Source organism: Rhincodon typus, chromosome 24 (assembly GCF_021869965.1).
Source record: "Rhincodon typus isolate 14 chromosome 24, sRhiTyp1.1, whole genome shotgun sequence".
Classification (NCBI taxonomy): domain Eukaryota; kingdom Metazoa; phylum Chordata; class Chondrichthyes; order Orectolobiformes; family Rhincodontidae; genus Rhincodon; species Rhincodon typus.
The window spans coordinates 39,425,232-39,569,410 of NC_063355.1; the positions used below are offsets into that span (position 1 = coordinate 39,425,232).

General features: G+C 41.4%; 2 protein-coding genes, 1 long non-coding RNA gene and 1 pseudogene across 4 annotated transcripts; 3 read left to right on the forward strand and 1 right to left on the reverse strand.

The window, feature by feature from the left end:
- Positions 1 to 4,688: 4,688 nt before the first annotated feature.
- ydjc (YdjC chitooligosaccharide deacetylase homolog) lies at positions 4,689 to 81,749 on the forward strand. Of its 2 annotated transcripts, none has more exons than XM_048611591.1 (6): positions 4,689 to 5,231; positions 37,511 to 37,690; positions 52,787 to 52,946; positions 68,502 to 68,601; positions 77,374 to 77,551; positions 80,252 to 81,749. In XM_048611591.1, the coding sequence occupies exons 2-6, from the start codon at positions 37,527 to 37,529 to the stop codon at positions 80,652 to 80,654; spliced, it is 1,005 nt and encodes a 334-aa protein (XP_048467548.1). In that variant the 5' UTR covers positions 4,689 to 5,231; positions 37,511 to 37,526; the 3' UTR covers positions 80,655 to 81,749. The 2 variants fall into 2 exon arrangements, with proteins under 2 accessions (XP_048467548.1, XP_048467547.1); XM_048611590.1 differs by lacking the exon at positions 4,689 to 5,231 and adding an exon at positions 5,238 to 5,370.
- Positions 10,734 to 10,851, forward strand: LOC125486015 (annotated as a pseudogene).
- Positions 81,750 to 83,937: 2,188 nt separating the features above from the next.
- LOC109911391 (ubiquitin-conjugating enzyme E2 L3) lies at positions 83,938 to 143,282 on the reverse strand. Its single transcript, XM_020510692.2, has 4 exons — positions 143,173 to 143,282; positions 131,608 to 131,703; positions 98,540 to 98,726; positions 83,938 to 86,110 (listed from the first exon to the last, which is right to left on the reverse strand). Exons 1-4 carry the CDS (start codon positions 143,206 to 143,208, stop codon positions 85,956 to 85,958), a joined length of 474 nt encoding a protein of 157 aa, XP_020366281.1. The 5' UTR covers positions 143,209 to 143,282; the 3' UTR covers positions 83,938 to 85,955.
- On the forward strand, positions 142,592 to 143,776 carry LOC125485962. The gene is made up of 2 exons (XR_007264684.1): positions 142,592 to 142,695; positions 143,182 to 143,776. It is a non-coding gene; the product is annotated as an uncharacterized LOC125485962 (long non-coding RNA).
- The last annotated feature ends 403 nt before the right edge of the window (positions 143,777 to 144,179 follow it).

The following is a 144,179-nucleotide window of genomic DNA, read 5'->3' on the forward strand; positions in this document are numbered from 1 at the left end:
GGAGGAGGTGTATTCGAGGTAGCTGTGGGAGTCGGTAGGCTTGAAATGGATATCGGTTTCTTGTTGGTTGCCAGAGATGGAGGCAGAGAGGTCCAGGAAGGAGAGAGAGGTATTAGAGATGGTCCAGGTGAACTTAAGGTTGGGGTGGAAGGTGTTGGTGAAGTGGATGAACCGTTCGAGCTCCTTGTGGGAGCACGAGGCGGTGCCGATACAGTCATCAATGTAACGGAGGAAGAGGTGGGGTTTAGGGCCAGTGTAGGTACGGAAGAGTGATTGTTCCACGTAACCTACAAAGAGGCAGGCATAGCTTGGGCCCATGCGGGTACCCATGGCCACCCCCTTTGTCTGTAGGAAGTGGGAGGAATTGAAAGAGAAGTTGTTGAGGGTGAGGATGAGTTCGGCTAAGCGGATGAGGGTGTCAGTGGAGGGGGACTGGTCGGGCCTGACTCCCTTGTCCGTTCCACTCTGAACCTATCAGCTGACCATTGAGTTTCCTTCCAGGGAGTTGAGTGGAAGGAGAGTCAGGGTATTGTTCCCGTGTGAAATTCTGGAAACAACAGGCCAAACAATATTATTAATTATTAAGAAAAACAGAGTTAATTGGTGGGATTTTCCATTTTGCAGTTAAAGTAGATAGGTGGGCTTCTTAGATGATGTCAATTCCATCATGGCCCACAGTGAGTTTTTTTGAAGAGATCAACTGCTTCTCAGTTTATTTCATGTGTCAGTGGGTTTTAGAGCAAGTTAAGAGCAAATCATATGCGGCTGGCAGGCTGACGTCATCTCAATTTTTCTTAGATGTTAACCCTTGTTACATAAACCACGAAGACTCGGTTCTTTTGAAACAGATGTCTTGATGTTTATTAACAGAACTAACAATTTCCACTACCGTAAAATCTCAGACTTGCACACGTGGTGGCAGAGTTAGACACTTCAACCAGAGCTCGTCCACTCTGTGCATTTCTTTCTTTTTTTTTCTCTTGCTGTTTCTTTTCTTCTTTTCTTCACTCGCAGCCTCAGCACAGACTCAGCGAGGCATCAGGGGGTGTTGGTTTAATGAGGGATTCAGCCTGGCCCATGGCGATTTGTTGGTCCTGTCTCTCAGTGGCACATGGCAGTCTGTCAGACAATAATACAGTTGCCACTCCACTGTTGTTGAAGATGTTTCCATCCATTACAATATCGACCCTGATCTACTGAATTGCTGATCTGTCTCACTAGGCACTCTGCTCCAGGTTGCCTGGATTAAAAGGTCATCTTCCCCATTAATGGGCAAAAGATGCCTTTGCATCAGATCTGGGCAGCCTGGTCAAAGATCACAGGAGGTCAGTGCTGCAAGGTGGCATAAAGGAACTGGGACCCAATGCAGAAAAAAGATGAATGTTCTTCTATTCTCCACAAGAGTAAGTACCATGATCTTTTCACTGCAACCTCATATTCATAAAACTATCCCTTAGTCTAACTCTACCACTACAGCCTTACCACATGGGCCTGCCAGCTTCATTATCACATGCATGATGCACACTGAAGGGATCACACCCAACTGCTGCTTACTTTCTCACATTTATTGGGCATTGTGTAGTGATTGTAACAAGGTCAGACAGGTGAACCTCATGGAATGTGACTTCCCTGATTGGGGCTGTTAATCGGATCCAATCAGGGAGCTCTGGCTGACAGGTATAAACACTAGCATCAGAGGTTCTACTCATTCTGAGAGTTGGCTCTGATAAAGCCAGACCAGCCTCTGTGGAGTTATTTCAGTGGTGATGAGAGGAAAAAAAAAAAATACACCCCTGAAGAAATTCTCTCACAACAGTCATCTTTGATTTGGGGTAAGATTTCTGTCATCATGCCATTATTTGGGAAGCTTGACTCATTCAATCCTGCTGTTGAAGACTAGGCCCAGTATGTGGAAAGAATGCATTTTTTTTTTCCAGGTGAATGATGTTGGTACAGATAAAAAGCAAAGAGTAATTGTCCTGACAGCTTGTGGACCCCCAGCTTTTTCTGTTATTAGGAGCCTAAGGTTGGAACCTGTGGGTTCTCCCCCTCCGTCTAGCGTTGAAGAAACCTGGGAGTCTGAGATGGACACAGCAGATGTCACAACCTCAATGCCATTACTGCCTGAAGAAGAGAATTTCTTCTGAGAGTCTCTGGGTGCAAAAGGCGGGCTACAGTCTGGTACACACTGACTGTATCTGAGGCTGATTCAGAGGAACCAGACCTAGTGGGGAAAATGCCCCAGGAGAAGCTACCTGAAAAAGAACAGGCCTATGTCACTGGACTTAAAGGGGGAGGGATGTAATGATTCTAATGAGGTCAGCCAGGTGGACCTCATAGAATACTAATTCCCTGATTGGGGCTATTAACCTGGTCCAATCAGGGAGCCCTGGCTGACAGATATAAACAGGAGTGTCAGGGATTGTGTTCACTCTTAGAGCTGGCATCTAGGAAGCTGGAGCAGTTTCAAGTACTATGCATGTGCAAATAAAGGGTGACTTAGTGACAGGATACTGGCCTCTGTGGAGATATTTCATACTGAACTTGTCTCTTGTTTACTGGGGGAGCTCACCACCTGACTGGCAAATACATGCTCATTGAGTGCTTATGCACACATTCCCAATACACCAAACACTTCTCTTTCTCTCATTGCAGGACAAACTGGTCCATAATAAATAAGAGGGCCCTGACAAGTGAAGGGATTCCAGATTTCTGCATCCTCACCCAGTTTGAAGAATGGGCAGCATTAACTCCTGGCTCCCTACATCACCCCTCCCACCCCACTACCACCACCATGTGTTCTATGGGAAGCTGCATCCTGTGAGGCTTCAGAATGGCTGGTCTGGACAGAATGATAGCCACATGAAATGTGCATGATGGCAGTGTGCATTGTGCAAGGTACTGAAAGCAGGCTAGTGCCCCTTCCCATATGCAATAATTTGCTTCCCTTCAGGGACCTCGAAGCAGAACCGTTTTAGTGTGGCTTTGGCATGATGATCCAGTCAGCAACCATCCCCCATTTAACTTGCAGCTCTTCCACTGTTCCCCTTGTATGGCAATGGCATCCAACCAGGATCCTATCAGACTTAAAATGGCAAACCCCTTATTCTGCGATGATGCCCTCTGGCCCTAGACTCTCCCACAAGGGGAACAAGATGTTTCTGCATCTATCCTGTCAAATCCACTCAGAATCGAGCATGTTTCAATAAGGTTGTCTCTCATTCTTCTAAGTTGCAATAAGTACAAACCTAACCAACTCAACTTCTCCTCTTAATTGTTCAGTGTTCGGACTGTCATTTCACCAATGCTTTGTATAGTTTTAACTAGCTTTCCCAATTTTTATACACCATTCCCTTTGAATAAAGGTCAACATGCCATTTGCCATCCCTACTACCTGTTGAAGTTATACGTGAGTTTTTTGTGATTTAATGCATAAGGACTCTCAAATCCCTCTGTGCTGTAGCTTTCTGCAGTTAAAGTGCTCAGTGAGACACAGAATAAAATGAAACTGCAGATCTGTACAGCATTGAGGAAGTATTTGTCACAGGTCAAGAAAGTGCATTTCGGTATGCAGAGATGGAAAACCATGAATAGCTTTCAGTATCTTCCTATGAACTGGGAATGAGGGCAATAATTCATGTCATACCCTTATGCCTCCAGCCCATCAGTCCTGTGCCAAATGTTTTATTTGTATCAAGGATACACAGAGTCTGCCTTAAAAATATTTAGAGACTCTGCTTCCATCACATTTTGAGGGAGCACCAAAGACTCTCAGCCCTCTGAGAAAAGAAATTCCCCTCATCTCAGTCTTAAATGAGTAACCCCTTATTTTAAACAGGGACCTCCTAGTCTTAGACTCTCCCACATTTATTCTGTCAGGACCCCTTGGAATCTTAGCTGTTCCAATCAAGTCACCCCTCGCCCTCTAAACTCCAGCAGGTACAAGCCTAGCCTGTGAAACTGAGTGTTGGCAGCTACCTGATCAAACACAAGAAAGGCAGTGTAAAGAAATAAAGGAAAACAAGATAAGAGAGATGATTGGAAATCCTGTCTGAAAGAAGAGCAGACTTTGTTCAAGGTTGTCCTTTCTGGAAGAGAAGCCGCAGGGGATTCAACTTTGGAACAATCGCAAAATGCTGCAGATGCTGCCAATCTAAACTTTCAAGGGGGAAAGCAGGAAATACTCAGCCGGTCAAGCAGCACTTAGAGAAACCTTGGAAGTGGATAAAGGGTCGCTGGACCTGAAACGCTAACTCTGATTTCTCTCCACAGATGCTGCCAGACCTGCTTCGCTTTTCCAGCAACTTCTGTTTCTGATCTTTGGTCAGAACTGGAACTGTTAGGAATGTGGCAGTTGCTGAGATGGTGCAGATCTTACTGACTTTGTGTAAGCGAGTTCGAGAAATCCACCCAAACCAACCGCTAGCTCAACCACCTGAGTAGAGTTTTGCTTCCGTTTAGTTTGAGAGGAGTCCGTGCAAAAAAAAACTTTTCTTTAAATTTGAACATACGTCCAAAGCAAAGCTCAGTTTGAAGACCCCTTCTGAAACGAGAGCAATTGGTAGAAAACTGGCTATTTTCAATTTAACTCGTGGGTGTGGCTAGAGCTAGATTTTATTTTGGCGTGATGCTTATTTTAATACCAGGAAAGATAGCGGAAACGTAGTTTTACGGCTTGACGTAGCTTGCGTCTAAAATTCCCCACATCTTATTTTGCGCCGGTTTGGTTAAAAATTCAGCCGAATCCACGTTGATTTGAAACCAGCACAAGCCAAAGGAAAATAAACTCATCATTACCAGCCGGACACAAGAGTCCTTTATTCATTTCCTTCTTTAGAGGCCGCAGTAACCTTGAAGCCAGATTGCAGCCTTTCGGAAATCCCTTGTTAGAAATGGCTAGTCATTGAGTCTTCGCTGCGGATGTGATAGTTTGATTAAACGCTGGCGGTAACCGTGCCTTACAATGGGAGCGAACTCTGGTGGAAGGTACGATTCCTGGACTATGTAAAGCGGTGTTTAGAATGTGCGGAAGTGAATTCTGACGGTGAAATACACCCTCTGAATAAACTTGGACACACAAGGGAGCAAGTTGTGGATGGTGCCACATGGAGGCAGGAATTTGAGCTGAAGTTGCCCCCAGTACGGATGTGTCTTGCAATACGTGTTTGCCTTGGCCTCTTGGTGTGATATCTCTGGAAAGGACGTAACATCCTCCTGGCGGCATTGAACTGGTAAGACGTATTTAAAGGAGCCCAGCGAAAGGCTCCCACTATTTGGGGCTTCCTAGCCGATGTAAATAACGATAAGGTTCCTGTTCCCATCCGATCCCACAGCAACCGAGCATCAAGGCTGGTGTTTTGGAGCGAACAGGTAACACCGGGATTATAAATTACAATGTTACCATGATTTCCTTCTTAAGGGGTAAAAAGTGAGTGATGTTAAGTGATCTCTTCAGCGTTGAAGTGACAATGGGAAGCTGTGTTTAAACTTTCTCCGAGCTAAAGCAGCTTCTTTTGGGGGACATGCCCGGGTTCTTTTTGATGTTATAATGTTGTTTAAAGGGAAGCCGGTTTCTGCAATAGGAGACTATTTCCTGAAAAGCAACGTGGCTACTTTAAGAATGGATTTCTCTGTGGGTGTGCGTGTGTAAGAAGCTTTATTCCACAGGCTGAAATTCCTTTATTTTTGAGGACAAATTGAAGATTGTCCTTTTTTTTTAAAAAAAAGACTTTAAATTAGCAAACGACTTGTGGGAACCCATCCGATTGAATGAGGATGTGATACCTTTGGGCAGCTTGCTTTTGCTCGGAGCACTTTGCAGTCATTATGATCCTTTATGTATGAAAAGGAAGAATGTGAACCTTCCAGTTCCTTGCAGGTGTAGTGTAAAATGTTCAGGAAACTCTTTTTTTAAAAGAAAACACATTGTGACCCGTGGATGTCGTATTTTCTAGTTGCCAGCCAGCAAAAATAAGAGGATTTGAGTTGTATAGGATTTTTGTTATGAAGTGGCGGATTAAGAACGAAGATAATTGGAGTGGGGAGGAAGTCACTTCTCTTCCAGGAATGCTAACCTTGAAGAAATTCCGCTGTTTTCTTTTATATATCTTTTATTTTGTTTCCCTTCGTTATTTTACGTTTCCTTTCATGTGTTTGATCAGGTAGCTACCAGAACTCAATTTCACAGGCGAGGCTTGTACCTGCTGGGGTTTAGAGGGCGAAGCAACATGATTGAAACATTTGAGATCCCAAGGGGTCTTAGCAGAGTAGATGTGGAAAGGATGTTTCCTCTCGTGGGAGAGTCTAGAACTCGGAGGTCACTGTTTAAAATAGGGGGTTCCTCATTTAAGACGGACTTGAGGAAAATTTCTCTGAGATGGCTGTAATCTTTGGTGCTCCCTCAAAAGGCGATGGAAGCAGAGTCTCTAAATATTTTTTAGGGCAGAGGTAGGCTTTTTGTATCCTTGATACAAATAAAATATTTGGCACAGAACTGATGGTGAAAGCGTAAGAGTGTGACATGGGTCATTGCCCCCATTCCCAGTTCTTAGGAAGACATTCAGAGCTCTTTATTGTTTTCCAACATTGGCAAAAAGTAAAATACACACAGTCAAATTAAGGAAAAGGCTCTGCAACAGGATGTGTATCTTGTTCCCTGTGTTACTTTCGTTGTGCTGTTGTTGTTTCCTTTAAATCAATGCAATGTTATATTCTTTGTAAAGACACAGGAACTAATTGTTATGTGAATATACATTCTAGAGTGCCAGGTCTACTTCTACCCTGGAGTCAGGTGGCTAGCAATTATATCAGTTCACTGATCACATGGAAATGTGTAAGAGATATACTCAGTAAAGCTTCAGCACTCGGATTCTGAAAAAATGTGATTATTTCAAACTCTTGAACTAGAAGACATAACATGGTGGTAGTAGGTAGTCCGTGAGTGACACCAAAAGTGAGAGATCTCTCAGGCCAGCATGGCATTCTCCCAGTGGCCGGGTGTGGCGGTCTCTCGGCCCAGCGTGGTGGTCTTTTGACCTGGCACGGCCTCAGCATGGACTTTCAGTCTTAAGATGACTCCAGAGCTATCTCCTGGTCTTGAGAGCCTGGCACGATCTGGAGTCAGGGCCTGGTGCGGACTAGAGATTAGGTGCCGGCATGGACTGGGTTGGAAGGACTGTTATTCTGAACTTTCTACTTCTTTATTTTTATAATTTATTCCAAGATCTGTATTGCTGGACATTATATTTCTTTATTATTCTATTTTTTTCCCTGAAGAATTTGTACTAAAGATTTACCTAAAGATAGCGCTGTAAGTGATGACTTGTAAACTTTTCACTGTACTCGCTTGAGTACATGTGACGATAAAGCTAATTCTCATTGTAATTCTAAAGACATTTCAAATAAATTAAGTTTATGCTGAAGCTGAATTAGATTGAAGAGCAAAAGTCAACCTGAATTAGTGCCAAAGACAGCAAAAAACTTGTTTAATGTGCAGACATGATATGGTGGCCACTACAGGCCAGCATGAATTGGGACATTGTTGGTGTCATAGACCCAATTGAGAAATGTCAACGTAAGTGCAGACTCCCATTCAAATAGCTTTCTAAAAGGTGGTAGTAAAGAAACAAAGGATCAGCTACATGATTTTAATGGGGTGAAGAGAAAGGGTTAAATTCATTTAATAACAAGGACATGAGACAGTATGACAGTAAAAACCCAGACACAAATATTTGATCGGGTTAGGACCCATCTTCAGCCAAAGTCAGATCATCCAATCCAGCAATTAATTATGAATTTCGAAGCCTAAGGCAGGAAGCAGGTGAGGTTGTTAATCATTTCTGAATTTGATTAAATCTGAAATACAAAAATATTTGATTTCCAAGAACTATTCACAATATCAAAAGCTATAGACACTGCCAGAGTACATCAAGGCACATGAAGCTGACTACTCCAACAACTGGCTTCCAGTTAAGAGTAGAGAAATACAGCAGGATTGCTGTTGTGAAATAGCAACGGAAGAATGCATGCCAGACAGAAAAAAATGTGCAGCAGCTGTGGATAACTGCATGAGTTAACAGTGAGAAAGAAATGTCCTGCATTTGCATCAAGCTGCAGACCTTGTGGAAAGCCCAATCCATGGAAAAAGATGATCAAAACAAACAAAGGAAATGGTATTTGAAAGTATCATGAGACAGAGCAATGGGGTGAATAAGGAGACTTAGCATACTCTAGTAGATAGCAACAACACAACAGGCATAGGAATCATAGAGCTGCATGAATTAGTGGGCCAAAGTGCCTATGGAAAATAAATCTTCCCAATCATTCGGATCAAGATGAGAGTGAGAAGGAAGGTCATAACCATATACATCGGAAGCTGAAATTTGATACTAGATCACGGAGCTATGTCACGCTATAACTAAAGATCTTTCTTTGAAGATTGGAAAGAAGCTATTTACCTGAGGTAAGATACTCTGAAACCAAGTCAATGTCATGATAAAGCCATAGAGGGGAGCTAAAATTCAATACCTAGAAACAACCCAAATCAGAGGGATACACAAAGATAAAAATATCTGACCTTTGTATTTGTATATCTATTCACAATAGAGAAGGATGACATTGGTCAATAAATGAAGGATGGGAAACAAATTATTATTGGGAGGGAGGAGGTAGTTTGATTTTAGCAGCTTTAAAGTGGATAAATCCCCAGAACCAGATGAGATATACCTAAGGCAGGCATGGGAGACAAGGGAGGAGATTTCAGGGACTCTGACATAAATTTTCAAATCCTCTCCGTCCAACGGAGGGGTGCCAAAGATGCCAAAGCTGGAGGACAGCCAGTGTGTACATAAGGTGGTTGGGACACTTGCCTTTATTAGTCAAGGTGTTGAATACAAAAGCAAGGAGGTTATATGTAGCTCCATCGTAATGGTAGTTAGGCCACAGCTGGAATGCTGTGCAGTTCTAGTTGTCACACATTAGGAAGGATGCGATTGCACTAGAGTGTGCAGAAGGGATTAATCAGGATGTTCCTGGGCTGGTGCAATTCTGCCATGAAGAGAGACTAGCTAGGCTGGAGTTGTTTTCCTTAGTAGAGAAGACTGAGGGGAGATCTGATTGAAGTGTACAAAGCTCTGAGGGGCATAGACAGGGTAGATAGGGAGAAACCTTTCCCCTTTAGAGGTGTCAAATACCAAGGGGCATAGTTTTAAGATAATGAGCAAGGGATTTAGAAGGGTTTGAGGATTCTTCTTCCACCCAGAGAGTTGTGTGATCGGATTCACTGCCTAAAAGGGTCAAAGACACAGGCACCTTCATGGTGACATAGTAGACAGTGAAGAAGGTTTTCTAAGATTACAAAGGGATCTTGAGCAAATAGGTCAGTGGCTGAAATATGGCAAATGGAGTTCAATCTGGATAAATCTGAGGTATTGCATTTTGGTACAACAAACCAGGATAGAACTTATATAATTAACGGTAGGGCCTTGGGTTGTGTTGTAGAATAGAGGGATCTCGGGCTGTAAGTACATAATTCTTTGAAGTTTGCATCACATGTAGACAGGGTGGTTAAAAAGGCGTTTGGCACACTTGCCTTCATTGCTCAGTCCCTAGAGTATAGGAGTTGGGAAGTCATGTTGAAGTTGTAAAAGACACTGGTGAGGCCTCTTCTGGAATACTGTGTCCAGTTCTGGTCACCCAGTGAAAGGAAGGATATTATCCAGCTGGAGAGGGTTCAGAAGAGATTTACCAGGATGTCGCTGGGTATGGAAGGTTTGAGTTATAAAGAAATGCTGGATAGGCTGGGACTTCTTTCACTAAAGCGTAGGAGGTTAAGAGGTGATCTGATAGAAGTTTATAAAATAATGAGGTATATATAAAGTTAATGGTAGTTGTCTTTTCCCCAGGATGAGGAATTTCAAGACAAGGGGGCACATGTTTATGGTAAGAGGAGAAAGATTTAAAAAAGACATAACAGGCAATTTTTTTACATAGAGGATGGTTTGCCTGTGGAATGAACTTCATGAGGAAGTGATGGATATGGGTACAGTTACAATATTTAAAAGACATTTTACATGAATAGGAAAGGTTTGGAGGGATATGGGCCAAGAGCAGGCAGGTGGGACTAGTTTAATTTGGAATTAAGTTCGGCATGGACTAGTTGGACCGAAGGGTCTGTTTCCGTGCTGTCTGACTCTGACTCCATAACTATTTAGATCAGCACTTGAAATTCCATAGCATACAAAGCAGTGGGCTGAGTGCTAGAAAATGGGATTAGAGTAAGTAGGTATTGCAAACACCGTGGACTGAAAGGTCTCTTTCCATGCTGTAAAAACTCTTGACTTCTATTTTAACTCTGTTACATGTCACTAAAACAGACGATCTTACTATCTATGGGATTGAGCAGTTGCCAACAGCTACAGCTTATCCTGAGGTTATGAGAGTTGAAGGCAGTACACCCATTGAGAAGTGGTCTCCAAACAGAAGTAAGGAAGATCTGGCATGAACGTATCTAAAGTGTTTGTGTTGATACTTTTTGATGTTTTGAAGATTTTGAACATCACATCAGTATTGCTGTTGTGGAGCAATGTGATTTATTCCCCATGTAAAGTACCAGTAGAAGTAAGGGGAAAGCCTGAAAGTGGGCTCCAAGAGTTGGAAGTAAAAGAAGTGATTACCATAACCTAGAACTTGGGCAAATTCCTTCATTATGGGGAAATGACAACAAATAAAGCAAAATTAATGGCCATACTAGTCTGAAAGCGCTCAATCTCATCTGATCTCGGAAGCTAAGTAGACTTAGACCTGGTTAGTACTTGGGTGGGAGTCTGCCCAAGAATACCAGGTGCATTGGGCTTAGGGGGCGGCATGATGGCTCAGTGGTTAGCACTGCTGCCTCACAGCGCCAGCAACCCAGGTTCGAATCTACCCTACAGTGACTGTTGGTGTGGAGTTTGCACACTCTGCCTGTGCCTGCATGGGTTTCTTTTGGGTGCTGTGGTTGCCTCCCACAGTCCAAAGATGTGCAGGTTAGGGTGGACTGGCCATGCTAAATTGCCCCATAGTGTCCACGGATGTGTAGGGACTAGGTGGATTAACCATGGAAATGCAGGATTAGAGGGATTGGTCTGGATGGGATGCTGTTCGGAAGGTAGGCTTGATTGGCCAAATGGCCTGCTTCCACGATGCAGAGATCCTATGATGATGATGGTTTGCAGTCATATACTGAAGCCATCAAGGAAAATATTGAAAGACACTTTCTTGATATGAAAGAAGGAAAATTTGGAAAGTTCAGCAGCTAAAGAAGGTTTCCTAAAACTGCAGCATTTGAAGATGGAAAAGCCAGGACTGAATGATGAGCAGAGCATAATGTGACCTGCTTAAAAAGGAGATTGCAGAAGAGCATCTGCCAGCTATACAGGAAACAGAAGAGATGTCCAAGAGGAGATCGGAACCTCGAGTCCAAACTTCAACAGTGTGTGCTTCAAATAGAAGAATTTTAAAAATAAAACGGTGACAGTACTGAGTTCTGACAACAAAATTAATGAACTGCAGATGCACTTCAATGCTATTACAGTCGAAGAATGATTGATTTTACTGGAGACTAATAACAAACAGTGAGAAATGTTGGAGAATTTGAAAGAGGAAATAGCGAATGCAAGAAAATCAGCAAGAGTGGGTACAACAGGAAGCTGAAAATCTGACAGAAACTAGCACATAGAATGATTGAAAGAGAAAAAGAAACTACAGAATTGTAATTCAGATTTTGAGAAGTGCTGACTTGCAGTATGCTGCAGAGACCACCTAGGCAATACTGTGAAAGACCCTTTTTTCTGAGGAAAGAGAACAACTAGACTCTAAAGGTGTTCAGTTTAATTATAAATGTCAATTTGTGTTAGTCATCTTCAGTTAGAAGTTTAATGATAGGAACGGGTATATTTGACAGAGGTTTTTTTTTAAAAAGGGAAGTGTTTTATAAAGAGCTAATTTATCATTTGACGGTATCCGGGGTACCACATTTTGATGCTGCACTACAGTCGAGTGCTGACCAACTAATCCAGCAGCCATGTGGAGCACTGTAGGAAATGCATTTGAGACTAAGCGTATGTCATTTCAAACTTGTGGGAACCAGAGATCTAACAATATCATTAGGATCATAGTTAATCCAACTCACAGGGTGAGCTTACAGTTAGAAGAAAATATGCTGCTTGTGTGCTTATATGCCAACTGTTTGCCCTGTTGACTTGCAGAATTTTGTAGGTGGATTGGGTCATCTGCCGAAAGCAAGTTATAACCTCTGTTCATGCAATTGGAGTCCAGTATAAAGCCAAGAAATTGCATTTCCATAGCTTTGTTCAAGAGTTCAGGACAGCTAGCTATTTACATTCAATTAAGTTTTGAATTGTCACTAATTTAGGAAATGTCCTAGCTAATTTGTGCCCAGCAAACTCCCACAAACAGCAATCAGGTAAATGACAAGAACTGTTTGTGGTGCCTGTGAGGTTAAATATTATTAGCCAGAAAACCAGGAAAGAACCTCGCGCGCACTCTCGCTCGCTCTCTCTCAGTACTGCACTGGAGGATCAGCCTGGACTTGTGTGCTTGAGTGAAACTTGACCCCTTAAGCTTCTGATTGTGAAGCAAGAATACTACCCACTAAATAGCAGACACTAATTGTAGGAACCAGGCAATTTTAACCAGGCTTTCTGTGAGAAGATTCAAGGTAGAAGCAGGTTGACAGCTAGTCAAGAAACAGAAGTGGCCCTTTTGATAAGCCTAACACTTTCTTTTTTGTGGGACCAGCAGGGACAGGGTGCTTCTGAGTCCCATTTGAGTTCCCAACTCTCTGGATATATACCTCCACATCACCATTTGAACTCCTGTTCTCAATGTCCTTCTTACTATTCCCCAACCTCAGCACAGTTGAACAGCCTCAGTATTTGTTATTTTAGAACTAACAAACAAAACTGATCAAAGAGAATGAAAAGTACACGCACTACCTTTACCTGTTTTCTGGGTTCACTCATAAGTTTGTCCTCAATCATCAATTCCTGGGAGTCCAGATGCATAATTTTTTTTTAAAAAGGTGGCAATTGTAGCACCATGCGTGAAAAGTTGTGGATTCCAAGTCTCAAGATTTTATAATCCACCTCTGCACGCCCCCTCCTCTCTATTTTAAAAATGCTTGAAAAGAGATGTGAGCGTTGGTGACTGGGCAAGCATTTGTTGTGCTTTCCTAATTGACCTTGAAGGTGGTGGTGAGCCATCTATTCCTTCTGAAATGGCTGAGCAGCTTAGTTGCAGTTAAAAATCAAGACCTATGCAGTCAGGTGTAGGCCAGATAAGGATGGCAGATTGCAATCCCTAAAGAACATTAGTGAACCAGATGTGTTTTAAAACAGTTGTAACAGTCCATTATTCGCTTTCAACTCCAGATTTTATTAATGGGAATTAAATTGTACCAGGTGCCATGGTGGGATTTGGAACCAAGCAAAGTTAAGGCCTCCAGATTACTAGACCAGTGATTTTATCACTGCACTACTAACTCAATTGCCTGTTATTAACGGATTTATTTGTCAGTTTAAAAATTCTCTCCTTTTTTCTTAAAGCACCCTGCATTTATATGGAACATTTCATGGCTACAGCATGTCCCAAAGTGCCTTACAGCCAATTAAACACTTCTGAAGTGTAGTCACTGTTATAATGTCAGAAATGACATGCAGCAATGAGAATTAATTGTCTACTTTCTGACATTGATGTTCAAGTTTCTACTGAGGCCTTTGCGAGAGATTCCCTACGATGATAGGTAGAGAGATTTTGGCTGTAGAATTCTACGTTGTGAAAGTTGCTGTTACTATTCATACTAAAGCAATATGATATGTTTTCTTTGTGTATAAATAGACAGCTTAAATGTTTGGATTTCCTTGGACTTTGAGAAGTAGGAGTGATTTAGAGTGATTAGACTAATTAGCTTTACTCATCTGAAAGTGACTCATTTGTCGTTTTCATTTATTACGGGGTTACTACGCCATCATTCCAGGACTTGGGAAAGTAATTGTTCAGGAATGCATTCTCAGTGGTGACACTATATTTGAACAGACATTCTTTGGAACCTTTTTCCAATATTGAATTGTTTTATGGCATGTGCTGCTAATCAGTAATTCACTCTCTTGCTGTCATGCATTCACACGGAAAATTCTAATGTCTCAGCTGTATCTGTCCCATTGCAGCACGTGTACATTCACACATGAATTAATCTGGAGATTGAAGTACAGGATTGTGTAAACCTGGATAGTTAAGATGTTTGCAAACTTTTATAATGGAACATTTTTCCAGTTATTTCCTTCTTTGCATACTCCCATTAATTGCAGGTAGCAATCAAAGCTTACATCATCCTGACTTGGAACTACATTGCTGTTTGTTGTGTCTTACATGGATAGCATGTTGTAAACCAAGCTCTGCTATTCCTGGAGTCATCACAAAAGGTAAAGATTTAATCAAAGTGCACAGAAATCCCCAATCTTTTATATCAAGATTGAAGGAAAGCTCAGTTTCTGAACTCAATTATTCTTTATGACAAACAGATTATAGCTATATGTAAGCAATTATAAACTGTCAACCTGTCTCTGTCTCTGGGTCTCATCTCCAGATACATGCACTTGAAGCAGGAAATGCAGAGTGACTTGTTCATACAAATTTATGAAGTCTCTAAATTATTGGTCAAAAGCCGCAGCTTACAGTAACTGTTTTACAGAAAGTTAGCACTTCTCATTTCTGGAGGTCTGAAAGCTTCTGGCTCTCACCTACAAGCTGTTAAGAGCTAACCGCAGTTGGTAGCAACCAGGAGGCAATTGGTCATCACAACACAGACCAATTAGCTACTTGTTGCCAGCCAAAATCTCACTCCATTCCAAACCCCCAGCACCACTTAATCTGTAACCAAACGTCCAATTGTTAAATGATCAGTGTAAATAAAAGTTGGTAGCTTGATTTTTAAAGAGTGTAGCAATCTCTTTCATGATCCTTGGTTTCTAAAAATAAAAATAGAGATAGTCTGCACATTTCCTCATTGTTGCTGGGTCAATAACCAAGAACTCCCTTGTTGACAGTGCTGTGGGTGTGCCCAGCCCTCATTGACTGCACTGTTTAAGAATGGGCAATAAATGTGGACCTAGGTAGTGATGCCCATGTCCCATATTGAATATATTAAATTGAGAATTCATATAATAACTCTTAATACATTTACTTCAAGAGAAATCTGGGATGAATGATAAATGTAGTCCTTGCTTTGATACTCCATCTCCTGAAACAATTTAAAAAATGAGCACCAGAATGATCTTTTCCTAGTTAAGAACTAGCCACTGTTAAAAATCATATCTTCCCAAGGCACCGGCATGGTAGCAGGGCTGTGTTTGGGCTCCTGAGCCTGGGGCTCGTTCGCGTCCGCCTGCTTCATTTTTTTCCCCTTTTTTTTGTTTTTTCTCCATTTTTTTTTTTTTTTTAAGTTTCCGTTTTCTTTAAAGCCTCCTACGTTAGGGTTGTCAGTGGCATCAGCACAGAAGCAAACACGGGCCATGTGCAGAATGGTGGCAGCCTCCCAAGCATGTTCTGGGATGCAGAAGCGATGGCAGTGGCGGTGGAAAGGGGCTCCCCCTGGCGGTCGGAGGCAGCGGCGATGGAAGGGGGCTCCTCCCGTTGTTCAGGGATGGCGACAGCAATGGCAACAAAGCTCCTCCTAGAGATCAGAGGCAGCATTGGCAGCAACAAATGCAGTTCTTCCAGTAACTGGGTAGTGTGGTGGCAGCAGCTGCAGACTTATTGATACTGCTTGCTGTGGCTAGGCCTGGGTGCAAGATAAGACTTTAAGGTCTGGATGATTTCCTTTCCTTGGCTCTTGTTTCTTTAATTTCTGCTTTTGGTGTGCTTTTCTTCAATTCTGGTTTTGTACCTAAGAGGATGCCAGAGAATGGAGACTTGGTACACTTTTCACTGTACTCTTGTATTCCTGTACTTGAGTACATGTGATAATGAATCTAATTCTAATCCTTTCTAATGACTCTTGTAGCAGTAAGTTGATTGCAAAAGTTCATTCATGGTTCATTTATATAGCAGAATCACTTCGTTAGGTAACATGTCTCTCTCTTGTGTGCATTAAATCTCATGCCAGAGCTTTGGGCATATAATGTAGTTTGACATTTCAATGCTGCAAAGCTGGAGATTTTGTCTAGGGTGGTGGAGACAAATCGAATGAGTCACTGCTGTCTACTTCACGAGGATGTACAAGATCCTACACTGCCATTGAAAACTTGAGTTTTTCTGTGATTCTGGCCAATTTGGTCAACTATTTCAATGTGGTTTGTGGGATCTTGCTCCGTGCAACTAGGTTATTGCATTTGTTACCTTGCAACAGTAACTATACACTTAAAATATTTATTTTGCCTATTCTGCTTTTAAACCTCTCCTGATATCTTCACAAATGAAGTATTTCTGTTGAGGAAGAGATCAAGAGTTGACTCTCAAAATCTAAACCCACCTTTTGCTGTGGATGGAAGAAGAAAATATCTAGAAGGAACAAGATGGAATAGTGATTTTTATTTTCTCCCCTCCAAGGTGGGATCTTAACTGAGGATAAATTGACATTACAGCATGTTAAGACCCTAGCAGATGTTACTTGTGGGGAAGTCAGATGAAATCTGGCTTGATAGATTTGTTTTAACAAAGTGGTCTTTCAGTGAAACACAAGCATGCAATGCTGTATATTTGGTTTTAACAATAAAACAGAAGTTTATTGTACCAGAGAAAAGATGATAAAGTAAATAAACTGAAATAATGACATATCACAATCCCATTAAAATATAATCCCAAGAACATCCTTTTACAGTACTGAAAGACCAGAGAAAATTCCCTTCTCTATTGCATCTAGACACTTAACCTATGCTGTAATTCCTGGTGAAAAATCACACAACGCCAGGTTATAGTCCAACAGGTTTATTTGGAAACACAAGCTTTCGGATAAACCTGTTGGACTATAACCAGGCGTTGTGTGATTTTTGACTTTGTCCACCCCAATCCAACACCAGCACCTCCACATCATTAATTCCTAGTCCTCAGAATTTGATTTTTCTCTTCTAGGTCTTCAAAATTGAATTTAGACTCTGTTTCAAATAACCTCTTCAGGGTCATAATCAAACGCTTCTGGTCTGGATCTTGCCAACTAAACTTTTGAGAGAACCTACTTCTTGACAGTTCTAAACCATCTCCCTTCTTCAGGACTGAAAACATAAAATGCTGGACATCACAATAGGTCAGGCCACATCCATCGATGCTGCCTGACCCACTGTGATCCCGGGGGGAAGCAATGGCCTAGTGGTATTATTGCTGGACTGTTAATCCAGAGACCCAGATAATGTTCTGGGGACCTGGGTTCAAATCCAGCCATGGCAGATGGTGAAATTTGAATTCAATCAATATCTGGAATTAAGAATTTAATGATGACCGTGAATCTATTGTCAATTGTTGGAAAAACCCATCTGGTTCACTGATGTCCTTTAGGAAAGGAAACTGCCATCTTTACCTGGTCTGGCCTACATGGGACTCCAGACCCACAGCAATGTGGTTGACTCTTAACTGCCCGATGGGCAAAAAATGCTACCTAGCCAGCGAAGCCCTCATCCCTTGGATGAATAAAGAAACAAAAATCTTTTGCTTTCAGTTCAGATTCCAGCATCTGCAGTAATTTGCTTCTCCCTTCTTCAGGAGATGGCTTTACACATCCAGCTTCAGCTGTGATTTCTCCAATCTGAAACCTGAAAGGCCTTTCAAAATATGGTGGGAAGGATTGATCATCCATCTCCCAGGCAAAAAAAAAACATGCATTTCCGGATCCTTCTAACTGAAGTCTAATACACTCTACTGTTTAATTTGTTCGTTCGTGAAACCTCTCCCAATGTAAAAACAAAATTATCATTTGCCTCCAAGAACTATGCGTTTTTTTTCTGAGATGACTTCAGAAAGCCTTACAAGTTAATCATTGGACCATTCACACACAGACCAGATCCCACATGTTACTAATTCAAAATCTAAAAATTTTAAAAATGTATACACATCAGTATGCCTTACATCATGCATTAACATAAGATGCCATTTTAGTAAGGACAATTTAAACCTTGTACTAGGAATGACTGCTTGGAGGATCTTTTAAGAATCTGAATGCCACTTCCATTTTCACTGAGATTCATTTAAAGGGTCTACGTGGCATTTTAGCGACCAGCACTTTTCCTAATGTCCTCCTTAAATCGCCTCTTACTGGAGATTTGAAGAGGATTTCTGGAATACATCAGGAAACTTTAACTTGACCAGCATTCTGTTAGCATTTATAGTCATACAGGAGTACAGCATGGTAATAGACCTTTCGGTCCAACTCATCCATGCCGACCAGCTATCCTAAATTAACCTAGTCCCATTTGCCAGTACTTGGTTCATATCCTTCTAAACCCTTCTTATTCATCTACCCATCCAGATGTCTGTTAAATGTTGTAATTGTACCAGCCTCCACCACTTCCTCTGGCAGTTCATTCCAAACAAGCACCACCCTCTGTGTGAAAATGTTGCCCCTTGGTTCCCTTTTAAATCTTTCCCCTCTCACCTTAAACCCGTGCCCTCTAGTTTTGGACTCCCCCCACCCCGGGGAAAAGATCTTGCCTATGTACTGTATCCGTGCCCCACACGATTTTATAAACCTCTATAAGGTCACTTCTATAAGTTCTGCACTAAGAATGGGAGGTGGGACAAGAGGCAAAGCAACATTAGCTGCTGTAGGAAGTGGAGAGCAAAGTCAGCTCCTTCCAAATCTGTGGTACACAGCATCCCTTTCTCTTGAGGTATCTTAAAACCTGACACTTAGTGTCATCCACCACACCTTCACTGGAACTGGGTGTATGGAGCTCACGTATACTATTCCATGAAAATGGTGTCCTTCAAATTTTTGGTTTAGCATTTCCAGGTAAGTTCAAATTATGCACTTAAAAAATATAGGACTTTTAAACTGGCATGTCTTATTAATGTGGCACCAATCCAATTACAGAAAATTTTGGAAATACTTGGCAGCATCTGTGGAGAGAAAAGAGATGGGTTAACATCTCACCTCAGGCAAATATCTATGGTTCAAGTCTCACACCAGAATTGAAGCACAATCTATACAAACGTTCCAGTACAATACTGAGAAAGTTTTATGTTGCTGGAGGTGCCATCTTGCGAATGAGGCATTAAACCGAGGCCCTGGTCACTAACATGAAACATAATCAATTTTAGGCACCAAATGATCAGGTAAGTATTTCCAGCTTTGCTTTTATTTCAGATTTCTGGTATCTGCAATGTTTTGGGTTTGCACCAATTTAATTCCTGTCATCTACTTTGCCAAAGTGACCAGTGATAGAGTGAGCATAGTTTCCGTGGGAAAAAATCATCATGGCTGATCAACACTAGGGAGTTTGTAGACCTAATGGATTAGAGTTCTATAATGGGTATTGTTGATCTAGATTTTAGAAACTCATTTGACACTTTATATAGAAGAGACTTATTCAAAGTTTGTTCACTTTGCACGGAAAGGATGACGAAGAATTAGGTTATGTTGACACTTGACTAACGTGTCACACAGTAAAGATTGTTAATAAGATGTCAAGACAGAAAGATATTTGCTAGCAGAATCAGATATTGTTTTGTGGCTGTTGCGGTTTATAATCCCTGTAAATGATTCATTGGGTGGAAAATGTCTAATTTATGTGTTTGCAGATGACGCCAAATGGGTGTAGTTGGCAATGATGCCAATGACAGTGTGATAAATCCAGTGGATACTGGTTAGGTCTTCAGTGTCCAGGAAACAGAAAATGAATATTTTAAATTTGCAAAAACAATTTTTAAAGAATTGATTGTGGGATTTTTAAAGAATTGTACATGTAGATTACATTTATTGGTAATCCTCAATCGCCCTTGAAAGTAGTGATGAATCATTTTGAACCACTGCAATTTGTGTGGTAAAGGCACTCTCATGTGCACACTTTAGACCGGGTTTATGTCATTCAAAAAAGCAACAGGAAGATACTTCAGTTAAGAAGAGTTTCAGGGATCAATGATAATCAGGGGTTGTTGGGACTGGAGTTGAGACCACAGTCTAATCGGGTATTGTGATGGAATGGTGGAAGAGACTAGAGGGGCTGAATGGCCCACTGCTGCTAACTTGATGATGAGGTGCTGGTGTTGGACTGGGGTGGACAAGGTCAGAAATCAGACAAAACCAGGTTATAGTCCAACAGGTTTGTTTGAAACCCCAGCTTTCAGAGTGCTGCGCCTTTGTCACCTGATGAAGGAGCAACACTCTGAAAGCTTGTGATTTCAAATAAACCTGTTGGGCTATAACCTGGTGTCATCTGACTTCTGACCTTGCTCCTACCTTGCACGTTCAGATACATTAAAGGTCAACAAACTAGTCAGTAGTTTATACATCATTGTAGGCTTTGCTTCCTACTTTGACCATAGACAGTGAAGCACACTAAGGATTATGAGGGCTGGTCACGTTTTCTTCTCTTGTTTGTGACTTTATGCCACTGAGGCTCTCTTTTATAGTGGTCTCCTTTTCCACTGTGATGGGGGGGTGGGTTTGCCTCATTCCTTTTATACATACTCCAGTTCCCGGGTCTCCTGAAGTGTGATAATGTTTTCACTGATATCATCGAATTAGCTCTGGATTTCCAAAGATTAGGATACAAATGTAGTCCACCTAACCTCTTGTTAGTACAGTTAATATCAGCAGTAATGACGTTTGCAATCATTCTTCACAATTGCAGCCCAAACCAATACATTTGTCCGAAGTTTGTTGTGAAGACATGAAAAGTTTAAAACTCAGAACTAATTACCACAAGGATATTTGTGGACTGTATTACAAAATGGAATGTTAAACAGATCACATGTTGACTGCATACAATTGAGCACCATTCCCTTTTGATGTTAACACAATTAATATAATTGAAGGTCAAGCATAACTGTCTTACAGTTTTCATCTTGAGGGTGAATTCTCCTTAATGCATCCTCAATGTTTATTTCTTGATAAGGAAGCCCATTTTAAATGGTTGGCTTGGTTTCTGCAAAACCTTGATCAAACTTTTCAATTAATGAAGCTTAAAGGCTGTGCAAACATAATTAAGACTTATACCAACACCAGTAACATGGATACAGTTCTGAGCTAGTGATGTTAACCTAAATTATGACCAGTATTCCAGCACACTGGCTCACTTAACTGCTCAATGGACTTTTTAAATCTGTTATCCTGTCTCATTTCAATCAAATGTATCTACGAATTAAATGTTTTCTTTCTATAATTGAATTTTAAGACTTAAATTGAAAAGATTATACTTCAGAAGATAACTATTTAAATATTAAGTCCAAGCTTTATTTCAGGTAACCACACTCCAAAAGTCTTAGGGGCAGCACAGTGGCTCAGCGGTTAGCACTATTGCCCCACAACCATTCCTTCGCTGTCACTGGGTCAAAATCCTGGAATTGCCTCCCTGATGGCATTGTGGGTCAATCCACAGTGGGTGGACTGCAGCAGTTCAAGAAGGCAGTTCACTACTCAAGGGGCAACTAGGGATGGGCAAGAAATGCTGGCCAGCCAGCGACACTCTCAACCCACAAATGAATAGAAAAAAAGCCTGAATTACAGGCAGTCCCTGGGTTGCTGAATTCAAAATTGTATGTGTTTCTTAAGGAGGCCTGAAATCTCCCATTGTGGAGCCTGTAAAACATGGTAGGATTTGCTTTTAACTGAAGATGACGCAATTAACGCAAGATGACACATTGATTTGAAAGCAGAATACAGGGTTAACGGAAAGATTCTTGGCAGTGTGGAGGAGCAGAGGGATCTCGGGGTTCATGTCCACAGTTCCCTGAAAGCTGCTACCCAGGTGGATAGAGTTGTTGAGAAGGCGTATGGTGCGTTAGCTTTCATTAATAGAGGGATTGCGTTCAAGAGCCGTGAAGTTATGCTCCAGCTGTACAAAACCTTGGTTCGGCCACATCTGGAGTATTGTGTCCAGTTCTGGTCACCTCATCACAGGAAAGATGTGGAAGTGTTGGAAAAGGTGCAGAGGAGATTTACCAGGATGTTGCCTGGAATGGACAGAAGGTCTTACGAGGAAAGTTTGAGAGAGCTAGGGCTTTTCTCTTTAGAACGTCGAAGGATGAGAGGTGACTTGATAGAGGTGTACAAAATGATCAGAGGTATAGATAGAGTAGACAGCCAGAGACTTTTTCCTAGGGTGGAGGTAGCTATTGCAAGGGGACATAGTTTTAAAGTGAGTGGAGGTAGATATAGGGTAGACGTCAGAGATAGGTCCTTTACTCAGAGTGATATGGGCGTGGAATGCATTGCCGGAGAGGGTAGTGGAGTCGACCTCATTAGGGGCATTTAAGCGGCTATTAGATAGGCATATGGATGATAGTATAAGGTAGGAGTGGAGGTTAGATAGACCTGAGGATTAGGGTAAAAGTTCGGCACAACATCGTGGGCTGAAGGGCCTGTACTGTACTGTACTGTTCTATGTTCTAATTGGACAGACAGTGCTGTGAAGTACCAAATTTAAGGTACAATTTAGCCCAGAAACATAATTAGTTAACTTCTAGAGTGTCCCTGTTGTGTTTGGTGACTCTTTTGGAGATTGAAGAAACACTTCTCCCTTTCACAGATCTCCCTGAAGAAATGCAGCTTTAATATTGACCCACACTCCTGCATTTGTTATTGACAAAGCCCAGAATAGGGAGTCCAAAACTAGAGGGCATACATTTAAGGTGAGAGGGGAAAAAATTTAAAAGGTACCTGAGGGGACAACTTTTTCACACAGAAGGTGGGGCATATATGGAATGAGCTGCCAGAGGAAGTGGTAGAGGTGAGTACAATTACAACTATTAAAAGACATTTGGACAGGTACATGAATAGAAAAGATCCAGAGGGATATGGGCCTAAATGCAGGCAAATGGAGCTAGTTTAGTTTAGGAAATCTGGTTGGCACGGTTGAGTTAGACTGGAAGGTCTGTTTCCGTACTGTATGACACTATGATTCTATAATTGCTTCTCTTACCATCCTGGAATCCATTCTTGTAGCTTTGACTCCCAGTTTTTATTCAAAACTTCATTCCATTGATCTTACTTTTATGTTCCTTCGGGGGATGCCTTTTTCATTCATAACCATCTACATGATCAGGCTGGTTGCACACCCCAAATTCTCTCCAGCTTTTTAGTTCCAAATCTTTTTATTAATTTGTCTTCCAGTTTTGCATAGCCATATGGGCTCCTGCTCCTGTGGCATTTTTTGTCCTTCTTAAACTATACCCTCCATCTTGCCTTCCATCTCTTTCTGGATTGCTACAGTTCAACGTATGTCACCTATTAATAGGATTTCTTTTACCAGGGGTATGTGCATTCCCGGATTCATTGCCTGGGCTTACATTGGGTGCTGTTGCTTTCCATCATTGTATGTCAAGTTCCCAATCTATGACCCTAATCTTCTGCCCCTCATCCTGTTCATCCAGCTCTTACATTTGCAGTTGCCCCCCCTACTGTATTTGTAATAGTCGCATTTCTCCATTGCCTAACCCCTACGAGTAAATGTTTGACTTTAGTACCGCTTTTGGCAGTGTCCTTTTGGGAGCAATGGCCTCATTGGCTATCAGAACTGATACGTCCATCATCAGAAACTGAATTGTGGCAGTCTGATCCTGGTAGCTGTACAGCCTGTGGATATCAGAGGTATCTATAGCTCCTTCAGAATCTGCAAATTTGTAAGCCAGGTCAAGCAATTTTGGACAATTCCCATGCTGTACAATTATTATTTTTCCATCTTTACCGATAACTTTATCCAGGCATTGCCATGTTTTTAAACTCCCTTCTCTTATAATAAAGCGTAATCTCCCAGATTGAAACTAGTTTCCAGTGGCTTTAGCTCCTATTCAGACTTGCCAAATTCTTTGAGACTTTGGATTAACAAAAATAGTTCCACCTGCATACAGGGGGAAGAAAAGGAGCTAATTATAGCCTTTTCCCAAGCTGGAGTCTGATTTCATTACTAATGGAACTTCAGGCTTCCCACCAAAAACTGACCTATAGATACTATATTCTTCAACCATTTGCAGCAAATTCTTACCATATACAGTCTACACTACACAGATGAGAATTTACAGTTTGGCTGATCTGCCAAAATTTTATGAACCATTTCATCTATTATTGCATGGTTTCTTTCACACATGCTGCTGAAAAGGCTTTCCCCTCCTTTATTCATAATCATTATTTTCATATTTGCACATGTATCCCTAAATTCATCATTAGTAAAAAACCACTCCCCACTCTCATAGATATTGCCTGAAAAAGCAGTCATTGATATATAAATCAGGAAGTTTCCCCTTTTCTTTCTAATATGTGTATAGTTATTAACCACATTCTTCCAAAGCTTCATCATTTTTCTCAGTGTTTTGTTTCTCATTCAGTATATTTAGCTCAATTGGCTGGACAGCTGGTTTGCAATGCAGAGTGATGCCAATGGTATGGGTTCAAATCTTACACAGGCTGAGGTTACTGTGAAGGAATCTCCTTCTCAACCTCTCACCTTAGGTTAAACCACCACCAGTTATGTCTCTCGTGAGAGGGCAGTCTTCTGGGACTATGGTGACTTTACCTTTTACTCTAGCTAAATTATTTTGTCTCCTCTTTTTATATGTCTTTTGTCCTGTGTTGTGAGGCAGTCAGCCACTATATTAGAAAGATCTAAATTGTGAAACTCCTACTTCAAATATTGTCATTTCTTTTTTATATCTTCAATTTCCTGATCCTTATGCTTGGTGACCCATCTTTTTGAGCATAATAGTATGGTCCAGAGACCAGAGGGTTTTGTTTTCTTGACCTTGATATTCCTGCAGTCTACCAATTCCAGGATAAGCACAGCCTTTACTGGCGTGCTCTCCCTTGATGAGGAATTAAGGTAATAACTTCACTTATCTTACATTTCCCTGTAGGTTGTCACTGTGGATCACTCTGGATGCTGCACTAATGTTGCCTAGTTTAATAAAGTATCTTCTACTGCCAGCATGTTCCACACAATCGCTTGTACGCCCTTAGGTTTTTTTTCCCCTACATGAATACCAGCTAAGCTGACAACATTGAGAACCAAAAATGCTGGAAATCACAGTGGGTCCGGCAGCACCTGAGGAGATATAGCAAGCTAATCACTTGATCTACACAAGCAGCATCGTTTCTCCCCCAGCACTCCATCCACCCACTTTTGCATAGGTGTTGCCCCCTTGACACTTCTCGTCAGCTCTGATGAAGAGTCATCTCGACTCAAAACATTAGCTTGCTCTCTCTCCACAGATTCTGCTATGATTTCCAGCACTTTTTGTTTTTGTTTTCCAAACAGATTCCAGCATCTGCAGTAATTTGCTCCTGAACAACAGTGGCTCCTAGACAACATTGAGACCTATAGTTACTAGGTCAAAACTCTGTCCCACCTTGTTGCACTTTTTACTGACATTTCTTTGCACAAACTAAAACGGCAGTATCAGATAAATACTCAGAGGCAATATCAGTTATATGACGCTACATTTATTACCATCACAAATGTACAAGCCTTACTTCTTGCACAGCATACTTCCAGTTAAAAGCAGAGATGATCAGGCTGCAGACTGGAGGGAACTCCTGTTCTCCAGGACCCTGATCTAGGGCCTCACAGTCTAGAGTTGTTCCTAGATTCTTGCTGTCTACTCTGATCTCCTGATTCAAAGTCATCCTTCTCACGAGTATTAGTCCCATGATTCTTGCTATCACTGTGCTACTTCTTTCCACATTTTATACCCTCCAACACCTTTCTCGTACCCCTGTACATGACTCTGGTCACATATTTTTACCAACTAACTAAATTATCTATAGATAATCTGGCCAAGCTTCTTTCTAATTACCTGCCCATCTGGAGTATTGTTATGTTAGAACATAAGAACTAGGAGCAGGAGTAGGCCGTCTGGCCCTTCGAGCCTGTTCCGCCATTCAATAAGATCATGGCTGATCCTTTCGTGGACTCAGATCCACTTACCCGCGTTCTCACCGTATCCCTTAATTCCTTTATTGTTCAAAAAAAATCTACCTTTTTTTAAAAGCGTTTACTGAAGTAGCGTCAACCACTTCACTGGGCAAGGAATTCCATAGATTAACAACCCTCTGGGTGAAGAAATTCCTTCTCAGTTCAGTCCTAAATCTGCTCCCTCTAATCTTGAGGCTATGCCCTCTTGTCCTAGCTTCATGTTATCTTATCATGTGAGGTTGTAACTGTAAATTTGTTTTCTGGTTTCTGTCTGCGTGGCAGTTCTTTATGCTAATCTAGATTATTCTAAGCTATGACCTTTAAACTCTTGCTTGCCGTACTGCGTGCTGATTAATTTGGTCAAGCTGGAGATATATTTTCGTATTGGTGCCCTACACATCTCATCGTGCTAAGGTCACCAAATTATACTTTTTAGACAGGTCTCCGAGATGAGGCAAAAAGACAAACGATGGATAGTTCAAGGATTTATTAAGCATGCGTATGTACAAAACTTGTCAAACCCGGCAGTAGTTGTAAACTTTGGTTCCTATTTTGATTGTTCACAGTAGAGCACACTAGGATAGCCATGTGGTCTGTTTTTGTAGTTTTGCACTACTGAGGCTGTTGTTTGTAATGGTTTCTCTCTGCTGTGACAAGGGTTTTTAACTTGTTTATATTTTACAATTTCTAAAGTTTGTCTCCTTTTTTTGTGTGATGTAATTTGTACATGACATGATCAAGTTAGTACAACATATGGACTATTTACTTCTGAACTTTCACTGACTAACTTAAAACCTTGGAATTTGTTTTGAGAGAATTGAGCTGGGATGCTGTGAGATGACCACCAGAGACACCTGATGGGAAAGTAGCCAATCTTTTAAATTTGCAAAGGAATTTTGAAGGCTATCCAAGGAATAATGCCTTGGACTTTAACGTTCATTCTCTGGAATTTATTGCCTTCAAATGTTTCTAAAAACCTAAAAATCTGCAGATGCTGTAAATCAGGAACAAAACCAGAACCTGCTGGAAAAGCTCAGCAGGTCTGGCAGCATCCGTGAACTGAGCTCAGAACTGAGGAAGGGTCACCGCACCCAAAATGTTAACCCTGATTTTTCTTCACAGATGCTGCTGGACCTGCTGAGCTTTTCCAGCAACTTCTTGTTTTGTTCTTCAGATGTTTCTGCCTGAAGACAAGACTTCTTGACTATTTGCAGTGCTTGACCAAGGACTTTAAATCTCAAACTCATTATGCAAAGATGTGAATTGAAACCTTTTATCTATATCAATGGATAGCAGAAGAACTCTGACAATGAGCCATTGAAACTCCTTCTAAAAGCAGATTGCCAATAGCCAGTTTTCACACATTGAACCTGACATTAACACTACTTTTTCTGAGAAGACATGATTAGAAGTCTGTGACTTTTTTTTTCACAGACCCATCCAAAAGCATGAACTAACACTCAGAACTTGCAGTAACATGTGAAATAAGGACCTTTTCTCTCACTTGACAGGCAAAATGTGCTTCAACTTATCTCATGCGAAAGGCAGCCACTGTAATAATGCAGCACTATCTCAGTGATGGCAATGAGGCGGCAAGCTAGTTTGTGTTCCTGACTTTCTGGAGTAGGATGCCATAACCCTCTGACTCAGGGTGGTACCCACTAAGCCACATCTGCTGGCAGACAAACAAACAGTAAAAGAATCAGAGAGCGGTTACAATGCAGCAAGATACACATAATGAGAAATATTGCTTTTGCTGTGATTTTTTTTAAAAGGAGTAGACTTTTAAAGTTGTACCTGGCCTTGAAGAAGCAGCACCTGATTTGCAGTACCAGAAGGAGAATGAATGAGAATTAATGTTAGGAAAATGTAACTCTTATAGGGGGTGGTCAGGGGATATGTGTTGGGGGTGGTGAGAAGAAAGATACCTGCTAGAGATTGTTGAGAATTGGGGGGGGTCCACTTAAACCTGTGTTAACTGTGAAATAACTTCACAGACACCAGTATCCTGTAACCAAGTCACCCTTTACTTACTCATGAACAGTCCTTGACTTTAGTACTGCCTCTTCAGAGTCAGCTATCAGAGTGGCAGTAGCTCTGACATTCCCCCTTTTTCCCTGATTGGGGCTGTTAACCTGGTCCAGTCAGGGAACTTGCATTCTATAAGGTCCAGCTGGCTGACCTTGTTACAATCACTACAAACTCAACATCCCATATTTTGTATTTCCTATGTCACATGTGACCTCTTCTGACTGTGTCACATTAATAACGAGTCTTCTGCAAATGTAAACAAACCCCTGTATGAAAACAGGAAAAGTCATGAGAATCATCAAGGTTTTACTTCCAGGAACTTCTCTACTCTATTATCAATGTAATCTATCAAAATTAAGAAGCATTTGTTCTCAAGAAAATAGTAAACTAATCTTCAAATGGAGGCGGGCAAGGGGACAATGATCATTTGACTGAGTATTTGTCCCATGACCATTAGCCAGTAGGGGTTAGACAAGTGATTGGCATAGCATTGATGGCCAACCAACAAAATGAGGTATATTAACAGTGACAGAAGGGGCAAGAAGATCCTGGGAGGCAAGTCACACCATGTCCTTGGAGGATGACCAGGAACTCTCCCACATCATCCCGAGGGAAGAACAAACACTATTGGTACAGAGACTTAAAGGACATAGAACCACTGGGACATGGGATTGTGCTGCCTTTACACATCCACTTTATAGAACAGCTCAGGAATCTGTAAAACGCAGTTATCTATCATGGGTTGTATGTTTCCTTTCTTTGCCTAATGTACTATATCGAAGCTGCTGCTTCTCAATAAACTAATTGCAATGAATTGTTGACTGTCTATATCAGGTAACCATGATCACAAGTGCTTTAAATGCAACAAGACTTATAAATGGTCATGAAGAATTGTGACTCAGTAATTTTCTCAGCAAGTGGGTGAAGGAATTGTATATGGATGGTGGACCAGAGTTTTTACAAACATGTTTGGAGAGTTCATCTTGGAAAAGAGATACCGCAGTATTCAGTCTAAAAATATTTGGGACTTTTAGCAGGATAGACTGGTTGGATCAGTGGTCCTGTGCACAAAACATTACCATGTTTAGTGTCTAACTCTGGACTACTGATACTGCTTAAGTAATGTTATCATGTGGCTTTTGAAGTACATGTAGACTGAAAAATCAATACTGTAGATGTTCAGTGACCAGATCCATGGAAAGATTCTTATTATTGCTGGTACACTGGCATCCTTCATTTAAAGGTTTAAAGATTTGAAATGAATGATTAACTTTTATAAGAGTGTGATAGATTTTTGGTTGTAACTGATATGTAATAGCAAAAGATTGTTGGTTACTCTGCCTTGGAACTTAGAGTGCCGTATGTTCACAGAAATGAAGGTTGAATTGCTGCTAATTTAATGTAGATGCAAGATGGTGTGACTCAACACTCGGCATATATGGGATGGGGCAGCTGTGCTCCCACAATTTCCCCAAATCATCCAAGAAATCACTCATGGGGGATAGTTTAAATGAGAGAGCCTGCAGAAATCTAGAGAAGAGAGGGATTTGGGAGTCCTCATTCATGGATCACAAAAAGCTAGCATCCAAGTTCAGCACATGATAGAGAAGGCAAACACAATGCTGGTCATTATTTCAAAGGGAATGGAGCACGAACACAGGGAGGTTTTGCAAAAACTATACAAGCCACTAGTCAGACCATCGCTGGAATAATGTGAATAGTTTTGGGCCTCTTATCTAAGGATCAATATACTGGCATTGGAGGCAGCCCAGAAGGGGCTTCACTAGGCTGATACCAAGTATGGGTCACCGGACCCAAAATGTTAACTCTGTTTTTTTCCTTCACAGTTGCTGCCAGACCTGCTGGGCCTCTCCAGCAATCTTGTTTTTGTTCCAAGTATGAGGGGACTATCTTGTAAGAAAAGATTGAGTAGTTTGATCCTGTACTCATTGGAATATAGAAGAATGAGAGGCAAACTTATTGAAAGATCCAAGATTCTTAGAGGACCTGACAGGGTAGATGCATAAAGGTTGCTTCCCCTTTTTGGGAAGAGTCCGGGTCCAGAGGGCATAATGTCAGAATAAAAGGTCACGTATTTAAGACCAAGACGAGGACGATTTTTTTTCTGAAGGTTGTGAATGTGTCAAATTATTTACTGCAGAGGGCTGTTGAGGCTGGACCATTAAGTATATTCAAGACAAAGATTTTTAATAGTAAGGAAATCAAGGGTTATGTGGAAAAGGTAGGGAAGCGTATTTGAAGATTAACAGATCTACTATAATCCCATTGAATGGCAGGGCAGATTTGATGGGCTGAATGGCCTACCTCTTCTGTGTCTTATGACCAATCAGAGAGAAGTTCTCCACATAAATAGAATGAGAGGAAATGGGAAGGCTTGCACTTTGAATCAAAGGCAGGTACACCCCTGTTTTTGCTACTGAAAAGTTTCCAATGAACCTGTCAGCAGCAAGCATGGGAGAGAAGAAACCTGTGAATGGAGGAGCAAAGGAGGGCTGGGAAAGTACAAGATAGAAATGAGTTTATTGCCAATGACTGCCTTTAGCCAAGGACAGGAGTTCCAACAGCACAGGGTGGATTGATGTGGGGGATGTGGAGGAGGTAGCTGTGAGCTGGCCATGTGGTGAAAAGGAGAGAGAACTGTGTTTTAAATGAGTCAAAAGAAATGCACAGCTCACTGAGATCCAGGAATACTTTAAATCACCGAGGGAATGCATTCCTCACAAATGAATGTGGAATCTCTTATTTATGTTTGTCATGTTCAGGAGCTTCTATACTTGGAAATATGAAGTGGATCCTAGTGCAATGAGCACTGTATTAATTTTAAAATGTAAATATAACATCTGAAATGCAGTAAGACATAGAAACTGCCTGATTTAAAATAATCTAGCTTTGTGCATGAGCGATGGAAATGTTTTAGCTTTGAACTCCCCAGTCTATGAAGCTGTGTTTGAGGTGATGGCTTGTAATGTGAAGTGTGTCAGCTAATTATGGGGGAACAAAACAAGTTTTCTTGCTAATTTTACCAGTTGTCATGTAGTATTTTAAATACTGAAGTACCTAGGAAATTTAATGCTTTCATTGCGTGATGTGACTTTAAGTTTATTGGGGAGTTGATTGCTTTTTAAGGGTATTGATGAGTTCTTCTAATTCAGTATCTGTGCAAGTTCCGGTAGGCCGCACAAATGCAAAAGGTACTATGACTGACTATGTGATGGTATTATCTAATAAATAAGTTAGTGAGCAGAGAAAATAGCCCCCTGAAAACCCAAAATCAGCTCTTGAGAAAATTTCAGAAGAACCTTGACTGGTGTAGAACTTGTGGGTTTTTTTTGAGGCGGGGGTGAGGCGTGGAGCAAGGGAGGAGGGAAAAGAGTCTTGTGAATCCTGGTATGATTGCAATAGGTATGAGATTGAATTAATCCAGAGTCTGAACAGTCACAGTTCTCAAGAAGTATGGTGAATAGATCATTTTTCTGCAGTACTCCTGAAACTTTACGTAACAACTGAAAGGTGAACTGGTACTATTCTCTGATTTATCATCACCTACTTAAAACAAAATGTTCTCTAACAAATTATAACTAAACATACTTCTGAAATGTTACGGGCTGGAACTAAAAGCCATTTGTATAATTTTCAACTCCTGATCCAGCTGAACCACTAAATGAAATGAGTTATAAATAAATGAGTTTATGTTGCAAAAACACAAGTGGTCACCGTGATCCATCCACACATGCATAGCTGCACCTTTGACATCATGCTAGCATAACCTTACATTTTAAATGAGTTGTAAGATCTCAGAGTACAATGGGATCTTGATCAACTGGGTCAGTGGGCCAAGGAATTCCAGATGGACTTTAATGTAGATAAATATGAGGTGTTGCATTTTGGTAAGACAAACCTGGGCAGGACTTACACAGTAGAGCCTGGGGAGTGTTGTCAAACAGAGAGACATAGGAATGCAGGTAATAGTTCTTTAAAAGTGGCATCGCAGGTGGACAGGATGTTGAAGAAGTCATTTGGCATGCTAGCCTTCGTCAGTCATTAAGAACAGGGGTTGGAATGTCATGTTACGGCTGTTCAAGAAATTGGTCAGGCCAGATTTGGAGTACCGCATCCAATTTTGGTCACCATGCTATAGAAAGGATATTCATTAAACTGGGAAGGGTGCAGAAAAGATTTACAAGGATGTTACTGAAACTGGAGGATTTGAGTTACAAGCAGAGGCTGGGACTTTTTTCCCTGGAGCATAAGAAGTTGAGGAGTGATCTTACAGAAGTTTATAAGACCATGAGGGGCATAGATAAGGTAAATAGCCAAGGTCTTTTCCCCAGGGTAGGGGAGTCCAAACCTTGAGGGACTCGGTTTGTGGTGAGAGGGTAAAGATTTAAAAGGCACCAAAGGGACAACTTCTTCAAACAGAGAGTGGTGTGTATATGGAATGAGCTGCCAAAGGAAGCAATAAAGGTGAGTACAATTACAACATTTTAAAAGACATTTGGACAGCAACATGGATAGGAAAGGTAGAGAGGGATATGGGCCAAATGTGACTGGTTCAGTTTGGGAAACCGAGTCAGCATAGATGAGTTGTGGCAAAGGGTCTGTTTCCATGCTGTCGGACTCTGTGACTCTATCAGAGGAAATACTGAAAATCTCCCCTCTTTCAACAAAAAGAAGGCTGACTAATTGTCAAACAACATCATACTGTATGTGTGCAGTCTATTTAACAGTCACCAGAAATGCTGATTTACAAAACAAAATACAGACTGATTATAATTGCCCCTGTGTTTTCCCTCGTACTTACAACTAGTTTAAAGGATTTTTTTATTTAAGAAACTATTACAGTCTCGTTAATTGTTACATGCTTAAAATAAATTTTGGCGCAACAGATGTGGTCATTTTTGTGACAGTGTGATGTGCACCCCTCCCCCTTCACAATTGCAAACTGCACGCTTCAGCTAACAATGGCTATTTGCCTATAAAGCCAGCCTTAATGTAAAATGGCATGAGAATTTAGTGATTGTTTAGAATCACAGGAGAATTATAGCATAGAAGAATGTTGTTCAGCCCATGTCGACCCTCGACAACGGCACTTCAGCTTGTCATATTACCCCACCCTTTTCCTCTAAGCTAAGATGTACAGTAAGTTTCTCGGCACATTACCCAACAAAACAAAGCTTAATTTGTAATGAGAAAAAACATGCTGTTCCACTCTTCTTATGTGGTCGACGCTGTCTGTTCGTATGTAACAGCACTTTGATGTCAATGAATAACTAGACTGAAAGTTCATACAGCTAGATTATGGGAAAAGTGAGGATAGTCCATTTATTTTAGATTGTAAGTTATTTTTAAAAAAAAAAATAAAAATTTGCTCCTGAGTTGTACTTGTATTTTGCCTGTCCCAAGAGATTTTCTAAAGCATCTCATTGCAGCTACAAAATAATACTGGTCTGAGGCCAGTGATTAGCTTTGTATTGTTTATGAATGTAAATTGCAAACTCATGTTAAAAATAAATAAGTTGCATTTATGTTGGGCATTTTACATCCTCTGAATAACACAGAACGCCTCATAGCCAATGAATTATCTTTGTGTTGTAGGTAGCCAAACCTTCCAATTTGCACACCATGGTGGTGAAGTTGTAGATTTGCACTGAATCCTGAGCTGCTGTGTGTGTCTATTAAGGACCTGTTTGGTCTACGGTGCTAACTGCCTCTAGGAAAATAACATGATCTACAGTCTGCAGCAAGCAAGTTGCCCTGAGATACAGCCTGTTCCAACAAGTGAACTGAGTTTGAGTGAAATGCACTCAAGTTGCAACTTTAAAGAGCTGAAGAGTACTGGAAGTGGATGGGAGATGTGATATGATGATGCGGAGGTGCTGGCATATATCCAGTCCCAAGGTTTGTGGACATGGGGTGCATGTAGTCACTGTCCGTGGACCATTCCCTGAGTTCTGCGACTGGGTGTTCAAGGCTGAGTTCCTTAGAAACAAGTGGTGAGCTGGAATCGCCAAATGCCCACTCGGACCTCCATGTCGTGACTCCTTAGCATCTATTTTGTTCACAGCACGTGGTAGAACAGGAGGTTCCATATTAGTGAAGCAAGAATGGCTGTGCAGGACATTGAGGCTACTTTTGGAATACTGCGTTCAATTCTGGTTTCCCTGTTATAATAAGAATGTTGTCAAACTTGAAAAGATTCAGAAAAGATTTACAAGGATGTTACCAGGGTTGGAAGTTTGACCTGAAAGGAGAGGCTGAATAGGCTGGGGTTATTTCCCCTGGATCGTTGGAGGCTGGGGAATGACCTTATGGAGGTTTATAGAATCATGAGGGGCATGGATAGGGGGAATAAAAAAGGTCTTTTTCCCATGGGAGAGGAGTCCAAAACTAGAGGGCATAGGTTTAAGGTGAGAGGGGAAAGATTTAAAAGGAACCTAAGGGGTAATTATTTCACACAGAAGATGGTGTGTGTATGGAATGAGCTGCCAGAGGAAGTGGTGGAGGCTGGTACAATTACAGTATTTAAAAGGCAACTGGATGGGTATATGAATAGGAAGGGTTCAGAGGGATATGGGCCAAATGCGAATAGATTAATTTAGGATATCTGGTCGGCATGGATGAGTTGGACCAAAGGGTCTGTTTCCATGCTGTACATCTATATGACACTGTGACTCTATCTGTAGTTAAACAGGCTGATAGGAGGTAAGAATGCCCCTTTAATAAGTATCTCGCTGTTGCTTTGCAAAAATCTTGTGTCAACCTCCCAGGTCGCTGTTGGGAGCAACTAGCTGCATTTTCCAATGTCAAGGAGATAGGCCTTGCTTGAATTTTCACACAGTTTGCCCACATTGTTCAGTCCTCTTTAAGATTCCACCCTGTGTCCTCGAGCATCCTGGTTAGAATCCAAGAACAACCTGGGCTCTGGGAGTTAACTACGAGGAGAAATTAAACAAATTTGGTTTGGATTCCTTGGAATTGAGAATGATTAAAGGATCGTTTTTGATTAAAGGTTTCAAGATGTTAATGGGCACAGATTGTTTTGTTGTAACTAGCCTTCCTCTGCTGGGTGGGGAGTCTAGGAATAGGGACCATAGTCTGAGATTTGGAGCCAGACCTTTCAGAAGTGAAATTAAGGAACATTTCTCCACACAGCGGTAGATATTTGGAACCCACTTCACAAATAGCACTTGATGCTAGATTAATTGTTAATTCAAGACTAGATTGATAGATTTTTGTTAGCCAGCAGTACCAAGGGATACCTGGGCATTTGGAGTGCTGTTACAGGAGAGCCTCAAGGAGCTAAATGGCCTCATCATCTTCGCCTGTTCTTAGTATCATTTGCACAGTTAAATGAAAAACTTACACCGTCTGCAAAGGCTGTTCATTAAATTTCTGCAATCTCTGATTCTTAGTCCCAAACATTCATACTTCTGTCGGCACCTTCTGCATCTGCTGGGAAATATTTTACTACAGCAGAACACTAGATACTTTTTCTAGCTATCAAGAGGATCTTTCCTCGCTACTTCACTGACAACTGGCTTATCAGTAGTAGCCTATGTAAGAGATGGTAATGGAGAGATATATTTTACACCTGGTCGGAAGAGCAGAGGATGTATGCTGGCAGAAGTGGTGACTGCGGATATACTTGCAGGAAGAAAACAATGCAGAAATCTGAATAATAAGATTTGCAAATGAATGCTTTGAAAGAGAAATTGGCAAGGATGGTGTTGATGGCTTTGCTTGAAATTATGTTGAATTGGAAAGAGGCTGTGGATTTCTGAATAAATTGGATTTTATTTTGGATGGAATTGAATAGATTGTTACAAGAGAACATCGAAGAAATCAAGATTAATGACTTGGGCAGTTGATACTCCTGAAACAGAAGTAAGCAGTCATGGTGATTAAACCAGAACTGGAGGTTGAGTCTCTGCTGCATATCAAGTAGTATGCTGAGCCATCTGTTTTAATCGGGACAGGCAGAAGAATATCTCAAGAATATTTTTAAATATTTATCCACTATCATCACTGTCATTTCTTGTCAATGTTGTGTTTTTGATGCAGTTTTTGTTTTAAAATGTAGTCTTCTTAGTGGTAAAGAATCATTGTGCATTGTAATCATTTTCAAATAAAGATGTTTGACCAAAACTTGATTGATAGAATTAACGTGGGGAGAGGCGGCCAGCCATCTCTAGTCTGCTATTTTCAACATTCTTGTGAATTTATTGATCTTACTGATATATTACTTTCCACTTGTTTTCCAGTGTATTATATATGATCTTCTCTGGTTATTATCTAGGAGCAAATGGATCACCACCCTGGGCAGATGAGTCAAGTTACAGCCACATCAACTTGCATTTGTTTAGCACCTCACTTCACAGTAAAATGTTAGGTGCTTTACAGAAGCATAAGTAGACCAAAACTGACACTAATAGAACATAACCAGACTCTACTCCCATCTTACCCAAAACACCAACATTCAGATCCTACTAATTTTATTCAAGTGCACCAAATAAATCCTCGTGCGCAGACAATTAATGAATTCACAACAGACTGCATTATGCTTATCTAGAAAGCATCTGAAAATAAACCATCACAAAAAGCATTATCTAATGAGCCCCTGGGAGTTCTTTGTGGAATATTAAAAGATTTGACACCTTTTTATTTAAAAATGTATTCTTTCAATGGATGTTGCCATCACCACCAAGATTGTTTTTAGTCTATTTCTAATTGTCCTTGAACTCTGGGCTTGAAGTCACATGTAGGCCTCACACAGGTAAGTGGGCAATTTGCCTTCCCTAAAAGACATTAATGAGGCAAATGAATTTTTGCACCAACTGTTGATGATAATCTCTGTGGAAACTAGGTTTCAAATCCAGAATTATTAACTGAATTTAAATTTCATCAGCTGTGAAGTGGGATTTGAACACGTGAAGCCAGAGAAATAGCCTGGGCCTTTGGTTTACCATTGCAATGACATTAACATTTCAAGAGCAACTAGGGCTGGGCAAGAAATGCTGGCTAGCCAGTGACATCCACATCCCACAAATGAATAAAGAAAAGAAAACAACATTACAGCATCACCTTTTCCAAATTTGTTTGTTCATATACTGTATTAATTCAAACACAAAATAAAGATAAAAGGTAAAATTCTTGTGCATTTATTTGCCATTTTACAACAAGTTGAGATCTACTGGACCTCTGTTATAATAGCTATTGACTTGTGTTGTGACCTATAAAGTAATATGATTCTCCCATGTTAGCATTTATGCAGATTGAAAGGACAGCATTGTGACTGCAGTACTGATTATGTCAAACTTTCACTTTGGCTTCTGCTTTTCTCTCTTTAGCTGTGACGATTTGAGAATGCCGCAGCCTAGAGTGAGGTTAATAGTGACTGGTGATGATTTTGGATATTGCTTGAGGAGGAATCGAGGTATTATGGAATGCTTCAACGCGAGAGCAATTTCCAATGTTTCCTTATTGGTAAATGGCACTGCAGCTAAAGAGGCTGCTATATCAGCTGTAAGGTGGGTTTATTCTTTCCACACTTCATTTCTGACTCTTGTTAATAACTGATGTTATTTTGCAGGTACAGCAGGCCCCCGACGTATGAAAGCTCGTACGTACAAACAAGATTCCACAGTACTATTAATTTTAAGCGTCTGACGTATGAACACTCACTTGGACTTACACAATGGATATTTTATATTGGACTGATTTTTGTTCCAACTTGCAGACAAAAGGACTTATGAACGTGCTCAGGAGCAGAACCAATTTGTAACCCCAGGACAGCCTGTATAATTTATTTCTATATGCCCAACAATTCAGTCATTTAGGACTGCAATAGCAACTAACTTTGAAAGTTGGTGCAAGTTATAATGAAAGAAGAGAAGAAAAGCTTGCATTATGGCTTCCAGATCTCCCCAAGTACTTTACAGTCAATTAATGCTTTCTGAAAGGTTTTGGTTATGTTGTAGGCAAAACTAACAACCAATTTGCTCACACTCAGGATCCACTATCAATAGTGAGAAAAAGCACCATTTCGTTTGTATTAGTGATGTTAGGACTTAAAATGTTGGGTGAATTCCTCTGCTGTTTTTTAAATATTACAATATCATAAGATCTATCACAGCTCCAAGAGAACAAACATGTTTAATATCTCATCTAAAAGACAGCATCTCTGACAATGCTGCACTCCCTTGCTACTGCGATGAAGTGGCAGCATAGATTATGTGCTTAAATCTCTGGAATAGGACTTGTGCTGATAGTGAGCCAGAAGTTTATAGGTTTCAGTGCTATCCCACTGAGCCTATGACAGTGGATCCACATTTACAGGTAAATCATGTCCCTTCAGCTGATGCAAGGAATTCCAGCTGTGTATATATTCCATCGTTGTTGTAAGCCTGTTGCAAAGTTACCTACATTAAATTTTGCTAAGTTGTTTGAGACTACCTGAAGGCAGAAGTCTTGCTTTTAGACCAGTTATGAAGTTCATAATGTTCTGTGGTGGTCCTTTGGAAGGTGCTTTGGATCACCCAGAAAAATGTGTAACTTTTAAATGTGCTGTTTAATTTTTTTTTTGGTTTATCATATAGTTATATGCTGTTGCCAGCACACTAATCAGCATTCAGTTGCTGGAAGCCGGACTACATGCATATTTGCAGGCATACTCAAGACTCTGCTTTCCTTGGGTTAGAGGACAAAGTAAAGTTTACAGCATAATTTGGGGCTGCCAGTTTTATCAGACCCAAAGTTGTACCTTAGGGATAGTCATAAACAACTACTTAATCCCAGCCTAAACATGTTGAAATAAACTTTAATCTATGATCATCAATTAAAATTCATGGTCATTCCCTATGACTGGTTTTACAGAGGATGAAAGTGAAATTCTTTCTACTTTAAAATATCTTTATTCTGGGACTACAATAGAAACAAAAATTGCCTTACCAAATGGCAAGGATTAAACAACTAGCAATATTTTTTGCACTCCTAAGAATTTGATTCTGCATTTCAAACTTGATTTGGCAGAGATGCATCATTTAAGCATCACCATAAGACATCGATCATTCATTATGATCACGACTGGTCCAACATTCCTCTCATTCATTTTTCTGTGATTGCCCCGTAACCCTTGATTCCCCTCCTGATCAAAAATCTATCTGTCTCAACCTTTAAATATACACAAGAACTTTGCTCCATAGCTCTCTGTGGCAAGGAGTTCCAAAGACTTTCAACACTCTGAGAGAAGAAATTCCACCTAATCTTGTTCTTAAATTGGTACCCTTTATTCTGAGACTATGCCCTCTGGTCCTGGATTTTTCCCATTAGGGGAAACATCCTCTCAGCATTTACCCTGTAAAACCCCTTTAAGAATCCTATATGTTTCGATGAGATCACCTCTCATTCTTCTCTACTCCAATGAGTGCTCATAGGACAATCCCTCCATAGAAGGGATCACCTATTGGAAAGAATCCAGATCAGGCCATGAATACACACTATGTGCACTTGTTCAGTAAATTCATATTCACAACTTCATGTGTGCAAGTACTGAATGATTTTCCATATTCCCCAGGAGGGATATAAGCCCTGAGTACTTTGCCTTTCACAGTAATCATGCAATATAGAAAGATTTAAAAGGGACCTGAGAGGCAACTTTTTCACACAGAGGACAGTGCATATATTGAAAGAGCTGCCAGAGGAAGTGGTAGATGCGCGTGCAGTTATAACATGTAAGACTTTCGGACAGGTACATAGATAGGAAAGGTTTAGTGGGATATTGGCCAAATGCAGGCAAATGGAGTAGTTCACATTAGGAAATCTGGACAGTATGGACGGGTTAGGCCGAAGGGCCTGTTTCAGTGGTGTCTAACTATGACTCTACAGTCACTGGGGGAGGTGATGGCCTAGTGGTATTATCGCTGGACTGTTAATCTAGAGACCCAGATAACATTCTGGGGACCTGGGTTCAAATCCTGTCATGGCATATGGTGGAATTTGAATTCAATAAATATCTGGAATTAAGAATCTAACGATGATCATGAATCCATTGTCAATTGTCAGGAAAAACCTCTCTGGTTCACTAATGTCCTTTAGGGAAGGAAACTGCTATCCTTACCTGGTCTGGCCTATATGTGACTCCAGACCCACAGCAATGTGGTTGACTCTTAACTGCCCTCTGGGCAATTAGAGATGGGCAATAAATGCTGCCTGGCCAGCGATGCTCTCATCCTGTGAATGAATAAAAAAAAATCAACGATAGCCTTTAACTCTTGCCTATTTAGATTTTATACCTGTACTGCCTTAAAACCAGCTGCACCAAGATGAGCACGGTTAGTCCAGAGCTGCTCTGCATGGCTCCTGATATTTGCGTTGCCTACAAGGAGAAATTAGCACCCTGCTTTGTGAGCAGAAACCTGGAGATCCTAGTGGACAAGGTGATGCAAATGCAAGACATCCTCCTCCCCAGGCCCAGTGGAAGCCACAATGCCAGACTGTGCCAACCTGTTTCAAGATTGCTACCTGGGTCATTGCAATCTCAGCTGTCTGATAAAATGCTCAGCAATGTAAGAAATAGGTCAATGACCTTCTCCACTCTGCCAACGTTATCTTTCCAAAACCTCTCATTGACTTTATCTCTGCTACTGCACCCACGTCCCACCAAGGTTCATGCTCTATTACTGTCACTATTACCTGCAACAGCTTCCTTCACTTTATCTCACCCACCCCAGCCCTACACTGGCCCTGCATATGTCTGTGCTCACTCGCTCAGGACATGTTCCCCATCTGCATCAAAAATAATAGCTACATCACCCACTTTCATCTCCCTCATTACCTGCCTCTCATTCCAGGAAGAAAACAGCCCACAATAGGGCAGAAGACATGGGGTGAACTGCCCAAAATCCATTTCCCCACCCTTTCTGTGGAGAGGTTGCTGATTCTGAACGCTCTGAGCAGCTGACTGAGTGAGTCCAAGTCCTTGGATTGGTATCAAAGGTTTCCTTTGATTTACTGTGCCAGGACTCCTAAACAAAGGCTTTGGACTTGACTGAGGACTTCCGGCAACTGTGACTACCTTCTTGGCTTTGTACTTACTGTATTGTCTTCCTGTTTAGCACAGTGCTGTGTGCCTGGTATCTCCAGCTGAGGCGCAAAGCACAAAAGACCAAGGCAATGTAAGGTAGGTAGCTGCGTGCATCCAGGTAGTCTCAAAGTGAGTGAGTGCTAAAAGGTCAAATGAACAGCCCAGAGATGAAACAAAAACAGAAATTGCTGGAAAAGCTCAGCAGGTCTGGCAGCATCTGTGAAAATGCCCAGAGATGGAGTCTGGTCCACAGTGTAGTATTTAAATTTAGAAAGCATACTGTGTAGTTCTTAGAGGCTGTATTGTGTCAGATGCCAATGTCTATGGAGATGACCTATGTGTGGTTTATGCCCATGGATAAATTGGAGCCTAGTACCCAACGTGGAGATCCATTGGAGCAAGTGGAAAGCTGAACTCACCCAGGAACCCACACTGACTTCTTGAAGTTGAGAATTTTTGGCAGCATGTAGTAGGGTAGGAAGCTGCATATTAACGAGGTGAGATGTGCCATTAGTCAGGTCATTATCAATAATCCCTCTTAATGGGCAACTCGCTGCTGTCTAGTGAGAATCTCACCTTAACTCCCAGAACCTATTTAAAAGATGCAGGAAGTTGTTCCTGGTATAGAGAGAGGCCTTACTAACTTCTCATGTGATTCTGCCATACTTCTCACCACAGCTCACCTCATTCAGGCCCCTGTTTCATTCTGCCCTTGATGTTCAGCGACTGTAACCAAGACAATTAATATAGGTCAGCAATGAATAAAGCCAACACTAAATACCACAATATACAATAATAATACAAAAACTCTGGTGGCTTAGTGACTGGGCTCGTAGTCCAGAGACCCAGGCTAAAGCTTTGTGAACTAGGGTTCACATACCACCACAGCAGCTTTGACACTTAAATTCAATTAAAAGCTCTGAAATACTCTCAGTAATGCAGAAAAAAATTGTTGTTAACACCTATCTAGTTCATTAATGCCCTTTAGGGAAGGAATCTGTCATCCTTACTGCGCAGACCTAATCCAGGCTAGCTTACATGTAATTCCAGACCCACAGCACTATTTGGCTTTGAATTGTCCTTTGCAATGGGCCACTCAGTGCAAGGGCAATCATGGATGGACAACAAAAGCTAGCCTTGCAACATCCACATCCATAAAAGAATAAAGAAGTTTGATCATACATAACAGAAAATACTGGAGATAATCAGCATTTCTGGTATGAGCCATTAGTTTCTCTGATTTTGATTTTGCATCTTGTTGTTCAGCTTCAATTATTAATGCTTTAAATTAACACTCATAATTGGCAAATTAAACTTTGGAACTAAAATAGTGATTTCATGCCATGCCCTGCCTGCCTTATCATCATCTTAACCTCCAGGATTTGTGCCTGATTTAAAGATGGTAAACCTTTACACTGGAATGTCTTTTACTCACAGGAGTCATTACATTAGGATTTAACACAAACTGATTCTAAGATGATCATCCACAAAAATTCAAAATACAGCATCTAATTATAATCATGGGATAACTATAGATGAGGAAAGCCAATCTACTACTCTTAGTTCATCCATCCAGGAGATCCAAAAACCAAAACGATGTTGAACTAACATAAACAAAACAATAGAATAGAAGGAAGTGAAACTGCTAATAAAACTTTAAATTGGTCTGGCTAGACTATGTCCAGTGACATTGTTAGGCCAAACCTGCACCAAAGGCAGAGACAGTGCAGAGAAGAGCTGGTAAGTCTGAATTGTGAGGGGTGTTTCAAGAAACTTTGGCTTTTCACCCTAGACATACAGACGGATGATTAAGGGAATAGAGAAAGTAAACCCAGAACATTAATTTAACTGTGGGGCTGAAAAGGGGATACATGTTAGTAAAATGTACATTTCAGACTGATGCCAAGAAGAATTGCATCCGTTTTCCTTACTGTGTAGCACTTTAAAATAATCTGCATTGAATTTTATCTACTATTATTTGGTCTGATTATTTTGTCATTTCTGAGCAACTTCTGATAACACTATCCTTCCCAGTTTGGTATCTTCTGCAAATGTGATCATTTTGTATTTACTGTCTGAATCCAAGTGTGGTTCTGACCATGGGGAGAGCTAGGCCACTACATTTAATTTCCTCCACTCTGAAATAACAATTTGAATAAGTACGTCAACCAATTTCTTATCCAAACATAAGGTTTAGCCTGAAGAGGCATAGATGATCAGACAGAGTAATGGAAATGAAAATGTACACCATGAAACTATTTAATGAATAACTGGAGGAGAGATTAATTTTTACATCTTTCTAAGTAGGTAAATTGAGATGAGTTAATTGACCTTGTCACCTGTAGTTACCTAATGATCTGTGTTTTATTGTTTTTGAAGTTAAAAATGGGGATCTAATCAGGTACAATTTTGTTCGAAGTGTACATGATCAGTCTTGTACGCATTTGTGATTAAATTACATTGCAATTTAAGGATTATCACCTATAAATCCTAAAAGAGGCCAAGAGTAGTAAAGGGCCTTTGAACTCCAACATTTAGCTTTGTCAATAATGGATATGAATTTGAAGCCTTGACACCACAATAGAGAGCACAAAACTGGGGGAAAATAGCCTTGTTGATCACTGTTCTGAAATAAAATTTTACTTTGAAAATTGACAACTGCTGTAGCACAAACAAGTTTACGTAACTAGTTTCTTTAGTTACTTAGCAGAATAACATCCAAGATAAAAAAAATGGCATTTTTAAAAAGTAAAGACAAATTAAAACAGCTGCTGCGAGAACCAATGCAAGGGGAAAACCTTCCTGACCTAGGTATTGCAACTGATCTTTCCTGGAGAGTATTGGTAAGAGTGACCAATGCTTAGTCCTCAAAAGTCTCTTCATCACACTAAGCATACCCCTTATTGGGGAGAGCACTTGTTTTGTAGTGGTAGTGACCCACCGTTGTTCCCAGAGGTCTGAGTTCAAGACCCATCTGCCCAGATGTATATCATAATGTGCCTAAACAGATTGATTAAAATAATTCCCAACCTTTGTACTATGTGACACCAGCACCACGCTAAATGAGATAGATTCAGAACATAAGTAGCAGTTCAAAACTAGAGATCCATGATGTACTTTGGGCCATCAGCTGCAGCAGAATCGTATTCAACCATAATCTACAATCTGTGGTCTGACATGCCCCTCACTCAACCATTATGAACCCAGGTTATGAGAAGTCTAGGAACACGTGCCAGGAGTGGGACAAACAACAGACAAACCAAAAAATGAGTGGCCAACCTGATGAGGCTACAGTACAGAATTTCATGCATGCTAGCAAGCAGAAGCAGCATGCTGTAGATGGGTTTAAGTAATCTACAACCAGCAGATTAGATGAGATCAAGCTCCTCAGTCATGTATGATGGCAGACAATGAAGCAAGTAATGGAAATTAGGCAGGGGAGGTTCATGAAAATCCCCACCCTGGTGGAGCCCAGCATGTGAGTGCTAAAGAGTGCATCAGACAGTGCCAACTGGATGATCCACTTCAACCTCTGCTGAAGTCTTCTCAGTCATAGGTGCCTGTCTTCAGCCAATGCAATTCATTCTGCATGATGTCGGGGAATGGTTGAAGGCACTAAATACAGGGCTATAGATCCTGACAACATTAAATTAAAAGATACAACCTACCAATTAAGAAAGTAATTCAATGTTGAGGTGAACCTATTTTTAAAATTGAAATGATGGTGAAATTGCATATGATCTCCTAAGTTGCCTACAAAAGCATTTCCAGCTAAGTGCTTTTCTTCATTTGTTACAGTAAATATCTTAAAACATGAAACCCTGACCTATCATTCTTTCATTTGCTTTAATTTCTTTCAAAGTTAGCAGTTTTGATGGGACCTTCACAGCATGAGAGAATGATTCTTTGAAAGAAGATGCTTTAATCTGATGTCAGACACAATTTTTAAAAAAGGTTGTTTGCAATGCCTGAAGGAAAAAGTAGTCAAACTGATTAAGGATCAGCTATTGCCACTATACAAGTGGTCTTTCACTGAGGAAGGTCTGGGCCCCATGCAGTTGCTTGGTCTGAATGCCACCCCTGCTATATGTGTTGGAATCCTTTGGCTATGAGAAGAAGTGGAATATTCTTGGGATGTGAAAAGAGTTTTTATGAATGGTACAGCGGATGGCCATTGCTGCACAGTATGAAGCACCTTAACTGCGGTGCCCTTATTTGTAGCCTTGGCTGTCGCTACACACAGCAGATATTGACACAGATCCTCAGAGGATCCCCTCCAGGCTGATCTCAAAACTCCATGACCTTGGTCTCGGCTCTGCCCTCTGCAAATGGATCCTCAGCTTTCTGACCCATAGGCAGCAATCAGTGAAGATAGGTAACTGCACCTCCTCCACAATAACACTCGACACTGAGCCCCCCCAAGGAAGTGTCCTCAGCCCCCTACTGTACTCCCTGTACACCCACGACTGTGTTGCCAAATTCCAAATGTCGCCATCTACAAGTTTGCTGGCGACACCACCGTTGTGGAATGGATATGTAACTATGATGAGTCAAAATACCAAAGGGAGATAGAGGGCTTGGTGACGTGGTGAATGAAAACAACCTCCCTCTCTCAACGTCGGCTAAACTGAAGAACTGATCATTGATATCAGAAAGAAAGGAGACAAACTCACCCCCTGCACCCCATCTACATCAACGGAACTGAGGTTGAGAGGGTGGAGAGCATCAAGTTCCTCAGAGTGACGATAACCAACAACCTGTCCTGGACTTCCCATGTAAACGCGACAGTCAAGAAGGCACAACAATGCCTCTTCTTTCTCAGGCAACTCAGGAAATTTGGCATGTCCATAAGGCCCCGCACCGACTTCTACAGATGCACCATTGAAAGCATACTGTCCGGGTGCATAACAGCCTGGTATTGCAACTGCTCTGCCCAGGAATGTAAGAAACTACAGAAGGTGATGTGCACAGCCCAGACCATCACAGAAGCCAAACTCCCATTCATAGAGCTGGATGAACACAGCAGGCCAAGCAGCATCAGAGGAGCAGGAAAGCTGACGTTTCGGGCCTAGACCCTTCTTCAGAAATGGGGGAGGGGAACAGGGTTCTGAAATAAATAGGGAGAGAGGGGGAGGCAGATAGAAGATGGATAAAGGAGAAGATAGGTGGAGAGGAGACAGACAGGTCAGAGGCAGGGTTGGAGCCAGTAAAGGTGAGTGTAGGTGGGGAGTTAGGGAGGGGATAGGTTGGTCCAGGGAGGACGTACAGCTCAAGGAGGCTGGCTCCAACTCCGCCTCTTTGACCTGTCTGTCTCCTCTCCACCTATCTTCTCCTTTATCCATCTTCTATCTGCCTCCCCTTCTCTCCCTATTTATTTCAGAATCCCCTTCCCCTCCCCCGTTTCTGAAGAAGGGTCTCGACCCGAAACGTCAGCTTTCCTGCTCCTCTGATGCTGCTTGGCCTGCTGTGTTCATCCAGCTCTACACCGTGTTATTTCAGATTCTCCAGCGTTGGCAGGTCCTACTATCTCTCCCATTCGTAGACTCCATTTGCACGGCTCGCTGCTGCAGAAAGGCGGCCAACATCATCAAAGGCCCATCGCACCCCAGTAATGATCTCCTACAACCTCTTCCATCTGGCAGAAGATAGAAGCCTGAACTCATGCACCAGCAGGTTCAGGAACAGCTTCTTTCTGGCTGTTATCAGACTGTTGAATGGACTCTCTAGCCTCAAATAATGTAACCTGTATGCCTCTAAGTCTTTCTGATCTGTACATCCTTTGCTTGCTGTGATCTGCCTGTACCGCTTGTAAACAAAGCTTTTCACTGTAATTTAGTACACGTGACAATAAAGCAATCATCATCATCATCATTGAACCTATGGCTATGGAACGGTTGAAAGTAACAAGGACTGGAGCAGGTGCTAAGTTTTTTTTTCTTTTGTCACTGTTTCTTCACCACCACTCCCCCAGTGGTTCTTATTAGAACAGTTCATCAGTTGTCGATAGTCTCGCTTCTATTTCTTAAAGATGGCAAAATAAATTGGAAGCAGAAAAATCAAAAGAAATGACTCGAGAATATTAGGTTGTAGCAGCTTGTCAAAAATGCAGTGTGACATTTAACTTATTGACTGGGTGCTGAGATTGAGGGCTACAATGTCCGTCAGTGTGCTCAATTTGCCAGGGTACAGTAACTGCAAATGTCAATGTGTTTTATATGATTGAAAGTTAAATAGCTGCTCTCACTATTTGGTGAAATTTGGCATTGAGACCTTGCTTAAAGAACAGTGTCAAATTTTTTTTTTGCTAGTCTTTTTTTAAAAGGATACTGTTAAATTTATTACCATGAACAAAACCAAATTGGAATTCTAAATGTTTAGACATTTGTTCTGCTATTCTTATTCAGTTGTCGGACATGAACATTGTTGGTTGGACCGGCATTTATTGCCTGTCCCTTGTTGCCTGTGAGAAGATGGTGGTGAACTGCCACCTTGTACTGCTGCAGTCTACTGTAGGTAGACCCATCATCCCCTTAGGGATGGAATTCCAGGATTTACACCCAATGACACTGAAGGAACAGTGATACATTCCCAACTCAGGATTGTGAGTGGCTTGGAGGGGAACTTGCAGGGTTTGGTGTTCCCATGTATCTGCTGCCCTTGTCCTTCTAGATGGAAGTGGTCATGCATTTGGAAGGTACAGTATGAGGTGCCTTGGTGAATTTCTGCAGTGCATCTTGTGGATAGTACACGCTGCTGCTACTGAATGTTGGTGGTGGTGGGAGTGAATGTTTGCGAATTTGGTTCCAGTCAAGCGGGCTGCTCTGTCCTGGAATGGTGTCAAGCAGTTTGATTCTTGTTGGAGCTGCACTCATCCAGGCAAGTGTGAGTATTCTATCATACTCCTGAGTTGTGCTTGTTGATGGGAACAGGCTTTGGGAAGTTAGGAGGTGAGCCACTGATCTGCTCTTGTAGCTACTCTATTGATATGGCTAGTCCAATTCAGTTTCTGGTCAATTGTAACCCTGAAGGTGCTTATAGTGAGGGTTCAGTGATCATAATACCATTGAATTTCAAGAGGCAGTTGTTAGATTCATCTGTAATTACAGACATCGTTACCTGCCATTTGTGTGGTGTGAGTGTTACTTGCTACTTTTCAGCCCAACCCTCAATATTGTCCAGGTCATTGCCACATTTGGACATATGCTTAAGTATCTGAGGAATAATGAATGGTGCTGAATATTGTGCAATCATTGGTGAACTTCCCTACTCCTGACCTTCTGATGGAGGGAAAGTCATTTATGAAACAGCTGAAGATGGTTGGGTCTAGGTCACAAACCTAAAGAGCTTCTCCAGAGTTGTCCTGGAGCTGAGATGATTGACCTTCAACAACCAGAACCATGTTCCTATATGCCAGGTATGACTATAGCCAATGGAGAGTTTTCCCATAATTCCCATTAACCCAGGCTCCTTGATGCCATGCTTTTCAGACAATGATTATTTTCAGACAAGTGGGAAGGAAAGATTAGGAATAATTGTCCTTGACATATGGTTTAAAAAATTTTCTAGCAGGGAAGGTGGTGGTAGAGTCATAATTTTGCTGGACTGGTAATCCAGAGGCCCAGACTGATGTTGTGGGTTCAACTCCCACAAAGGCAGCTGGTGGAATTTAAATTTAACTAATAAGCTTAGAACTGTAAAGTTAGTGTCAGTAATGGTGTTTGTGAAACTAGTGTTAGAGGCATAGAGATATACAGCATGGAAACAGACCCTTCATTCCAACTCATCCATGCCGGCCAGATATCTTAAATAAATCTAGTCCCACTTGCCAGCATTTGGCTCATATCCCCCTAAACCTTTCGTATTCGTAGACCCAACCAGATGCCTTATAAATGTTGTAATTGTATCAGCCTCCACCACGTCCTCTGCCAGCTCATTTCCATATATGCACCATGCTCTGTATGAGAAAGTTGCCCCTTATGTTCCTTTTATACCTTTCCCTTCTCACCTTAGACCTATGCCCTCTAGTTGGGGTCCCCCAACCCAGGGAAAAGGTCTTGCCCATTTACCCTATCCATGGCCCTCATGACCTTATAAACCTTTATAAGGTCACCCCTCAGCCTCTGACGCTCCAGGGAAAATAGCCCCAGCCTATTCAGCCTCTCTCCACAGCTCAAACCCTCCAACCCTGGCAACATCCTTGTATATTTTTCTGAACCCTTTCTAGTTTCACAACATCATTTCTATAGGACGGAGGTCAGAATTGCATGCAATACTCCAAAAGTTGTCAAACCAATGTCCTGTACAGCCACAACATGACCTCCCAACTCCTGTACTCAATGCACTGACTAATAAAGGCAAGCGTACCAAATGCCTTCTTCACTATCCTATCTACCCTGCGACTCTACTTTCAAGGAATAATGAACTTGCACTCCAAGGTTTCTTTGTTCAGCAACACTCCCCGGGACCTTACTATTAAGTGTATAAGTCCTGCCCTGGTTTGCCTTTCCAAAATGCAGCATCTCACATTTTTCTAAATTAAACTCTATCTGCCACTCCTTGCTGCCCATTGGCCCATCTGATCAAGGTCCCATTGTAGTCTGTGGTAACCTTCTTCACTGTCCACTACATCTCCAGTTTAATTGTCATAAAAGCCAGAATTTGAATGTTGCTGTTATCTGTTTTAGTTCTTGATACTTCTTGCTGAACTATATTATCATTGCTGTTAAAACTCTGATGAAGTCATCTAGACTTGAAATATTAGCTTGCTGTCTGTCCATGGTTGCTACCTGACCTGTTGTGATTTCCAACATTCCTTATTTTCAGCTCAGATTCCAGCATCTGTAGTAATTTGCTCCTATCTGATCATTGATTTTCTTCGCAAAGAGAGTGAGTTTGTTCCCTAGCCTTCGACTCTGCATTCCTAGCTCCCTCACTCTTTCCTTCTGTCTGCCCAAAACAGTTTCTTGAGATGCAAGCTTTGTGTGTATTTCCCTGTTTGAGTTTCTCCAAGATTTACAATTAAGGGGGTGTTTTACCCATGTAAACATTGTGAAGTGTGAATGAGTGTCTTCTTATGTCTCCCTGGCAGGGTGCTTGCTGGCTGGGTTCATTGCCTTTCATTAAAGTGCTAATTCAGCTCAGCTGTCTGTTGCTGAATTCACATCGAAACTTGACCATTTATGGTCAGGTGGTGATTATGGCTATGTGGAGTCAGTTTTGGTTGTTTTTTCATACTATCATTGAATCCCTAAAGTGTGGAAACATGCCATTTGGCTCAACAAGTTCAAACCAACTCTCTAAAGAGCATTCCATCCAGACTCACCCCCCCTTACCCTATCCCTGTAACCCTGTAATTCCCATGGCTAATCCACCCAACCTACACATCTTCGGACTGTGGGAAGGAACTGGAGCACCCGGAGGAAACCCACACAGACACGGGGAGAATGTGCAAACTCCACCCAGACAGTCACCCAAGGCTGGAATTGAACCCAGGTCCCTAGCGCTGTGAGGCAGCAGTGCTAGCTACTGTAATGCCTCGGTGTTTTTAAACACCATTCTAGTCCCTGGGAATACCAGGTATTAAATCAAGCTATGGAATTCAAGCACAGTAGCCCATGCTTTTGCATGATCATAGTTGATCATCAATCAACATATTCGTCCAAATAAATATGAATAATATTAATAGTACAAAGTAGTTACTCGGTCTTTGTTTACATTTTCTAATATTTGGAATTCATCTGGTTTTGGTCACCATATTGGTAGGATTTGGATATTGACTCTTGTTTCTTGAGGTATGAGGAGAGTCACTATAAGATATGGTGTGGTAAGAGATGGCCTATTTCTCCAGTTGGCTCTGGAAATTAGATTAAAATTAGTTAACCTAAAAAATTGTATATTATATCTCCTTCATTACTATTCGATGTCTGAAATGTGTTACAGCCAATTATGTACTTTTGAAATGTACAGCATTCGCAGTTTCAGCTAATTTTTCACATCAGACTCTTGTGAGCAGCATAGTCAGTTGTCCCATGATTCTAAGGTGACGTTGACTGATTGTAGATATCTTGTGAATGAACAGGCCAGTTCTTGACCTGCAGATCTTTTTGGCACTTGGGGAAGGGCATTCCACTAGGTTCTGGGATCCAGAGTGTAGGTCTGTGCTCCTTTTATTTTCATGCTTTGCTGCTCTTCCACATCATTAAGATACTTAGACTCAACATGAAACTTGATGGACAAGTTCACAAAATCATAGAAGTGGTATGGTGGGGAGGGGATCATTTGGCTTATCATGTCTACACCAGCTCTCCTTATAAGCATCATGACTTGCATCACTCTCCTGACTTTTCACATATCTTTCATGGATTTTTCACTAAAATATTCATCCATTGCCACATCTTGAATACCTAATTGATCCTGCCTCCACCACACTTCCATGACTGAACCACTCATTGTGTGAAAATGTTTCTTCTCGCATCAAAGAAGCAAATGTGATTTCAAATCTGTGCTATCTCTCAAATCTGTGCCCTCCTGTTTTTGATATCTTTGCTAATGAGAACAGTTTCTCCCAGCTACTCTAGCCATCCCCTCATGATATTGAAGGTCCCATCAGATCTCCCCCAACTTCTAACTTTTTATTAGGATTGTAATATTTAAGTTTAGTTTTGTTTCTTTATTTTTCTACTTTGTAGCTAAGGTTTTGCACCTAGGTACCTTTGCACCTAAGAAGGCACTAGGAATGGCAACATTGTACATTTTTCAATGCACTTGTGTTTCTGTGCTTGAGTGCACAGGATAATAAAATCTAATTCTAATTCTAATTCAAAAAGTACAATTCTGGGAATTACCAGACTGACCTCTAAAGTTTTCTATTATTTATTGAGTAATTATGTGACTAGCATACCAATATAACAGGAAGTCACAAAATTCAACAAGAAAATCTTCCTCATGATGTTTGAAATTGGAATAGAGTGCCTCTCACTGATTAGTACAATAGATTAAAATTAACTTGTGAGACATCTTTATTATGAGTAGAGAATGGCTGGTTGTTGTATACCTTCCTGAGACTGTGTTGGTAGGTGAAGGTTGGGGGCTAATGGTAGTGAAATTGGCTGGCATGGTAGGCTATCCCTGCTACTTTCCATGTAAGACCTAAGGCACAGGAGCAGAAGTAGGCCATTCAGCCCATTCAGTGCTCTAAGTCATTCATTGAGATCGTGGCTGATCTCATAATCCTCAACTCCACTTTCCAGTCTTATCCCATAACCCTTGATTTCTTACTGATTCATGGCTGAGATAGACAGCATGTTAATGATGTTAATGATCCAGCATCTGCAGTACTCTGTGGTAAACAATTCCACAGATTTACTTCTGTCTTAAAGAAAAGAAATCCTCATTTGCTGTTGCTGGAATTTTGCCAACAGTGGTATAGGTCTCAAATCTGCCTTGGGCCAGTTGAGGCCCTTAAGGGGCCAATTAATGGCAATTGGTCTAACAAGTTGTGTGAGTCATTTTTAATCTTTAAATATTTCTCTCTGTCAAACAGAAACAAGGTTCCACTTGGTCTTCACGCAAACCTTTCTGAGGGCCTGCCTGTCTGTCACCAACTCCGAATGGGTTCTTCCCTTGTCAACAAGGATGGCTTTTTCCATGGGAAGATGGGAATTAGGGAAGTACTGAAGAGTGGCCATATCAACCTGTCTGAGGTACACTGAACCAAGTACAGAATTCCACCATAATTAAACATGTAATCATTTCGCTACACCTTTTAGGAGAGATATCATGGAAACTCATGACATAAGGATAAGGATTGCTCATAAAAGGCATTCTCATTGTAAATATCAAATAACAAGAGATTTGTAACCTTATCCAAGTTTACAAATTACATGTATTTAAAGCATGCAGTTGCAGTTTGTGGATTTATTTTAATCCTTAAATTTGGGATGTTCCCACCATCCATTATGTTTTATGTCTCTAGGAAAAATTATTTTTAAATTCTCCAACTTATTGGGCAGAACCTTGCGGGTTTGGAAGGTACCTTGTGTTCTCTACCAATGCTGGCTGGTGTCTGCTGGATATTCTGTGCACAGTCAGGGGCCATCAGCTGTAGCTTTTGGCAGTGCCATGGAAGACGCTGTGGCTCCTGCTGGCACAGCACAGTCCCGGATTCCTATGATGGTGGAGTGACCCAGGAGAAAGGTGGAGGTTGCTGGGGGTGAGGGCAGTTTCACTCTCTCAGGTAGCCGTAGGGAGTGCGGATTGGACACAAGGGTCCACCCCCCCTCACCCCCTCGATCATGTGGAAGCGACTGCATATCAAGGGCACCCACACCCTCCCAGCTGACAGGCATGCGTACACAGGATTTACCTGCCGCTTGGTATTTGTCTTGCCGGGAGCTGAGAAAATTGTAGCCCAGGGGAGAGGGGGCTATTGTCGTTGTCCAATTTTGAAGTGGGAGTGTGGCTGGAAAGTAGCTCGTGGGTCTCTGTGCCTGGAACCTTCTTATCATAGATCATAGATTCCCTACAGTGTGGAAACAGGCCCTTTGGCCCAACAAGTCCACACCGACCCTCAGACATCCCACCCCATCTACATATCCCTGAACACTACGGGCAATTTAGCATGGCCAATCCACCTAACCTGCACATCTTTGGACTATGGGAGGAAACTGGAGCACCTGGAGGAAACCCACGCAGACACTGGGAGAACGTGCAAACTCCACACAGACAGTCGCCCGAGGGTGGAATAGAACCTGGGTCCCTGGTGCTGTGAGGCAGCAGTGCTAACCACTGAGCCACCGTGCCGCCCGACGGTGTCTGTCCCAAAGACAATCATCTCAATTGCTAGGCCTTCAGCCTCCTCCCTTGTTTCCCTGCAGGCCTGGAATATTCCAGCCAATTTTTTTTTTTTTTTTTTTTTTTTGCTACTGTGCATCCTGGTGCTTTGGTGTTCAAATTCTTAATTATGTCATGTGAAATCATACGGAAGAAGCTGCCTGTTTATTATAAGGAAAGACAGGCATGGAGACTCAGTGGTTAGCACTGCTGCTTTGCAGCACCAGGGATCCAGGTTCGATTCCACCCTTGGATGACTGTCTATGTGGAGTTTGCACATTCTCCCCGTGTCTGTGTGGGTTTCCTCCCACAGTCCAAAGATGTGCAGTTTAGGTGGATTGGCCATGCTCAATTACCCTGTGTTCAGTGATGTGTAGGTTAGAAGTGTTAGCCACAGGAAATGCAGGGTTACAGGGTTAGGGTAAGGCGATGGGTCTGGGTGGGATGCTTTTCAGAGGATCAGTATGGGCTTGTTGGGCCAAATGGCCTATTTCCACACTGTAGGGATTCAGTGGATTCTTCTTTGACCTTATCTAACAGACTGATTTTCCCTCTCTAGTCTAGTTCCAACTAATTTATGTGGAATTGAAAAGTGGAGAACATATCTCAAAATTCTTACATATTCTTTCACTTCTACTCTTATTTTTCCCTTCTAAAGCTGGACATGGCACAAAGTGGGCAAAGCTGGAGCTGGACCTGTATCTATCCCATACTTCAGACATGCCTTCCTTCCCTCCTACGATCCATCATTTCAGACTTAAAATCATACAATCTCTACAGTGTGGAAACGGGCCATTTGGCCCATCTTGTCCACATCAACCCTCCAAAAAGCATCCCACCCAGGCCCAACCCTCTACCCTGTAACTCTGCATTTCCCATGGCCAATCCACCCTAACCTGCACATCTTTGGGCTGTGGGAGGAAACTGTAGCACCTGGGGGAAACCCACGCAGACACGGGGAGAACGTGCAAACTCCGCACAGACAGTCACCCGAGAGTGGAATCGAACTCTGTTGAGGCACCAGTGCTAACCACTGAGCCACCATGCCACCCTTCGGACTATTCTAAAGTGGATTGCAATAGCTAAATCAATGTCTGTGGACTGCGGCACAGCTGCATCATGATGCTATGTTTGGATTTTCTAATGATATTTGTAAATCATACAAAATTGTTCCCATTACACTAGAGATTATTTTTCCCCAAAACACCATCTGTATTTGCTGCTGGTCTATGAAACTCTGTCCATGGCCTATTTTTTAAAGATGTAATAACTAATTTTTGTGTCAGTACGGAAATCTTCCATAGATCTGTTTGAAATCTCACTGTGCATTGGTCCAGATTGATGCTTTCCTGGCAAATTTGTAAGCATCCAGGACATCATTGCAAAAAATTAATCTTTTCACCTACTTCATCCATCATTAAGTAAATGCTGTAGATAATATAATTGTTCTACAACTTATAAACGTCTCTATACTTGTGTTTATAGCAGCTCATGAATATGTCTGTCCCTTCCCCTATAATCCTACTCCTACCATACAATACTTGTGCTAAATAAATGCAAGCTGTTGTTGTATTAAGTACTTAATCATTCTTTACTTCACTTTTCTATTCATTTGTGGGATGTGGGCGTTGCTGGCTGGCCAGCATTTCTTGCCCATCCCTAGGTGTCCTTGAGAAGGTGGTGGTGTGCTGCCTTCTTGATCCGCTGCCATCCCCCAGCTGTAGGGTGACCCACAATGCCCTTAGGGAGGGAATTCCAGGATTTTGACCCAGCGACAGGGAAGGAACGGCGATATATTTCCAAGTCAGGATGGCGAGTGGCTTGGAGGGAAACTTGAAGGTGGTGGTGCTCCCATATATCTGCTGCTCTTGCCCTTCTAGATGGAAGTGGTCGTGGGTTTGGAAGGTGCTGTCTGAGGATCTTTGGTGAATCTCTGCAGTACATCTTGTAGATAGTACACACTGCTGCTACTGAGTGTCGGTGATGAAGGGAGTGGATGCTTGTGGATGTAGTGCCAATCAAGTGGGCTGCTTTGTCCTGGATGGTGTCAATCTTCTTGAGTGTTGGGTCTGCACCCATCCAGGCAAGTGGGGAGTATTCCATCACACTCCTGACTTGTGCCTTGTAGATGATGGACAGGCTTTGGGGAGTCAGGAGGTGAGTTACTCACCGCAGTATTCCTACCCTCTGACCTGCTCTTGTAGCCACACTGTTAATGTGGTGAGTCCAGTTGAGTTTCTGGTCAATGATAACCCCGAGAATGTTGATAATGGGGGATTCCGTGATGGTAACACCATTGAATGTCAAGGGGCGGTGGATAGATTGTCTCTTATTGGTGATGGTCATAGCCTGGCATTTGTGTGGTACAAATGTCACTTGCCACTTGTCAGCCCAAGCCTGGATATTGTCCACATCTTGTTGCATTTGAACATGGACTGCTTCAGTATCTGAGGAGTCACGAATGGTGCTGAACATTGTGCAGCCATCGGCGAACATCCCCACCTCTGACCTTATGGTGGAGGGAAGGTCATTGATGAAGCAGCTGAAGATGGTTGGGCCGAGGACAACCCCCTGAGGAACTCCTGCAGAGATGTCCTGGAGCTGAGATGATTGACCTCTCACAACCACGAACACCTTCCTATGTGTCAGGTATGACTCCAACCACCGGAGCGTTTACCCCGATTATTGATTCCAGTTTTGCTAGGGCTCCTTGATGCCACACACAGTTGAATGCAGCTTTGATGCCAAGGGCTGTCAGTCTTACCTCACCTCTGGAATTCAGCTCTTTTGTCCATGTTTGAAACAAGGCTGTAATGAGTTTAGGAGCTGAGTGACCCTGGCGGAACCCAAACTGGGTGTCACTCAGCAGGTTATTGCTGAGCAGGTGCTGTTTGCTAGCACTGTTAGTGACACCTTCCATCACTTTACTGATGATTGAGAGTACACCGCTGGGGTGGTAATTGGCCGGGTTGGATTTGTCCTGCTTTTTTTTTTGTGTTCAGGACATACTTGGGCAATTTTTCACATTGCTGGGTAGATATCAGTGTTGCAACTGTACTGGAACAGCTTGGCTAAGGGAGCGGCAAGTTCTGGAGCACAAGTCTTCAGTACTATTGCCAGAATATTGTTAGGGCCCATAGCCTTTGCAGTATCCAGTGTCTCCAACCATTTCTTCATATCACATGGAGTGAATCGAATTGGCTGAAGACTGACATCTGTAATGCCAGGGACCACTGGAAGAGAGGCAGAGATGGATCATTTAGTTCTGGCTGAAGATTGCTGCAAATGCTTCAGCCTTATCTTTTGCACTGATGTGCTTGGCTCTTCCATCATTGAGAATGTGGAGCCTCCTCGTCAAGTGAGTTGTTTAATTGTCCACCACCATTCATGACTGGATGTGGCAGGACTGCAGAGCCTAGATCTGATCTGTTGGTTGTGGGATCACTTAGCTCTGTCTATCACCTGCTGCTTTTGCTGTTTGGTGTGCAAGTAGTCCTGTTTGCTGGCTTCACCAGGTTGACACCTCCTTTTCAGGTATGCCTGGCATGCTCTCCTGCACTCTCCATTGAACCAGGGTTGATCCCCTGGCTTGATGCTAATGGTTGAGTGAGAGATATGCCAGGCCATGAGGTTACAGATTGTGCTGGAGTACAATTCTGCTGCTGTTGATGGCCCACAGTGCCTCATGGATGCCGAGTCTTGAGTTCATAGATCTGAGCGAAGTCTGTCCCATTTAGCATGGTGATAATGCCACACAACACGATGGAAGTTATTTTCAATGTGAAGGCGGGACTTCATCTCCACAAGGACTGTGCGATGGTCACTCTTACCGATAATGTCATGGACAGATGCAACTGCAGGTTAGTAAGGCAGATTGGTAAGGCTGAGGTCAAGTATGCTTTTCCCGCTTGTTGGTTCCCTCACCACCTGCTGCAGACCCAGTCTAGCAGCTATGTCCTTTAGGACCCGACCAGCTCGATCAGTAGTACTGCTGCCGAGCCACTCTTGGTGGTGGGCATTGAAATCCCCCACCCAGAGTACATTTCGTGCCCCTGCCATCCTCAGTTCTTCCTCCAAGTGTTGTTCAACATGGATGAGTACTGACTCATCAGCTGAGGGAGGTCAGTATGTGGTAAGCAGCAGGAGCTTTCCTTGCCCATGTTTAACTTTGAAGCCACGAGATTTCATGGGGTCTGGAGTCAATGTTGAGGACTCCTAGAGCAACTCCCTCCTGACTGTATACCACTGTGCCGTCCCCAGTGCTGGGTCTGTCCTGCCGGTGAGACAGGACATATCCAGGGATGGTGATGATGGTGTCTGCGACATTGTAGGGTATGATTCTATGAGTATGACTATGTCAGGCTGTTGCTTGACTAGTCTGTGAAACAGCTGTCCCAAATTTGACAGTAACCCCCAGATGTTAGTGAGGAGGACTTTGCAGGGTCGACAAGGCTGTTTCTGCCGTTGTCTTTTCCGGTGCCGAGGTTGATGCCAGGTGATCCGTCTGGTTTAATTTCTTTGAGACTTTGTAGCAATCGGTACAACTGAGTGGCTTGCTAGACCTCAGAGGACAATTGACAGTCAACCACATTGCTGTGGGTCTGGAGCCACAAGGGGTGAGGATGGCAGATTCCCTTCCCCAAAAGGCATTGATGATCCAGATGGGCTTTTCCGACAATCGACAATGTGATCAGTCGATTCTTAATTCCAATTTTATTGTATCAAATTTCACCAGCTGCCGTGGTGAGATTCGAACCCGGGTCACAGAACATAAGCTGGGTTTCTGGATTAATAGTCTAGCACATTCATTATTTTTGTATAGCTTACAGATCCTGCAGTCTTTTAAATGGAATTGGCCAATTTTTAAATTGATGGTTGGAATAATTGTCGGCTAATTTGAATTGAATCTTATTGATTCTTAGTGAATGGATCATTCAACAGTTCTAAACAGACCTACTCCTGACATAATTCTGTATTCAAGGGTTCTTGTGGTGCAGTGGTAATGTCCCCATCTCTGAACCAGTAGGATGGATTCATGGATTCAAGTCTTATATGCTCCAGAATTGTTTTAATAACATCTCTGAACAGGTTGATTAGAAAATATCTATAATCCTCTGTTCTCAACATTGATGAAGAGTCTAATAATTTTGGCATGTTGAAATGAGCTATGATGACATGGACAGGGGCAATGCTTTTCCAATCTTCCACCTTGTGAACAAACTCACATGAGCCAAAGCTGAAGGTAGCTTTGAGTAATCTTGTTCTTGTTTGCACAACAAGAAATTTGCCCAATGGCACTGTTGGTAAAGGCAGTCTTGAGCGAAGGCATACTAATTAGAGCTTTAAATACCAAGCTCTGCTTAGCCTATCAGACCTTACTGTCTCCACGTGCGCAGGATGAATGTGCATTTGGACAAAGTGCCAGATGATGATCAATGCCTATGAAATCTCGGTTAGGTCCAAGGTTTAGCTGAACCACATGAACTTGTGGATGTCATCTTGAATACTGAGAATAACTTGTAGCCATTGTTCTGCATAAGTTAGTAATTTTCTGCACTTTTAGTGTTGTGATGGGTGGTGGAATCTTTCTAGTATATTGCCCAGGTTGTCATGCCTCATATCTGAGCCAAATAGTACCGTAGACATGTTGTTTACTGCTGGGGCATCATGGTGGAATCCAGTCTTGTTCTTGTTCAGATTCAAAAACAGATAGTGTTGGCGAAACTCGGCAGGTCCAGCAGCACCTGTAGGAAGAAAGCAAAGTTAACGCTCTGATGAAGACTTACTGGACTCGAGATGTTAACTCTGCTTCTTCCCACAGATGCTGCCGGACCTGCTGAGTTTTACCAACAATCTTTCTGTTTTTATTTCAGATCTCCAGCATCCACAGTTTTTTGTTTTATTTTTGTTCTTGTTCAGTCTCATTCAGGATTCCAATTGGTAAGGGAACACTGGCTAATTCCTTGTTTTCAAGTCCTGAAGCTCTTGAGATCAATTCTAGCGTTCTAGTTGCTTCCCTGACTGGATCATTTGGCTCAGGATGGACTAGGAGTTAAAGCTGGCCTATATTCTGCCCTGTTTGTGGCAGTTTACTAGCTTAGTCTAAAAGGAAGCTCAACACCAATGACCTTCAAAGGGCTGCATCATCAACTGTTTATACAAGCTTTGAGGTAATATTACCACAAACCTCCTGTTTTTGTTTCAGCTGCTCAGCTATTTGGTACCTAAACACTGAATAAACTTCCAAAGCAGATCTGCAGCAATTTGATGAATGCACCATTTAATAGCCGCAGCATTAAATAGGATGATTGGACAAGGATTCTGCTCTGTACTTAGAACCACTAATTATTAGATTCTTCAAATCACACTGTTGTACAATGATATAACCATGAGATGCTGATTATTGGGTTGACAGTACATCCAAAATATTTTATGTTCCTATGGCTAATAGCAGATTGTTGATTACAAGTTTATCCCCAATGCATTTTGTCATCAAGGAGGAAACCCTCACAATTGATCCTTGCAACAAAATTTGGAAAAATGATATTGAAATGGATGTAATACCGAAATGGTAACCAAAGATTTTGAAATCAAATCACACTACATGGGGTTGTAAAACTTAATTCGTTATAGCTGGTATTTTTTGTTCACTACTTGATTAGTAAACTTGCTTGACAACTTAATGCAACACTCATTTGAACAATAATTGCTATGAATATCCACCCTCTCATGAGAAGGTCTTATTGGAGCAACTAGAAAAAGACAATTGTGGATTACCAAATATTTCACAAGATCGTCTTGAAGTCGTTTGTGAATTCTGTTTTGTCCATTTAACGGTGGTTTCGTAATATCAGAGCTCTATTGCTGGTGAACAGTGCTTCAGTTTCTGTTGTAGATGGTCATTGATAACTCTTGGAAAGAAAATCAAAGTTTTACAATAATGTTATGCAGATTGCTACTTGTAGAATTTGCAGTGTAGGGAACCTTGCTAATTCTATCAAAAGGAAGATTAGCCACCAGCATAATCCAGTTGGCTCTTTTAAGTCGGGTCGATGTAGCATGCATTAAGCTAGAGATAGCCAAACTGAAGGAGTGGGCAGGGACGGTATTAAAGAGGACAGGTTGGCTCATGGCTTTTGCAAGGAATTGTACTGCAGTACTGGATGTATTGGAGTCCGTGAAACTTCAGCCCTTCGCTGTTACCAGAGAGGGATATGTAAGGGAAAGAACATCAACCCAGAGGGAGAATGAGTAATTAAGTACAGAGCACATTGAGGTCATCTGTCTCTAATGATATTTGAAAGCAGCCCTATGACGACTTTATTTTTACTTCACTCCAGCAAATGGCTGATTTGTACTATAAAGGACCCAGGAAGTGCAAATTTGACACTTTTTGCTATTATCACTGTTTGTTTTGCTTGCAGACATTTTCAGTGGGGCACTTGGCTGCCTTTGTGTAATAATGATGACATGAACACACCCTGTACTGACAATTTATTAATTCTAGGGACCCAGCAGTCAGGGAAAAACATTGGCAGTGACTCACATGAAATCGAATACTTGCACTCTGTCTTATCAATAATTACTATTTGTGCAAAGCAGAGACCACCATTTATTTTCTTCATACATTTGCATACAATATGTGCAAAACTAGTGATTTTAGCAAATGAGCTTTCACCCTCAGACTGTACTATTAATGTACTTTTGGTATACGATATCAGCATTTCAGAAAGATGGTGACTTCTGAAGTTACCAGGCTAAAGTCAAGGCGCTCACTGAAGCAAAAACAGAAGTTGCTGGAAAAGGTCAGCAGGACTGACAGCATCTGATTTTTCTTCAGAGTTAACATTTCAAATCTCTCTCCTCAAAGAGAGATTTGCAATCTGCAGTTCTTTCAGTTTTTATTTGCTCACTGAAGCAAATGCATTGCTATTCACTTAGGGAATGTAACTACTTTTATAAAATTATAATCCAGCAATTGATTTTTGTTTTATGTGGTGTTACTACACCACCATCTCTCCTCAGTCCCAATACAGTTAATTGCTAAACAGACTGCTTATCCAGCGTGCAGATTAGCAGAAATTTCCTTCAGTTACATTGGCTTCTGTCTATCACAACTGTCCCTGCCACTTCCTCACTGCTGACTCCATTCCAATTTCCTGGCAATAGTCTGAGGCTAGACCACATTTTTTATAACCTTGAGGTCATACTTGTCTCTAAGATCAGTTTTCAACCATATATCCATGCCATCCCTAAAGGCTGTCTATTTCTGCCTCAGTAACACCAACTATTTCTACCCTTCCTGAGATTTTTTGCAGCTGAAATTCTCATCCGTGTCTTTATGAAATTTTGACTTGACTGTTCGAATATTCTAATGCCATACTCTAATCCACTCCTAGCTGGTCACCCACATTCTACCCCCAATAAACTGGAAATCGTCCACAACTGTACACCCTATGTCCTAGTTCGCACAAAGTTCCATTCATCTATTTACCTGTCCTCGTTGACTAAGTAGTTGCCATTTCAGCATCTCACTTTTAAAACTCCCATCCTGTCCTCAACCCTTGCCCTGCCTCATAGAACATAGAACATTACAGCACAGTACAGATCCTTCGGCCCTCGATGTTGCGCCGACCTGTGAAACCAATCTGAAGCCCATCTAACCTACACTATTCCATTATCATCCATATGTTTATCCAATGACCATTTAAATGCCCTTAAAGTTGGCGAGTCTACTACTGTTGCAGGCAGGGCATTCCACACCCTTACTACTCTGAGTGAAGAACCTACTTCTGACATCTGTCCTATATCTATCACCCCTCAATTTAAAGCTATATCCCCTCATGCTAGCCATCACCATCCCAGGAAAAAGGCTCTCACTGTCCACCCTATCTAATCCTCTGATCATCTTGTATGTCTCTATTAAGTCACCTCTTAACCTTCTTCTCTCTAACGAAAACAGCCTCAAGTCCCTCAGCCTTTCCTCATAAGACCTTCCCTCCATACCAGGCAACATCCTGGTAAATCTCCTCTGCACCCTTTCCAATGCATCCACATCCTTCCTATAATGCGGTGACCAGAACTGTATGCAATACTGCAAGTGCGGCCGCACCAGAGTTTTGTACAGCTGCAACATGACCTCATGGCTCCGAAACTCAATCCCTCTACCAATAAAACCTAACACACCGTACGCCTTCTTAACAACCCTATCAACCTGGGTGGCAACTTTCAGTGATCTATGCACATGGACACCGAGATCTCTCTGCTTATCCACACTACCAAGAATCTTACCATTAGCCCAGTATTCTGTATTCCTGTTACTCCTTCCGAAGTGAATCACCTCACACTTTTCCACATTAAACTCCATTTGCGACCTCTCAGCCCAGCTCTGCAGCTTATCTATGTCCTTCTATAACCTGCAACATCCTTCCGCACTATCCACAACTCCACCGACTTTAGTGTCATCTGCAAATTTACTAACCCATCCTTCTACGCCCTCATCCAGGTCGTTTATAAAAATGACAATCAGCCGTGGCCCCAAAGCAGATCCTTGCGGTACACCACTAGTTACTGAACTCCAGGATGAACATTTCCCATCAACCACCACCCTCTGTCTTCTTACAGTTAGCCAATTTCTGATCCAGGGACAAGGGATACTTGGACAAGGGATAGGCTCCATTGACTAGACAGGCTGGGAAATCGGCTGAAAAAGTCAAGATAGAAAGAACTAGTAAGAAATATGCTGGGAAGTCTCACCGTAAAACTATCCACATCCAGATTATTACAGGCACATTGCCCATCATCCTTTATTTATTGATATAATATTATAAATCCAGGAAATCAGCATTCCTGTGTTGACCTATCTTGGTAGTTCCCTTTACAACACTGTAGATTTTCATGAGATTGGAAAAGATGGTATGCCATTTCCACAAAATGGTCCAACTCCTACAGTCCAGACAAACAACCACATCACAAGCAAGATTTGAAGCAGTCTGAATTTGAAGCATTGAAATTTTATCCCAATTCTTCTTAACTTGGGAGTAGCATTTATTAAAATGCCCAAGAGCTTGCCCCTCTTTGTTTCTCTAATCTCCTCCATCTCCAGAAACTTCTGGGATTAATGCACTCCTCCAATTACAACCTGTTGAGCATCTTTGATCAGAATCATTTTTACCAATGGGGGCATTTACTTAAGCTTCTGATACATTGGGCTGTAGAATCCCTTTCTGAAACCTCTCCACCTCAATTTACACCTTTTAAAATACAAAACCTTCCTCTTTGACCAACCTTTTGTCAAAATGATCCAGTATCTCCTTTTATTTAATTATGTGGAAGGTATTGTATACGTACGAGTTGTCATGTAAAATTTTAACACGTGAAGAACATTTCTGTTCTGCAGAAGGGTCACTCGACCCGAAACATTAACTCTGATTTCTCTCCAATAATTGCTACCGGACCTGCTGAGCTTTTCCAGCAATTTGTTTTTGTCTCTGATTTACAGCATCTGCAGTTCTTTTGTTAATTTTTTGAAAGATTATTTGTTACTGGATAGATGGAATTGTTATCTTAGCTGCTGTCGGCTGTATATTGCCCATGCAATGTCCTTGATTGCTTTCCAATCACAACTCCCATTTAACTGATCTGACTGCCAACATGTAACATTTTATCCAGACAGAAAGCAAGAGTGGCATCAACCAAACCTATTTTTCTCACCACATAGAGATAACATCCAGTACATTTGATTTATTTTCTTTAATCTAGTGGCTGAAATTTCTTGGGGAGGGTGACAGGTGAGTGCCAATTTGTGATACGTGCTCCCCATTGGTAGAAGGTAAAGTTGCCATACCCTTATCAGAGCCTAGGGCTGCTCTCACATTAGAGACTATCGGCAGTGGTTTAACCTGACGGTCACCACACCTCAGGCAATAGAGGAGGTGGAAAAGGAGAATCCTTTATGGTAACACCAGCTGGTGCAGGAATTGAACCTATACTGTTGCTATCACTCTGCATTACAAACAAGTTGTCCAGCCAACTTTCCGAACGAGATTCCACAAAAGGAAGCATTCATTGTAATAATTTGCCCCTTTTATTTTGGAATGATACTACAACCATTGGACACGAAGTTCAAAAGGGAGAGATAATGGGCATATCAGGAAAAAAGGAACCTCCTGTGTTTAAACCATTCACATCTAATTGTCCTTTCATTTGATCTCTAAAGACAGGGCTATATATGTAGTGGTACAAACGGCCCAGTGACTCAGACAGCTCAACTTCTGCCATCTAGTGGACAAGGTGCTGAAACCAAAACCAAACAGAAATGTCTGTACACATGGACATCATGAAGTTGGGGAAAAAGAAATTGACTTTATCCAGGAAATCTTGCACATTTTCAGGAAAGGATCATATTTGTTACAAGGGTTTTATCTTCTCAGACCATGTACTATTTAAGTAGTTTGAAAATGCAGTACAGCATAGTAAATAAATGACCCTCCTGGTCTGAAAACAATACATGCGATTCATCTGATCTTTCAACAATTTTAACTCTCCATTTTCCCAAATGTGCAGGTGAAATGTCTTTCCCACACACTTTAAGAAAACACAATCAACAACAAACATGTTAACATGTAAAATCAACTCTGCCTTTCCAAGGACAATTTATGTAATAGTGTTGACAGCACTAGCAAGATCCTCATTCTGTGTTTTTTTAAAAATTCATTCACGGGATGAGGATGTCACTAGCTAGGCAGCATTTATTGCCCATCTCTAATCGCCCAGAGGGCAGTTAACAGTCAACCATGTTGTTGTGGGCCTGGAGTCACATGTAGGCCGGACCAGGTAAGGATGGCAGTTTCCTTCCCTAAAAGGACATTAGTGAACCAGTTGGGCTTTTTCCAACAATCGACAATGAATAAACGATCATCATTAGATTCTTAATTGCAGATGTTTTTATTGACTTCAAACTCCATCTGCCATGGCATGTTTCGAACCTGGGTCCCCAGATTAACAGCACAGCGATAGTAGCACTAAGCCATTGCCTCCCTGAATGAAAACGTTTTTTGAAAATAAAGACACTGCATGATTTAGGTCGTCAGTCAGATTATTCCATAGAACTGATTTCATTTGACTATAAAATATACATAAATAATATAGAACACCAGATATCAAGTAACTTCAAGGTATGTATCTTTTCAGTATTCGACAGCAGTTGTATAAGGATGTCTCTGTTTTTAAACTTTTTTAAACTTGAAAATCTCAAGAACGGTAGTTATAACTACAGCCCAAAAAATGGGCAAAATAAATTGTATAATTATGTTTCCTCTTTTTCTAAAGAGGTTAGCACATTTTGGAATTTTATGCCTTTATAAAAAATTAGTGGCAAAGTTGACAGAACTCGAGCATAATGTAATTGAGAACTAATGTGAGATTTCACATCACTATTTGATTAGTTAGAGGTGATGAAATTTCTTAAAATTAAATCAAGATCCAGGTTAGAGGAATCCGCCATGCAATACCTAAGTGCTGACATTTTTTTGCAAATTATTATATCTATAAAGAGTTGTTTGTGTTTAACCAGAAACAGTTTCTCCTGGCAGGAGCATTAGCAACCAGAGACTAGATTTAAGGTTAATTGACTAAAAGTATCAGCAAGGATAAGAGTATTTTTATCCCCTTAACAAGCTGTTGAAATGTACTCGCTGAATGGCAGTGGAAACAGATTCAATGGTAACTTTCAAAACAGAATTTTCATTTACTTTAAAATTACGATTGAAATTAGAAAATTATGGAAAAAGCAAGGGAGTCAATGTGTAGTTCTTTCAAAGAGCTCTAATATATCTATTACAGGAGAGTTTGTTATTTATGAAATAATTACTTTTGTATCTTCAGAACACCTTTAAAGTGTGATGTGCCATGTGGTCTTTACGAGGACTTATTAACTGCATGACATGTAGAATTGTGCAAAAAGAGTAAAACAAGTTCTTTAAGACTACATATCCTAGTCGCTATTAAATAAACACACAAAGATTAGTATTTGTTGGGTGAGGGACACAGCAAAATGGAAGCATCTTGCAAATTTTCTGAAGTTAACAATATTAATCAATTCTGATGAAAAGTCAGTGACCTGAAACATTAAACTCAGGTTCTCCCCTCCAGATGCTGCCTAACCTGCTTTTTCCAGTGTTTTTTGTTTTCAGATTTCCAGCATCTGCAGTTATTTTGCTTTTGTGAACTTTATTTTCCGTTCAGCCTCCAGCATGAAATGCTTGACTTCTATTTCTGTTACATAAGGTTGCTTTGCATCTCTGACAAAATGTGTCTCTATGAAATGGGACACCTGAAGTATAGTGAACCTGTACTGACTTGTTGCCAAAAAAAAATCTATATAATAGATAAATGGAATTCCATTACACTTTAATATAAGAAATCATTGACTCGAACAGCCAACCTCTATCGAACACATGGCACAAACTAATTACTTTAGGAGCTGATCTATGTCATACTTGGTGCAAATGAGAATTCACATAAAATTTCTTGCAAAGTAAAAAGAAGCAAGTATTCATAAAGCAGTCAGCAGGTTAAATGACAGCACTTGCTGCTGATGCCTAAGAAGGTTGCAAGATTGTAAGGTTGCTGCTATCCATATACTTGGATTGATGCAATTCAAGATAGTCACCTGAAGGTGGGAATTGAACCCGGATCCCTGGCGCTGAGAGGCAGCAGTGCTAACCATTGAGCCACCAATTCGATTGCTCAAACTATTAAACTTTAAACAAAACACACTTTATTCTTACACATAGTGACAATACAAACAAACACAAACTGGCATAACCTTAACTATCGAAATACTCAACAAAACAATATACTATTTAACTACGACTCATCAACTGTTCTAATATAGCAGCATCCCATAAACACACTCTTGGCAAGGGCAAATTCAGCAAAAACAGATTTCCTTCAATTGCTATCTCCTCCAGTCCAGAAGGAACACTGACAGAATGAATCTGGCAGCAGAGAGAGAACAGAAGCTTTTTGTAGCAGCAGAGAGACAGCTGTATCTAGCGGCTTCAACTCCAAAATCCCAACTTCAATAATTGAAAGCAAAACGAAAACCCTGAGTATATATGAGCCTGATTCCACTCACTCATTCATGCTTCTTTTGTCTAATTTAAAAAGAACAAAGCTATGTACTCTGCTTTCCATGGAGCTGACCCCTTGGCACCAGTTTTACAACACCCCTCCCTTCAAGAGGGGCAGGACAGAACAAATTCCTCTTAAAAGTGTTATCAAAGTAGTCCAGTTGTACATCCAAGTTTCTGCAGCATATGCCCTATGCTTTCCATTACTAAAGTATTCAATTCACCTGCTGTTGTAACACACAGTGTAATCAAATTTATTCTCATCAGCTTTCTCATACCTTTGTTTATCAGGTAGACCAGGAGTTAAGAGGACAGGTAGATCTGTTCTGTGAACTAACAGGACATTTACCTCACCATATGGATGGACACCAGCATGTTCATGTTTTACCAGGTAAGAACAAACAAAATATTTAACTGTATAATAATTGTATACTTGTCTTTATTTTAAAATTCCATTTAAGGAGTTAAACAACATGTCAAGGAAACACAGAACATAGAATACTGCAGCACAGGAATAGGCCCTTCAATCCACCATATCTGTGGTGACCATGATGCCATTTGCCTGCACACGATCCGTATCTTTCTATAACCTGCCTGTTCATGTGCCTGACTAAATGCCTCTTAAACTTTGCTAACGTATCTGCTTCTACCAACTTCTCTAGCATTCCAGGCACCTACCACCATTTATGTTTCTTAAAAAAAAAAGTTCCCTTGCACATCTCCTTTTAACTTTTCACCTTAAACCTATGCCCCCTAGAATTTGACTTTTCCACCCTGACAAACAAACTCAAATTATCCACGCTTCTCATAATTTTCCCCTCAGCCTCCTAAAATCTAATGAAAAAAAAATCCAAGTTTGTCCAAGCTTTCCTTATAGCTACTACACTCCAATCCAGACAACATCCTGGTAAACCTCTTTTGCACCCTCTCCAAAGCCTCTACATCCTTCTGAAAGTGTGGCAACCAGAACTGCACATAATATGTGGCCCAACTGAAGTTTTATACAGCCGTAACATGATTTCCCAACATTCATACTCAGTGCCCAGACTGATGAAGGTAACAATGTCATGCACCTTTGTTACCACCTTACCCACTTGTGTTGCCACTTTCAGGAGCTGTGGACTTGCACCCAAAGGTCCCGCTGTATATCAGTGCTCCCAAGTATGCTACCATTTATTATATATTTTCTTCTTGCAGGAAAGGTTGAGCGAGATATAAAAAGGTAAGGAGAGGTAGGGGAGGGGAGTTAATGTGGAGAGGGGAGGTAGGGAGGTAGGTAGGTAGGTAGTTGTATGCTCAGGCAATTGTGGACCAGGTCACCGCCGTCATCTTGTCCTAGAACACTTGAGTCTCTGTGTGGCTTCCGGCGATGGAGGGGCACAATGGATATGATTTTCACCGTGTGACAGCTGCAGGAGAAATGCAGAGAAAGAACCTACCTCCATATGTAGCCTTTGACACCATCAATCAGGAAGCATTATGGACTGTCTTCTGCTTTGGTTGGGCCATGAAGTTTGTCACCATCCTTCACCCTGCTCCATGATGGACATGGAAGTCATGGTAATGACAAATGGCTCCACCACCGACCCATTCCCCATTCAAACAGGGCTGCGGCATCGCCCCCCCCATACTGATCTACCTTACAGCAATGCTTCACCTCACTGTTGGAGTGGAGCTAACTTACAGAACCAGCGGGAAATTATTCAGCCTCTGCTACTTTCAAGCCAAAACCAGAATCACCCCAACCAGTGTCATTGAGCTGCAGGAGCAAATGATGCTTGAGTGTGTGCAATCTCCGAGGGTGTACTCCAGACCATTGTCAGCTCCTTTACAGAGGCGTAAGAGAGCGTGGGTCTCACCCTGAACATCCGCAAGACCAAGGTCCTTCATCAACCCAGCCTGGCATTGTACAGCAAACCCCTGATCAAGGTCCACGAAAAGGCCTTGGAGAACATTGAGCACTCCTAATACCTCAGAAGTGTCATAGAATAGAAGATCATAGACTCCCTACAGTGTGGAAACAGGCCCTTCGGCCCAACAAGTCCACACCAACCCTCAGAGCACCCACCCAAACCCATCCCCCTATAACCCACCTAATGTACAAATCCCTGAACACTACAGGCAATTTAGCATGACCAATCCACCTAGCCTGCACATCTTTGGACTGTGGGAGGAAACCCACGCAGACACAGGGAGAATGTGCAAACTCCACACAGACAGTTGCCTGAGGGTGGAATTGAACCCAGCCCCTTGGTGCTGAGAGGCAGCAGTGCTAACCACGGGGCCACTGTGCCACCCTGCCACCCCCTGTGCGGTCAGCCACAGTAGCTATTGAAGAAGAGATTCAGCATCACCTCCAGTGAGCTGGCGCAGCCTTCAGCCGCCTGAGGAAAAAGGTGTACGAGGACAACAATATCAGATCCAACACCAGCATCACGGTTTACAGAGCTGTGGTGATCCCTGCCCTCTTATATGGCTCTAGAGATGTGGACTGTCTACAGCAGACACCTCAAGGCACTAGAGCAGTACCAACGCTGCCTGCACAAGATCCTGTGAAAACACTGGGAAGACAGGTGCACCGACACCAGCATCCACTACCAGGCCAACATCCCCAGCATTGAGACACTGACCACCTTTGATCGGCTACGATGAACTGGGCTACGTCGTTCCGCGTGACCGACACCAGTCTCCCCGAGTAGATGCTGTACTCTCAGCTTCGAAACAGCAGGCGAGCCCCAGGTGGATAGAGGAAATGCTTCAGTGAGACCCTTAAGGCCTCACTGGCTAAGCCTGTCATTCCCACAAACACCAAGGAATTGCTGGGCCCAAGACTGTCTAAAGCGGAGATGGAGCATCTAGGAAGGCATGGAGCACCTCGAGACTTGCCACTGGGGGATAAAATGGAAGCCAGGCGAAAACAGTATAAGGAGTGTGCAGCCACACCAATGCCCACCTCTTCCAATGGCCACCACCTGCCGGAAGTGTAACAAAGCATGCGGTAGCTGTATTGGTCTGTACAGCCACCTATGTACTCACCCTGAGAGTGCAAGAATGTCATCTCATCTGGGAGGGACCGCCGATGATTTTCCTCTTGCGTTTGACCTCCTAACATGCGTCATCTCATACTTGTCTGGATTAAACTCCATCTGCCATTCCTCCACTCAACTTTCCAACTGATCTATATCTTGCTGTATCCTTTGACAATCTTCCTCACTATTCACAATTCCACCTATTTCACATCATCTGCAAACTTACTACTTAGACCACCTATATTTTAATCCAAATCATTTTATATATATATTACAAACAACATAGGTCCCAGCACTGATCCTTGGTAGCAGACCTCCAGTCTGAAAACCACCCCTCCACAACTATGCTCTGTTTCTATGACCAAGCCAATTTGGAATCCAACTTACCAACTCACCGTGGATCCCATGTGACCAGCCTAGCATGAGGGACATTGTCAAATGCTTTAGTGGAGTTCATGTAGACAACATCCACTCCTCTACCCTCATCAATTATCTTTGGCACCTCTTCAAAAACTCAATAGTTTGAGAAACAAGACCTCCCCTGCATAAAGCTATACTGACTATCCGTAAAGTCCTTCTTTTTCAAATGTGAATAAATGCTGTCCCTAAAAATACGTTCTTAAACAAAGGAACAACATTGGCTATTCTGCAGTCATCTGGGACCTCACCAGTTTCTAAAGAGGGTACAAAGATCTTTGTCAAGGTCCCAGCAATCTCCTCCTTTGCCTTCAGTTTGGAATAGATCCCATCAAGCCCTGGGGATCGAGCTACCTTGAATGTTTGTCAAGAGACCCAACACCATGTTCTTCATAATATTGACATGCCTCAGTGTCAACATACCTCTCCCTGATCTTACCAAACATGTCCTTCTCCTTGGTTAAAACTGATGCAAAGTATTCATTAAAGATCTCACCCTTTTCCTGCAGCTCCACACAAATTTCCTCTTTTGACCCTCTCTATAGTTACCCTCTTATTCCTAATATACATATAGAATGCCTGCAGATTCTCCTTATTCCTACTTGACAATGACATTTCATGACTCCTTCTAGCTCTCCTAGTTTCTTGTTTAAGTTCTTTTCTACTTTCTTTATGTTCCTCGAGCCTGTTTGATTTCAGTTTCCTAAACCATACATTTGCTTGCTTTTTCTTTTAGATAAAACTTTCAATATCTCTTGCCATCCAAAGTTCCGAAGGCCAGTCTTATCCTTATCCATAACAATCTTAGTGTATGGAATTATAATCGCTGTTCTAAAAATGCTCCTCCACTGAAACTTTGATCACCTAGGCAGACTCATTCCCCAATACAAGATCTAGTATGACCCCTTCCCTAAGTTGGATTACCTACATATTATTGCAACTCCTGGTTTGACCTAAGAAATATCGCCCCATCTAAGCTTCTGGCACTAAGGAAGTCCCACTCAATATTGGGGAAGTTAAAATTACCCACTAAAAACAACCCTGTTCTTACATCTTTCCATAATCCGCTGAAATATCGGTCCCCCTCTCTCCCGCGGGCTGTTGGGAGGCCCATAGTATAATCCTATCATAGTGATTGCACGTTTTTTATTCCTCAGTTCTACCCATATGGTGGGTAAGTAGTTAGAGGGAATCCTGAGGGACAGGATTTGCACGTATTTAGAAAGGCAAGGACTGACTAGAGATAGACACCATGGCTTTCTGTGTGGGAAATTATGTCTCACGAACTTGACTGAACTTATTGAAGTAACGAAGAGGATTGAGGAGGGCAGAGCAGTGGACGTGATCTATATGGACGTCTGTAAGGCGTTAGACAAGGTTCTACGGGGTAGACTAGTTAACAAGGTTAGATCAGATGGAATACAGGGAGAACTAGCCATTTGGATACAAAATTGGCTCGAAGGAAGGGGACAGAGGATGGTGGTGGAGGGTGCTTTTTGGACTGAAGGCCTGTGAGCAGCGGTGTGCCACAAGGATTGGTGCTGGATCCACTGCTTTTTTGTCACGTATATAAGTGATATGGATGCGAATATAGGAAGCATGGTTAGTAAGTTTGCAGATGACACCAAAATTGGTGATGCAGTGGACAGCCAAAGTTACCTCAGTGTACAACGTGACCGAGGGGAGATGGGCCAGGGAGTGGCAGATAGAGTTTAATTTAGATAAGCATCAGGAGCTGCATTTTGAAAAGGCAAATCAGGGCAGGACTTATACACTTAATGGTAAGGTCCTGGGGTGTGTTGCCAAACAAAGAGGCCTTGGGGGCAGGTTCATAGTTCTTTGAAAGTGGAGTCACGGGTAGACTGTGCAATGAAGAGGGCATTTAGTACGCATGCCTTTACTGGTCAGTGCATAGAGAATAGAAGTTGGTGGGTCATTTGCAGCTCTATAGGACTTCGGTTAAGCCAGTTTTCAAATGCCGCATTCAATTCTGGTCTCCCTGCTATAGAAGGATGTTGTGAAACGTGAAAGGGTTCAGAAAAGACTTACAAGGATGTTGCCCCAGGGTTGGAGGATTTGAGCTGTGTAGGGAGAGGCTGAATAGGATGAGGGGTGACCTTATAAAATCATGTGTGACATGTATAGGATGAATAGTAAAGGTCTTTTCCCCAGGGTATGGGAGTCCAAAACAAGAGGGCATAGGTTTAAGGTGAGAGGGGAAAGATTTAAAAGGGATTGAAGAGGCAACTTCTTCATGTAGAGGGTGATGCATGTATGGAATCAGCTGCCAGAGGAAGTGGTGAAAGCTGGTACAATTGCAACATTTAAAAGGCATCTGGATGGGTGTATGAATAGGAAGGGTTGAGGAGGATATGGGGCAAATGAGATTAGATTAGTGTAGAATATCCGGTCAGCATGGACGAGTTGGACCGATGGCCTGTTTCCGTGCTGTACATCTGTGACTCCATACAGCCCCTCTGATTAAGGAGAATGTGACATCTGTACTATGAGAGGACATCTCTGAGGGCTCATCCAGAGGTGCAAATCCCTCACCTTTTTACTTCCTTCTCCGTCTCACCTAAAATATCTAAACTCTGGAATATAGAGAGAAGGGCTGGACTGGCAGCTCAATTTTCAGTAATGGCTACCACATTATAGTCCTGTATACTAATCTAGTCTCTAAGCTCATCTTTCCTATGTTATACTCCTTGCATTAAAATACACTTCAGACCACTAGTCCCACCACGTTCATTCGCCTGGCCCTGCCTGTTCCTCCTATTACACTTACTTATTAAATCTTAACCTGGAATTTTTAACTTGTGGGGAAGAAAATTGCTATCAACATTTTACGTATTAACTTGCATTAGCTTATTGCCCTCTTCCAAGAGCTTGCTAATGCCAAGTTAGTGATGGGCTAGTTTAACAACTGATCCAAGCTTTGAAATCTTTGGAAAACGGTAAAGATGTCTCAACAATGTGGATACTGGCACATTAGGCCTTTGTAACAAAACTGTGCCATTAGTAGGAAGCTTCATCTCCACATGTGCTCACTCCCCTCTACTTCCAAGTCTATTAAAATGAAAAGGCAAATAAAATTGCAAGGATAGAATATTGGCTTGCTAACTGGATGCAGAGAGTAGGAATAAATGGGTCATTTTCAGGCTGGCAGGATGTCATGAGTGATGTGCCACAGGGATCAGTGCAGGAGCCTCAACTTTACAATTTATGTCAATGATTTGGATGAAGGGATTGAAGATACGGTAGCTAAATTTGCAAAGACACAAAGATAGACAGGAAAATTAAGAATAACACAGTGCGGAGCAGTAGGAACACAGCAGGCCAGGCAGCATCAGAGGAGCAGGAAAGCCGACATTTCGGGTCAGGACCCTTCTTAGAAATGGGCCCATTTCTGAAGAAGGGTCCCGACCCGAAAAATCAGCTTTCCTGTTCCTCCAGCTCCATACTTATCTCTGACTCCAGCATCGATGTTCTTACTATCTCGAGGCAGGAAAATTAGTTGTGAAGAGGACATAAGGAACCTAGAAGGGATGCAGATAGGTTAGATTTTTGTCCTATCACTTATCTCTTCCAAGGATGTGTGTGTCTGCCATGGACCTGTTGTCATTGGTAAATTGTAGTAGATCAAGGCAATCTGGGAGGCTAGAACCTCCCAAGCACTTCATAATTTTGGATGTCAGAGCCACTGGGCAGTAGGCATTAAGACACATTGCCTTATTTTTCTCTTAGTTCTAGATAAGGATGGCTAGAAAGATATGTGATGCTAAAGCAATTGATACATTGAAGTAAACAAAAAAAGAATGACTTCCACATTTGGAAAAGGACCCTAGTTCCTCTTAAGGCTAGGGAGGGTGTGTGGTAGAGGCACAAGGAGACTGGTGGGAGCAGAGGGAAAGGTAGGCTTCAGGGGGGAAGAAGGAAGGTGCAAAGTAGAGAGAACAGTTTTAAACCTCTCAACTAAGAATACTAAGAAAAACTAAGCTCCAGGAAAACCTGTAATTATTGTTGGAATGAATTCCCTGCAGATTAATGTGGAATCTCTAGCTTAATGCTACATTTCTTCAGGAGCCATGTGGAATAATGTAATGAATGGACAAAGTATCAATTGTTAAATTTTAATCAGAGATACAATAAAAAGGGTACATACGAACCTACGAATTGGTAGATCATTCATCCCCTTGACTTTGCTCTGCCATTCAACTCATTACCACTTAACCCCTTGCTTATCAGCAATTTATCACCGCCTTAAAGTCAGACTTTGCTTCTGCTGTCTTTTGAGTGAATGAAAATTTCAAAGATAACTATCTTAGAGAAAAGAGTAGTTAGTAACCTTCCACCTTTACACAAATGCAATGGAAACACATTAGCTGCAACCTCATCAATCTACGTAAATGCATATGTGATTATTTTGGAAAAATCTTTTGCTAACTTCTGTCTAACTTTTCTACTGTGGTGACTTAGAAAATAAGACCTTCCTTGTGAGTCATTGTGGCTTTACATTAAAATCAACAATTGTTGAGGCAACTGACAAATTCTTCAAATTCCATTTGAGAGAATCCAAATACTTCTATGCAAACATAGAAGCTATTGTTATTATACGACTATATCACCCAATAAATGAAGTGGTGAGAATAAAAACAGCCCTGAAAACAAAATAGCACTCAAGAAAATCTTAAAAGCCCATGAGAGAAATGAAATATTTTATGCCTTGATATCAGTCCAGAAGCTTCAGTCTTTGCTGTCAGATCTTCTGACTTGTCACCTAAGTGACTGATTCAAGGCTAGATTTTGCCAAGAAGGATGAAGGCCTGCCGTCATTGGCAATTAAGCACTGTGGCCTTCCCAAAAGCCGTCAGTCCAATCAGAGAGCCAGGAGCTCAGCAGTACTAGTGGTGACCATTACTGATGCTGCAGCTCCAGGAAGAGGGCACAAGTGCAGTTAAAGAGCACGGAGGTAGGTTGGGAAGCCAGATCCCAACAGTTGGGGCTTGAGGAGTGTCTGTGATTTGTCAGCAGCAACATTTGCTGAGTATTGAGACATTGAGTGAGCATAAAAGGAGGATACCTCCACGCCCCTTACTGCCTTCCCTGAACCCACCCTTAAGCCTGCTGAGATGTGGCCAGGTTTCACTGGACGGTTTCCCAATGCAGTGACAACTCCAGTTCTTACTCCACCCATCCTCCCAACAGGCAATACCAACAAAAAGTAGGAAATGGCTTTAAATGCTCACCTAGGTGGCAAATGGGCTTCCAGTAGATAACCCAGCCATCTTCCCCACCATTGGCAAGTGGCATAAATTAAGAAATGACTGTGCTCCTCTCCCACATCTTCCCTCTTCATTATGCGAGCCTTCACATCTTCCAGCTGATCCTCACCTCAGAATTCAGACGGACTAAAAATCTAGGCTGTGCAAGATTTCCCTTTAAAGCAGGTCTCTATTGTTCAGGTGCATGCAGAAGTCTTATCACCCATGCAAAAACTTTGCAATTATCCAAATTTTCAATTGCTGTTATCTTAAACGATCATCCTGTTTGAGCGTTTTTAATCTCAGAATCTAAAACATCGAACTAACGCAATTAGAAGGATGAAATGCTGAAATCTAAAGATCAACTTTGTGAAGATTCTTGATAAATCACAGCATGATGATTAAAAACTAATGGAGCTGTTGTGTTCATCTGCTTTACTTTTTGGTACACAGGTATAAGAGATATATTTGCACAAGTACTTTCAGATTATGGAATCAAGTATACTCGAGTCCCTATAGAACCAGGCCTGCATGACTGTGATTGGATAGGACAACAGCTGATGGACTTCTATCTGCAAGTCGAAAAAGATGCATTCAATTCAATAGACGTATTTAAACAACATGGAATCAGGTAAATGCCAAAACTATGCTGGAGGCAGGTATAATCCTTTAATGTGCTTCATGCAAGTAATAATTACTTTAGGCCAAAATTACAGCCACCATCTCTTTCCTTTCAAGTACACATTTCTCCCACCTTTTCAATCAGCAGTCCGATATATGGTTATGATCATGTACCAACTAGCGTCACCCTTCACTCTGCCCTATCTCACATTGAGTTATCCCTTGTGTTTTGCCTCCAGTTTCTAATAAGGACAATTATAAAACTAAAAAAGGGCTTTAAAAAAAAGGAAGACTTGAGAAATCAGTTAAAATTGTTTTCACCTGAAGCCTGTTAAAGTTTGTTTTTAAAAGTCACAGAGGTCTGTAGTGCAGAAAAAGGCCCTTCAGACCACTGATTCAAAAAAAAACCCATTTAACTATTCTCATCTCATTTTCCAGCACTTGGCCTGTAACCTTGTGTGCCTTGGCATTGCAAGTGCAGAGCCATACAGCATGGAAACAGACACTTTGGCCCAATTCATCCGTGCTGACCAAATTTCCTAAACTGAACTGGTTCTATTTGCTTGGTCCATATTCCCCTTCAACCCTTCCTATCCATGTACCTGTCCAAATCTATTATATGTTGTAATTGTCCTCACTTCTACTACTTCTTTTGGCAGCTCACTCTAAATACTACTGAAATGCTAGGAGGGTTTCTGCCTCTACCACCCTTACAGGCAGAGAATTCCAGATTCCCACCACCCACTGGCTGAAAAAACATCCTCTCAATCCCCTCTAACCTCCTGTCTTAAATCTATGTCCCCTCAGTCATTGATCCCTCCACCAAGGGGAAAAAGTTCCTTACTGTCTAGCCTGCCCCTCAAAACTTTATACATCTTAACTGTGTTCCCCTCAGTCTCCTCTGCTCCAAGGACTCAAGGTCTGCAGAAAAGGCAACATCCTGGTCCAATCCTGGTTTGAATGGTCCTGTTGATTGTTTTCTGCACAATAAAAAGGGCCTGTTTTCATCTTATCGAGCTCCTGTGTCAGTTTTGCTTTGGCTTGATGAGAACATTCTAGCATGGAAAATTCCAATTAATCTGTATTATTTTAATAAAGAAATTTCTCCCATCTCCAGTACTGTGGATCATTCCCTAACCTCGATAGCATGGCTCAAACTCCACGGCCAGACAAACATCTCTCCGTCTATCCTACGGCAGCAATAGTTGAGGAAATAACTTTCCACATCCACTTGTCAAGTCCATTCAGGATCCAGTACTCTTCAATCCAGTCACTGCTCACTCTAAAGCTGCAGTAGAAAAAAGCATAACCCATCCAATCTTTCCTTAGCCAACCCATCCTTCCAGATATAAATCTGGTAAGCGCCCTCTGAACCACCTCCAACTTATTTACATCCTTCCTTAAAACAGACCCAAACTGCACAGTATTGGAGATGTGCTCTTACAGTGCCCTGCATAACTGAACTTACTTTTATGTTCATTTCATCCTGTACTAAAGGATTAGCCTTCTTGATTACATGTTGTACCTACATACAAATATTTTGTGACTTGATTCATGAGAACACTAACTACTCTGCACATTGGAATTCCACTTAAAGGAACAGAATGCTTTTTAAGCGGACAGCGCATCGGAAAATGCTGTCTCTCTGAACCAATATTCCAAGAGTACTGGTTCAAGGATATTAGCTTATGCCTTAAACTCCCTAGATATCTATCACATTTTCTGACAGCCTCAAACATAATTTCCAGTATTGTGGAATGCCAAACTATTTACCTCTATGTTCTCCACTCAGCATTTATGGATGTCAGTATAATTATTAAATATTCCACACTATAACATTCATCAAGAAGCAGTCTTTGGATGTAGTGTTGCAAACAAAGCAATGCTTCTTAACAGCTTTATGCTGCAGGAATAACCTAGAAATATTACGATTTCTGATGCTCACAACTGCCTCTTCATACTAATTAGGCAACAGGAGTTCATTTGTTCCAAGGAGAATAATGTCCACCTCACTGCTTGCCGCCACCACCACCCCCCCAACCCCCCCAAAAAATAGTATCCTTCATCTTGGAAGGATTGAGCAGTTGTGATGTTGATATCTGCCTTGGGGACTATGTCCACTGCTTCAGAAGGATCATCAATACTGGAACAAATTTCTGACTTGTTGATTTACTCAAATTCTTGGGAAAGATTCCTGTTGAGAAAGCAAGAATAAAGGAGACATACTTTGTTATAATTGAAATTGAACCCGTCCTGGCCAACTGCAACTAAGTGACATGCCTGCAGTTTCATGTTATGACATACCTCTGGAGCAAGTGGGACTTGAAGCCAGGCCTCCAGACTCAGAGCTAGGGACATAGCCACTATGCACAGCCCCTGGAATACAGTGTAGACTTATTGGAATGATATCTGGACCCAAGGCTTTTTGCTAAGTCAGGGTATTAAGGGATAGAAGATTAAAGGTAGGTAGATGGACTTTGGTTGCAACCACACATTATCTTAATAGTCTTATCAAGTGACCTGCTTAACTGCAATGAATGCTTCTTAATATAGTAAGTTCCTTAGTGGACAATTGAGGGATCAGTTTGCTAAACACTTGTTTGGCTGTAAGCTCCATCTATCTCAACACTTAATAATTTGTTGTGTTAACAAACAGAAATTACATTTATCTCAAATGATGGCTGACAATTTTTTTTTTTACTCCCGACAGGTGGGCTGATATCTATATTGGCCTAACAACAATGGGGAAAAATATGTCAGTATCAAATATCCAGCGAGTTATTGAGAATGCCATAGCCACAAGGGCAGACATCTCCTGTGGGAAAAGATTCCGACGTCTGCAGGATGATGCAATATTGACAATGGAATTAATGGTACATCCTGGTTATCCCAGCTTTCCTGAAGAGGGTGGATGCGGTGAAGGGCCTGATGAGTTTTCGATGTCTGCAGATAGATTTCTTGAACTGCAAACCCTCAAGGAGTCAAAGCTACTAAAATATTATGAGGACAAAAATATACAACTGTGCTCTTTCAAAGACATAAAGGAAATAGGATCTGAGAAAATAATTCAGAGGGAGGGAGACGAACATAGACTTGAGGCTTTCAGGGACTAGAAGATGGCAATGCCAGAAATCTTTGCAAATTAAATGCCATGGAATCACAGAAAAAGACATGGGTTTACAAGTGAAACTAGATTATCCAATATTTCACTGGTCATACAGAAAAATACTTAACCTTTAATGGAATTGGAATTCAACTACAGTAAGAAATCCCCTTTCGGAAACTTCAGTTCCAATCAGAGCAGATATCAGTGCCAATTCTTAACGAAAATCTAAATCATCAGTTGAACTTATTGGGTGTTCAAGGAAATAGAAATTATGTTCAGTGCTGTGTTTCAAATACTTCAAAGTTTGCTACCCACAGCATCAAACAATGAAGTAACAAGGCAACCAATTTTGATAAAATTAATGCCTCAGAGAAAGCTTGTATTTAGAAAGCATTAAACTATACTTATATAAATGAATACTGACATACAGAATTACAAAACAATGTGCAATAACTTGAAACTTAATATGAAGACATGGGAGAAATCATTGATTAATGATTAAAATCAGCATTTGGTCATAAATAAAAACTGGTGACAAACTGTTCAACTGAACAATTTTCACAGAATCACAGAACTGCTGTGACACAGGAGGCTATACATCCCATCATGCCTGCACAAGTTCAGTTAGCTACTGCTAATCACCTGTCTTTTTCCCCCGCCATGTCCCTGAACAGCATCATTATCTAAATTATCATCCAATGCCTTTCTGAATGCCTCAATTACAGCATGCATTTGTGGGCACTGGAGTATGTCTCTAGTTCCTTGATGCAAAGTACTATGTTATCCATCATAGAGTTATTGGCAAAGTTTATGGTTTGGACGGTCCTAATACAAACATAACTGCACCCATAAATTCCTGAAACACTACAGTCTATGCTGCCCACGAGGTTATTTCACAACTGTGAGGTGGACGGGAGAGTATCCTAGGTCTGGATGGCTGCTGATTGGTTGTACTCAAGTATGCGGTTTTTAAAAAACGGTTTTGATTTGACTGACTTTTGACTTAAATACCAGACAATGTGCTGTTGTATAAAGGTAACAGAACATTCAAATGAATCTTAATAGAATTGTCAAATAAAATTTAATGATTTGGCTCTTGTAAGATGCTTATCTAATTCATGGCATTAATACTTGCAAACTAGAAAGTACACAACCAAAATAGATCAGGAAGCTTTGCACTATAAGCATGATTGCCTGGATTATGCATTTATTTTTCTGTTTGTAGTTTCCTCAAATGCATTTGTACCTGTTTCTGCCAATAGATGAACCTTTCCACAGAAAGGTTTGTTCTCCTCTAGTAGTATAGTCTTTGTACATATCACCCACATAAGGCTACACAAACAATGATTTTTAAAATTTTAGGTAATACTTAAAAAAAATAAGCGAAGCTGTATCCAGTCCAAGTGCCAAACAATATCCACTGTCTTGCTAGGTGTTGAGATCATGGCAGATCATTTTTACAGATTAAAATCTTACTAATGCTGCCAATTTGCAAATTAAGATATTTCATTGTCATCTTTATAAAGGAGGATACAACACTGTTGCATAATAATCTCTTTAGCATGCTGTGGTTTTAGTTCAGATCTGTTTTTTCTTCGATTTGCAAATTTGCAATTATCTAGTTCATGGTAACGGCACTATCAAATGGCCCTGTATGGTACTTCAATAATCATGTGGCAAGATAATACTTTGGAGAATTTCAAAATGCTGCTTTTAAATGTAAACAGTGCAAGGTTATATAACATTATACAAAAGCTACAGTAATATTGACAGATTTAGCAACACTTACTGGTGAGCAGTCTAACCACAGAATCATTATTGCAAAGTGTAGCCTTTAATCAACTATGTACACAAAAAAAAAAATCTTTGGAAATTTAACAAGATAAAAGTTGGGTTTGTATTTGATTCTCCCCTTCAATCTCTTCTTAGTATTTTGTCACATGCAGACAGTTTCACCTGAGCATTATAAATTTTAAAAGGCACCACAGCCTATCATTCACACTCAACATCCAAATATCGACAGCTTTCTGCAGGAGTCACTAGCCAGAAATCATGGCCAGGACTTGCCACCCCCTGTTTAACTGAGGGTTACTGAGGCCCGCAATTAATTATTTAAGAGGTTATCTCACAATAAACTAGAAATTGACCTGGTTCTGCAAGATTCAGTGCTTCATTAAAACAGTGGCCTGTAAATTGTGGAAGTCAAATCAAGTCATCGTTTGTAGAAGAAGGCAAAGATGCTAACGATGGGAGGTTTTCACATGAAAAAGAAACCTGATCTATTTGAAATGGGAAGCAAATTGAACTAGTGTTTTTACCTTATTAAAATATATTATGTTGGAAATCAAATAAAATTTAACAAGACATATCCTGCACATTGTCATGACTTGTTGGTTTAATTTGTGCCTGTGCAATTATTTGAGGCACTGAACGGAGACCAGCAGTTTTAAATCAAGATTCAACCAGGGATATTCTTTAAAATTGCATGGTTCCTACCTTGTTGCAACCTTCTTCTGTCTCAGGAGAGATCTCTATGAAGATATGGATTTACATGTGGACAGTATGTTCCCAACAGTTCAAAACTTTAAGAGAAAGATACGGTAGGGAAAGTTCATTAAAAGTGAAATCAGCCAGATGTGAGAATTGTCCAGAAGTTTGAATGATGTTACCTCAATCTTTCTAAAGCAGCTCTAATACTGCACAGTAATACCACTATTTGTTCCTCCACTGTCTTGTAGAATGAGGTCATGGATGCTGAGCAATGTACTGACACAAAGCTTGAGTGCAGTCCAAAGTGAGACTGTTGCCATTCAAAGTCATCCCAGTCACGTTTGCAGTTAGCATAAATCTTGTTTTCCTAAATAGTTGTTCGTTATAAATCTAAAAAGAAAACATCCAAAGTTTATGCATTTTGTCAATTTAATAGATGGGTCACGACTTTTTCATTTCATCTACATAAGAACAGAAAAAGTTCAATTCCAAACTACTTCCCATGATTTCAAAAACATTTTAATATGCTCCAAAGCTAATAAAAATTGTTAATTTGCTCTTTTGTCAGTTGTCTACTTCACATGTAGTGAAGTTTCTGCACGAACCTTTTCCTTCAGACAATCCTAAGCACATCACCTTGCTTGTTTTACGTTGAACCTGGTCAGCTCAAACAAGATCTAAACAAGATTACTTTGATGGCATTGTTTCATTGTAGGATGATAGATCTAATATATAGGGTTGAATAAAGCTGTGGGGTCAGGGAAGGGAAAAGATGAGAAAAGAGAGAAAGTGCTCAGATGTCCAGTAATACACTGCATGAAGTTTTATTTGAATCCCAAAGTGCTTGGAAGTTTGTCAAGTCCAGCATCATTCACAATTTTCTTTACAAACCCAATTGAGACAATTAAGCTTTATTCAGACTAAATTTAATGTCGACTGCTTAAAAAAATGATATTGGGTACTTAGGTTTAAAGGGTAGTTGTTCCCGTTTTACAGATCATACTGTAGATTAAACAGCGGTAAAATGTACACGAGTCAAAATAGGATACAATTTCAGAGCTAATAATCCACTTAAAAACATAGCCCAGAATATGTATTTTGACCAACCTCAACCAACTCACATTTCAGCAGTGTAAATATTCTTCCATATACCCTTATTTTAATGCTCAAATTTCATTCTAATTTCTCTTCTATATTAAAACATGGAAATATGGATAAGAAAAAAAAAAAAAAAAAATCAGGATAATCAGCACATGACTTTCTTTGGACAACATTGCTCTAATTAGACATTACACCAGCAGTAGTTTTGCCAGCAGTCAATTTATTGTCAAAGATTTGTCTAGCAGACATCTTCAACTAATTCCAATTCCTAATTTAAAAGTGATTGACTACATTTGAGTGTGACAGTGTCTTGAAATTAAACATCCCAGATCTTTACTCGTGTTACAAAGCTCTGACGTCAGTTACTTCTTTTCAGCTCTCCAAGGAATGAGCAAAATGTGAACACTCTTCAGAGGCTGGATTAACCAATGTAAATTTGCATAAAAGCAGCATGTTGGTGTGGCTCAGCATCTTCCATAAATTAGCCAAGCTGGATGCAAGATTAAGAAAATCCAACCATTTCTACGAATGCTATTGCAAAGTAACCACTACATCTAAACTAGTGAAGCAGAATGCACAGGATCGATTCCACAGGAGTGCAGAGAGTTTCTGAATCACATTAAATTAAATTAGTAAAGTAAATCATAAGTGAAGAAAGAACAAATGCCATTCGCAATGCAAAGTTCTCAACAGTAGCCAGGAGGCAAATGCAGGTGTATCGATCTGTTCATGCAATCACTTCATTAATCTTAAATTCCTATTGCTAATTTTGAATTCCTTTACGATTAAAACAGACCACCTAACCCATAAACAGCTCCAGACAAACATGTTGCACTTAAAATGTGGCAGTCAATTGCCATTTTGAATCTCCTTGCATTGCGTTTAACTTACGATTTACATGAGTGTGAATTTCAAAGTGTGTGAAAAGTGATGTAGATAAGGTGAGCATTTGGGTCATACAGCCTGACAGAATGTAATCAGCATGTATCCTCGACAAATCATTTCAGAGGTAAATAAGGAGAAAGAACACTAGAAAAAAAACTTTAGAAAATTAATCCCGTTTGCAACATTTAATCACATGCAAATCCATGGGCTTCCTATTTTGTCAACATCAATGTATAGTAACACAAGCTAAATTACATGGGAACAAGCTGCTTTTTTCTCTCCAGCAACGGAGCATCTTTCCCTTTCCAATGTTCTTAGCACATTGTAGGCCAGGTCTATTTGCAACCAGGTTTCCCACAAAACAGTGCAACATTAAGAGAAAGTAAACAAATTGCTTCAATATTCATCAATCTCCTTCAAGATTTTGCTGTTTTTCACTAAGACATCAGTTTGGAAAATAACATTATCAAAATGAGAAAAAAAAAGGGGAGGCTGAAGACAAAAAAATGCAACCTACTTGTTGAGCTCAAGGGTAGAATACCATCTGTTAAAAGAACTCATGGAATTGAGAGAGAAAAGTTGTTTATTAAAGCAGTGATTTTGTGTTTTTAAACTAGAAAGCAGAACTAGACTGTCTTATTTAAAGTTTTAATCCCATCTGAACAGTCATTATCTAAACCACTTCTGATTATATGAAAACTGTAGAAAGTTAGTAACAGCCACAAGTAAACACCAAAGGTGACACTTGTATGTGTTCATCAGAGTCCTGCTGGATGGTGTGTTTCAAATGTACTGCCCAGAATCTGAAATCAGAAAGGCAGCATGACAAGTCTTAGTCCACTGGCCGCTTTTCTCCATATTTCTTTGTAAACTCTTCAGCATTCTTAAAGAATTTTTTACGGTCCTTAGAGTATTCTTCAGCTAGGTCAGCTCTTAGGGGATGCTCAGGCTGTGGGTCATTCACAAGTGCAATGAGTGACTGGATAACTGAAAACAAAACAAAATAAAATTGAAGTTTAGCGTTTAAAAACTAATAAACATTGTGGATTTGAAAATTACAACATGTGCTTCAACTTGTAGGCATATCTCAAAATAACATCCAGGCTCTAGTCATGACTAGTGATTCAAGGCACCAGCTCGCTACCACCAGTCACGTTGGCAGTTTGGGATCATCAATAAATGTTGGTCATGCCCATTAAGTTTTCTATTCTTTCATGGAATGAAAACGTTAAATGATTAAAAAGTCTGCCTCCCAGTTTTGCTTTTTTTTTTTAAAACACAACACTATTCCAGATTCTCCCTATAGGCTGCTACTTCAGTGACTTTTAAGTGCTGCAAACTCAGATCGATCTTCCAAACTTTTAGAAACCAACATTGGCAAAGATCAGCCTCAAAGTCTGTGCTTAAAGCTATAATTATAAATATGCTTGCCCAAGAACTAAATAAAGCATGTTGAGACAGAATCTGACCTAAATCTTGTCCTCCTCTTCAACAACATGGACTTTAGCCATCTCATGCTAGTTTTCAAATTACCCATTATCTCAATACCTCCAATCCGTCAACTTCTCTTGTCCCAAGATTCTCTGAAAGCTCTGCATTCCTTCAATCCTGACCTTTGGCGCATTCCCATTTTTATTCAATCCACCTCTGGTGGCCATTACTTCAACTCCCTAGACCCAAGGGTCTGCAATTCCCTGCTCAAGCTTATCAAGCTCTTTTTCTTGCTTTACAAAAGTTTCATATATTTTAATATCTCTTGCGCATCATGGTGTCCAATTTTTTTTTGATAATGTTCCAGTGAAGTGTCATCAAATGAGTTATGAAATTAAATTAATGCAAGCTATTGATAATTGACTTAACAGTTATCTGGCAAAGAAAAGTAATACTCAGAAGTTACAAGGGATAATGCTGGTTCCTAACAGGGCAGTGGAGGCATTCAGAGCGTCTATCATGGCACAGGTCCTAGACAGTGGAAGGCTGTAGCAGATTACAAAGAGAAGGAAGCAAGTGAAAAATGCAAACCAGAGAGTGGACATCTTCAATTTACATAAATGATTTGGAGGAAAACATGGCTGATCTAATTAGCATGTTTGCTGACGATACAAAGATTGGCAGAGCTGACAATAGTGAGAAGAATTGTCAGAGGATACAGCAGGATATAGGTCAGGTGGAGGCATGGGCAGAAAAATAGCAGATGGAGTTCAATCTACACAAATGTGTGGTGATGCATTTTGGAAGGTCAAGTACAGTTGGAAATTATACAGTGAATGACAGAACTCTTCAGAGTATTGATATGCAGAGGGATCTGGATGTGCAGGTCCACAGATCGCTGAAGGAGGCAGCGCAGGTAGGTAAAGTAGTACAAAAGGCTTATGGCATGCTTGCCTTCATTGGAAGGGGCATTGAGTGTAAGGATAGACAAGTTATGCTGCAGCTTTATAGAAATTCAATTAGGCCACACTTGGAATATTGCGTACAGTTCTGGACACACCACTATCAGAAGGATGTGAATGCTTTGGAGAGGGTACAGAAAAGGTTTACCAGAATGTTGCCTGGTAGAGGAGATTTAGGTTATGAAGAAAGGTTGTATAGACTGGGTTTGTTTTCACTGGAGCGCAGGAGATTGCGGGGCGACCTAATAGAAGTTTAAAAGATTGTGAGTGGCATGAATAGAGTGGAAAGTATGAGCCTTTTTCCCAGGGTGGAGGGGTCAATTACCAGGGGACACAGGTTCAAGGAGGGTGGGTGGGTGGGGGGAGGGATGTTTATAAGAGATATGCAAGGCACATTTTTCACAAAGAGTGGTGACTGCCTGGAACACATTAATAGAGGTGACGGTGGAAACAGACAATAACAACATTCAAGACGAACCCAGTCAAAAACATCTACAGGAAGGAATAGAGGAACACAGATCCTGTAAGTGAAGTCAGTTTTAGCATGGAAGAGCAAAATGTGTCGGCGCAGGCTTGAAGGGCCTGTTCCTGTGCTGTTTCGTTCTTTGTTTTAATTTGAAATGTTAGGGGATAAGATAGTAACATATATAGGGGGGCGGTTAGGCTGCAGCTAATGCAGAATTGGACGTGGGCCAGAGTTTCAGATGAGCCGATGATCATCAAGAGTGGCGAATGGCCAGAGAAACTTTGTAATAGTGAAATCTGGTAGATAGAAAAGACATGGAAGGCCGTTTCATCAGACGGACTAGGCAAGAAGCTAATTTAGACAATGCTACAGGAGGTGGCAGTAGGGATACTTTTAAATTTACAATGGTAAGTTCAACACCATGTAAAATAGGGTACAAAAGTTCTTTTCCCTTATTCTTGACAAGGATTTCCAATTTGTTCCCTGGTATTTCAACTTGACTACAATGCATAAAACTTGCCTAGCTAAGGAAGTGTCAACCCTCTTAAACAATCTGAGAATCCACCCCCCCACTCCAATGGGTTCACCCCAAGCTCTCTTTTTGAAGAACAACATTACCAACTTCTAACTTAAGATTCCAGATTCTAAAATCATCATGGTTGCTTGTTTCTATTCCTCTCCAGGTCAGTAATATTCAGATGATGCCTAGACAGCAAAGTCACATGATACTCTAAATAGGATCTGTGCAATAGCAACATATTAAATAGCTAATCGGAGATAGCAGGAATGCTGGAGGAACACAGCAGGCCAGGCAGCAGAGGAGCAGGAAATTTATGAAGGGTCCCGACCCAAAACGTCAACTTTCCTGCTCCTCTGATACTGCCTGGCCTGTGTTCCTCCAGCTCCACATTGTGTTAAACAGCTAATCCCTCTGTCAACCCAAAACAAGACATCTACCTTGAACAATTTCCCATGCTTTGTTGCAAATTTCACTGTCAGAAGTTGACACTGAAAAATGATTTGGAACAGATAAGCAACTTGAAAATGGGACATTTAATCGACCATTGATCATAACATTAGGTTCACGGAATTGAAGAGAGTTGAAAACAAAACTTTTGTCAATGCTTATTCTGAAACTATTCTACTTTATTGGTTCTCAAAGGGAATCAATTCGCTCTAACAATAACTTATTTTATGCCAAGCTCAACTAAGAAATTTTCATAGGATGTGATGTGACATCAGTGGTGGTTAAGTTGTCGAAGAGGATTCTGAAAGATAGGATTTACGTGCGTTTGGAGAGGCAAGGATTGATTAGGGATAGTCAACATGGTTTTGTGAGACAGTTTTCTTCACAAAAACTTGACTGAGTCTTTTAATGAAGTAATCAAAAAGATTCATAACGGCGGAGTAGTAATGCTAATGTTTACTTGGTTGTTAGTAAATCCTTTGACAAAGTTCCACATGGTAGACTTAGTAAAGTTAGATCACATGGGATTCAGGTGAGCTTGCCAATTGGATTCAAAATTGGCTTTATGGTAGGAGACAAAGGGTGTTAGTTGAGTGTCATTTTTCAGACTGGAGGCCTGTGACCAGTGGCGTTCCACAGGGATTGGTACTGGGTCCATTTGTATTTGTCATTTATACAAAAATGATTTGGATGCGACTATAGGCAGCATGGTTAGGAAGTTTGCAGATGACACCAAAATTGGTGGTATAATGGACATTGAAGAAAATTATCTAAGATTACAAAGAGATCTTGATGCACAGGGTCAATAGGCTGAGGAGTAGCAGATGGATTTATTTTGGATACATGTGAGGTATTGCATTTTAGTAACACAAACAAGGACAGGATTATACAATTACCGGTAGGGCCCTGGGTAGTGTTGTCAAACAGACAGCCCCATGGGTTCTGGTACATAATTCTTTGAAATTTGCATCACAGGCACACAGGGTGGTTAAGAAGACATTTAGCATGCTTGCCTTCATTGTTCAGACCTTTGAGTCCAGGAGTTGGGATATTATGTTTAGGTTGTATAGGACATTGGTGAAGCCTCTTCTGGAGTGCCGTTCTGGTCACCTGTTATAGGAAGGATATTATTAAACTGGAGGGGGTTCAGAAAAGATGGACTAGGAATGTTGCTGGGAATGGAGGGTTTGAGATAAAAAAAAAAGACCCGAAAGACTGGGACTTTTTTCACTGGAGTGGAGGAGGTTGAGGGGTGACCTTATTGAGGTTTATAAAATCATGAAGGGTATAGATAAGGTGAATGGCAAGGGTCTTTCTGCTAGGGTGGGGGGTGGATTTCAAAACTAGGGGACATATTTTTATGGAGAGGAGAAAGATTTTAAAAAAGGACACTTTGTGCAACTTTTTTTTTGTTTACACAGTATGGTGTGTGTGGAATGAAATGCCAGAGAAAGTGGAAGATGCAGATACAGTTACAACTGTAATGAAAGTTGCACCCTACTAGCCTTCTTGATTACGTGCTGTACCTGCACAGTAACTTTTTAGAATCGTGCACGAGAATACCTAAATCCCGCTGCACCTCAGAATTCTGCAGTCATTCTCTGTTAAATAATTACTTTGCTTTTTTCCGTTCCTTCTGCTAAGGTGAACAATTCTGACACTACACTCCATTAGCCAGGCTTTTGCCCACTCAGTCAACCCATCTGCACTGTCCATGTAACTTTCTGCTTCAAAGAATACTTCCCTTCCTTTCTTAGGCACGATGTGGAGGACCTTGCTTAGTGTCATCGAGAAATTTAACTACCAAGCCTTTGCTCCCCTCGACCAAGTTATTAAAGTAAATTGTAAGGTCAGATCCAGCATAGACTCTTGCTGGACCCCACTTTTCACATCCTGCCAATTAAAGGCTGGTTTAAACATGTATATGTCTGCCAACCAACCAACTTTTATCATACTAAAACGCTCCCACCTACCTTTTATTTTCCACCATAACCTTTGAATTGGTATCTCATTAAATGGACAACAGAATCACAGTATATAACAGGCACTTCGACCAATGGTGTCTGAACACCAAAAGTACACTACTACCTACAGCAGTCCCATAGTTTTAAACATGATACAGGTGCTCAACCAAGCATTATTTAAAGATTAAGGTTAACCACCTCAACTACACACCCAGACAGCACATTCCACCACGCTCTGGATGGAACACTCTCCCTTCCAATCCCCTCTCAACCTCCTGTCTTTCACTTTAAAAGTGTGCTTCTTGTTGTGGCCTTCCACTAAGGGGAAGGGCTGCTTTCTATCAACTCTGGCCGTGCCTCTCAATTTTGTGCATCTCAATCAGAGATGAATTGGTTAAACAAGATTTCCCTTTTTAAAACGGTGCCGATTCCTCCCAATTACCTTGAGGTTTTTTAAGTGCACAAATATAGTCTCTTGAATAGTCGACTCTCACTCCTTTCCCATGACAGACATCAAGCTAACTGGCCTTTAGTTTACTGTTTTTGTTTGTTTCCCTCCCTTCCTGAATAGAGGGATTATATTTGCTACTTTTAAATCTAATGGAAGCTTTCCTGAATGAAAGGAATGTTGAAAATAAAACACAAATATATCTACTACCTCATTAGCAACCTCAAGATTCGAGGATGAAATCCATATGGACCCGGAGACTTGTCAGCCTGGAGCTTTCATCAGTTTGATTAGTAACATTTGACTGTAACTTTGCTACATTCCTCTCTCTCTCTTCCATCTCCTGATTTACAGCTATTACTGGAATGATTTTGTATCCTCTATAATGAAGACAGGAGCAGAGTATTGGTTCATTTCATCAACCATTTCGTTACCTTCCGTATAAGTTGCAATATGCTTTTATTCCGAAATATCCCCTTAAATGTTGCCACTGTCTCCCTATAGACCTATCTCCTAGCTTAGCATGCACGTTCACTTCAGTTAACTCAGCTTTAAGTCTAGATAGTTGCCCACATTTAGATTTGAAATAACAGTCTTCACCCCAGTAATCTCCATTTCAAACTGGATATAAAATTCAAGAAGCTGGTGGTTACTGTTACTTTGGGTATCTTAACTCAGAGGTCATTAATTCAGTCACTTTACACTATCAAGTTTAATATATCCCAATCTCTGGTTGGTTCCAGGACATGCTGCTTTTAAGAAATGATCTCAAAAACAGCGATGAACTTCATCTAGGCTTTTTTTTTCAAATATCTCCCCATTCGTGGGACATGGGTGTCACTGACTGGCTAACATTTGTTGCCCGTGCCTAGTCACCCTTGAGAAGTTGGTGGTGAGCTGCCTTCTTGAACCGCTATAGTCCATGTGCTGAAGGTTGACCCACAATGTTCAGGAGCGAATTCCAGGATTTTGACCCAGTGACAGTGAAGGAACAGTGATATACTTTCAAGTCAGAATGGTGAGTGGGCTTGGAGGGGAACTTACAAGTGAAAGCGTTCCCATATATCTGCTGCCCTTGTCCTTCTAAGTAGCAACTGTTGTGGTTTTGAAAAGGTGCTGTCAATGGATTTTTGGTGAATTTGTGCAGTAAATCTTGTAGATAGTACACACTGCTGTTACTGACCATCAGTGGTAAAATAAGCAAGCACATGGGGATGTGGTGCCAATCAAGCCACCTCCTTTGTCCTGGATGGTGGTGGGGTCAAGCTTTTTGAGAGTTGTTGGAGCTGCACTCATCCAGGCAAGTGGGGAGTATTCATCCTGTTCCTGACTTGTGCCTTGCAGATGGTGGACATGCTCTGGGGAGTTAGGAGGGAAGTTACTCCTAGTGTATTCTGAGCCCCTGACCTGCACTTAGAGCCACTGTGTTTACATGATGAGTCTAGCTGTGTTTCTGGGCAACGGTAACTCCAAGGATGTTGAAAATGGGAGACTTTAAAAACAAAAAACAAACAACTCTGTGATGGTAATACCAATGCCAGTGAATGTCAAGCAACAGTGATTAGATTGTCTTTTATTGGAGATGGTCATTGCCTGGTATGTTTGTCGTGTAAATATTACTTTCCACTTTTCTACCCAAGCCTGGATATTTACTAGATTTTTCTGCATTTGAACACAGACTGCCTCAGTAGCTGAAGAGATCCGAATGATGTCTCAACATTTTGCAATTATTGGCAAACGTCCCCACTTCTGGCCTTATGATAGGGAGGAAGTCATGAAGCAGCTGAATAGAGTTGGGCCTAGAACACTACCGTAAGGAACTCCTGCAGAAATGTCCTGGCGCTGAACTGACTGACCACCAACAATCTTTCTATGCATCAGCTATGACTCCAACTGACAGAGTTTGTCCCCAGTACCCATTGATTCCAGTTTTGTTAGGGTTTCTTGATGTCAAACTCAGTCAAATGCAGCCTTGATAGCAAGGACAGTCACTCTCACCTCACCGCTGGAATTCAGCTTTTTGTCCATGTTTGAACCAACATTGTAATGAGGTCAGGAGCCGAGTGGCCCTGGCAAAACCCAAACTGGGCATCACTGAGCAGGTGCTGATTGATAGCCCTGTTGAGGATATCTTCCAACACTGATGAGTGCGAGTCGACCGATTGGGCGGGTTGGATTTGTCGAGCTTTTTGTGGACAGGGCATATCTGGCCAATCTTCTACTTTGACAGGTAGACGCCAGTGTTGTAAGTGTACCAGAACAGCTTGGCTAGGATAGCAGCAAAATTTTGGACAACAAGTCTTCCTAACTGTTGTCGAAATGTTGTCAGGGTGCATAGCCTTTGCAGTATCCAGTGCCTCCAATCATTTCTTGATATCACGGAGTGAATCAAATTGGCTGAAGACTGGCATCTGTGTTGCTAGGCACCACTGGAGTAAGGAGAGATAGATCACCCACTTGGCACTTGCGGCTGAAGATTGCTGCGAATGCTTCAGCCTTATCTTTTGCTCTGACCTGCTGGGGTCCTCCATCATCAAGGATGGAGATATTTGTGCATCCTCTTCCTCCAGTGAGTTGATTACTTATCCACCACCATTCACTGTTAGATGTGGCAGGACTGCGGTGCTTGAATCTGATCCGTTAGTTGTGGGATCACTGAGCTCTGTCACTTATGTTGCTTGGCACTCAAGCAGCCCTGTTTGGTAGCTTCAGCATGTTGACACATTTTTAGGTACACCTGATGCTGCTCCTGCCATGCCCTCCTTCACTGTCCATTGACCAGAAGACCAGAAGATATAGCAGCAGAGTTAGGCCTCAGCCCTTTGAGTCTGCCCCAACATTCGATCGTGGCTGATACTTTTCTCAACCCATTCTCCTACCTTCTCCCTATATCCGTTGATCCCCTTACTAATCAAGAACCTAAGTATCTGTCTTAAATACAGCCAATGACTTGGCCTCCACAGACCTCTGTGGCAATGAGTTCCACACAGTCACCAACCTATGGCTGAAGAAATTCCTCATCTCAGTTCTAAAGGATTACCCCTTCACCCTCGGGTTGTGCCCCCCAACCTCCAGGTGCTAGTCTCTCCTATTAGTGGAGACATCATCTCCACATCCACTCTATCCAGGCCTTTCAGTATTCTCTAAGTTTCAATCAGATCCTCCGTCATCCTTCTAAACACCTTAAGATGACCTTCATCCTCAGGATCATTCCTGTAAACCTCTTCTGGACCCCCTCCAACACCAGCACATCATTCCTTAGATAGAAGGCCCAAAACTGCTCATAATAATCCAAATGTGGTCCGACCAGAGCCTTATACAGCCTAAGTAGTACATCTGTGCTCTTGTTTTCTAGCCCGGTTGAACCAGGGTTGATCACCTGGCTTGTTAGCAATGGTTCAGTGGCAGATATGCCAGGCCATGAGGTTGCAGATTGTTTTAGAATATGACGCTACTGCTGTTGATGGCCCACAGCCCCTCATGGATGTCAGTCTTGAGTTGCTAGATCTGTTCGAAGTCTGCCCCATTTGCAGTGACGGTGCCACACAACATTATGGTGGGTATTCTCAATATGAAGGTTATGCACAGTTATACAGCTTTTAGTTTTATCTTATTATCATTACTATAATATAGACTTTATTGTATCCTAATGTCTTTTTTATCTGGCCCTCCCGGACTTTCCCTGACCCCATTTCGATAATACTATTTTCTTATTCCTACGTTTGATATACAAATTAAAATCAACTGAAATGTTAAATGAATCTGCTATGGTTAATATTATTCACCTCCTGAAGTAACATCAAACTAGGTGTTTGAGGTGAAGCCCAGCGTGGTCAGTGCAGACTCGTCTGAACCGTACGCTTTTATTTTTTCTTTTCTTTGCTTCAGAAGAACTGTAATGCCAAACTTTTAAACTAACTTTATTTATTTTTCTAGTTTATATGTAAGATTTTGTACCTTGGCACCTTTGTACTTAAGGTGGTGCCGGAAATGGCGACTTTGTACACTTTCCACTATGCTCATGCATCCCTGCACATGCGACAATAAAACCTAATTCTAATTGATACAAGCTACCTGGTAAAAATGGAAACCTTTAACATTCATCTGGAGCAAGTGCTCTCAGATTACGGTCAAGTAAGTAACAATTAAATTTCAATACATGCAAGTGCAAGGTGGTGCATTTTAGAGGAAGGACGAAGACCACGTACTCCACGAATAATGCACCTGGATGGAACAGATAGGGAAAGTTACCATCGGCTTACTGGACCACAGGACTGATCTCTCGTTAGAGAGACACGACTAGTGGTGGTTTAATCTTATGGTCACCATGTCTCAGGCAAGAAGCAAGGTTAAGAAGGTGGGACTTTCATGGTAACATGAGTCAGCGTGGGAAATGAACCCACACTGTTAGAGTCACTCTGCATTACCAACTGCCCAGCCAGATGGACTGATAAACCCCCATGGAACAAATAATTAACATGCATGTATTAACAAAATTATACAAGCAGCAATGCAAATTAACATGGTCATAAAAAATGTACAAGCAAAAGCACTGGGTTTTATTTCTAAAGGAACAGAATTATAAAGTGGGAGGTTGTTATAAAGTTGTATTAAAACCATAAATAAACTTTTATCATTAGAACACTGAACAGTTCTATCTTCTATATTACAAAAAAAAGCAAAGTACCAGAAAAGGTGCAAAAAGATTTACCAGGACACCAAAACTGAAAATTATAACTCTCTTTCAAAAAGTTGTTTGTGGGGTGACTTGATCAAGGTCTTTAAGATGTTTAAATTTGAAGAAATCCAAAACTAGAGGCTATAAATGCAAGTTAGTCAGTAATAAATCCAATAAAAGATTCAGGGGAAACTTCATTGCCCAGGTAGCAGTGAGAACATGGAGTTTACTACCAAATGACATAGTTGAGGCAAACAGTGCAGAGCCCCTTTAAGGAAAAAAGTTAGACAATGACAAAGAAAAGAATAAAATGTAAAAAAATATTCCGACTAGGTTAGAAAAGTAAAGCAGTGGGAGGGTTAAATGGAGCACAAACATCAGCAGTGACCAGTTAGTTGATGTGTTTACACCAGGATTTACCAAAATGGAGATCAGAACCCCAAATGAGGCCTCAAATTGAAATTTTAAGGTTGCGAATTCTAAAGCAGCAATGGCAACCATGGAGCTCTGTCAAGACGTGACAACTGTACCCCTTTATAAGAAAACTAACGGTCAAGAAGTCCTCATAAGCCTGGCTTTTTCTTTTTACCAGCACTCAAGTTTTGAATACAGACAAAGCATTCAAGTTCAGCAACATTCAGCATGTTCTTGGGTTTAAACGTTCAGTACATGTTCAATAATGGTTTCTGGTTTCTAAAACTCCTACTGATATTTTAAACAGTATTCCCCCTTCCTCTTCCCCTTTTTTTTGCCATCTCACTTAAACTGAAAGGGAATTTCATGTTGCAAGAGTAGAATTTATTACTTTTCAAAAAGAAGTTCAAGTTTCAAAGCCGCAGTTTCATAAAAAATACTAAATAACTTCAACATATTACTTTACTCTGCTTTCAATGAACAGATGCAATTCTTCAGAAGGCCAATCCCAATTAGAACAAAACATGTTAAGTGCTGGGTTAATTTCACGAATGCCACCGATTCAGATAACAGTCCGTGCTGTTGGAGGGAGTACACCGGCATGGATGGAGAATTGGTTAACTGGCAGGAAACAGCAATTGGGGTAAGGAGTTACTTTTCTGATTGTCAACCTGTAGCCAGCTGGGTTCCACAGGGATCACTGCTGGGACCACACCTGTTTACAATATAATGACTTGGAGGAAGGAAGCCAATGTACTGTGGCCAAATTTGCAAATGATACAAAATTAGGTAGAAAGGTAAATTGAGAGGGATTCAAACCGTTCGGAGAGAGATATCGACAGATTACGTGTGCAATTGTGAAGTTGGAAGGGAGAACAGAAGAATGAGTATTATTTAAATGGAGAAAAACAGCAGAAAGCTGCAATACAAAGACACTTGGGGGTACTTGTGCATGAAGCACAGAATGCAGGCACAAGGTGCTGCAGGTGATCAAGGCAGCTAATGGAATGCTGGCCTTTATTTCAAAGGATTGGCGTAGGGAAGAGTTACTGCAACTATACAATGTGCTGGTGAGACTGCATCTACAGTACTAAAAGCGGTTTTGGTCCCCTAATTCAAGGAATGGCATCATTTCACTGGAGTTTATATAAATGATTTGTATGTAAATAAAGGCGGTATGGTTAGTAAGTTTGCAGACAACACCAAAATAGGTGTAGTGGACAGTGAAGATTATCTCAGAATACAAAAGGACCTTGTTCAGACTGGCCAATGGGCTGAAGAGTGGCAGATAGAGTTTACATTAGATAAATGTGAGGTGATGCATTTTGGTAAGGCAAACCAGGGCAGGACTTATACACTTAATAGTAAGGTCCTGGGGAGTGCTGCTGAGCAAAGAGGCCTGGGAGTGCAGGTTCATAGTACCTCGAAAGTGGAGTCACAGATAAAAAGGATAGTGAAGGCGGCGTTTGGTATGCTTGCCTTTATTGGTCAGGGCATTGAGTACAGGAGTTGAGAGGTCATGTTGCAGCTGTACAGGGCTTTGGTTAGGCTACTATTGGAATAGTGCGTACAATTCTGGTCTCCCTGCTATAGGGAGGATGTTGTGAAACTTGAAAGTGCTGTTTTGCCTGGAGCATCAGAGGCTGAGGGGTGACCTTATAGAGGTTTATAAAATCAGGAGGGACATGGATAGGGTGATTAGCCAAGGTCTTTTCCCAAGGGTGTGGCAGTAAAAGACTAGAGAGAGTAGGTTTAAGGTGAGAAGGGAAAGCACCTGAGAAATAACTTTTTCACATAGAGGGTGGTGCCTGTATTGAACGAGCTTCCAAAATAAGTGGTGGCGGTATACAAATACAACATTTAAAAGGCACCTGGATGGATATATGAATAGCAAAGGTTTAAAGGAACATGGGCCAAATGCTGGCAAACAGGACTAGGTCAGATTGGGATGTCTGGTCGACATGGATGAGTTGGACCAAAGGGTTGGTTTCCGTGCTGTATGACTCAGAGTCTGTTCAGATAAAGTTCAATAGGATGATCCCTGGTATGGAGGGATCATGTTATGAGCAAAGACTAGAACACTCACCTTGGTCAGTTTTGGTTGCTGGTTTCCAGTTTTCAGCACTAATGACTGGGAGACAAACTTGCCCTTTTTCATCAATGTTGGGATGATAGATCTTTGTCTTGAAAGTAATTTTAGGTGGTTTGAAAGGATATTCTGATGGAAAGCTTATTTCAATCCTGAAAGCTCCTTTGTCATATGGAGGGTTATCCTAAAACAGGAGAAAAGTATTTTAATGTGTTTAGCAAAATCATAAAAACTTTTATAAAGAGATCTAAATTATAATCTAATTTAGGCTATAATGCACAAATAAAGATTACACAGTGTACATTTAAATATCAATAGCCTTCTTATTGTCAGCATATTCCAAGATAGAACAATTTCCAACACTCACAGTTAAAACATGAACATTCGAGAAATAACAGTTGCCAAATCATTTAATTTATATTACTCAGTATGATTAAAAATCTCTTTTCCAAAGGACCAGATGATTCTGGAAGAAAAATTTTTCCCTAAATTATTTGTTGTGGACTTCATGCCACATAGAGGATAAGGTATTCTTCAAATGAAAAGAATAAACTTGAGGGAATAATGTAAACTAATTCATCGTAGAGTCATAGAGTAATACAGCATGGAAACAGGCCCTTTGGCTCAAACTGGACCATGGTGCCCACTCAGCTTGTTCAATCGCCCACATTTGGTCCATATCCCTCTAAACCCTTCCCAGCCATGTACTTATCCAAACGCTTTTTAAATGTTGCTATTGTACCTGCCTCAACCACACTCTCTGGCAGCCCATTTCATATATGCACCACTCTCTGCATTAAGTTGTCGCCCCTCAGGTCCTTCTTAAACCTATGCCCTCTAGTTTTCAATTCCCCATCCCTGGGAAAGAATATATGCATACATCCTACCTATTCTCATGATTTTATACACCTCAATAAAGTCACTCCTCATTCTCCTATGTTCCAAGGAATAAAATCCTATCCTGGCCAACCTCTCCCTCTAACTCAGGTCTACTAGCCGTGGCAATATCATTGCATAATTCTTTGCGCACTTTCCAGCTTAACTATGTCTTTCCTATAACAAGGTGACCAAAACTGTATATAATACTCCAAGCACAGCCTCACCAACGACCTACACAACTGTAACACAACATCCCAACTCCTACACTCGATGCCTCAACCGATGAAGTCCAGCATGCTAAATGCCTTCTTCACCACCCTGTACACATGCAATGCCGCTTTCAACAAACTATGTACTTGTACTCCTAGGTCTCTCTCTTCCACAACACTCCTCAGGACCTTACCATTTACTGTATAAGTCCTACATTGGTTTGACTTTCCAAAGTGCAACACCTCACACTTATATTGAATTTCATTTGCCAATCCTCAGCCACTTCCCCATTTGATCCAGATTCCTCTAATTTTTGATCATTTTCCTCGCTATCAACGATACCTCCTAATTTTGTATCATTCGCAAACTTACTAATCATGCTTTGTACGTTAACATCCAGATCATTTATATAAATAACAAATAACAAAGGTCCCAGCACCAACCCCTGTGGCAGAACACTAGACACCGGCTTCCAGTCTGAGGAACAACCTTCAACCAGCACCCTCTGCTTCCTACCATCGAGCCAATTTTGAACTAAGTTAGCCAGCTCTCCCTGGATCCCATGCAACCTAACCTTCAAGACTAGCCTATCGTATGGGACCTTGTCAAAGGCCTTACTAAAGTCCATACAGACAACATCCACTGCCCCACCCTCATCCATCCTCTTGGTTACCTCTTCATAAAACTCAGATGTGTCAGACAAGACTTCCCACGCACAAATCCATGTTGACTATCCCTAATCAGACCTTGACTATCCAAATGTTGGTTGATCCTGTCCTTCAGTATCCTCTCCAATAACTTAACACTGATGTCAGGCTCACTGGACTGTAGTTTCCTAGCTTGTCTTTGCTACCTTTCTTAAACAAACAATGGAACATTAGGTCACCCTTCAGTCTCCAGAACTTCACCGGTGGCTGAAGATGAAGCAAAAATCTCTGCATGGGCGTCTGCAATTTCTTCCCTAGCCTCCCACAATATCCGACGAAGGACATGCCCAGGGGATTTATCAACCTTAATGCAATCTAAGGCTGAAAACCCCTCCTCTCTAATAATATGTATGCAGTTCAAAACATGCCCACTTGTTTCCCTTATATCCTCAGTATCCATGATTCTCTCCTCAGTAAACACCGGGGAGAAATATTCAGTAAAAATCTCCCCCATCTCCTGCCGTGGCTCCACACAAACAGCCATGCTGATCTTTAAGGCAACCTATTCTCTCCCTAGCCATCCTTTTACTCTTAATATAGCTATAGAGCCTCTTGGAATTATCTTTAATCTTATCTGCCAGATCCATCTCATACCCTCTTTTTGATCTTCTGATTACCCTCTTGAGTGCTCCTACACTTTTTATTGTCATCTAGGGATTCACTTGAGCATAATAGCTTAAACCCAATGTATGGCTTCTTATTTTTCGTGACCAGAGCCTCAATATCCCTTGTCAGCTAGGAATCCCTTAACCTGCCACCTTTTCCCTTCACTGTAACAGGGACATATTGTCCCTGGACTGTTGATATCACACTTTTAAAAGCCTCCCATTTGCCAGGTTTGTCCCTTTTCCTTCAAACAGACTCACCCAATCAAACACTGCTAGATCCTATCTAATAGCCCTAAAATTGGCCCTGCTCCAGTTTAGCACCTTAATCTGTGGACCTGACCTATCCTTCTCCATAACTGTGTTAAAAGTAAGAGTTATGATCACTGGACCCAAAGGACACTCTGACTGACATTTCAGTCACTTGCCTGACCTCGTTTCCTAAGAGGAGGTCCAGTATTACACCTCAGTAGGGCCCTCTACATATTGATTTAGGAAACTTTCTTGGACATGTTTGACAAATTCCATCCCATTGAGTTCTGAGGAAGTGTCACTGAACCAAAAATGTTGACACTGAATTCTCTCCACAGATACTGCCAGATCTGCTGAGCTTTTCCAACAATCTGTTTTTGTTCCCAATTTACAGCATCCACAGTTCTTTCAACTTCTAATTATTTTCTGTACCCAGTAAACTAAGGCAACTCCACAATCAATGTAATTAAACATCACATACTCAGGAAGTAATTGAGATTGCAGCACAGCAAAGGGTGAACCGATGAGCCAGACAAGTTCAATTTCACCCAATGATAGATGCAGAATGTTTTATCAAAAAGAACAAGAATACGAGCTTTGTGAGCAGTTGGAGGCATACAGTCTCAGCAAGCATCATTCAATAAGATCTTCTACTTTCCCAGCCTGTTCATATATCCCATGAGCCCTTAAAGTGTGTCCAAAAATCTCAATCTGAATCTTGAACCTACTCATCCACTAAGAATTCTTAGTCCTCTAGATCAAGGAATTGGAAAGAGTGGCAAAATTTCTCAAATGCTAAATGGTCAACCCCATATTTTGAAACAACGGTCTTTACTTCAAGAAAACCTCAAACTGAAACAAATTTAAATAGTAAAACAAGGGACTGGTTTCATTTACAAACCTCAAGCACACTGTCTTAATTCCAAAATAATAATAAATAGTAAACTTTAGCAAAGAGGTTTACTATATTTTATGAAAAATACTGAACAAGTCATAGTTAACACATAATCAGCAAGTCAACTTTGTTTGAAAGTCTTTATGGAAACAAAGCAAGATCAAGAAAATTTCTCTGCACAAAATGGTGCATCACAGATTTCAAAGATACACTCAGCTAAGTACTTCACAGAGAGCTACTGTCCAACTTGTAGATTGTACACACTGCTGCTACTGTAGCAACATGGAGGTAAGGAACCTTTAAAGGCATGGATGGTATACTGATCAAATGGACCTCATTGTGCTGGACAGTGGCAAGCTTCTCAAGTGTTGTTGGAGATGTGCCCATCAGACAAGTGGAAAATCTTTCATCACACTCTTAGATGCGTTTTCTAAGTGGTTAAAATGGTCCAACTCCCTCCCTAATGGAACTATGGTACATCTACACCAAATAAACTGCAGCGGTTGAAGGAGGCAGCTCACCTCCACCTTCTCAAGGACAACTACCAATGGACAATAAGGGAATCTTTAAAACAATGGCGATAAAAGTTTTGGCAGTCAGATGGCAAGATACACACTGCAGAGTTCCCAGTCTTTAACCATCTCTAGCAGTCAGCATTTATATGGCCAGTACTGTTAGGTAGCTTCAGGGGAGGTGGATAGTGGGAGATTCAATAATGGCAATGCTGTTGAATGTCAAGGGAAGAGGTTTAGATTCTCGTGTTGGAGATGGCCATTACCCGGCAATTTTGTTGCACAAGTGCCACTGGTCACATATCTGTCAATATCCGAATATTGCCCAGATCTTGATACTGGTGTGCACAGACTGCTCGTTATCTGAGGAGTTGAAAATCGTACTGAATACTATAAACACAATGAACATCCCTGTTTATTTTTAAGGGTAGGCAATTGAGTAGGTGAAGATCATAGGGCCTAGGACATAATACTATGCTTTAAACATGCAGATACATGTAGAAAAGGACCAGATCACCATCTTCCATGCAATAACTTATTCAGTAATTCTCACAAATTTAAAAGTCAGGAATACAGACCCAGCACATTTAATGAGTTGCCATGGAAAATGTCCCTCAGACACTGCACTTTTAATATTTGTGCCTGCAGTTTTGGAACCACACCCAATAGAAACTGCTTACAGATCAGTCTGCACCCTTCTCGAGCACCAATATTCGCAACAGCTCAACACTAATAAGCAGAAGGAAGCAATGCTAGGTTAAAGGTGATGAGCAGTAATTGCTTCTGACATATTATGAGGAGGAGCATCAATATCAAGAAGACTGTTGAACTATGGGAAGTTTGAGCACGATTTACTCCCAATGCAATCACATCAGAACTGGAAATTGTGTCTTGTTTCACACATCACTGGCCAACCTAGGAGGAGGACAAAAAGGTTGTGTAACTTTAGTAACCACAAACAGTACTACTGCTAGCAGCTCCCAAAACTAACCCTGCAGTCCTTCTGGATACAACTGCCAATGCAAACATGGTTGCTGGATAACAGCTAAATGTAGGTAGTCTGGCAATGGCGTCTGCTAATCACAACACATGCTTCTTTTAATTAGCCTCTTCGGCAGATCTGCTTTCAAAGCAAATCTACACATCAAGGGAAGAGTGACTTCCCAAAGGTAGTAACATCTGGTATAGTCAGGTAATATTAGCACTGTGGGAGGCACTAGGTAGATCCCCACTTTGTTCCTGCTCAACAAAATTCTTACAGTTTCTGCTGGATCAATTTCTCTGATATAGGTAATAACAATTCCACTTTGATAAACCCACCATGGCTTGGCCCAGAAAGCTATACACAAATACATGAATCAAAAAGTAAAATACTATCAATGCTGGAAATAAAAACTGGAAATACCCAGGTCAGACAGCTTCTACAGGCACGCAAAAATAGTTAACATTTCATGTTGATGATCTTATATTATCTTTTTTTTTAAAAAAGAATTAAACCAATGGGCTAAAAATCAATTATAAATTAATAACTTGCATTTCCAACATTAATTTAAATAATAAACCCAAAATTCATCAAATCATTGTATTATTCGTTACACAATAATATACTATCCAGGATAAAGATACTTTGCAATGTGCACACACAAAGAAGTCCCAATACAACGCCGAGAAAATACAGAACAGCAGTACCCTGCTAGACCATGGGAGTTCAACATTAGACCACAGTACAGTTAGAGAACATTAAACCAAGGCACTTTTTCTCTCTGGGTAGAGGTTAAAATAAAGCCCACAATATTATTTCAAAAAGAAAGAGCAAGGAGGTAGCCTCGGAGGGAATATTTGCTGCTAAGTAAACACCACTGAAAACAATGTCTTGCAATGATTTCATTACTGAGAGAGAGAGTTCGGTATATACAAGTTGGTTGCATTTGCCAAAAAATGATTCTACTCAGAAGTTATTAATTGGCTGTGGTCACAAGAGGGTCTATACAAATGCAAGTTTATCTTATTGGTCAAAAATAGGCTGTCTTGATCCAATTAAATGGGGATTTAAAATTCTTTGGTTGGCATCTCTGCTTTTCGTTTATAGTTTGCCTACAACACAAATTGAATATCAAGAAAACAGATCGGCTTACTTAAGACCATATTTACATCTGTGCTGCACAATTACAGACTAACCTCTTTCATTGCTTTCGAAAATGTCTTGGTCAGATACCGGCCATGCACAACCCCTCTCATTCACTAAGCACTTTTGATGGCTGCACCTCTACTCACCTTCATCTCCCACAACTGCAACTGCACTGTGGCCAGAGGTGGATCCTTTTCTTGTAACTGGTACTAATCTCACCTATCAATCTGCCACCTCAAAGCAATTATGAAACCTAGGCTGTATTTTCACCCCCATATCTGCCTGATCCCAAACACGACCAGAGACCAGTAAAGTCCAACTATACAGTCCCTTTCCCAAGTTCCATTTAAGGGAAGAAAAGAGGAGAAAGAGCACAAATTAGGAAATGAAACGGTGTGGGGGGGGAGAGCGCGCGTGAAAGAGAGTGTGTCGGGGGAGCGTGAAAGAGACGAGGACAGCAATGGGGCATGCGGAGGGAATGACAGAAATCACATGAGCAGCATCCATGGAGTTAACACCAGGAGATGCTTCACTAATGTATACAAGGTCATGCATATATTCATTTGTATAAATATGCAGTATTTTCCCATCACTTTTGCTTCAAAGCAAGTTTTACCTTCCAAGTCAGTAAGCAAAACTTATAATCAGTCATAATCAGCCACTGCTGTTCTATCCACTAATTACTTCCTCTTACCATGCTAATTTCTTCACTCCTGCTCATCCTGAGAGAACTGTACCAATCTAGTCTACTTTTGATGGTGAACACTTAACACCGTGTTTGATTGTACTCTACAGCACCATCTGCCTGCGAGGAGTGTGTAGTAGTGATATCACGGTGAAGCAGACTGGGCGGAGTATGCAACATATCAGCTTCACCGTGGAGCAGATTGGGAGAGGGTTCCTGTGTGGGACTAAGAAAAAAAAAGCAAGGACAAGGTCTTTCTAGCAAATTGGATTAAAAATTATTTGGGGCCAGGAAACAGAGGGTAGTAGCTGGAAGTCTATGATAAGAGGCGCACCACATGATTCTGTACTGGGTTCCTTGCTGTTTGAAGTGTACCTGTATGATCTAGATATGACTCTAAGAGGTTCGATCAGCAAGTGGTATGGCAAATGGTGAAGAGAAAAGCCTGTGACTACAGGACGACATAGACGGGTTGGTCAAATAGGCAGAATGCTGGCAAATGAAGCTTTATCCTGAAAAATGAGGGACTGTGCATGTTGAAAAGACTAGCAAGGCAAGGGAGTATACGTTGAATGGCCGGATCCTAGCAAGTACAGAGGATCAAAAGGATCTTGGGGTACATCTCCACAGACCTTCGAAGGCAACACGACAGGTGAATAAAATGGTTATGCAGGCGTAGGAAATACTTGCCTTTATTGGTCAAGGCACTGAACACAAGAGTAGGAATGTTATGACGGAGCGGTGTAAGTTGTTAGTTAGGCTACAGGTGGCGTACTTGGTACAGTTCTGGTTGCCACACTATTGGAAGGATGTGACTGCACCAGATAGGTTGACCAAGACTGACCCCTGAGCTGAAGCACAAGATAGGCTGTCTTTCTTTAAACAGAGAAGGCTGGGGATTTGGGGTTGGGCAAAGGAGGGACAACATTTTGAGGGGCATAGACAAGGTAGATAGAAAGAAACTTTTCTCTTTAGTGGAGGAGTTAAATCTATGCTCCTGGTTTTTAAGGTAAAGGGGAGAAGATTTAGAGGGGATTTAAGGAAGAGCTTTCACCCGGAGGATGTGGATACCTGGAATTCCCTGTCTTAAAACAGTATTCAAGGCAGGGACCAGAGGTATTTAGCTAATCACTTGTAGCACCATAGCATACAAGGCTACAAGATCGGAAAAATGCGAGAATACAGTAGATGTGTGCTAAATGAGCTCCGTGGACTTGGCAGGCCAAAGGACAACTTTCCGTACTGTAAAACTGACTCTTCCGAACCTATAATTTCTGACTGTTCTCTCCAGAAACTGCTCACTTCTGGTTTTTGTAGTATTGCAATACACTTTTATATTTTCACTTCATTTATATAGTTTTCTAAATCCAAAAGGTGTGGAGTTTTTCACATGAAATGCTGGTGAAAGTCCTAAGATCAGCAACAGGTCACAAAAAATATCTTGGTTCAGTCAGCATAAATTAATGGTAGTGATGATTCACTCAGGTAATAGCTGGTGGTATTAATGCTTTTAATCCAGAAGTCCACATGATGTTCTAGAGACCTGGGTTCAAATCTCACCACAGCAGATGATGAAATCTGAACTCAATACAAATCTGGAATTAAGAGTCCAACATTGTCGATTGTTGGAAAAACCCATCAGGTTCACTAATGTCCTTTAGGGAAACTGCTATCCTTACCTGGTTTGGACTACATGTGACTTCTGCCCCACAGCAATGTGGTTGACTCTTAACTGCTCTCTGGGATGGGTAATAAATGCTGGCCTATCCAGCAATGCCCTCATCCCATGAATGAATAAAAACCGTGTCACTTATGTTATAAAGTAGAGGTTGACCCCACCCCCCACTCCTGAGAACTAAATACAAAACACCCAAAGAGGAGCACCTTGCAGTATAATCTGCAAAAGGAGGGTGAAAAGTGGTGTAACCTGCCTTTCAGCAACTTCTAGTGGTTAAATAAAATAAATCCCTGACACTCACTAAGTAACAATATATTTATTTAACTCTAACAGTGAACAAATTAACTATTAACAAACCAAATAAATCCCTTCTAACTACTAACTATTCCCGAATAAAACAAGATTCTAATAGTATGCTGCTCCAATAAATACAAGTCTACTTATATTAAAAAAATTAGTTTCTCGAATTTACAGCCAGGTTACGTGTCTTTCAGAATGCTCTGTGCCTTCTCCGTCGATTCTTCTGTCAGGAATGTTAACTAGTTGTGCCATGGGTACCATTGTTATTTAGATGGTGCTTTCTCTAAGACATAGAGGAGGCTGTGAGACCCAACAATTCGAGAGCTGAAGGCTGTTAGCTCTGGTGGATGACAGTTAGCTCCGGAGTGTTGTCCAACTGTCCCCTTCTTTTCATACCCTTGATGGCATATCAACATTTCTTACAATATGGTCCTGCGTTATCAAAACCATCAGATTTAAATTTAAGATAACAAGGTGTAGAGCTGGATGAACACAGCAGGCCAAGCAGCATCAGGGGAGCAGGAAGGCTGACGTTTCGGGCCTAGACCCTTCTTCAGAAAGATTTTTTCTGATGCTGCTTGGCCTGCTGTGTTCATCCAGCTCTACACCTTGTTATCTCAGATTCTCCAGCATCTGCAGTTCCTACTATCTCTGAAACAGATTTAAATTTAATAGGTTTTTGGTATCTAAGTGCCTTGATCAAATTGATTGGCCAAATTCAAAACTTGTTGTCTTGGTAAAAACTGCTACTTGGCCTGCTAACTGTACAGCCTTTCGATACAAATGTTTCAAATTGGGCACTGTGTACCGGTATTTCTGCCATAACACGTGTTTCATTAACATGAATTGGCTGTAACGCAACTGATGAACAGTGGAAGCATTTTGGATAATGTGAACTTTCTAGAGTTTAGCAGATGTGCTGGGGTTAGAAGCAATGCAAAATCGTCTAGCTTTTGGGAGAGAGAAGGCAGACATCTTAGGTGCTTAGGAGAGAGTAGTATAATCTAGTCCACAGCTTCCAGATTTGGCAGTGGTATTTTATTGCTTTTTTAAAGAAAACATGCTCTGTAAGAGTTCTGTATGCGTTAAAAAATCCTTTCCAATACTGTGCTTTATTATTGTTGGACTTTTATTGTTCTGTATTATTACTTTCCCCATCATTCGTTGATAATTCAGCTGATTTCTGCTTATTTGAATTTTATTTCAGATTAGACTGCTGGAGGAGAATCTAATCCTGAATGTGCTCTGGTGGGGCTCATTACTAATGCAAAGCAAAAACATAGGACCAGAATATCGACTTTCTACAGCATGCCAGATTTACAATTGCTAAAGAGACCAGTGCCATGGCAAACTTAGATATAGGCACCTTTTAAATGCAATCTTCTTTGTTGATCATAAGAGTCATTTTGACAATTATGAAGCAGTCTTCCATTAGACATTCCCTCACTGTTATCCATCACTTCTACTGCCAGCGATGTCTAAAATTATGCATCTCAACAGTAGCTACCAACAAACTGCCCAGTGGCACAAGGATCAAGAATAAAAGGACAACAACTATAAAATGAATGGTTAACCAACGGTAACACAAGGAAAAACATTTTCAAATTCGAAGTGATTAGGATCTAAAAGGGCTGCCTAGCGTGTGTTGACAGTCAGCACCGCAGGCTTGCTGAGTTGGGGCTTTCAGTGGAAAATGGGATAAGTTACACAGGATTTTTTTTCACAGTGATATGGGGAAAGATGGAGCAGTAGGAAAAGTAGAGTTGCTTTTGGGGAGATCCCACACAGCCACAAGGAACTGACTGGCCTTCTTCTACAATGTAACATTTATCAACTTCTATGTAGTGTCTTAGTGAATAAGGAGGGAGAGATGACAGAGGTTAAATCATTCCTTGTATGGTGAAATTGAACTTGGAAAACTTGTCACAAGTGCTGGCAAACATGTCACAAATGGTGCACTGTTTCCCAGTTAGTATCTGGTCCATCTTGTTGAATATACTGAAGGCCATGTTTACTATGTCACTGTTAAGGACCAGAAATGTAAACCAACAGCCAGATGAGGGCTTTTCCCAGTGATCTTTGAAGTCATTTATTCAGAGTCAAGCAAACTGCAAATGTCCAGGTAAACAACATGTCAGCAATCTTTACACTTCTTTGCCACATGGAATTTGCACAGAACAGCAGCTGGAAACCACACAACTGTTGAAGCTGCATACATTAGCAATTTAAAATCACATGGTCTCGCTCAAACTGAAGCAGAACAAAGAGCAAAGAGAGAAGTGCAGCACAGGAATAGGCCCTTTGGCCCTCCAAGCCAGTGCCAATTATCACGCCCTAAATAAACTAAAAAAAAACCTTTTGCCCTTACTCAGCCCACATTCCTCTATTCCCTCCATATTGATATAACCATCCAGATGCCCCTTAAATGTCACCAATATGCCTGCTTCCACCTCCTCTTCTGGCAGTACATTCCAGGCTCCTACCACTCTGCGCGAAAAACTTCCCTTGCACACCTCCCTCAAACTATCCCCCTCTCACCGTGAACCTGTGCCCCCTTGTAATTGAAGATTCAACCCTGGGAAAAAGCCATTGACTATCTACCCTACCTGTGCCTCTCAATTTTGTAGAACTCTATCAGGTCCCTTCTCAGCCTCTGTCTTTCCAGTGAAAACAATCCTAGTCTTTTTAACCTTTATTCATAGCCAATGCCCTAGAGACCAGGCAACATCCTAGTGAACCTTCTCTGCATTCTCTCCAAAGCTTCCACGTTCTTCTGGTAGGGTGGCAATCAAAACTGCAAATGCAGCCTAACAAGGGTTTTATATAGCTGCAAGATGGTTTGCCAACTCTTGTACTCCATGCCATGGCCAATGAACACAAACACGCCGAAGCCTTCTTAATTACCTTGGCCACCTGTGTTGCCACTTTTAGGGAAATGTAGACCTGCACACCCCAGATCCACCTGTAAATTAATTTTCCTAAGGGTTCTGCCATTTACAGAATATTTCACACCTAAATTTGATCCTCCAAAATGTATCACCTCACATTTGTCAGTATTAAACTCCATCTGCCATTTCTGTGTCCAAGTTGCCAATTCTATATCCTGTTTTATACCTTCACAATCATTAGTACTATCAGCAACTCCACCAATTCTTCGTGTCATCTGTGAACTTACTAATCAGAGCACCCACACTTTCCTCAACATCATTTATAAACAGTACAAACAGAGGACCTAAGTCTGATCCCTTTAGAACACCACTCTCCATTCTTAAAAATACCCTTCCACCCCTACCTTCTTTGACCAAGCCAACTGTGTATCCATCTAGCCAGCCCACCCCAAATGCTACGTGATTTTAGTTTTTGTTGCATTCATTAATGGACATACCATCTGTTTCTCACAGATGCAATGCTCACTGCCCATCATTTTTTTTTTTACAAACACTTGCATTTTTAGCATTTGCCACCCAATTTATACAAAATATACTGAAGTTCTTTTTTATGGTCACAGTACCCATTAAGCTAGATTGTGTATCAATTCTGTATGTGGTCTGGCAAGTCTGATAATGACCTCAGAAAAGCTAAAAAAAAAAAGTTACGTTGGACAGGTTTACTTTAAAACTACAAAATAGCTACTGGCTAAAATGAAATCAGAGAGAAAATAGTAGTAATGCAATAAAAACTTTTAAATACAGGAAAGTGCACTTCAGACAGATCATTGGTTTAGACTTTGCAGCAAAAGTAATGCTGAGATGAGAAGTGCTCACCCTCATTAAGAACCACTGGAAGCAACATGTGGCATTGGCACTTCAGAGCACAGAATCCCTACAGTGTGGAAACAGGCCTTGCGGCCCAACAAGTCCACACAGACTCTCAGAGCATCCCACCCAGACCCACCTAATCTACACATCCCTGAACACTGTGGGCAATTTAGCATGGCCAATCCACCTAGCCTGCACATCTTTGGATTGTGGGAGGAAACCAGAGCACCCGGAGAAAACCCACACAGATACAGGGAGAATGTGCAAACTCCACGCAGACAGTCGCAAGGGTGGAATTGAACCCGGGTGCCTGGTGCTGAGAGGCAGCAGTGCTAACTACTGAGCCGCCATGCTGCCGAATTCCAGACTTTAGCCCACTCCTCCAAGAGGTGCGATAGCAGTCCCTGGAGATAGATTTGACGCTGAAAGACATGTAATGGTACCAACTTGGGCTATGAATTCCCATGAATGACAGCAGAAAAAAAGAAAAGAGGTCAATTCTGGTACTCAGAGGCAAGAGAATTTTTAAACAGTGTGATCATTGATAATTACTTCCAAATATCTTCTGGGGGGGTGGGGGGGTGTGTGTGTGGGTGAGGAGAGAAGAGATCCAAGACACCATGAGTCAATGTTCAAAACAAGCTTTGCCCAGCAACAAGTTGTGCAATTAGAGGGTAGTTACAGATGCCAGAAGAAGAGATCAACGTGACAACTGGTCTCCTGATTAGCTCCTGGACAAGCAAACCCCTTGTGCAGTTATGACATCAACAGAGAAGGCACCAGGCTGCAGTAAAGAAAAGATCAGGTTTTTTCCCTCTCTGCAGTGAAGTAACCAAAGCCTGGAAGACAGCTAGGCATTCTCTCTCATCAGCTGCTGTAAGCAATTACCTCTTTTGAATGAAAGACTTCACAATTATCGTGCCAACAAATCTGCATCTTCTATTAAGTATTGAAAGAATGTGGAACATCTCATTGTATCTGATGAATTGGGGCTATTTCCTCAGCATCTTCTCCTACACCCATAATATTCATGTTTGATTGTCTGTGTCTGTCTGACAAGTGGTTTTAAAAAGCAAGGCAAACAGTGAGGGTAAAGAGTGATTAGCTGGGATTGGCCCAAGATCTCCTCCTGCAAGTACTGAGGGTAGAGGTGAAAAATCCAAAGCCAAAGTATCTCTATTGTAACAAAGTAGTCATTCACAATGCTGGAAATTTGAGAGGGAGGCCATGTAACTTAACGGAGTTTGAAAATGGGAACACCAAACAAAAATGTCACAAATCAAATAGTGACTGTCAGCAATCAATAGACAAGAGGTAAAAACTATTATGACTGCAAAGGACACGCAGAGGGAAGAGTGCAACTTGTTGCCTGGACCAGTAGTACTTAAAATAGCTAAGAAATTACGCAGACAGAGTTAATTACTCGTGGGAATTTTATTTTTAATTCACTTGTGGGACATGGGTATTGATGCCTGGCTAGCATTTACTACCTACACCTTTGAGAAGGCGGTAGTGAACCGGCTTCTTGAACCACAGCAGTCCATGTGCTGTAGGTGGACCCACAATGCCATAAGGGAGGGAATTCCAGGATTTTGACCAAGCAACAGTGAAGAAATGGCGATATATTTCCAACTCAGTAGGGTGAGTGGATTGCAGGGAAATTTAAGGTGATGGTGTTCCCATGTATCAGCTGCCCTTGTCTTTCTAGATGGATGTAGTTGTGGGTTTGGAAGGTACTATCTAAGGATATTTGGCAAATTTCTTCATACCTTTTAGATGGTACGCATTGCTGCTATTGAGTGTTGGTACAGGAGGGAGTGGATGCTTGTGAATGTGCACCAAACATGCTTTGTTCTAGATGGTGTCAAGCTTGAGTGTTGCTGGAGGTACACTCATCCAGAGAAGTGGAGAGTACTTCAACACACTCCTCGTGTCTTGCAGATACTAAACTGGCTTCAGGAAGTCAGGTTATTACTCATTGCAGCATTCAAAATGATTTGGTTGGGAGTGAAAGCTGTAGCTTCAACTGTAATCATGGCAAGACCAAGTGCGGTGAAAGAGATGTAACAGTTCCAAGAACAAGTTTCCAGGTAATTTTCTATCAGTGAGTACAGTTACAGGAATTGCCAAAATATACTTTTTTAAAAAATTATTCTTCATTTTGTGTGATATGGGCATCACTGTCTGGCCGCCATTTCTTGCCCATTCCTAGTTGCCCTTGAGAAGATGGTGGTGAGCTGCCTTCTGGAATCGCTGCAGTCCACCTGCTGCAGGTTGGCCTACAATGCCATTAGGGAGGGAATTCCAGGATTTTGACCCAGTGACAGTGAAGGAATGGTGATATATTTCCGAGTCAGGATGGTGTGTGGCTTGGAGGGAAACTTGAAGGTGGTGGTGCTGCTCCCATTTATCTGCTGCATTTTGTCCTTCTAGTTGATCGTGAGTTTGAAAGGGTCACCGGACCTGAAACATTAACTCCATTTTTCCCTTCACAGATGCTGCCAGACCTGCTGAGCTTTTCCAGCAACTTTGTTTTTGTTCATGAGTTTGGAAGGTGCTGTCTGATGATTTTTGGGAGATCAAAGGTCAAAGTAATACCACAAGAAAATGTTAGCTGAAATTTTCTAAGAATGAGGATGATATAAACACTTTTAGCATGTCATCATTAATTGAAGTTCAGAAAGTAGATTCAGAGTTTAAAAAGTTAGCCCAGGCAGCTCACACTGAAGCCATGGCCAAAGGAGCTCTGAAGTGCTATTTTATCAAAAACAGAGTTCCAATGCGTAATCAGGAGATATTCTCGCTGACCTGCACTGAAGAATATATAGTTGTTGCACTACAAAAACATGGTACTGCCCAGATATCCTAAGGAGATACTGCAAGTGGCACATGATATTCCTATAGCAAACACGTAGGAAGGAGAAAAATGCAAGTATTGATAAATAAGTATTCCAGTCTGGCCAGTATTTCATAACGATACATCACAATTCTGTAAAAATGTCACATCTCAGGTAATAAGAAACCCTCGACATGTAATTAAACTAGGACATTTGATACCAGTTTTTGAGGAACTATTCAGTCCAGTATTAGTAGATTACGTAGGATCCCTGTCAAGAGCGAAAACAGGACACTAGTATACCATTCCAACTGCAGACAGGAAAACTAAATTTCTAGAAGCTATTCCTTTAAGGACTACTACAGCAAAATTACCAGTGAAAAAGTTAACTTCTTTCTTTACTTAGAGTCACGATGGTTGGAATCAGACCCTTCAGCCCAACCAGTCCACGCCAACCATATTCCCAAACTAAACTAGTCCCAGCAAGCCAGGCAGCATCTGGATGAAAGCAGAAGTCAACGTTTGAGGTATTACCCTTCTTCAAGGCTGGATGGGACGGTCAGGAAAGCTGCAGATAAAGAGAGGGGGTGGAAGGAGGGGTAACGGAATGGTGGTGATAGGTGGGCACTGGTGGTAGGTATGACCCAGTTGGTCAAGAGGAGGGATGAATGGGAGGGTCAGAAAGTGGAATGGAAGGGAGGAGGTGGGGCTAGAAAGGAGCCAGGGAAGGGATGGGAAGGTTATTTGAAAATGAAGAACTCAATGTTGAGTTCTCCGGATGGTAGGGTCCCCACACTGAAGATAAGGTGTTGTTCTCAAATTTGTGTTCTGAGTCGCTTCAACACTGGAAGCAGCCAAGGACGGCCATGTTGGGGGATGGGGGGAGAATTGAAACAGGCAGTAACCAGGAGGTTAGGCCAGCCGTTACAAGCCAGATGAAGATACTCAGCAAAACGGTAACCTAGTCTGCATTTGGTCTCACTGACATAGAGACGACCAAATCGGGAGCACTGGATACAACAGACTAGGTTGGAGAAGATACAGGTGAAGCTTCGTCTCACCTGGAAGGTCTGTTTAGGGCCCTGGATGGAGATGAGGGCGGTGGTGTGTGTGCAGGTGTTGCAACTTTTACAGTTACAGGGGAAAGTGCCGGGTGGGTTGAAGTGGTTGGTGCGGAGTGTGGTGCAAACTAAGGAATGGCAACAGGAATGGTCCTTGCAAAAGGCAGAGAGGGGTCAGGAGTGGAAGATGTTCCTGGTGGTAGGGTCTATTTGGAGTTGGCAGAAGTGTTTGAGGATGATATGTTGGATGCAGAGGCTGGTGGGTGGGAAGTGAGAAAAAGGGGGACCCTATCCTTATTATGTTTGGGGAAGGTGGGTGGTTAAGAGCTGTGGAGCGGGGAATGGAAGAGGCGTGGTGGAGAGCTGTCTGGATGAAAGAGGGAGAACAAGAGCACTGTTTGATAAAAAAAGATGGATATCTGGGTGCTAGGGAGTGGAAGAGCTCCTCGTCAGAGCTAATGCGACTAAGATGGAGGAATTGGGAAAACGGGATGCACGCAGGCTGAACTGGAGCAGTTCAGTTCATCAACTTCGTTAACAATTTCGACCCCATCCTGAAATTCACTAGGTCTATCCCAGACACCTCCCTCCCCTTTCTCGACCTTTCCGTTTCCATTCTGTGACAGTTTACAGACCAACATTTACTATAAAGCCAGACTCCCGTAGCTACCTAGACTACACCTCCTCCCACCCTGTATCCTGCAAAAACTCAATATATTTTTCCCAATTCCTCCAACTTCACTGTCTCTTTACCAGAACAGAAGCATTCTACTCCCAAGCATCCCTGATATCTGCCTTTTTCAAACAGTGCCCTTTTCCCCCTTCTGTCATCCACACATCTCTCCACCGCGCATCCTCCATTCCCTGCTCCACAACTCTTAACCACCCACCCTCCTCAAACATAATAAAGATAGGGTCCCCCTTGTCCTCACTTTCCACCCCACCACATTTTGCATCAAAACGTATCATCCTCAAACACTTCCACCAACTCCAATTAGACCCACCACCGGAACATCTTCCACTCCCTTCCTCTGCCTTCCGCAAGGACCATTTCCTTCGCCACTGCTTAATTCGCGCCACACTCCCCATCAACCATTCCAACCCACCCAGTACCTTCCCCTGTAACAGTAAAAGATGCAACACCTGCCCACACACCCCCTCCCTCACCTCCACCCAGGACCCTAAACAGTCCTTCAAGGCGAGACAAAGCTTCACCTGCATCTCCTCCAACCTAATCTATTGCATCCGGTGCTCCCGGTGGTCTCACCAATGTAGAGAAGACAACAAATGTAGACTAGATGACCGTTTCGCCGAGCATCTTTTCCTGGCCCGTAACAGGCAGCTTAACCTCCCAGTCACCACCAATTTCAACTCTCCTCCCTCGCACAGCCCCTACCCACCTCCACCCCCATTCCCCCACTCCCTGTCCGGCCTCAGCCTCCACCAGTGCTACCGTGACTCAACGCAAATTTGAAGAACACCTTATCTTCTGCTTGGGCACCCTACAGCCCAGAGGACTCAACACTGAGTTTGCTAATTTCAAAATAGCTTTCCACCCAGCTCCCGCTCCTCCCTTCCATTCCACCTTCTGACCCTCCCTTCCAGCCAACAACTTCATCCCTCCCATCTACCACCCGGCTCATACCTACTACTAGTATCCACCTATCACCAATATTCCACACACCCCCCCTCCCCCCGACTTTATGTGCAGCTCCCCCTATCCTGAAGAAGGGTAATACGCAAAACTTTGACTCCTCCTTTCCTCCACATACTGCCTGGCTTGCTGTGTTTTTCCAACCTCCTGTTTGTCTACCTTGGATTCCAGCATCTGCAGTTTTTGTCTCCAATCTAGTCCCATCTGCCTGGGCTTGGACAATATCCCTCCAAACCTTTCCTATTCACGAACTTATCCAAATTATACTTGCATCCACTACTTGTTATGGACTACTAATTGAATTACAATCTGATCTAAAGTCTTCCAAGGTATCAGCAGCAATTCAGATACAAAACAACTGAAGTCAACTGCATATCACATGCAAATACAGGGAGCTTTGGAGAGGCACTCAATGCCGTGATTAAGGCATCCTGTCATGAAGACCTACAGGATTGGGACAAAGGATTAGAATTCTTACTACTTGCTACCAGAGGTTTCCCCAAATGAATCTACTGGGTTTAATCCATTTAAATTGTTCTATGGCCATGATATTCGAGGTTCACTAAAACTAAATTAAGAAAAAGTAGTCAGACAAAATGTCCAGTCTCTATGTTAGGTTACATGCCCATATTTCTAGAGAGACTCACAGCAGCACATAAAGCAACACTAGAGCAGTTACATTTTTTTAAACAATTGAACATTAAAGAACAGGCGGATAAACATTCTACAACTAGAATATTTCAAGTATTTGCATTACAGTCTTTGCAAGTTGAAACCCTGAAAGGAAGATTCAGTGGTTACTGATACTTAATAGTTTTTCAGGATTCCATGAACTCTCCTGTGTGAAAGCAGGCCATTCTGCCTATCAAGTCCACACCAACTCTCCAAAGAGCATCCCACCCAGACTTACCACTTTATCCTATTCCTGTAACCCTGCATTTACCATGGCTAATCCACCTAACCTGTACATCTTTAGACTATAGGAGGAAACCCAAGCAGACACGGGGAGAATGTGCAAACTCCATAGACAGTTGCCCGGGGCTGAAATTTAACCCAAATCTCTGGCACTGTGAGGCAGCAGTGCTGACCACTGAGCCACTGTGCCACCGTGCCACCCTTAAATAGTAAAATGACTTTTCTGATAGCTCCTCCTGACCTGGAAGGACTGGTTGTGTCACCAATATGTTGAAAGTGTATCATTACAGGGAAGAGGATGAGAAGGAGCAAGTGTGTCAGGTGGAGTATGAGATGTTGAAAGTGATGAGAGATAGGAACTGAGTTTGAGAACCTCAGATAATTCAACTAACCAACACAGAAATACTGGGACAGTTCGACACGGTCTTCTCCTATTTACAGGAAGATCTAGTAATTTTAAATAGTCTAAGGAAATAAGTAGACATATAAAGCTGGATGCACGTCAGCCTGGCACAATGTAGATGCAGGACAGTCAGTACCAATAAACAACATCCTTACTGGTTGAACACAGAAAAATAAAGCTCAGGTGGAAACAGAGATTCTACACTGGGAAATCATTCAACTGAACCTAGCCAAAGCAGATCAAGTTCACCAGTAGTTTTATGCCTGACTGGGGTTATGTGCTCGAGATCAAGGCCCACTATTCCTGAAGTTCTCATAAGAGTTAAAAGATTTTTAAAAATATGGAGAATTCCTCATTTTATCTACCTTTTAAACGCAGGTTGACAGAAAGCATGGGTCAGGTTTCTGTACTCAACAAGTAGGACCATTTAATACAAATAAATATATTCTAAATACACAAGAAAAATTGTGAACGCCCCTTTCAACTCCCCCTACACATAATACCGGCAAGCAAAGGCAAAAAGCACACGGGTGTTATGGGCAGAGGAAAGACTGACAGGGCTGCATGTGGGTGAAGGAAAAGGAATAGATCAATTGTGATAAGTTACTCCTTAGTCAGGGAATCAGACAGGCATTTCTGTGACAGTAAACATGACTCCAGGATGCTATATTGCCTCCCCAATGCCAGGATCAAGAATGCCATTGCAGCTGTTGGACATCCATCTGTAGGAGGGTGTTCAGCCAGAAATAATGTTTCAGGATAAGTCAATAGAGATTCAGTGGCAGTCATATGCAGAGAATGCCAGAAAGAAAAATTCTAAATGGAGAAGCCACCATCAGTATTTAACTTAGAACAAAAATGTAACAATGTAAACTTCACAACTTTAATAACTTCATGGATCGCAAGATTCAGCAATAAATTTTTTTTGGAATAAACAATTTCTTGAGATGAAAGGAATAATGAGAAACTATTAGAAAAGGAGTTACGGCAATGTTAACCGTCCCCAGGAAGGAGTTACAGAAATGACATAAGCTGTTTCTTGGAAGAGAGAGAAGTTAAGACTTACATGATAATCTGCTGCCTCATGACAAATGGGCACTTAAGACCTGCCTGCAGAAGTAACGTTCTGAAGTAAAGGGGTTAGTTGCAGGAGAAGCAGAGAGTTATAAACAGACAGCTAACCCCAAATGTAACAAGGAACAAAAGGAGCTATTTCTAGTGAGAAGGCAAGCTACAGATTTGAGGTTTCCAAAAGTATAATCAATGTTGGGATGAAAGAGTCTATTCAATTGATAATGACACACCACAAACTTGAAAGAAAGAAAATTGTATAAGAATGCGACATCAGAACAACTCAACAGCAGAACTTCAAATAACACTGCTCAAGAATTGAATCATCGACACTTCCGCAGACTGACTAGTGTTAGTTGAAACCCTGGCCCAGCTAAACTGGGTTGCAAGACTTATACTTGCTTACTTGAGGGGTCTTATTTTGGTTGCTACATGTAAAAGTTTAAACTATTGTTTCAGTACTTGATCGTCTGTGAGATTTCCTAATGAGTAGCCAAATTAAAGGTAACTTGTGGTAATTTTCCCACAACAAAAGTTAAGGCACTATCGGTTTTAAAGAAAAGTATAGAATGCTGCAAAGTTGGGCAACAAGACAGAAAATGCAACAAAAAAAATCAGCAATAAAAAATGACAAAAAGCAAGAAAATCTGACAGGACAAGTGAAAGCTAACTAGAAGCATAAGAACACATCAGTTTCCATATCGATCTGTAAAAGAAGCATTAATAAAAAGTGAGCAGTGGTCCTGTGAAAAACAAGTCTGAAGAATTAACATTGGTGAGGTCAGATAGATAGCCCTTGATATCAAGGCTGCATTTGACAACATGTGGCATCAAAGAGCCCTACCTAAACATGAACCAGTGGGAATCGGGCAGGGTGGGGGGCAAACTTTTCACTGGTTGGAGTTATACCTGATATGTAGGATGATGGTTACAGCTGTTGGAAGTCAGTCAGCTCAGCTCCAGGAGATCCTCGGGCTAGGTGTCCTAGGCTCAACCATCTTCAGCTGCTTCATAAATTACTTCCTCTCCATGAAAGAAGGTCAGAAATGAGGATGATTGCATAATGTTTGGGACCATTTGCAACTCCTCAGATACTGAAGCAATTCATGTTCAAATGGAACAAGACCTGGCCCATATCCATGCTCGGGCTGAAGAATGGCAAGTAACATTCATGCCACACAAATGCCAGGCACTATCTCCAAAAAGAGACAGAGACAAAGACAAAGACAATCTAAATCACCGTGACATTAAATGGTGTTACCATCACCGAATTCCCCCACCATCAACATCCTTGGGGTTACCACTGACCAGAAACTCAACTAGACTTGTCATATAAACACAGTGGCTAAACGGGCAGGGCAGAGACTATGAATACTGTAGATAACTCACCTCCCGACTCCCCAGAGTTTGTCCACCATCTACAAGGCACAGGCCAAGAGCGATATGGAATACTCCCCACTTACCTGGATGAGTGCAGCAACAGCAATCGAGAAGCCTGACACCATCCAGGACAAAAGCAGTCCATTTGATTGACATCACATCCACAATCATCCACTCGCTCCATCACTGATGATCAGCAGCAGCAGGGGTGTACCATCTACAATATGCACCCTGCAGAAATTCACCAAAGATCCTCAGACAACATCTTCCAAACCCACAAACACAGCCATCTGGAAAGACAAGGGCAACAGATACATGGGAACACCACTACCTGTAAGCACAAAGCCACTGACTATCCTGATTTAGAAATATATTGCCATATCTTCAGGGTCATTGGATGAAAATCCTGGAATATCCAGGTGAACTGCGTTATGGGTCTACCCAAAGCACAATCACTGCAGCAGTTCACCACCAGCCTCTCAAGGGCACCTTGGTACGAGCCAGCCAGCAATGGCCACGTCAATTGAGATAATTAAAAACAACCTTAAAAAGGAGATGGCAGATGAACCAAATAGATATTTTGCATTGATCTTCCACTATAGAAGATACAAGTAACCCAGAAATAGACATACAGGAACAGAAGGAAGGGATCTCAACAAAATTAAAAATCACCCACAGAAGTAAGTGATATTAGGCAACCTTTTAGAACTAGGAGCTGCTAAGTCCCCAGACATTGATGGAATTCATCTCAGGGGTCTTAAAATAAGCAGCTAGTTGATAAGTTAGTTATTTTCCAAAACTCCCTAGATTTGGGGAAGGTGCTATCATACTGGGAAATTGTGAATATAATTCTTTTATTCAAAAAGGATGGGAGATAGACAATAAGAAACTACAGGCCAGTTAGGCTAGTATGTCACTGTAGATGCCAGAAGCTGTTAAAGATATCATAGGTAGAGTCAGCTGCCTTTGAAAGAGGTTTAACCAACGTACTGGAGTTCATTGCAGTAGAGACATGTGCTATGGCCGATTGGCAACTGGTGGACGTGCTGTATTTATATTTTCAGAAGGCATCAAATGTTAAATGTTATTGGTGAAACATATTTGCATGGAAAAAAAAAAATTGGCTCGCTTACAGGAAATAACAAGCATGAGAATCTTTTTCAGATTGGCAAGGAGTAACAAGTGGTGTGCCACAGGGGTTAGTGCTGGGCCTTCTTTTGAAAGAGAAAGATAAGAAAAATGTCTCAGAACCACCAGTCTTTAGAACACTCTTCTTCCAGAGGAAGTGGCAGAGGTATGTACGATTACAACATTTACAAGGCATCTGAATGGGTACATGAATAGGAAGCATTTAGAGGAATACGGGCCAAATGCTGGCAAACGGGACTAGATCTGATCAGCATGGACGAGGTGGATCAAAGATCTGTTTCCATCAAATACAACTCTATGACTCTAAAGACGGTGAAGTTGTTGAATCTTTTTAAGACAAGAAGCAGATAGATTCTTGATAAGAAAGAGGGTGAAAGATGATCAAGGATAAGTAGGAATGTGAAGCAATCTCAATCTTACTGAATGATGAAGCAGTCTCGGGAAGACAAGATACCTACTCATACTTTTAATTTTATGCACGTTCTTTAATGGCAGAGGAAATTACTTGCAATGTTAAAAGGAAATGCAGTGCTATTACGTGTATGGATTTTCAAATTGTCCTTTCATAAAGAAGAGTGTGTTAGAAATCAAAGAACATGGCACTGGAAAAAAATCTAGCAGCACAGATGCAAAGTTGGTTGAAGATTACAAGAGAAAATGCAGTGATCAGAGAGTATTCGGTCTGAACAGGTGTGAACAGTGGTGCATTTCCTAGGGATATATATTAGGCTGATCACTTTTATATATAAAAAAAGAGAAAAGCGATTAGTCAGAGATACAAAAACATGCAAAGAACACCACTTGTAAAACAGTAAAACTTTACAGGATTCTCAAAATTGGAAACCAGATGCACAAGATCTGAAAAATAAAAGAACAGAAAGATGTTTGAAGAGAATTCTAGAACTTGCATTTTGAAGAACTCAAAAGCACAAACTCTAAAGCTGCAGACAACACATAAGTGACTGCGGTTCATTGATCTATGAACACTGACTTTAGGACAACAGGTGGATTAGTAGATTGGGCAGACATATACGAAAATGTATCAGCTCGCATTCCGAAGATTTTCATAAACTGAATGGCAAAGCCTTACAGAAAAATAACGAGACCAGAAGTCACAAAACTATGCATTCTATTTTGGTTGACCCATTTTAAAAATGATGAAAATTCTGATGAGAAGGTGCAGAACAATTTACTGCAGTGACACAGGAAATAAGAGACATTAATTGAGGCCAAATTTGAGAAGCTGGAATGAATTGCAACAGAACACGTTGGGAGATGTAAGAAAGGAGCAAATACTGAGGAAGCTACAAGGAACTGCTGTCCCACCAGTCATTAAATTGATTCCATTAGATCAAGCATGTAGAAAAATAGACAGATAAGTAAATGCAAAAAAATTTAGGACGAGAGAAGGAACTGCTTCAATAAGGGTCGCATGGAATGTACTACCAGAGTTGTGTGATGCAAAGACCATGTCAACATTGAAGAACAAACAAGGAATAACAGATATAGAGTTAGCATTTGGCATTACAAGCAGTTAATAAAGGCTCTTAAACAGAACTTGAGTTTATAAAGCAAGAACCTAAGGCCCTATGTTCCCATGTCGCAATATCTATATAATGCTAGGAAGGTTCAAGTTGAAATGGTAAAGGGTTAATATCTGTTCTGTTGACATGTAAGAAATTAGGTGCTTCATGGGCGCCCCTGTCTCGCAGACAAAATGCAGTAATCTAATTATACTCTGCTCTCTGTAAATGTTGAATTAAAGCTAAAAGGATAAGGAACTATCTAGTCTTACACATTGTTTTACTGTTAGATGATTAAGTTACATTCTAACACTGTTGCTAGGCATGTGACTGTGGGGTGGGGTGGGGTGGGGTGGGGAGAAAAAAAAATTGTATCTTGTACGCAGGACTGACTGTGCTGTAAAAACCTATATAAAGGGAGGACGGCTCCCTTACGGGGAGCATCGCTTGACACGGCTCCGCAAGCCCTGTGAAGATTGTTAAGTAATCCTCCAAAGCTTGTACTTGCTTAAATAAACTGTGGCTATTCACAGAAGTTGGCGTATTGCATTTGTATCAAGTGTGTAGGAATCTCCTAAAAAGGAACTCAACAAAGTCACAAGAGCAACAAAAACTATTGTAGTTAGTGGATCAACTGAAAGCATAAAGTTAGGATTATCAACAAAAAGAACAAAGCAAAGGTTAGGAAACACTTTTCCCTACTGAAACAAGAATACAAATTTAGTGAAAATAAACACAAGGTGAATTAAGCATTGAAATAGAATCAGAAAAATTACTGCAGGTTTAGAGTTCACTGTTAAAACTAAGAAAATAAATCTCAAACTTCGTTAACACACACTTTGGGCTAGATTCTTTTCAGCCTAGGGAATTTTCTGACCTACTTTTGATAAAAGCCACCGTAATGAGTCTTTAAACGCAAAAACTCCAAATAATTTCTGACACACAGCGCTGTGGTTATCATAGATTTAAGTGCTTGTTCTAAGCTACTTCCATAAACTGAAATAAAGGGTTGTTTCCTAAAATCATAACTGGAATATTACATCAGATATTAGCATAGAGGAAAACTGTGCCTTCATGGCTTAATCTCAGGGAAGAAATTGGTGTTATTTTCATAACACGTTGTCTTGTAATAGGCTTGATCAATAAGACAGACTTGCATTTGTACAGCTCTTTCACAACTTAGCCCAAGATACTTAAACCAATGCTTTTTTGAAGTTAGGCGACTGAGTTTCTCACAACAGAGACTATCTGTGCACTGAAAGGTCCCAGTCCAGGAACTGGAATCAGATATTAATGTTGATCAGGGAATAAATACTGGCAAGAGGGCTGGGAAAAATTCCTCTCTTACTTTTTGAAACAGCAGCACTGAGAGAAAAGGTGCATCGGATTAACATTACATCCAAAAACATCATTTCCAAAAGTGTTTCACAGGAACGAACTACAGGATATAGCAGAATCATGGCAACAATTTCTTCCAAGCATATGATAGCCCCAGCTTGCTCCCTTTTAAATTTATTATAACTGTACAATCACTTTAAAATTCTTGTATTCAGCCTCCCATTATCCACCTAATAGTGAAAGAAATTTCCAACTAGTGCAGTGACATTGCAACTGAGAGACATGACTCATCAGCAATCTTGAAACTGAAATGCAACTGAAGTGTCTGTGCGCATTAAGATGCCAAGGTCATACTGAGACAAGACCACCCGGTCACTGAGTTAGTTCTAGGTCTTAGTTTGTCCATGCTAAACCTCCCAAAAGCATCCAAAGTAAATATGACATAAAACAGGTACTTCATAAATGGTGGCACTATACATTATATAAATCACTACTAATTTACAAACTCTCCAAAATATGTAATCTATTAGTGTTTTGCAGTAGTAACCATTCAAAATCTGTGACAGATTTCTCCTATTCTTTTAAATGTAACTTTTATTTCCAAAGTAACAACTCATGCTACAAACACAATTTTACAGAACTGATCAGGTATTCAAAAGGGACATTATAGCAGAACAGTGCAAAACACACTTTAGCAGCGAAGTAACTTTTCATCCATCCCATTCTTAGAATATAGAACAGAATGATACATCATTGATTAATCAAACTAGGTATGGCACAAAACTGCAAATCATATCAAAAGCCTACCTACATCATAAATTCAATTTGAAAACACTAAAAGCTCCACAGAAATAAAATACATAGTTACAAAAACCTCATGAGCTCCCTCAATCCTTGAAAGAATTATGATCAGATAGCTATTTCTATGAGATTCTCTTCAAGGACCATGTTTGGTGTGTGATGTATAGGACTGCAAATATAAAGTAGAGGTTTTTTTTTAAAACATCCGAATTAGTCACAGCAAAAATTCTTAAAGGCTTGAAAAACCATTGCCGACTGCGTGAGCAGCCATAACTGTCTTTTATAGTACTCTTATTACTTGATTTATACCTATTACAGGCAATTTTAAAGGGTATGAAGACAAAGTCTGCTGAAGTGGACAGGGGAAATAGGTTCAAAGCTAAGACGGTAGACAAGCAATGACACGTATTTAAGATATTTCATAACTCTCAAAGATATATATTCCACTGTGGGAAAAAAAACGAGGAGGATACAGGTAGCTAACTAAGAAAGTTAAGGAAGCTATCAAATTGAAATAAACGATTTACAACGCTGCAAAGTATATTGGATGGACTAAAAGATAAAGATAATGAAATTTTAGAAAGCAAAGAATGGCGAAAAGAAGGGAGAAATTAGAGCACCAGAGAAAGAAAAACTAGCAAGTAAGAGACAGAGATAGGAAAAGCCTCTACAAGTATATAAAAGACTTGAGAGGATTGGCCCCTCAGACAGACTCGAACGAGTTGATAATGAGGAAACAAGCAAATAGTCTTTGAACAAGTATTTTGTATGACTTCACAGAAGCCACAAAGAGCAACCCAATCAGAAGCAAAAGGGAGAAGAAACTTGCAATTGTATCTCAAATAGTGCATAGTTTTAGTCCCCTTACCCAAGGAAGAATACACTTGTTTTAGAGGAGTGCGACAGACATTCACCGATTTGAGTCCAGGGATGAGAATGCTGTCCAATGAAGAGATCTTGAGCAGGAGAGCCTATATTCTTGAGTTCAGAAGAATGAGAGACGATCTATTTGAAACATGAGGCTCCTAACAGACTTAACAGGATGGACTCTGAAGATGTTTTCTCTGGTTGCAGGATCTACATTTAAGGATCACGGAGGCTGGCTCAGAGAACAGACATTTTAGACTTGGGAAATTTCTTCACTTTGAGTCTTTGGAAATCTCTACTCCTGTGGGCTCTTGAAAATACTCAAGACGGTGAGGAGAAAAATGTTTGGACATAAAGGGAATCAAATGACCACAGGAACAGGAATATGATCGGGACAGAAAATAAAGTAAAAGATCAGCTATTACCTTACTGAATGGTTGAGGGGGCTTGGGAGGCCATATGAATTTTGTTTGGATTTATCATTGTCACACGTACTGAGATACAGTGAAAAGTATTGTTTCGCACGCTACTCAGGCAGATCATACTATACACGAGTACAACAGGGTACTAGAACAGAACTTGGATGTAGATTTAATGTTGCCACATGTTTATAAATACAGTGTAAAGTGTTTCACATGTTAATTGCAGTATTGCCACACTCCAGCACCACCTTGGATCACTGATTATATTGCATGATATTACTACAACAGCCTTGTATTTTTGGTTCAACAATTTATCTTTGCCATTTTCTCAATCGGCTTCTCCTTCGCTATTCCTCCAGTCACTGCTGCTTAACATCAGCTGCTGGGGTCTTGGTTCAGGGCTCCTCCTCCTCTACCAAAGCAGGAGCCAGCCACTGGCCTGGGGATGCACAGGGCCTGGCTTCTTACAGGAGGACATCAGAAGGCAGTCCAGAGCAATTAGAGGGGGAGAAACAGCAGATAGCCAAAGTGAAATGGAGCCATTGAGGAATGGGAGGTTTCATCGACATGGAGTAGGCCACCAGACCCAAATTAGAAGCCCTTGGTCTCTCATTTGCAGCAAATGGAAAAACAGCTGCAGGCCTTAGGCAGCAAAAATCCACAATCATTGCTAAATGTACAGTGTTACAGCTACAGAGAAGGTGGAGAGCGCGCGCGAGCACGAAGAGCTTTAGTATTTATGAGGTCCATTCAAAAAAATCTGATAAACAGCAGGGAAGAAGCTGTTCTCAAACTTTTGTATCTTCTGCCTGATGGAAGAGGGTGGAAGAGAGTATAACAGAGGTGGAAGGGATCTGCAATTACACTGGTTGCTTTCCCCAAGGCCATGGAAAGTATAGACAAACTCAATGGATGGAAGACTGGTTTGCGTGATGGATTGGGCTGTGTTCTCAACTCTTTGTAATTTCGTGCTGCCTTGGGTACAGCAGTTGCCATACAAAGCTATGATGCACCTATAAAAAAAATTAAGTGTCATTTTGGACATTCCAAATTTCCTTAACCTTCCAAGGAAAAAAAGGTGTTGGTGTGCTTTTTTAATCATAGCGTCAGCATGTATGGACCAGGATAGATTGTTGGTGATTGTTACTCCCAGAAACTTGAGAATCATGATCAACTTCATCTCAACATCATTGATACAGACAGAGGTGTGTCTGCCGCTCCACTTCCTGAAGTCGATGACCAGCTCCTTCATTTCGCTGACATTGATCGAGACATTACTGTCTTTATACAATGCCACTAAGCACTCTTTTTCCTCTATTCTGTTGCGTTGTTGTTTGAGATCTGACCCTTATGGTGGTGTGGTCAGCAAATTTGTAAGTAGAGTTCAAGCAGAATTACACCAATTCTGAACTTTTATGTATAATGGAGAAGTTTGCATTCGTGGAGCGAAAGAGAGAGAGAGAATTAAACCGGACGGTATAGGAGCAGAATTAGGCCATTTGTTCCATTGAGCCTCCTCCGCCATTCAATCATGGCTGCTACGGTTCTCAACCTAATTCTACTTTCTCCCCGTCATCTTTGATCCATCTCTATCTCAATACACTCAATGGCCTGGACTCCACACATTTCTGCAATGAGTTCCACAGATTCACCACCTTCTCGCTGAAAAAAATTCCTCCTTATCTCAGTTCTAAAAGTGTCACTCCTTCACTGAGGTTGCCCTCAGGTCTTAGCCTTCCCTGCAGTGGAAACATCTTCTCCACATCCACTGCATCCAGGCCGCTCAATCTCCTGTAAGTTGTAATCAGATTCCTCCCTCCTTCTTCTGAACTCCCATCGAATACGGACCCAGAGTCCTCAACTGCTCCTCTTATGAGGAGCTCTTCACCCCCATCATTCTTGTAAACCTCCTCCAGACCTCCACCAAGGCGCAACAGATCCTTCCTTAGATGTGGGGCCCAAAAGTGCTAATAAAATATTCCAAATGCAGTCTGACCAGAGCATTATGCAGCTTTAGCAATACATCCCTGCTCTTGCATTCTAGCCTTCTTGAAAGGAAGGCAAATGCAATTTTAGCATTCATAACTACCAACTGCACCAGAATGTTACTCTTGAGAATCCTGAACTAGGACTCCCAGGTCCCTTTGTGCTTCAGATTTCCAAAGCCTTTTTCCCATTTATAAAATAGTCTACATTTCTACTTTTCCTACCCCCAAAGGGCATAACCTCACACTTTCCCCAATGTATTCCTTCTGCCACTTCTTTGCCCAATCTTCTCACCTGTCTATGCCCTTTTGCAGCCTCCCTTCCTCCTGAATGCTACTTGTCCCTCTACCCACTTTTTTGTAATCTGCAAACATAACAAAAATGCCCTCAGTTTTTTCATCCTGATCAACAATGTATGACATGAATAATTGTAGCTCCAACACTGACCCCTCTGGTAGCCTCTGACTACCATCCTGAAATATACTTAAATACTCAGACTATTAAAGCAACAAGTTCCAAAGATTCACCATCTGACTGAAGAAATTCCTCCTCATCCCTTTATTCCCTAACTCTGCCTTCAGCCAGTCAATCTTGTATCCATACCAGTATCTTGCCACTCATACCATGGCATGCCTTCTCTTTAACCAAGCCGTGCTGACTCAGGTGGAAACATTCTTGATGCAGCCAAATAGCAGAAGTGTGCCATATAAGCTAATCTGATGTACTCCTTTGACTGAGGCATTAAACAGAGGCCTTATCAGTTCAGTGGTTTAGATTAGTATTTCCACAGTATCATTCAAAGTTAGCCCCGATTAAGATTAAGTTTCTAAATCAAAGCAACCAGGAACACCAATAATTCAAACTCAACTACATACACTTGGGTGCTGGACGATAAATACAAGCCTAAAGCTAATTTTTAAATTTATTCATTTGTGGGATGTGGGCATGCTGGCTGACTAGCATTTATTGCCCGTCCCTAGATGCCCTTGAGAAAGTGGTGGTGAGCTGCCTTCTTGAACTACTGCAGTGCACCTGCTGTGGGTTGACCCACAATGCCCTTCGGGAGGGATTTCCAGGATTTTGACCCAGTGATAATGAAGGAATGGCAATATATTGCCGAGTCAGAATGGTGCATGGCTTGGAGAGGAACTTGAAGGTGGTGGTGTTCCCATGTCTGCTGCCCTTCTTTTAAATATAAATGGCTATGGGTTTGGAAGGTGCAGTCTGAGAATGTTTGGTGAATTTCCGCAGTGCATCTTGTAGATAGTAGCAGCAGTGTATACTGAGTGTCAGTGGTGAAGGGAGTGGATGTTTGTGAACGTGGTGCCAATTAAACAGGCTGCTTTGTCCTGGATGGTGTCACGCGTCCTGAGTGTCGTTGGGGCTGCACTCATCCAAGCAAGTGGGGAGAATCCCATTACACTCCTGAGTTATGTCTTGTAGATGGTGGACAGGCTTTGGGGAGTCAGCTGGCGTTGCTCACTGCAGTGTTCCTAGCCTCTGACCTGCTCTTGTCGCCAGTGTTCATGTAGTGAGTCGAGTTGAGTTGAGTTTCTGGTCAATGATAACCCCCAGGATTTTGATTTTGGGGACCTCACCACTGAATGTCACAGGGCGCTGGTTAGATTGCCTCTTATTGGTGATGGTCATAACCTAGTATTTGTGTTACTTGCTACATGCCAGCTCAAGCCTCAATATTGTCCAGTTCTTGTTACATTTGGATAAGGACTGCTTCAGTATCTGAGGAGTTGCAAACGGTGCTGAACATTGTGCAATCATCACTGAATATCCCCACTTCTGATCTTACGATGGAGGGAAGGTCATCGATGAAACAGTCGAAGATGGTCGAACTTAGGGCATTACTCTGAGGAACTCCTGCAGAGATGCCCTGGAGCTGAGACAACTGACCTCCAACAAACCACGACCATTTTCTTTTGACAGGTATGACTAGCACCGGAGAGTTTGCCCCCGAAACCCATTGGTTCCAGTTTTGCCAGGGCTCGATGCCAGAATGTCAAATGTAGGCTTGAGCTCAGGGGTTGACACTCTCACCTCACTGCTTTTGTCCATGTTTGACAGCATTGTTGATGACACCTTCTATCAGTTTACTGATGATCGAGACTAGACTGATGTGGCGGTAATTGGCTAGGTTGGATTTTTTATGTACAAGACAGACGAGCAATTTTCCACATTTCCAATACTGGCATCTACTTGACAGTCTACTGGAACAGCTTGGCTAGGGCAAGTTCTGGAGCACAGTACTTTTGCGGAATGTTGTCAGGGCCTGTAGCCTTTACAGTACCCAGTGTCTCCAACTTTTCCAAACTATAGACTGCCAATATTTACTACAGAGCTCACAGAGCAAGCAAGACCACATAAAATTAGGATATTACACAAATTACCACATCAGGATGCAAGCAAAATAAAGGAGAAACCTAGAAGCAAATAGTCACTTGAAACATAGAAATTCCTGGAACACTCCAATGGTCAAAACCGGGACATCAAAACAGGATGCCAAAAATACTTTTCCATAAATAAGTAATACTGTTCACAAGTTTTACGAAACCAAAAAGTACACAACTGCCAAGTACTGAGAATTGCTGAAAACAAGTATTCTATACAAGTCCACTACTGACAAATCACTTATATACATTTGTCAAATGCAACTTATGAACCACTGTATTTGACCACATTAAGCAATGTTTTCTCTAAAATACAGACTCAAATATTTGAGGCTTGAACAGCACATCTCCTAACCTGAACAACTTCTGCATCTTAAAATTTGTGACATACATACTTGAAGCTTGAAAATAATTTACACCTCTAATGTTACAGAACTAACCATGGATGACATAAATCCATGTGTAAGAAACAGTGGGGCTACTTCAGCCACTCACAGTCAAGTTGTGAAATTCGGCAAATGGAACAAGTTGCTCTGCTTGGACAGGTTTCAGATTTGTAAATGTGTAATGCGATCACAATTTGAAAACAAACAAGAATTAAATAATCAATTGTAAAACTAATCGTTGGCAAATGAACAGCCTACTTACAGGAACAATAAGTCCTTGCCAATAGAATACATTTGTTTCATCCACTAGGATATTACGGAAATTCTTCATTCCAGATGAGCGGATTTCAGCAAGTTCCTATGAACAAATAAAATGACAGGTAAAAAACAAAATCAGTGTTACAGCAGAATTCCTTACCCTGTGCCAGAGTGCAGTTACCAATTTTCAGAGTAAATAGCATTAAAAAAATACAAATGCTGCACAAGTATCTAAAATGTACTTTAATAACCACCATTGTTGCCATCAGAAATGCAATCATATGCTCTTCAGAACTACAACAAAATATACTTGAATTGAAATGGTCCAGAAATTGAGTGTTTCACAGGCTTTCAGTTTACATCTAGCAATTCTTGAATACAACTCAAATTATAATGGGAATAGATTGACATTTTATATTTTTTTTAAAACAAGAAAATTACTCAAACATGGAAAATAACTCAAATCCAAGAGATTTAAGGGGTGACCTGATTGCAGTGTTCAAGCTTATGAACAGCAAATGGAAGATAATGGTACAATAGTTTTCACTGGTTAGCAAGATATCAACAAGACGACAAAAATAAGGTTATAAAATTATTTGCAGGGCAGTTAAAATATAGAACTCTGTTGCAGATGCTACCTAGAATCCATTAATTTGTTAAAAAGGGAATTAATGTTGCTTAAAAGAAGGAATATTAAAAGAAAAAGTAGCACATATGAAATGTGATTAATTAGATGGCTCATGCAGAAAAGCAAGCATAAACTTGGGAGCCAAACAGTGTTTCCATGCTGGAATGTTTTGATTCTTTATACAAGGTAAAACAGTTTTTTTTAAAAATGAATACATGACATACCTGGGACCCATTATTTGCTTTTCCTCTCCTTTCAACACAGTGACAATGCCAGTGCTACCTGGTTTTTACCACTTTTCACAAAATAAAAATCTCGAATTCATTTAGAGAAAATGGCACTCCTAATAATGGGAGCAGTGATATGCCTGCAGCTGTTTAGAAAGCCATATTATGAAATCAAAGGCAAAGGCTGAAGTGCCACACATTGACAATCATTGATTTAGGAGGTCCATCAAAATGCAGAAAGCAATAAAAACAACAAACTTAAGTGTATTGTTCAGTAGAGTGAAAGTCTGAAGTAGCCGCATTTAGTCAGGCCAACTTCCAAATCATAATCAGTCCACAGGCACAAAAGATATCTCCACATTCAGGAGGCACTACAGAGAAAGACAAAGCTGATCCCTAACAAGAGAGCTTTTAAGTTACAAAGAAAGAAAGGTTAGAAAAATTCACACTCCCCAATGTTGAAAATATGCCTTACTGAAAATAAGTTTATGAAATGGTACATAGAAGTTAATTCTATGGCACTATTTCAAGTTAGATGGTGATAGGGACTAATAAAAAGCTAAGTAAGGTTTGATATTAGCAAACATTTCTTTGCAGATTAATAATCAAAATAATCACAAGACAGCATAAGGAAGGTTAAAACTGAAATCATTCAAGAAGCAATTAAATGGTTGCTAGTTTTTTTACAGAAAGATGGATTAAGAAAGACAAACTGATTCTATCATAATATTCAACAAGAAAACTTGGATTCAATATAAAATAATTGTAAAGAATTTTGTCTCTTAATTTTCCATATTTTTAAAAGAATGTGGTGCATTATAAAGATGGACAACCCACAAAGATGGAACAGTAGCACACTTTTCCACATGTTGTCCATTCCTTAAAAGCGAGCGTGAAGACCATTTAACTCCAGATTCATCATTTGCCAAAGGCCAAGATGGGGCTTTGTATACATACATTTCAAAATGTAATGGATTTTATTTTTCCTCATTACTCCCAGTGGACTGGATTTTTGATCGGAGAACGCTGCAATTATCCATCAAGGCACCTCATGAAATTTTTGCTTAAAAACTGTTCAATCTACAAACATACCAACGAAGAGCATAAGGAGGGAATTTAGCTTTATCTCACCTGCAAATTTAGATAATAGGCACTTTGTTTCGTGCCCCTAAGTCATTGATGAAACTTGTAAATATCTGAGTCATCAGCACACATCCTTGCAGGAACACATCCTGCCAATTAAAAAAGTAACCGTTTATGTATACCTTTTTCTGCCAGCCAATCTTCTACCCATGCTAATGTTAGACCACTACAGCATAAGCTCCTTACTTTAAGAAATAAAGTGTGCGCGTGACACTATCAACTGTCTTCTGGAAATCTAAATAGATTATATCTAGGAGGCTCCTCTCTATGCACACTGCATGTTACTCCTTCAAAGTAAATCAATTAAATCAGATAATTATGATTTCCTTTACAAAAAACTATGTTCACTCATCCTGATGACCTAGTGTTTGTTTAACTGCCCAGCTAAAACCTCCTTAATAATCTTTTCCAACACTTAACCCACATGTCAAGATAACTAGCCTATAGTTTCTTGCTTCCCTCCCTTCTTAAATAAAAGGCAATATTTGCTACTTTCCAGTCCAAATAAACCCTCCCAAAAATCTAGCAAAGTCTGGAAAACTGACAGCAACAAAACAAGAAGGCAGATTACCACCTGAATGGCTATAAATTGGGAGGGGGGGGGGGGGGGGGGGGGGTGGGGGGGGGAGGAGGCAACTGGATGAGTATATAAATAGAAAGGGTTTGGAGGACTATTGTCCAAATGCTGGCAAATGGGATTAAGTCAGATTGGGTGTTGGGTCAGCGCAGGTAAATTGGACCAAAGGGTCTGTTTCCATGCTGTCTCACCCTTCCACCTCATGGTTTAACTTTATTATTCAAATATTTTTGTATCCTCCATAGTGAGATCAGAATTCTTTCTGAATTTCTTTGTAACTTTGTTACCAACATTTTTAACTGCAGCAAAATGGCTCTGTTGGTATGAAGTAACAATAATTTACTGGCTGGCAAACGTAAGACTTAAACAATTTCACCTCCACCTATTTGTTGTCTGAGTGAAGGTGGACTTTAACTTATACATGGTGATCAGTTTGCTCATCTTCTTGTACCATGCTAAATGCAAGGAACTTTGAACCTCATCAAATATGTAAATAAACTGAAAGTCCTGCATTGGAAGGTAGAGGTGGGGTGGTACACCCTTTGAGCTATTAATATTTCATAAACAGAGCAGCTCTTCACAACCTGATTCTCAGCACAAATCAATTCTGAACTAACAGTGAAAGCAAGAGATGCAAGTAGAATGGAAGGTCGTATTTTTATAGGCCAAACAGTGGCAATGCCCTGGAACCTGCTTTTTAAGCTTAGTTATTCACAACATTAGGTCATTGGGAAAGGTAAACAACCGGACACTGGATTGAAATAAACTTACAGGATTATGGGAATACAGTGAAGGACGAGGCTTGACTGGACTGCTCTGAAGAGAGATGGAACTGATGGACCAAATGGCCTACCTTCGGTTAAATGTCTCTGTGAATAACTATCCAGTCTCCTAGTGGTTTCATCCAAGAGCTCATACTCTAGAATGCACTACCACACAAACAGCTACAGTACTTGCAGCTGAAATTTGACAATGATTTAAAATGTAATCAAGCCAGATATACAAATAGTGCATGGGACAAAATGTCTAATCAGACAAGCAAGCTAAGTTAATGACTTGTGTGACAAGTGGACAACGGTCAACATGAGTTACAATTCAGCATTGGTAGTTCTGTGTTCTGTTTAGACTACACTTTGGTCAAGTAAAATTCATGTGTAATTGAGACCCACGCTGATGGACAAATTGTAATCTGCAAATGTCACAGTTTTCATGTCATCCCTCTCAATGCTGACTGTCAATTATAGAAGTTACTTTCAACAGGCAACAGAATACACAACGCAAATCAAACCACACAAAAACATCAGAATCTTTCATTGTGTCAGCACTGCAAATACACATCACAAATGCAGGATACAGGCCCTTCACCCTATAATGCTAGATTCCCTTACTAATTAAATAGTGGTCTACTTCAGCCTTGAATATACTTGCAGTTTTAGCAAAACGTCCTGACATTTATATCACATTCTCTTTTGAAATAAAAGCCAATATTCCTTTGCTTTTATCAGCTGCTAAACTTATGATTCATGCACGAGGTCTTCCAAATGTCTCTGCGCTGTAGATTTCTCCATTTAAATAATATTGTGCCGCATTCCTTCTGCCAAAATGCATACACTCATATTCCATCTACCAAATTTCTGCCCATTCTTAAACTATCTATATGCCCCCCCCCCGCCACCCCCTCATCACTTGCCCTCCCACCTAATTTGGGTCATTGGCAAACTTATCTCTAGTACATTCACTTCCCTCATTCAAGTTAGTACATATTCTAAATAATTGTGGCCCCAGCACCAACCACTGCGACACTCCACTGACCACAGACTGCCATCCTGTTAATGTCCTCCTTATCTCAACTCGCCTTCTATTGTTAGCCAAATCTCTAAACACGCTAGCATACTATCTCTCAACACCATGGGGCACTTATCTTAAGTAGCCTATGTAATACCTTATCAAACACTTCTGAAAATCCAAATGTATTACATCCACCGCTTCCTTTTATCTATCCTGCTCATTGTCTCCTCAAATAATTCTTGTAAAATGTGTCAGACATGATTTCCCCTGCATGAAATTATACTGACTCTGCTTGATATTATATACTTCTAAATCCTCTGCTATTATGTCCTCTATAGTAGACTCCAACACTTTCCAAAAACAGGCATTAGGTTAACTAGCACTACAGTTACCTATTTTTTAATCTCCTTCCGTTTTTTAAACTGAAAGAGGTCACCAGAATCTAAAGACTCCTGCTCTACCATTTTTTTTAAAAACACAATTGAATTGCACAGACAACTTTGAGCTGTCAAAACAGGAGCCAAGCACATGGTGGAAGCAGTCATACTAGACCGGTTCCTTTCCGGGTTCTCTCTGGCCTTCAGTTTGTGTGTAACAGACTCTGGAAATCCAAAATATTTTGCTTTTATTTATGCAGCTGACATGCTAACCTATTAGATTCTTCATCTCATACTCATGAATGGGATAGTTATACCTTTGGCAGGTTTTTATGATTTAAGTTTGCTGGACAGTTTGATCTTTTCCTCAAACTTCTCATTTTGAACATTTCACATTTTTTTTTATTTCATTTACACGTACATAGACCTTGAAGTTAACAGGACAGATGGATCGCGTAGTTAAAACAATCCGCAAGAACTGCGGATGCTGTTGTCAGAGATAACAAAGTATGGAGCTGGAGGAACACAGCAGGCCAGGCAGCATCCAAGGAACAGGAAAGCTGACATTTCAGGTCAGGACCCTTCTTCAGAAATGGGGAGGGGAAGCTCAGAAATAAATAGAGAGGAGGAGTGGGGCTGGGGAAAGTTGGTAGGATGGTAATAGGTGACTGCATGTAGGCAGTGATCAGGATTGGTCAGCAAGGTGGGAATGGTAGATAGGCGGGAGAAAAGGTGGACAGGTTGTGTCAAGTCAAGGAGGCAGGAATGAGGGGGAGAGTTGGTAATGCATTGAGGCTGGGAATGGAGAGATTTTGAAACTGGTAAAATCCATATTCAGACTGACAGGCTGTAGGCTCCTGAAGCAGAACATGAGGTGCTGTTCCTCCAGTTTGTGGGTGACATTATTGTGACACTAGGGGGGACCCAGGATGGATGTCACCCAGGGAGTGGGGGGGCGGGGAGTTAAAATTTTGCGCAACCGGAAGGTTGTGTTGTTTGTCATGTACAAAGCACAGATGCTCTACAAAATGGTGTCCGAGTCTCCGCTTGGTCTCATCGATGTGGAGGAGGCCACGGCAGGTGCAGCGGATGCAGTAGGCCAAGTTGATGGATGTGCAGGTGAACCCATGTCTGATGTCGAAGGTTTGTTTTTTGCCTTGAATGGAGGTTGGGGGATGGAGGGGTGTGTGTGTGTGTGTGTGTGTGTGTGTGTGTGTCTGTGTGTAGGGTAGGTGTAGCACCTCCTGCGGTTGCAGGGAAAGGTGCCGGGGGTGGTGGGGTTAGTGGAGAGTGTGGAGCAGACGAGGGAGTCGTGAAGAGAGCGGTCCCTACAAAAGGCAGATAGGGTGGGGAGGGAAATCCTTTGTGAGAAGAAACATAAAACACAAGGGGCTGAGAGTTTACATTGGAGCTCTACAGGACATTGGTTAGACCATAAGAGTGCTGTGTGCAGTTCTGGATGTCACACTATAGGAAGAATGAGTGTCCACTACAAAAGATGCAGGCAGAATTCAACAGTTTGTTGCCAAGGCTGTGGTATTTCAGCAATGAAGAGACTACATGGCTAGGTTTGTTTTCATTAAAGCAGAGAAAGCTGAAGGGAGACTTGATTGTGGTGTCAGTAAGAACTCCACCCCCCTCCCCTCACCCTTGGCAGAGGTCAATTACCACACATTGTTGAGACTCCACCATGCTCTGACATCAGTAAAGCCTTCTCATCTGTCACAGATCGTATATTTCCTTTTTGTGCCTAATTAACTAATGTACCATAAGTGAAACAGTTTTCTGGGAAAGAGCAATCAGAAATTTGCAATAAATCATTCACCCACTATTTTAGTTAACCGTGATCATAAACCCCCTTAAAATCAACAGGGGCATAAATTTAAGGTAAGGGGCAGGAGATTTACTTCCCCACCTAAAGGATAGAATGTATTTAAAACGTGCTGCTTGGAAGAGTTATATGGGCAGGAACCATTACAACATTTAACTACCTGGACAAACGCTTAATGCTCTCACACATAAGGCTGTGGCTCAAGTGCTAGGAAATAGGATTAGAATAGATAGATGCTTGAAGAGCACTGGCAGTGACATGATGGTCCGAAGGGCCTCCTTCTATGCTGTAATACTCTATAACCATCCTACTGGCATTCAAACTACATTATCGTCATTGCTGTTGGCCACTTGTATTTTTAGTATTGGCCCTCAGTAATGGACCGTGTTTGATTGAATAACTCTCATCAATTATTATTTCTATCTACCACAATAATCTGTATACTTTTCTCTCCACTCAGATCTTTATACAATTAAAAAGAGTAAGCTGCAAGGCCATTAGTACATATTTGATAGAAGTAACAGAATTGGGTATGCTCTGATAAATTTTCTTATAATTCACAACTGGATACATGTACTTGCACAGAGTGTAACACTGGCAAGAGATGCTATAGAATCTTACAAAATTCTGACAAGGTTTTACCAAGGAGACATCATGTTTTACAGCAAGAAAAAATATTCTTTTTATTAATTCTATATTTTTAGAACAATTAGTCTGGCTGATGTTGCTTCTGATCCAAAAGTGGGTACAGATGTACATACCAAGCTCAAAAAGAGCTTATCTGTGATTTTCTTCCCTTCCCCAGCTGTCAACCCTTACCACTGCCATAATATTGACCAATTGGATTCCTATGTAGAATGGGCATAAAGATAAGATCCCAGAGAGCATAGAATGGTTTCAGCATCCAAGCAGGCTATTAGGCCAGTCACGTTTGTATTGTTTCTCTGCAAGAACATTCAAAATTCTTGTAACCATACTCAGAACGGATTGATACTCTCAAGAAAAGGCAGGTTAGAAGGTGAAAAAAAAACTGATTCAAAAATTAAACGAGAAAAAGCTTCTCAATCATTGTAGATCTTATCTACTGTGCATGGCAATAAAATTAAGTAACATTTTAAATTCTAATTGTAAAGAAAACTTTACACTATTGTCAAGTACATTCTCAAATTTGTTTCAAATGATGAGATTAATATACACCTAGAATTAGAACACAACTTGTACACTGAAATATTTCAACAAATTTGATTTGATTCCCAACAGTCTGTTTTCTGAGCAGTTAAAGTAACATAATTATCCAACCTAATTTAATCATTTTGAAAGCTTTATCAATGGACATCTAAACTGCAAATACAGTTTTTAAAACCTGAAGTGAGTTGCGAAATATGCTTTGCAAGTTGGAAATCCAGAAATAAAATAAAGGCAGAAAATATTTAGCAGGCATCTGTGGAGAGAAACAAAGTTGACATTTCAGGTTGAGACAACCTTATATCAGAAAAGAAACTACAAACATAAGTTTCAGTCTGTGGGAGGGGGCAGGAAGAACATCTGCAAGAGGGTGCAGGACAGGAGCAAATAAGTAACAAAATATTTCACAATGCAACTGGTATGGGTATGGCACAGAAAAACATGTTATGTTTCTGATGAGCTGTGAATGACCACTTAGCAACCATCAGAATGCAATACAAATGGAAAGAAACAAACAGAGCAAAAGTAAACCCACCAAAGACAAGAAAAAATAAACATGGAGGTAGACGTTGTGATCTAAAGGTGTTGAACTCTTATGTTGAGTGCAGAGTACTGTAAACTGCTGAGTCAAAAGATAAGACGTTGTTCCTCAAGATTTGCTAGAGCACTGCAGTAGGCCACATATAGAAAAATCAGCATGGAAGCAAAGTGGAGAATTAAAATGGTGCTTTATTATAAAAACTTTGTATTAGGAGTGGAAATACATAGGGGAAATTGAATGTTAAAAATAAACAAGACAAACATTAACCTGCCCAAGGACACCAGAATGCTCATGATTTATTTTTCACTTATTTTCACATTCCATTTTTCTTATTGTAACATTTATCAGCATGACAGATATGTCGCCCAAGAAGTTATAGTAGTAATGAGATACCGGATTAAACAATGCCAACACTTGATGGGATAATTCCTGACGATCATGCCTAGATACTACTGACTTTAAGATTAAAGGTTCAACATAATCAGAGTGTGAAACAAATTACTTTAAAATGTACAAATTCAGGTAATTTAATAATGGATAAAAAGCTTTGTTTAGAATTGATGCCTAGTTGTTATATTTTATACTTTCTTGCTATAACATTTGTGTTATGACAAACAGGATTTGGTCTACAAGATTCAAGACACCACTTAAAACACTGCAGTTCCATTTTACTTATGTTTGAGGAAATTATTCTGACATGAATCTTGCATGTAAAATGCATCACTCCAAACATTCATATGCATGCCAGGTCAATAAGAAATTTTACTATAGATTGAAAATAGGAACATTTGCAAACATAGAACTGGAGCACAATTCCATACTTAGATAAACATTACTGGAATGACAAACTATAAAGTGGTCTACAGCTATGGCAAATTTAGGATTTTGAAATCAATAAATGTTTTGTCAGTAAACATAGCCATGAAACAACACTCTTCCAAAGACAAAAACATTGCTCACTATTGAACATCAGGAAAACTATCATCTTCACCTGGTCTGGCCAATGCAATCATTACCCTAAGCTGACTATACAGGTTTTGTACAATTAAGTTATGTACAGATTTATGATAGCTCTCTTTTTAAAGGAAAACATGTCCATATGCCTGTATGTTTTAAAATCCCCTGGGAAACAATGGAGGCTCATGGGCGCAACCTAAACTTCCAGTCAGCCCCTAGCACACACCACAGAAGGGTCCAGGCAGAGAAACACAGATTTCCTTAAACAATCAAACCAAAAAAAAAAATTACAGATCAACCATGCAAGCAAGTTGCATCAAGATAGAATTGTGAATTTGACATCAAATCTGATGCACAAAGTCAAAAATAAAAACAAAGAAAAATAGAATTGAAGGCACCAAAATGGACGGTTCCGCATTTGAGAAGATTCTGATCAGGGCTCTTTCAGAAGTGTGAAGCCATACTTCCACCTGACAGTTCTTTCATGGTGCAGAACTGTAAAGGTCGTGCAGACCACATTCTCTTTTCACAGCAGTCAGCTGTCGTATTCAGAAATTTCAAGTTTCAAACAGCTTTGACATCAGTTGTCAAACAATAAGAATGATATTAGGGTGCTGGCAGGTAGCGTGTCAGATGGAGAGGGTTAGGCTAGTAGGTAGATTGGGTGCCAGGCATGCGGCAGGTCACTTTTAGCAGCAACAGAAGTGGGGGGGGGGGGGGGGGTGGTGGCTGCAGAGCAGGGGTAGCTTGTCAGGTGGTATAATTGATGGGGCTGAGGTAAGAGGTAAGCATCAGGCCTTTTTAATAGTTACTTCAGAGTTAGATATAATAGTCTAATGTTTTAATGTTTTAAAAGTTTTATGAAGACACTCCAAATTCTCCAATTTAAACAGAGACTTTCAAAGGATTCCAGATGTAGAGGAGTTGGTCAATTGACTCTTCAATTTCCCAGGTAACTTCTTCAGTTTCACTGTGGGGGACCCCAAGCACAACTCCCATTAATGCTGGAATAACAACCATCACATTACTGAAAAACCCAGACCTATAAATTCCAAGGAATTCCATTTTGAACCGTGCGCACAACACCCTTGCTAAAAGCTGTTAATCATATTTGCACATCAATACTTGACATTTTCACTCCCTCCACTGTGAATAGCAAACCTATAATTGTAACTTTTAAGACAGGCAACGGCTAAGGGTCAGAGAGAGAGTGGCAGTCTACACACGTGCATGCGCGATTGGGGAGTGCATTTAAAATGAAAGGCATCCTATCCCTGGATACAGTAAGCCAGGAAACTGCTGAGTCAAAGCTAGGCACGTTTCAATCTCAGCCTAGTCAACCAACACTGATAAGGGGAAGAGGTAAAGAAAACATCTCCAGTTTGATTTTAGGATTATTGTTGGGAAACTACATAGGGAACAGGCCATCTGCTTGGGGGGAGGTGAAGATAAGTCAGCCATGCAGGGGAGAGAGGAGGAGGAAGGGGTGGAGACAAGAAGTGGAATGAAGAAAAAGGCCATTTTGGGGGCTGGTAGCGGGAGAGAAAGCCTTTTACGGTGGCAGAGGGGAGGAAAAGATGGTTCTTTGGGTGTTGGGGGCAGCGGGAGAGGAGAAGGCCGTCCCAGTGTGGGGACTTAAAGTCATCGGGGTTCAGCCGAGGGGAGGAGTTGCGAAAGAGATGGGATTTTTTTGGGTGTGGGGGGGGGGGGAGGAGGAGGAGGGGTTAGGTGAAGGAAGTACATGTGGGGTAGAGGCGGTGGATCAAATAAAAGGAGAGGACCCGCCGCCTCTGCTCCACGGAGGGGAGGGGAAAAAAAGACGGTGAGAAAATGAAAAGGTGAGGGGGGGACTTTTCGAACGATGAGGATGAGGGACAAAAAAACCTGCAGCGGGGGCACCGGGTCCAATGAGAGCCGTCCCTTTCCGCGAAATCAGGCGGCGGCGGCGGCGGCGGGAATGGCCATTTCTTACCCCCACCCACGGGGGCACAGGGTCGGCGCCTGGCGGACAATCCCCTAACCCCCACCCCCGCCCATGGCGGAGAGAGACGGGGTAGGGGTGGGGTTAAAAAGCAGCACTTTGTGTCCCCCACCACCACCACCACCACTTCCCGGATTACATTGCTGCCCCGCCCCCCGCCAACCGTTATCGTTCCCGCCGCTTCCCGTTTCGTCTCTTTTTCCTCCCCCCGCACGTTTCTCGCTGTAATGTCTCCCAATGCCCGCTCTCTCCCACCACCACCACAACACCCGCCTCTCCTCCTGCGAGGAACGGCCTCAGGTTTTTTTTTAATATGTTAATTTTCTTATTTTACCTTCAACAGCCGGCTGCTGCCCGCCATCTTGATCATCCGCACTTCTCCCCGGGACCGGCGAGATCCACGTTCCCTGCCGACGCTGCTGGCCAATCAGGGGCCACGGCGGCCTAATCGGCCAGAGGCCTACCAGAAAGCGGCGGGATTCGACCAATGAGCGGCTACATTCGCGCCAGTGCGAATCGCTGATCAATCGGCGGGCGTCGTACGGGCGCGGGCCAATCGGCAACCGCGCATGTCGCCCAATCCGCGGCGCCAAGCCGAAGCGGCGAATGCCAGGCACTCAGTGGCGCCGCCCTGGCGTGATCCAAACGGAAACCGTGGTTTTGGACCAATCGTTGGCACCATCCGACCATGAGCCAATCGGAAACTGCAGAGGGCGACCAATCGGCGGCGGCGGATGGTCGTAAACCAATCGGAAACCGTGAGTGGTGACTAATAGGCGACGCCATGGGGACGCTAGCCAATCTGAAGCGGTAGAACCGGCCATTCATTGGTGCCGGCTATGGCGGTGGTGGCCAATCAGAAGCTCAGCTCTCTAACGAGTTTGTAATGGCCATTCTGGTCAAAATGAAAGCAATAAACTATTTGCACATCAATTTTAGCTTCGAACTGTTTCCCCTTGTTATTTCAGCTTCCTGTTTATTCTGTTATTTACAAGAAGTACGGTAGAAATTCTCCAAAGATCTTCAGACAACACCCTCCAAACCCAATGACCACTTCCATCTTGAAGGACAAGAGCAGTGGTTACTTAGGAACACCATCTCCTTAAAAGTTCCCGTCCAAAGCAGTCACCATCCTTACTTGGAAGTACATTGCTGTTCATTCACTGTCGCTGGATCAAAATCCTGGAATTCTCTCCTTAATGGCATTGTAGGTGAACAGCACCACCTTTTCAAGGGCAACTAGGGACAGGCAATAAATGGTGGCCAGCCAGTGATGCCCACGTCCCACAAATGAATAAAAAAATCCCTACAACCGATATCTTTTCCATCCTCAGATATTGT

Excerpts from the sequence above, each read along its gene's own strand:
- LOC109911391 (XM_020510692.2), bottom strand. The coding sequence starts at position 143,208 with ATGATCAAGATGGCGGGCAGCAGCCGGCTGTTGAAG. Across the intron at positions 131,704-143,172 it reads GCAGCAGCCGGCTGTTGAAG|GAACTTGCTGAAATCCGCTC; the intron begins GTAAAATAAGAA and ends ATTTGTTCATAG. Across the intron at positions 86,111-98,539 it reads AGCAACCAAAACTGACCAAG|TTATCCAGTCACTCATTGCA; the intron begins GTGAGTGTTCTA and ends TTTTGTTTTCAG.
- ydjc (XM_048611591.1), top strand. The coding sequence starts at position 37,527 with ATGCCGCAGCCTAGAGTGAGGTTAATAGTGACTGGTGATGATTTTGGA. Across the intron at positions 37,691-52,786 it reads GCTGCTATATCAGCTGTAAG|AAACAAGGTTCCACTTGGTC; the intron begins GTGGGTTTATTC and ends TCTGTCAAACAG. Across the intron at positions 52,947-68,501 it reads GCCATATCAACCTGTCTGAG|GTAGACCAGGAGTTAAGAGG; the intron begins GTACACTGAACC and ends TTTGTTTATCAG.